General features: G+C 47.4%; 5 protein-coding genes and 1 long non-coding RNA gene across 12 annotated transcripts; 3 read left to right on the top strand and 3 right to left on the bottom strand.

Annotated features, from left to right (window-relative positions):
- The first annotated feature begins 8,916 nt into the window (after positions 1-8,916).
- LOC149336123 (TNF receptor-associated factor 6-like) lies at positions 8,917-17,797 on the top strand. Its single transcript, XM_089552610.1, has 3 exons — positions 8,917-9,003; positions 15,985-16,457; positions 16,965-17,797. Exons 2-3 carry the CDS (start codon positions 15,985-15,987, stop codon positions 17,008-17,010), a joined length of 519 nt encoding a protein of 172 aa, XP_089408736.1. The 5' UTR covers positions 8,917-9,003; the 3' UTR covers positions 17,011-17,797.
- Positions 17,798-26,855: 9,058 nt separating this feature from the next.
- On the top strand, positions 26,856-37,043 carry LOC149336122 (uncharacterized). The gene has a single exon (XM_089552608.1). The coding sequence runs from the start codon at positions 31,845-31,847 to the stop codon at positions 33,339-33,341; it is 1,497 nt and encodes a 498-aa protein (XP_089408734.1). The 5' UTR covers positions 26,856-31,844; the 3' UTR covers positions 33,342-37,043.
- Positions 37,044-43,207: 6,164 nt separating this feature from the next.
- LOC149336121 (E3 ubiquitin-protein ligase MIB2-like) lies at positions 43,208-76,908 on the bottom strand. Its single transcript, XM_089554664.1, has 12 exons — positions 76,724-76,908; positions 68,098-68,170; positions 66,385-66,615; positions 63,878-64,049; positions 61,884-61,990; positions 59,374-59,568; positions 52,854-52,984; positions 51,131-51,238; positions 50,260-50,370; positions 47,639-47,755; positions 44,691-44,814; positions 43,208-43,753 (listed from the first exon to the last, which is right to left on the bottom strand). Exons 2-12 carry the CDS (start codon positions 68,156-68,158, stop codon positions 43,518-43,520), a joined length of 1,593 nt encoding a protein of 530 aa, XP_089410790.1. The 5' UTR covers positions 68,159-68,170; positions 76,724-76,908; the 3' UTR covers positions 43,208-43,517.
- A 3,077-nt stretch (positions 76,909-79,985) lies between these two features.
- LOC149336120 (facilitated trehalose transporter Tret1-like) lies at positions 79,986-94,114 on the bottom strand. The gene is made up of 6 exons (XM_089554080.1): positions 93,879-94,114; positions 92,801-93,059; positions 91,973-92,161; positions 86,436-86,672; positions 83,615-83,854; positions 79,986-80,273 (listed from the first exon to the last, which is right to left on the bottom strand). Exons 1-6 carry the CDS (start codon positions 94,112-94,114, stop codon positions 79,986-79,988), a joined length of 1,449 nt encoding a protein of 482 aa, XP_089410206.1.
- An 18,451-nt stretch (positions 94,115-112,565) lies between these two features.
- On the top strand, positions 112,566-115,400 carry LOC149336119 (uncharacterized). The gene is made up of 2 exons (XR_016284149.1): positions 112,566-112,780; positions 113,613-115,400. It is a non-coding gene; the product is annotated as an uncharacterized LOC149336119 (long non-coding RNA).
- Positions 115,401-125,004: 9,604 nt separating this feature from the next.
- LOC149336118 (uncharacterized) lies at positions 125,005-141,071 on the bottom strand. Of its 7 annotated transcripts, none has more exons than XM_089552601.1 (6): positions 140,664-141,071; positions 137,889-138,264; positions 136,652-136,726; positions 131,384-131,447; positions 130,809-130,955; positions 125,005-125,663 (listed from the first exon to the last, which is right to left on the bottom strand). In XM_089552601.1, the coding sequence occupies exons 2-6, from the start codon at positions 138,249-138,251 to the stop codon at positions 125,410-125,412; spliced, it is 903 nt and encodes a 300-aa protein (XP_089408727.1). In that variant the 5' UTR covers positions 138,252-138,264; positions 140,664-141,071; the 3' UTR covers positions 125,005-125,409. The 7 variants fall into 7 exon arrangements, with proteins under 7 accessions (XP_089408727.1, XP_089408730.1, XP_089408733.1 ...); XM_089552604.1 differs by having other exon boundaries at positions 136,667-136,726; XM_089552607.1 differs by having other exon boundaries at positions 136,667-136,724; positions 138,000-138,264.
- Between the last annotated feature and the right edge of the window lie 2,092 nt (positions 141,072-143,163).

Here is a 143,163-nt window from a genome sequence, read left to right as displayed (position 1 = left end):
AAAAATCTGAATTATTTCTTTTGCAACCCCGCCTACAACCTCAAGAAACGCACGTTACCCTAAAGTGCATAAGAAAAATTTTGCCCAATTATTCTTTTGTAGTTGCGGAATTACGCAGAATTTTAAAAATTATCTGGAGAGTGCCACATGATGAGGCACAATATGTCACTGGTCTCAAAAAGCTAAGTGTGGCGCTTTCGTTTGACATCCTTGAAATTCTTGGTTCAAGTTACGTGTAACACCATGTATATTAATAAATACATTGAGCCTCTGGAAGCCGTAGTACTGCGCTCTGAGAAATTCAAGTCATCAAGCTATGAGAGAAGTTACCGATTACACAACCTCTGAAAAAGGCCCCATCGTAACATTCTTGAAGCGCCGATCGATAGGTCGACGGTTTGCACTATATGATTAGCCTGCGGCCAATTTGGGGCCGTCTTTGTAAGAACGGACACTTTGGTTGCTAAGCACCTAAAATATGAGAGGAAAAGGCAAACAGGGCGTCGTAATCGTTCATTAAGCACCAAAAACAATCCGGCAAGAGCCGGCTTGCTCGTTAGCGGCGCGTAGAGGATTTAATCCCTTGGCCACTCCTTCGACCTGGACGACCGGATTTTACGCCATTTCAGCTGAACGCGACGAACGAAACGCGTTGTGCAGAGGTCAGTAAAGACCGGCTTTAGAACTAGGCACGGCGGTTTGCGGCGTGGCGCTCAAGGTTTAATGATAGGTTTTTTCGTCCATGGATTACGTGAGATGAATCCCTTTCCTGCGTGGACCATTTTTAGAAAAAAAGAATAAAAGGACATGATTCCTTTGAAATAAATTGGGGCCCGTGTTTTCTGAGGACAAGCGAGAGTATATGCATAGCAACGACGTCTACCGATGGAGAGTCAGGCAGTGTTACCCTTCGGTACCGCACTCAAAATGATGCGTCCGTCGCTGGTGAGTAAAATGCAAGGATACCAACAACTTCCATGTGAGGACCTCTGTTAACTGAGAGACCGGTACACACACTTTGATATGCACATAATTCAAAAGCGGACACCTAATTGAAAAACTCACATAACGATCACAAGTGTGTAAAGCGAATTTGTGAGTGTTAGGTATGATTTTAGGGCAAGAAGAATATTTCGCAGACATGTTAAGTCTTGATGGATTTATTTATTTGAATATAGCGACGGCGCGCATGTGAGTGCTAAACTGAGTTGTTAAATGCCCAATGTCTAGGAATAAATATTTGTTTTGGAACACAAGGTTAATGCAGGTTCCTCTGACGAGGTCAAAGATTCCGGTTGCACGGAGCGTTGCAGCATGAGTGGTTGTTAAATATCGGTCAGGAAATGAGTATTGTTTCTTTAATGCTGAAATCCCCTACGAGAACAAGTGGACCCAACCTGAAAGGTGGCAAAGCATTCGTGAGGTAAGGCAACCCGTGAGGCGGTTGGTTTGCGAATAATTCCTTGGCTGCTGCCTCCCTCTTAATTGGTGCAATAGCTTGCCTATTCAGTCCCCTCGCTTCAGTCTAGACTGCTCCCTTGCGTCTAAGATGCCTTGCTTCTGCTTTAGCTGCCCGAACCGATGTGTCCTGTCGCTTACGTCGCCTTACTGCTACACTTGTTGTTGGGCTAGTTGGTAATACATACTTCTGAAGGAGCCAGCGCACAAAACACAACGGACAAGAAAAAGGCGGAACACGACGGACAGGAGCGCTGAACCAAAGGTTCTTGCCCTGCATGTGGCAGCCGCTGACAGGGCCACAGCTTGAGACTGGCTTACAGCAAACGATGAAAAAGAGCTCATTGTACAAGAAATAAATTTGAGCAACACTTGTTGTTGGGCTAGTTGGTAATACATACTTCTGAAGGAACCAGCGCACAAAACACAACGGACAAGAAAAAGGCGGAACACGACGGACAGGAGCGCTGAACCAAAGGTTCTTGCCCTGCATGTGGCAGCCGCTGACAGGGCCACAGCTTGAGACTGACTAACAGCAAACGATGAAAAAGAGCCCATTGTACAAGAAATAAATTTGAGCAACACTTGTTGTTGGGCTAGTTGGCAATACATACTTCTGAAGGAACCAGCGCACAAAACACAACGAACAAGAAAAAGGCGGAACACGACGGACAGGAGCGCTGAACCAAAGGTTCTTGCCCTGCATGTCCTGCATGTCCTGCATGTCCTTGCCCTGCAACTAGCCCAACAACAAGTGTTGCTCAAATTTATTTCTTGTACAATGGGCTCTTTTTCATCGTTTGCTGTTAGCCAGTCTCAAGCTGTGGCCCTGTCAGCGGCTGCCACATGCAGGGCAAGAACCTTTGGTTCAGCGCTCCTGTCCGTCGTGTTCCACCTTTTTCTTGTCCGTTTTGTTTTGTGCGCTGGTTCCTTCAGAAGTATGTATTACCAACTAGCCCAGTTGCTCAAATTTATTTTTTGTACAATGGGCTCTTTTTCATCGTTTGCTGTTAGCCAGTCTCAAGCTGTGGCCCTGTCAGCGGCTGCCACATGCAGGGCAAGAACCTTTGGTTCAGCGCTCCTGTCCGTCGTGTTCCGCCTTTTTCTTGTCCGTTGTGTTTTGTGCGCTGGTTCCTTCAGAAGTATGTATTACCAACTAGCCCAACAACAAGTGTTGCTCAAATTTATTTCTTGTACAATGGGCTCTTTTTCATCGTTGGCTGTTAGCCAGTCTCAAGCTGTGGCCCTGTCAGCGGCTGCCACATGCAGGGCAAGAACCTTTGGTTCAGCGCTCCTGTCCGTCGTGTTCCGCCTTTTTCTTGTCCGTTGTGTTTTGTGCGCTGGTTCCTTCAGAAGTATGTATTACCAACTAGCCCAACAACAAGTGTTGCTCAAATTTATTTCTTGTACAATGGGCTCTTTTTCATCATTTGCTGTTAGCCAGTCTCAAGCAGTGGCCCTGTCAGCGGCTGTCACATGCAGGGCAAGAACCTTTGGTTCAGCGCTCCTGTCCGTCGTGTTCCGCCTTTTTCTTGTCCGTTGTGTTTTGTGCGCTGGTTCCTTCAGCCTTACTGCTGCTTCCGCGTCGCGTAAGGCAGGACTCTCTTGGTGGGTTCGGTGTTTTCACCTGCAATCTGGAGGTCACGGAACCGCTTCTGGGTCTGAAGGCCCTGCTTCCTCCATAACATTTCCGTCTAAACGGTGCTTTGAAGCGTCCTGGTTTAAATTACTTCGCTTCCCCACTGATGTTCGAGTACTCGATGAGCAGGCATGCCGCTGCCGAGCGTGCAGCGACGCTCTGACCAAACCCCCGCCGCCGGCAATCCCATCAAAGGCGCTCAGCATCTTGGCGTGCTGCAAAAGGAGGCGCTGTCGACGACTACAGCGACGGCAGAAACTACGGAACGGTTAAGAAAAGCTAGCCATTTCAAACCTGCAAGAGTGTACCAAGCTATAGTCAGCCTGAGAAATGCCTCCTGCCCGTTGTTTTCTGACATAAACAATCACAATAAGGTTCGTGCCAGCTTTACTGGAAACGTTCGACCTGATTGTTCGCGCCTGTTACCAGCCAACAGGCAAGTAGTCACTTTTGCGTGTGACGTGTAAACTTACGTCGAGAAGTAAAATTTTACGTCTGGTGTTTCGGATTCTGTTCATTTTAACTCGTCCGGTTCTGGTTTAGCCAGTTTGCATGAATGACATCGCGCAGTGCTTCCACAGTGAAGTTTAACCAGACGGCAAGTTATAATACCACTGTACATTCTTACGACCGCGCAAAAGACCTTCCGAGCAAACTGAGGACAGCGACTTACGCTTTATCGCAAGTACGAACAGCCTGAAGGGTGCAACTTGATATTGTTTCTAAGTTAGGAAATATAGTTTTTCTGCAATGTATTTCTCAAGCGACATCAAACAGAAATAACGCACCGTCGATGACATGATATATCTCTAAAGGAAAACAGTTATGTCTCAGTTAGGGCATAAAAGTGATTACGGGACTCTGTGGTAAGGTTTTAACTATCATCATCGCGCTAGCTTCGGTCATTATCAGCACACACACTGCTTTCCTACTCACCTCAAACTGGTAATCTCCTGTTCTCTCGTACACCAGTAAACTTCATGTCACCCACTGGCTGAAATCTATGCCACCTCCTGCTACCTTTGCATTCCTCTTTAATCCACTATAATATCGCAAAAATCATCGATATTCTGGTCTCCATTTTTTATATATTTTGCCCTTTTCTTCTTCGAGATTTAAGCCATCATTTAACATATGTTGCCTAACCCACTCCGATCTCTTTGTTTTTTATAAAGTTATGCTTACAAATTTATGTTTCGTAGCTCAATGAAGTTGAACGGCCATGGAGCCGCCATAATATGGGCAGAGTTCAATTTTGCTATAAATAAATGGTTTATTAAAAATCTGTGAGCCCTACTGAAGAGAAATTAATTATAAGTCAAATGATCCAAGCTGCCTTTTTGAAAAAAATTCTGGGGACGTAAAAGTTTAGTCGCCATGCTTTTGAGAAGTATACACTTGTCTAAATGAACAGACAAAAGAAAGGGGCCCAGAAGATGCCCAGTCAATGCAAAAGTTTAGATGTTATGCACCTGGTGCAACGTAAATCACAGCGGTACTTAATTCGTAGTTCTCATATAGGTCCTCTGCCCTGCTGTACCGACAGTCTCAGAAGCATTTAGTACTTTCTGAAGTGCTCGCTGAAACTCTCAGCCTAAAGTAACAGATATCAGGATAAATTCTGGGGCAAAATTTTTTCTGGTCATTGGAATTACTGTGCGATTTCTATGAGCGCGTTCAAGACCTCGCCAAGGACGGAACTCTTGTAGAATGGAACACTGTTTTAAGGAATGAATGTGAGCTGCCTTGAAAAACCTTTTTAACGTTTGGTTTGGTTTATCAGGGTTCAACGTCCCAAAGCGACTCAGGCTATGAGGAACGCCGCAGTGAAGGGCTCCGGAAATTTCGACCACCTGGGGTTCTTTAACGTGCACTGACATCACACAGCACACAGGCCTGTAGAATTTCGCCTTCGTCGAAATTCGACTGCCGCGGGGGCTTCAAATATGGGCACTTGGGTATACTTGATTGCAAGCCCTGCATCTCGCAGGCATACGATGATGGTTGTGCTGAGTTCAGTCAGAGCAGGAACAGTATTAAAGAACACTAAAGCGCTGTGCTTTCAATTCTCAAATAAAAAAAGATGGAAGCTTTACGTGCTAAAAGTTTTGTCCGTATCATTGTTGTGCTCCAGCAAAGAGCACTACCATCATAGGGAATATTTTATTTCTTGGCACCCAAACAATTATGGTTGCAAACTTTAGCACCAGTGATTACCTAATCATTATTTCTTCCTACACAACGTTCCGTGATTTCAGCTTAGCAATCATCTTGTTCAGTTCAATCGCCGAATTTTCATTCTCATGTTCTCCTTGCTATCATTCATTGCTCTTTTTTAGGAGCTCAATTGGACCGTAACCTCCAGTTTCATCAGCTATAATATTTAAAAGAATATGACGTACAGATCTTGGCTTCTAATGAAGCCCACATTACTTATATCGTGCAGCAATTCCCTCGCTATATTGCGCTTTTATAAAGTCACACATTAACTACAGCATGACATAATGGGGAAATACATACTATGCTCACCTTAATTCTCTTCAAACCGTGCGAAAGCAAACAATCAAAATACCTACATGCATCCCGCAGAATACCAGCGCCATCTCGTTGCAACGTAATAGCAACGTTTGATCTGCCAGGGACACGGTGATTATAGCCTAGGCGTATATATCGAAAGTTAATTAATAAGTAAGTTCCTCTGCATATAATTCTCAAACATGCCTGGTAAACACCGGTGTCAAAAGATGTGCACCCAATAATAATTTCATTTTACCTTTAGTGTCCACCGGCTAGATTAAATTATTCAATTTTCAGCTTTCCTATGTGAAATATTGCATTGAATGTCCGTATTTCGAAAATAACTATTTTCCTACAGAACGTACTTAGTATTGATTATGTTCAACTCTACTATTCTGATTCTTTACTAATAGTGGATTTTTTCTTCAAAAATGTTTGTATTTTAATCTTTTTTTTGGTAGTTTATGTTGTTACATGCTAGTTTGCAATTACCTTCGTTTGTTGGACTCTCGGTTTCTTTTAGTGCATGTGGTATCATTTGTCCTTTGCCTTTGTATAAAGTTGTCTGCCTTAGTTTTATTTTTTCTGGCAGGTGCACGAATTTGCTCTCCATTTCTTGTATGGTGTGATATTTTTACTTTCTTTCTATTTGCTAATATACAATTTAATGCCGTGTTGCTTGTTGCCTTACAATAAGCTCATTTACAAGTAACAGGAGGTCCCAATAGTCACTGACACTCGAACATCCTATGATATATACTTTTTGTAACCACCTGCAAATAGATATAACAGTTTGAAAAAGAACCTTAAACCCCATTCATTGAAACTTTACTGACAACCTTGTCTATTCAAAAGAAAAGCCAAGTAAAAAAAGCACCATTCTTTAGCTCAACTTCGGTGTCTGTTTTTGATTTTTGCGACAAATTTGTTAAGTGTTTCCGCTTCAAAACTTTTCTACATTTCCTTAGGTCGCATGAAATCCAAACGCAATTCTGACACGCCTCGCTGTTTTTTAAACACGAGCGAGAGGCATCGATTTTTCCACTCAAAACTACGCTTTCCGGGCGCAAGTATTGGCGACGAATATTCGATAATATGCTTAGGGTTCTCCACGCAGCCACGCGGACGAATTTTCGTCGAGGTAATGGAAAGCTTGATGGATTAGTGGAGCTTAGTGGCATTTCCTTTCAACCTCCGACGGCAGCAATGCTTATGGCAAAACGTTTAAATCCCACTGTCGCCGAGCGAAGCTTTGCTATTCTGAGTAAGGCGAAGTTGCAAATAAATATGGCAGTCAATAGAAATCTTTCCTAGAAAGGCATTGCTTTCTCGAGACGACTTTGGCTTCGGTACGCCTAATGCTCTATCACGATACGGCGTCACTTTCATTCATTATGTTTAAGACAATAGGACAGCACCAAGGAGGCTTCGTAGAAGTTTTGTATAAGCACCTTCGTCTTCCCCAAGCAAATCAGCAAATAATTTTAAAGCTTACTGAGCTGCTCGGCTTCTTTTTTTTTCTTTAGCAGCGTCGCCAGAATTTCATTCTTCAGTGTGTCACAATGTCATTCAGCTTTTTGTTACCAATGAATTAAAGAATGACAAACATTGCTTCAGGATTAGGCAGAAAGCACTCATTATTTCAAATTTTTAGAATGATTATATACCCGTCTTTGCGTAATGAATAGTGGTCACAGCTGTTTAAGCATAACGAAGATTAGAGCATGTAGTTGGATTCCGTCATTTCACGTTTGCCCATTAAGCCTGCTTTCCTCAGGGATGGTTATGGTCCTTTTTAAACACTATTCGTACCATGTACGTGAACAGAAAGTACATAATTAAGCAACCTTTGCACCTACAGCTCAAGAAGCTTTTAGAACTTAGCGTATGCCACCCATTTCCGAGCGCTGCATTCGTGCACTATAGAAACCACTGCAAAGCGAAAAGAAAAATTCAGAAATAAAACACCTATATTAATGTACTGGCCAAATAAATCTCTCCAGTATTCCAAGTTTGTTTTTTTGTTTTTTTTAAATCCATGGCTGAATCTAAGGTTTGCATACCGAATTTTTAGGGGCCTCCTTTGGTGCAGCACTTCCGGCTCCGCACGACAGAGGTCTCGAACAATCGCTAATCACCCATGCCGGGACAAGAAAATAAACAGGCAGTGGTTTAACTCTGGTTAAACCTGGAGGATTGCGAAAGCAACGAGGAGAGAGTGTGAGGCGATGGAGAGCGCGCGGCAGCGGCGGCCCCGGCACGCTAGCTATGCGCCGCTACTGCGCATGCGCAACTGGCGAGTGTGGCAGCTGCCCCTCTGAGTCACCCGCGCAGCGACGGCGGCGGCGCGCCAGCTGTGCGCCGTGTGACGTCACTGCTCCTAGCGCATGCGCAGTATGGCCTTTCGTCAGCTCCGCGAAATGGCATGGCGACTCGCGTAGTGTTGCTTTCGCAGCACTCTCGTGTTACTGCAAACAAATGATCACCTATTAACGGTGGCTAGGAGATTCATTCAGTTATCCCCAGCGCCGGCCGAGTCACAATGCACGTGGAAAAGAGAGCAGCTCTACTGCTGTGTAACCCACGTTGTCATATTACGTGTCATGCCTCGATATCTTGCCCACAGTGGCAATCGCTACCGCCCGACTGACAAGAGAGCGCTACGCGCTGCCGTATTTCCGCCTGTTACTCTCGTCAAGCCATGACTAAGAATAGGAAAACATGCGTTTTGAAAGCACGCCAGCATGTACAGCATTTCTCAAACCATCACGTCCTAAAAAATTATGCGCGGTAGCACAAGATCTTAAAAGAGGTGCCTTTAACCCATTTGTGAGAAATGTAACAAATTGTTCAAAAGCATTCCGGGAAAAATTGTTTCCGCCGCACACACGTCTGCAGTCAGTCGTTAACTCTTCAAAGGATCCCCGCCAAAAGGCGATACTGAATCCGTACTCCAGATATCGTCAAAAGTACGTCTAGAATTGCACTTCTTACTGAGCGGTCACGCTCAGTTTATCATGACGAGTCATGATATGACATGCTTGTGATGACCACGTATCATGAGCCATTGATCACGTCCTTAGGCGCGACACGAGAAGGTAGCACCGCCAAATGCCCCGACGAGCTCTTTATGCTCTCGCATAAAATACGCCGCCGGCCAGTTTGCGAAAGATAAGGCTGACTGACTGATGCTGTGTTTATCTAAGCGCTGTGTCCATTTGAGTCACGGCTTTCTTCAAGGAGGTATGATAATGGGTAAGGGCCCAGATAACACCTATCCTGTTCTGCGTCACCTTTGCTCTTGTCGCCCCGGCCATAGGTCCAGAATTCTTACATTCAAACGGGAAGTTTCTGTTTCGCACAGGATACGGACCTGTCCAGACGCGAAGGTGAGTGTGAGCTTTGTTGCTCCGTTGATCCAAGAAGAGATGTTTGCAGGAGGTCCGTAGTGAACGCTAGTGTCTTTAACGATGCAAACGAAATCCTTTAGAGCTCCCATGCTTTAAGCAATAATAGATATTGTTCCGTTACCGTCGGCTGCGCCGGCTTTATTAGCTGGATGCATGATTCAAGAAAAGTATTGAGTTAGGAATAGCACTGCCAATATATATCATATTTTGGGAAGTGGCGAATCTTAGACAGGCAAGTTAATTTTCCTTCCATTCACCTCAGAAGCCATCTGTGTGCACCATGCTAATTTTGTTTGTTTGTCAAAACACTACGCAGTTTATTGGAAATATCATCATGGTGGTGGCCTGACATTTGTCTGGTAGTTGCTACTGGCATTATGCTCTTCTTAAGTTCAAGGATATTGACGGGAGAAATTGTGTGTCGCCTCTCATCGCACTGGCGGTCGAGGTTGAATGGCAAGTAAGAAGAAATTTCTAGTGGGTACTTGAACCGTAGGCTCAAAGCGCGGTGAAGGTCTATCCTTTCGAAACCGTTTTAAAACTACACTAGAAAGTCAGCGGTGACTTGAGACTGTGGGTAATGCGCTCTGTAAAGCTCTACTGTCAGAAAGGAAACGAGTGTTCTCCCCTCCCCCCGCCTACACACGCATTTTTTCTTTTTCTTTTTTTGCGCGGACGGCAAGCTGAAGCCTAATTATCGCGTTGTAGCTTCCCCGTATAGTGTGTTAACGTGTGCTCACATATGGGTTATTGAAATTGTGAGTAAGGTCTAACGATGAGGCGCTTTCCTGCATGACAAGCACTGCACGTAATCGAAAACAATCAGGAAAAAATAAGCTCTCGAGTGGCGAGCACGATTGTTACGATTGGATCTGTCACCTCCACACCATCGGTCAAAAACTATCAAGAACTGCATATGGGGAAATCGCGGGCAAAAGTAACGATAGAGCTGTGGCTCTTGGCGCTAGCTGCAGTGGACTTTTGTTATAAAAAAAGACACGCTTCATGCAGCGTGGGCGATGCTTCAGTGTTAAGGTCACTGTGAAGCAAGAGAAAACGTAGTGATATCCTATCCGTCAAAGTACCCCTTACTTTTTAAATCTGGACAACAAGAGTTCTCTAGTGTCTAGTATTTCTTCATATTTTTCGGTCTCGCTTCAGCTCGCATTTTCACTGCTGTCGCTTAATCTGAAGAGCCGGTTTTATGCTGTCCTTCACCTATTCTCACGGTCCGGGGCCATCCTCTGCGGACCTATACGATACTCGAGTGAAGGCGAACCGGAGGGTTAATCTAACCACGCAGTATTTTTCTGGACACCGCGTGTAGATATTCATTCGAAGTACCGTCAAGACCTTTCCTTGAAGCAAATTACGCTGATTAACCTTTGGCGCTCGAGACCAGTTTAAGTCTACTTTCCAGAAGGCGCAGCAACGTATACAGCGCTGTTCCTCGGGAATTATTCCGGTTGAAATTGTCCTTGAAATCAAGCGACCCTACTCGTTCCGTTATCGAAAGCAATGAGACGCTCGACATTCAGGCGACGCCCGCTCATGTAACGTCTCAGCGCCGACACCAGACTAGCGCATTCTTAACAGCCGTTCCTGTTGGTTGTCTCGATCATAGTGAAGAGCAGCGGCGTCGTTTGCTAAGCCTACAAGTGCAGTAAAGTGCAAATTAATAAAATCGGGACATTTATTCTCCTGTTTGGAGGCGTGCCTGCGAAGTAAGGAGCTGAAGCCGTTTAGAGGAGGTAGTTGCTCTCGAAAGGGCCCACCGCTAGCAGTAAGATGAGAATCTAACTTAGAAGAGTTCCACTCTCTTTTTTTTTTTTGTACTGGTCGCACCGATCCCTGCAAGACGTTATATGATGACGAAGGCAATGTTACACTGAACATATATTCCGTGTGATCACCGCATTGAGGACTGAGAAGGACGTTCACCCAGACGTTCGTGCTTCGACGGAAAAAGACATTCCGCGATAACGCGCACCGCCTTCGCTGTTTGCGCAGTATTGTTTGCGGGTAGTAAGGGCTTTTCTGTGCATGGTGTGCTGTTGGGGCGACGTATCGCAGTGCCGCCATCCGGGGCCCGTGAGCACTCAAGGTTTTCGTCCTTGCAGAGCCCTATTCACTACACTTTTTTTATTATTCATATTCTGCCATAACCTGTTTGCACTCCGAAAGTACGCGATATGCTCTTTTCCGCTTTTTTTTCCTGCATTGAACGCTGTGACGAACTGCGCCGTAAAAGTAAAAAATCTTAAGACGACCACAGTGACTGTCTCTATATGGCTGCGCTTAGTGGGAGTCAATGAGTTAATTGCTTCCTTATTACAAATCTACTCGACCTTGGGGGATTCCCCTAAACATTTGACCGTCGCCCTAAATTGTTTGCAATACATGTACGAAGGCCAGGCTTCACGAGTCGTGCATGCCGTGGTGTCGGGAGCTCCGAGGCTTTTCGTCATTTTTTTATTTGCCCGTTGTTTTTCAGTGGTGCAAGCCGCTAAAATCATACAACACTGAATACCGACGCAATATTTAAGTCACCCTTCCGCACGCGCTCGGTATAGCGCGAGGTTAAGGGAAAGGCCGCTGCTTTTTACAACAGGCTTTTGCAGCGGAATTAAGAAACCAAATTTGTTACCGGTACAAGGGAATTCATCAAAAGCGAGTGAAATCAACCAAGGGGCGTACAGTGTTCTGTATGAGGAACTACATGCGATCACTGCCAATAGCAGCACAAAGACGTTGGCGTTCTGATAAGTGATATATACTTTCGACTGAGGGGCTGTAGCGTCCCTCCCATGCACAATGATAGCAGTATTGTTACTAAGGTCGATATTTCGCACCGGGTCAGGCACGTCGTTGCAACGTCGTGACGCTCCTAACGGTCGCGCCGTGAATCAGCTAACAAATAAGGACGGAGACCTTGGCGCGACACATGACGCCACGTCTGCCGTCTCCCCACAGCTCACTCCCAGTCGCAACAGTCCGAGCGACAAAGCTCGAGTACCCAAGCACGTACTCAACGCTTCGCGAAACATTTTCCGCACATTTTGTACCGCATAAGCTATTCGCCAAGGGGAGCAGAGCGCATTCTCACTGTCCTAGTAAAGCTACAAAATTTGTGGGTAAAATCCCGCTTTTTTCGGCCATGCTTGCAAGCTGCTGTCTCGAAGGAGAAAAAACCTCCTCGGGAGAACGTGTTGTCATAGTGGAACCTAATTTTACTTTCTTGCCTCAGGCGTGCGGTGTAAATGGCTGTATGAATGTGTTGTGGTATAGCATAGAAGCTTCACCAGAGTAAGCGGTGCGTTTGAGTCGTCCAGAAAAATTTCGACTGGCTGGGAGGCAGTGACGTTACCTGACCAGGTCTTCCGATGTGTTAAGTCTCCACCCGCGAACTGTGGTCGGTGATTTCTGGGAAGAGCCTGGGAAGAGCAACCTGGTTCTCACAATCCACACCATTCACTTGCGGCAAATAAAAGTTGAAGGCTTATCAAGGTTAAGCCCAGTGGATGCGAAGCAGCCTTCGTTTTGCATTCTTATTATTAACGTCCTTAGCGTTTGGAGGCATCTTGACCGCATACACGCCCGGCGCAAAGACGCTGGCGCGGTTGCGGGCACAGAGACTGACGCGACGGCGGGCGCGCGCCGCTTCATCCCTGGCGTGACGTCACATATCACGTGATGCAGCGATGGTGGCGCCGCCGCCGCGTCGCGCGCGACGGCGCGAACCGAAGCGTGGAGGCCTCCGCCGGGCGACGTCCGACTACACCATAGTCCGACGGCGCGATATGAGGCCCCATCTGCAGCCGGTGTGACGTCATCACGTGACGTCATATCATGTGATCTCACTTCAAGGTCAATGGTGGCCACCGCCGGGCGTCGCGCGAAGGCCCGAAACCTACGTTAATATGCTTCGCATAAAATCAACAGCTTCGATTAGTATGTCTTTGCCAATTTCCAATGAAACTGGGTGTCCCAGAGTTTTTGTTCATTTTATTTGTTTTCAGTCTGAGGGTCTCATCGAAAGCACCCACGAATAGCATGCCAGAAAGTACAAAAAAGTGAGCAAAAACCACAAAGTATTTTAGGAATAAAAATTACTGGAAAAATTATCACATATTCTGAAGCCACGTGTAAAATCACATGAGCACGCCCACACAATAACGCCTAGCAGAAACGACATAAAAATAAAAACAAGCTCGCTTCACGATAAGTTACGACTTTATTGTAGTGTTCAGAGGCACTTGAATATACAAAAATGACTCCCATTGATCATTTGATGCGAATTCTATCCATGACGTAAAATGAGCGTAAAATGAGTTAATGAGATTGCAGTAATAATTGAAGGGTCTTGGCGATTCCATTATTTGTTCAGGCGAGGAAAGAAAATATAAATGAACATGTCATTATGACATGAGTGCACTGTTATAGCGTGTGCATGTTTATGCCTCGATGATCTTGATTGCGAAAAATATATGTATTTTGATAGATCAGTTTGTAGTATTTGGGAATCTAGTGAAATGAAAACTGCAGTCGTGCTTTTTGCGCCCTGCATGAGTGTGTCGCCAAATGCGAAATAGCAAAAAGGTTATTGGTGGAAATCAGTGCGTTAAAATCTTTTATAAAAGGCCACAATGCTTTACGCTGCACTTTTTATAGTTACGTTAATTTAGTCACGAAGTGACTGGACCAAATGGTGCTAGCGACTGTACAACTGGTCTAGCGAAAGTAGCATAGGCTAGAAACTCATTCGACATGAGTGGGAGGCGCAAATTTCCTAAGAGAAAAATAGTTTGCATTATTCTCACGAGGTTACGCTAATAATCTGTGCCTCCCATCTTAGGACAAAAGTTAGTACCATGGCTAAGCGCTTATGTCGGTCAACTTTCCTCACTGTTGCCCCATTAATAATGTACGCCATATTATAAGTTCCTTTTTTTTCATCTTATAGCTACGCACACTGACTTAGTTGTGTTTATCACTGTTTTTCATTTTTTGCGTCATTCGGTTAGCTTGTCCAATGAATTGCTCATACAAATATGAGTTTCATAGCTTTTAATTTGTTTTGTAGATAATGCAGTCGTCGGCAAGAGTTTGATGCTAGAATCAATAATGTTGCAGTGTCGTTAATGAAAATTTAAAATAATGCGGCTCCAGCCTGGACATTTGAAGGCGCTTCAGGAGACGAGCACTCTAAGAGATTCCATATGCTGTAAGCACATGAAATCTGGGAGACATTCCATATGCTGAAAGCGGGGTATCTGTTGTTTCAGCCAGCGTCTTCGCTTCGGCGGACGCGGTTCTTGCGACGCGCGTCTCTTCTTTCACTCTTTCCTCTTATCCTTTAACTCCTCTCTATCTGCACGTGGCAGCGGTGGTAGCTCGGCTCGAGCCAGTCGGCAGGCCCGTGCACTTTCCTTTTCATCCTTCTCTCAGTCGCAACAGCAACACATGCTGGAAGAGTGACAATGGTAGCCGGATTTTTAAAGGAATCTCTAATTCAATCAAGAGTTTCCCTATCCCCGATGGAACCTCCTCAGGTTGCATTAATTTGCTATGAAATGCACGATCAAATACTTTAGAAAGGTCCAAAAAATTATATCAGTCTTGCTACAGTTATTGTTGCTAAATACGAGATCAAGCCTGACCTCTGTAAGCCGCGTGATGGTTAACAGTGCACGGTGGTGTCCGCTCTGTTTTCTCAGTGAAAGGCTGTGGATATCAAAGAAAGTTATCAGGTGCTTAACGATGATATGCTCCAAGTTTCAGCAAGCTGTACTCATGACAGATATTATTCGGTAATTAAAGGGGAATGACGTTTCTCCGGTTTTGTTTGTTGCTATACTTTCTGCCTTCTTCCAGTAGACGAGTAAAAATGATAAGAGGGATTTATATACATCTGGCCCAAGTGCCTAATTCAATAAACTCTGTCTTTGGCATTTAGCCACAGTGACCTAGGATCAGGCACTGCACTGTAAAACAAATAGAACATCTAGACGGTGCAATTGATAGCAGTTGAGCGAGGAGAGGCGAAAGTCATCGGGTTTAAATATTGCGCATTTTGTCTCCTAATGCATACCTGCCCCTCGACACGCTAAGTGCGAGCGAGCTTCCACGCACTTTGTTCTTTACGGAACAGTTCTGCGCCTGACCGTTTACACAACCCTTCTTTCTTTGGAGCACCTTGGAAACACACAGTGCTTCTCATGGCAGTTATCAGAGTCGTCTCCTCAGAGCTACCCACTGTATCGCCAAAGTTAGAAGTATTATGCGCCGCAATTATGAAAGTGAACCCGGTAAGATTTCAGCACCAACTGAAATATCGAAGTACTTTCCAGGGACGTTTCATATTCATTACCACCAAAGATCCTCAAGATTGCACATGTGAACAAAGTGGACCTGAAACGGATCCCACACATACCATCACCGAACATTTTGCTTATCACATTTAAGCTCATTAGTATAATATGAATAAATTTTTTGCAGACTTATGTCGCCTTACACAACCAAAAAGCATGCGATTGCGAAATATTTGTTGGCTTGCTTAAGAAAAGCAGTGCAGGAGAGTAGAAATCGGGGCCAGTCAGTACGTACTTATTATTGGAAAAACACTCAAAAAGAAAAAAGGCAATGAAAGGAATGCACAATACGAGTGGACTATCAACTGTTGCTTTATCGAAGGCATTACTTACCAGCGAGGCTAACAGTACATGCCAGAACAAACAGCAGTAATCATCAGACAGTGATAGCCGTTGTTGTGCGCATTAATTTATTCGCCTTTTGTCTTTCTGTTGGTGTTCCTGTGGTAACTAATATTATTTAGAGGAGTTTCGTGGAATCCTGTGGCGCGTGGTGACAACATACCGGGCGCTAATTTTCGCCTCAGACAGTTATGTTGAAACCTCGCATGTAACCTCTAGTCATCTATATTTTTCTCCTTCTTTCCAGATGGCTTCATCGACTCGAAATATTGGGTACAACCTGTCGGGGTTCCACGAGCTCTTGTCATGGTGCACCGTATACTTTAAGGAGAGTCTGCCCAAGACCAAAGTATGCAGGCTCTGTGGCGTCGTACCATCTGTGGTGTTTCTCCTGCCATGCAGGCACAGCGTGTGTGACTTTTGCAAGACACTGGTCTTGAAGGGTATCCCCAAATGTCCCATAGACGGAGAAAGATTCAAGGAAACAGATGTCTTAAAACTTGAATGCTCGCTAGGAGTCCTTACTGAACGAGATGTGTACTGCCCGAACAACACCGGGGGCCGTACTGGCTGCCCTTTCAGTGGAAAACTGCTCGACCTCTCGAAGCACCTTTCAGAGGATTGTGTGCACGCCCAAGTGCAATGTCCTCAGTGTGGTGAAGGCTTTGCCCGAAGAAATATAATGGCCCACCATTCAAGATGCGAAGCCAGCTCGCCAAGGTAAGAAACCATGCTAAGTTTACCCATAAAGTGAATTTCCTTTGCGAAGCGGTGGAAGCGGTACTTCGCTCTGACAAAAAAAACAGAAAAGCATTGCTAATGACGACATCTGTAACGCTGACATAGTCAGTAAGGTCTATATAGAAAGGTTCGCAAAGACCTCAGAAAGGGGATTACACGCGGGGAATTTTCTATGAGGTGAAACGTGTCATAGCGTGTGCACATCATTATTGATTAAATTTTTCCGGTAATTATGGCGGCCAGTGCAAACGGCTCCCCGATTTGACTTTTCCTGAAACATATCATGAAACAAAATATAAAATGCACTTCACAAAGACGAGGGCTTGCCTACTAACGCGCACTAGTGTTTGGACTAACTAGTTCGTGAATAATCTCTAATGTTAGCGTACGCCAAGAACTGTGAACAAATGCATGAGTACCGTAGAATGAGCTGGATCGTTTCATCTGTTCCTAATTTTTTTTCTCTGCTTTTTGTTTTCGGAAAAGGAAGAGGCATTACTCTTGCCAGTGGAAGTCATCATCATCAGCCTGACTACGCCCACTGCAAGGCAAAGGCCTCTCCCATGTCTCTCCAATTAACCCTGTCCTTCGCCAGCCGCGGCCACCATATTCCCGCAAATTTCTTAATCTCATCCGCCCACCTAATTTTCTGCCGCCCCCTGCTACGTTTGCCTTCTCTTGGAATCCACTCCGTTACCCTTAATGACCAGCGGTTATCTTGCCTTCGCATTACATGCCCTGCCCAAGCCCACTTCTTCCTACTACTACTACTACTGCTACTGGGCAAATCATATATAATTCCTTCAACAGGAACGGAATCACACCGAAAACACTAATAGTATTGCAGCCGCGAAGATGACTGACATTTCTTGAGTATGTTTAATTTTTCTGCAAAAGCAGCTTGCGAAGCTTGCGGCGGTGTCGTTTCATCAGAGGTTCCTTCTGAAATCGTGTTCATTCACATTAAGTTTAGAGAGGCAAGGTTTCAATCAATGGCTTCTGCAATGATGTGGTCAGACAGCATCAGAACGCTGTCGACATCAGCTGGAGCATTGTTTGTTTCTCGAGTGAGTGAAGATGCGGCGAGAGGCTGTGCAAGTGGATAGTGTGACACATGAATTAGGGGCCACCCAAAGGAAGTTTTTCACATACCCAGAAACTCTGGACAAACGCATACTAACCGCCATAGGAGATGGCAGTTCAGTTAACTATTGCTAGCTAGGGATTGCTCGGAAAGTGAAACCTGGGTCTCACAAGTGGTCAACGGAGACTGAATAGCTGTAGGAGACACATTTTATTTTGTCTGGTTGGCGCATATACTTGAGCGAGAGGGGTGGGGGGGGGGGGGGTTCAGTCGCTGTTCTGGCCGTTACTCACTGGGAGGAAGAGATGAATTGTTTTTTGTGGTTCGCATCAGTGTCTAATGTACAGATTGTATTCTCTTCTAAACACAGCGGAAGTACATCGATGCGCGGAGGAAGCAGCCGGCAACAAGGTGGCGAAGGGCGAAAAAGACCCAATCCATATGAACGTCCTTTCGACTTCCACTCGAGTCCGGCTGATGTACGCCCTCCGCTGGGCTCGGAACGAAAGGAGCAATATAACGGCGCTGGACGTGAACCAGAGAAGCATTTCTCGTTCCCTGAATATGCGGAGCCCTCAATGGTAAGGACCAAAGCCTCGATGCAGACACCGAGGCTGTTTCGACAACGATAGACGTATTATACCGAACAAGACCGTTATTTTTCGTTGCAGCAAGAGGAAGGATGGGAACGCAATGGAGAGTAACGGTAGTAATGTGCAGAAAATTACCGCACAAAACGCGAGGCCAGCGCAATGTGAAAGCGAGTTCTCATATCTCTTACTACCTCAGCCTTATGATCTGTGGTCGAGACCTTTTTAGCACACCTGTCCTGAATTATGAGCCCGTTGTACTCCATGCGGTGCACGCAGGGCATTTTATTTTCTTTTTTCTGCCCTCACTAATTGATGTCCTGAAATAAAAAGACTCATTATTGCCAACATCTTGATACCACCTGATCCATGGTCTAACTCAACATCTTGAGGTCATCGTTGCAGTCTTGTCACCTAAATAATGAACAAGTAGCAGTGCTTGTTGATAGTGCTCATAGTAGTAACGTGAATGAGGAAATGCGATTTGTTTCTGCTGCTAATATGAACCAAGTAGGGGCTGTGTAATCGTCCAGCTGTCCTGGGAGAGCTTTTTTCAGCTGTATTTCACTATTTAAATTATCTAAAAAAATTATTATTATCATTGTAATCTTTATCTACGAATAGTTCAGACAGTCGTCTAAAATGTAAATGGCAGTGCTCGATTAAGTTCCTTGCCTACATGGAAGAATGCATAAAGTCTGAAAATGACTTTTTAATTCACTGGCACATGAAGTGTATGTCTTCTCAGAAAGCGAATGATTAGAAACATGGTTGTTTTCTAATCACGTTCACTAAAACCAATGTCTCATGCATGCGCTCAAAAAAGGTGTTTGTCTAATTCTTGCTAAGCCTGTAAGTTCCAAAGGCGGGAATGCGTGCGTGTTCTCTGATATTGTTTTGTTAAGCATAAAAAGTAAACACCGTGGCTAAGCACACATTTATGCACTTTTTTAGATGTCATGTCAATTGTTAGCACTCGCATGGCAGTAAAGCTGACGTCGCGTGTCCGTCAAGTCTCCTTAAGTCCTCACCTATTCACCACGCGATAATATTTTTTCTAACCTTCTTTGTTTAGATGGTGCCAGGTGTTCATATAAGGCCTGTCAGGCGGATGTAATAAACGAAATTTTCAGTGTATGCGAGAGCACAGAGATTTGAAGACGGTACACGCAAACGCCCAAAAACAATCAAATATGCGCGGACAAAGACGGGACAACCACGTCGGAGCGCTAAGGGCAGGTGCGACAGATGCCGCAGACGTATGCTCGAACGCGACAGAGAACGCCTCACAAAGAATGACAGCCTAGGCGTTCCGAAGGAATAAATATCGAAGTCTTTGCTGAAGTCTGTGAGGCATGAACTTTTATTATGCCTCACGAGCAAATATATGGTGAAACCGCAATCAGAATCACTTGGTAAATCGAATGGCATCACTTTGAAGCCGTTGTTACCTCAGGTTTTATAAAAGAACAAGGTAAAGGTTTTAGCAACATAGCATAGTGGGCGAGTTGGTATTGCATCTTTAAGGAACGAAACAGCGCAACTAAAACGAAGGACCAAGAAAAAGAGAGACACGAACACGCGCTGACTTACAACTGACTGTTTTAATCGGAAAACCACATATAAATATAAACCACATATCTCTAATCGCTGCGTCACAGGCTCACTTCGTCATCGCAAACCACTAACATAAAAAGAAAGGAAAAAAACCATTGGCGAAAGGTAAGCACCTACAGGCTCCCACGCTTTTCCAACAGATATATCTCGCGCTTAGACAAGGCTATCGAAGTGCTGCTCACACATGAGTCACCTTCTGTGCAGATATGATACGCCTCTACTACTTCCCGTACCAGTTGTTCTTTATGGCGATACAGCACAACAGTGTTGTCAAAGTACGGAGTGCATAGGCAGGATTTGCAATGTGCAGCCAGTTTTGACGAACCGGAGCCACGCAAAGAATTAGCGTGTTCCAAAACGCGTTCGTTGAGGCACCTGCCTGTTTGACCCACGTAGAAGGTTTTACCAGTGAGGCAATGACTTCATAGAAGGACCTCAAATGGGTGAAGTCCCGTACCGCAGTCCCTCCAGCGTATAAAACAATTTCAGTTAGAAGTGAGAGTTACTTCAAGAAGTATTGCAATGCATGCGACTGATAAAAAAAGAGAAATCAAAAATGGTTTAAAATTATTTGTCATGCCAAAATTATCCGTGTAAAACTGTTCACCTGCGCTTTTAAAAATTAAAGATAAAAACGCACTCAATAGTCTGATAGTTCGGTAGTTTTCAGCACGCAAAAATATCCATAGGTGCGCTGTTTTTTGTTCCTTGACACTTCGAGCAAGTGAGACATGTGGGACACATGTGTCCCGCTTTCCTACAAAGGGTTCTCAATAGTCAATGTTAAACTCTTGGTACCTGACCTTTCAATCAGTGACAAAAAGAAGTCAGATCAAATGTTACTTTCCCTACGACATATACTTGGCCTGATCAGCTGGTGCCGTCAAATATGGGGAGCGCTGATGTGGGTAGCAGCTAATGGTCTTCGGCGTAAACGGTGTGGGCGGAGATCTTCACTAGGTAGCGCACATGCAACAGAAGATCGCGTGCTCGGCAAAAAACAGACAAGCCCCCTTTTCAGCCGTGTGGCATTGCCTGCGAGCGCGGATTAGAACAGACTTCAGAACACGGGCAGAAGTCTCGTAGTCCTCGTGCCATTTGATCTCTACAGGCATCCGCCACGTCAGAGCGCTCAGTTGTATGCAGTCTAATTCGTCTACGTCCTCTTCTCCAGTAATTGCCTCGAGATTTAACCAATACTTTAATATTTCTCTACATATGTGACAAATTGCAGAGCATGCATTTTTTTTTCTAAACTGCCTCCTCGACTTCTTTTCGCAGGCATGGAGTGCACCTCCGATGGAACACGAACGGAGGACCGACACTACCTGCAGCACCAACCACGAAACGAAATTCGTTGAGTGTGCAAAAGGAGTAGTGTACAGAATTCCCTTGCCTTGCGGATATCACTACGTGGGCCAGACTGGAGTGTGCTTGAATGAGAGGCTTAGACAGCACCGTTGCTCGCTGGGGACTGATCGAGGAAATCTAGCAAAACATTGCAGTCAGTGCGGATGCCAGCCGTTGTTCCATCTTACGGCTGTTTTAGAAACTAGTCCGTCCGAACCGGTCCGATTGCGCATGGAAGCGGAATACATACATGAAGACCGTGAGATGTGCATCAGCGAATTTTCCTGCTCTCTGCTTCGAGGAAATCAATAGTTTGTCAAGTTTACTTCCAAGTCCACTTCCCGTAGACGAGAGTACTACAGATATCGGACATATATTCTTGCCATAAATTAGGAAGGGGGGGAGTCCTAGTAGACGTAAGAAAATTCTGCTTTTTGTATCGTCACTGGTCAAAGTTATCTGTAAACCTACAGAAAAAATGGCCTGGCTTAGCTTATGGTTAAGCCTAGGATGCGAAGCATAGTTTTGCGGTCTGGCGAGCCGCCCTCTCCCTGGCCGACATCTCGCTGCTCAACTGACTCAACGAGTGCGTCGCCTTTTGCGTGACGTCAGTATCTCCTAGCGGTAGGAGCGGGAGTTAGGCCGCCGGCGGAGGCTGCGCGTCCGCAATCGAGCCCACGAGGCCCCAGCTTTCACAGCTGTTGTGGCGCCATATCACGTGGTGCGCCGATGAAGGTCAAGTGGTAGCTACGCGGCCGTGAGCGGCGCAGCAAGGAAGAGCTCGGTTGTGCGAGTAATATGCTTCGCATAAAACATGTGGCAATAGGCTTCGTTACTCAAGCAGATGGCGCCATTTAACATTATTTTAGTAACACGATCAAGTGCTCAGGGAGATGGTTAGTAATATGGTTAACAAAACCAAAAATTTTATATAAAGGGCACAGAGTGTGCATACGCAGTTTCCTCTACGGCTGTCCTAGCCTATACCTAGATTCTCGCCAAGCAAATATCGCCGCCCACTACGTCACCTACCAAACCATATCAAAACGAACCGAAAGAACTAGCCACCCTCTCTTGGTGTGGTAGCACGCAAAGCACGTAAAAACACTTTCGCAATAAACATTATTTTGCCTTAGTTTTTTGCCTAAGTGTGAGGATACTTTCTTTCGCGACTGCAAATTAAAAGTTCACGGCACTGACGATGAGGATGGAATTGACATGCCATGCAATCCGGCAAACCAGCATCGGGACACGATCATTGGCCATCATACGGGGCAGCGAACGTCGTAATGGCTACAGTGAACATCAGTCGTCGAGGCGACTTAGTACCATTAGGACGAGTCGATGAATGATGGTCCTTCGTACGAGGAAAGACTGACACCGTACTTGGTAGTCAACCAAGTCACCGAGAAGGATAACGTGCACGCTTATCTGAGTCTTATCGACCCCAAAACATATGCTCATCTGCAGTCGTTCTCAGCGGGGAGGCTTTCGTCAACCAGCACGTTCGACGCGCTCAAGAACTTTTTGAGAGGACACTTCATGCCACACCCCTCATTTATAGAAGAATGCGCAAAATTCTACAAGCCCCCGAAACTAGATACTGAGAGTGTTGAGGATAATGTGGAATAACAGCGTAATTTGGCCCAGATGTTCGAAGTTCAAAACTTCCTCGACCTGGAACTGCATGATCATTTTGTGTACGACATGAAGCATGAGATATCTAGCGCGACCTGTTTACAGAAGGAAAGCAGCTGACATTCAAAGTGCCGCAGTCAACGCGCTCTCCATGGCAGGCGAAACAAGGAGCACCGTCTTGGCGCTTGCAGTGTCTGCTGTAGACAAAGTTCATGCGAACAGATTTTTCTGTTTAAAGTCCAAGCAAATAGAGTAGGGTCAACGCCATCCGAGCTGTCGGAAGCCTACAAGAGCCGTGCGATAAACGGCTGCCTGTTTTCGCTGCGACAGCCTGAATAATGTGAGCAGAGGCCGCCCGCGTATATGGGATGCGTGCATCAAGTGCCAGAAAAATGAAACATTCAGCGAGCCTGCAGAGTCACTCTGCAGAATAAAAAAAAATTCAGGAAGAAAGTTACAGTGGTCATGAAAGTAGACGACAAAGACACTGTAGACATCAATGCTGCGAAGTGTCGTTACTAAGACCCATTCTGCTTCAAAGTGACTGCGAATTACATGCCGCTTTCAGTGGAAATAGACGCCGCTGCTGTGGTGTCCATCATTGCGCTGCAGCAGTTTAAGAAGTTACATGGCAACAAGAAGCACCCGCCGATTTCTTGGTTGCATCGCACTTACAAGAGCACTCAATGTGGTAAAGGGTATAATCCAAGTCCAAGTACGGCACAACGATCAAATCAAGATCCTGACACACTGCGCCGTGAACGAACGTGGACCGATACTTTTCGGCCGAAGCTGGCTCCGAACAACCGGTCTGAACGGGAGCATCATCTTGCCTCGAACAAGATCTCACCTGCCAACTGCTCTCAAGCCAATGAAACGGCCAGTTTGGAAGCTCTATTGCAGAAATAGGAAGCGTTTTTAAGGAAAAAGTTGGGACTTTTACCGGCGAGTGCGTAGAACTTTTTTGGCGTTGCCCTGCACGATCTGTTAATACCTAACCCCCGAAAATTTTGGTATTCTTTTTTAGCTCGTGATGCTTCAACCACTATACTCATAGTATTCAATGATGTCATCAGCACCCAGGCCATAATATCAAGTGCTTTCAACTAGTGTTCTTCAAAAAGTCTGTGTTTGTTTTGCGATAACGGCTTCATCTCACCAGTTACTAATCTAAAGTCTCTGGAATAATCATCCATGCTAATATATATTGTAAACACATTGTCAACCTTGAATTATATTGGGTTCTAAGAAAAGGACATGTTACAGAATGCGTTCCTGGTTCGTTATTCCATGTGGTGATCAAGATATGTGAGGGTCATATTCAATAAGTTGCTATCATCTGGTACTGTTCCTTCTTAATAGAATTTAGGCAAAGTGCTCCCTCTTTATCAATCTGGCGTAAAGCAGTGTTTGTCAAACTATAAGCCAGTTTCATTGACATCACCATCATCCAAAATACTGAAACACGTCATTTATATACAAATGAATTAATGTACTGTCTAACATACCCTAGGAGTTTAGGTGCGGTTCGAGAGCGGTAAAGCGATTAGCTGGGTTTACAGAAGAAATTTATTGTAACCTCAATGTTGGGAACCAGGTTGATGCCATTTTTATAGGTATCTCAATACCATGTAACACCGTACTGCATTCGAAACATCTTGCTAAAGTTAGTACTTTACTAAGTAAAAAGCGGCTAGAATTTCTTTGGAGGAGAAATTCTAGAGGCCCGTGTACTGTGCGATGTCAGTGCACGTTAAAGAACCCCAGGTGGTCGAAATTTCCGGAGCCCTTCACTACGGCGTCTCTCATAGCCTTAGTCGCTTTGGGACGTTAAACCCCATAAACAAACCAACCAAGTAATACTGTTTTGTTTTTATCAATTTTAAGCTTCCTCTATGGTAGCTGATCCCAAAATGAACAAGGGAGGGGAAAACCTCAGGTTGTTTGAGCCAACGTTTCGACAAGAGGACTTGTCTTCGTCTGGGCAAAGCGTTCATCATCGGCAGGGATTAAATAGGGCCTTCGCTCCGAGGAGAAAGGCCCCGGATGGGGGAAGGAAAGTGGTGTGAGAGGGGATGCGTGTCAGGAAGGGGAGGGAAGTGAATCTTGATTCGTTAAGCTGCTATAGTGGAAAAACTTATATCCGAGGGGTGTGTAATGAACAAAGGCTTTGAAGGGGCTGCGACGGGGGGGGAAGCGCTGGGTGGACCTGTAAAACTCAGATAAGAGGATTATTCAGCGTGGCACAGGGAAATGAGGGCAAGGCAAACAATATAGGCTGGCACTGGAAGGGGAAAGAAAGGGGGGGGGGGGGGGCATTTCTAAGGAAGGACAAGGCAGGTGGGGGGGGGGGGAATGGCTCGAGTTCAGAGGAAGCCAAAAGGGGAGGGCCGAGGGGGTAACAGGAATGTCATGGTTTCCGAGAACTGATAGTAGGGGGGAAAAAAAGGTGAACAAAGGGAGAGGGTGAGAAGGCCGGAAATGTGGTGGGAAGGGTCGTGGGAAGGGGGCAAAGAGCGATAATATACTTATGCGAGGTTCTAGGAAATAGTCGGACCACGTGCAAGACATTTGTTAATTTAAAATTATGCTAACCCTGGAATGTACCTCAGAGATTCCAGGTTTCCTCTGGACATGTTAATCCCTGTTGGTTGCAGTGTTTTAAATTTGTGGATTAGGAATGCTTCTCTGTATTTGCTGTCCCTAGTCGATTTGAAGCCTGACTGAAGAATGAACAATTTGAGTTCATCGAATTTGTGATGGCGTTGATTAAAATGGGTCGAAACTGCCTTCTGTTCATTCCGTGTTGTGTCAGCCCGGTAACTGGCACTCATTGTTTGCCCGGTTTCTCCGATATATTGTTTCTGGCAGAAGGAGCACTGGAGCATGTAGATAATATTGGACGATGTGCTGTCAAAACTGGTCTTTATATCGAAACTGAAATCGCTTTCCGTACTTTTAACCGTAGTGTCCCTTTTTAAATGTTTGCATGTCTTGCATCTAGGTCGAGAGCATGAAGTTACTGTCGGTGGTGGTTTATTACCGAGCCTAGCATGCACCAGAATGTCCTTCAGGTTTGTGTTGCGTCTGTATGTTACCCTTGGTGCGTCGGAAAATATTTTCTTGAGACGGTCATTACCAGTTAAAATGGAGTGGTATTTCCGCAGAATACTGTTTATGTTTGGAAGCGCGTTTGAGTATTTCGTTATAAGTGCAGGAGGCCGTTGACTGCTAGCTTTTGTTCGTTTTTTAAGAACTACATCTCGTTTCAAAGTGGTTGCTCGTTGGAACGCATTATTAAGGGTTGTCTGTGGATGGTTTCTGGTGATTAGTGTGTTTTTTAGCGAGTGGAGGTGTGTCAGGTAGTCGTCGTCGTCGCTACATATTCTTCTTAGTCTCGTTGCCTGTCCTACGACTATACCTTGTTTGCAGTGTCTTGGATGATAGCTAGTGAAATCTAAGTATTGTTGTCGGTCAGTAGGCTTCCTGTAAAGTGTGGTTTTGAGCTTGCTATTTTCTAAATGGAAAGTGGTGTCAAGGAAATTGACTTGCGTTTTCGAGGAGTTGAAGGTGAATTTAATGCTGGAGATGCATGAATTGAAATGTGCGACGAATTCCTTCAGGGTCTCAGCCCCATGCTACCATATCATGAAAATGTCGTCTATGTTACGCAGGTATATAAGTGGTTTTTTTAGAAATGAATTTAGAAGTTTAGATTCTAGTAGCCCCATAAAAATGTTCGCGTAGGTGGGTGCGAAGGGAGTGCCCATGCTTGTTCCAAATACTTGAACGTAGTAAGAAGAATCGAATTCAAAGTAGTTGAGTGTTAGTACCAATTCAAGTAGCGTGGGGTACACTTCAGTTTCGTGCGGGTGAGGACTTTGAGTTAGAATTTTGGAGAGCGTGTCGATACCTTCAGTTATGGGAATATTTGTGTACAAAGCGGCGACGTCAAGTGTGACAAGTATGCTATCTGCTGGGATAATGGAAGCGTCATTCAGAGACTCTATTATGCGGAGAAAGTGCGGTGTATCCTCGACAAAGGAAGGGAGGTGGGTGGGAATATCTCCAAGATAGTTGTTCAGAAAAATTGATAAGTTCTCTGTGGGCTTGTTATTGTTTGAAACGGTAGGTCTGCCGGGGATATCTGCGTTAAACAAGTCTTCTGCGGAAACCTTATGGATTTTGGGAAGTAGGTAAAAGCGTCCTGCCTGTTTGTTTAGCGGATTTAAGAAGTGGTAGTCAGACTGTGTGATTAGTTCCCTTGATAATAAGTTTGCCAGTTTGTTCAGAATCAATTTGCAGAACTCTGAAGTGGGATCTGAATCTTATTTTCTATAATGACCAGGGTTGTTGAGTTGCCTAAAAGCTTCTTTTTTGTATTTTCCGGCCGGCAGGATAACTATACTACCTCCTTTGTCTGCAGGCTTAATGACTATATCGGTTCTAGAAGCTAAGTGGTTCAGAGTAGCCTGTTCCGTTGGGGTAACGTTTCTGCGTTTTCGAGCTTGCTTTGTTTGGTCTATAATTTCTTTCGAGACAGATTTAATGTACAAGTCTAATTCGGGACTCTGCTGCGCTTCCGGCGTCCACGTGCTTTCGGCTTTGAGAGGGATGGGATTAAGGCTGGTTACTTCAGTAGGGTGAGCACGTGTTGACCACGTGTTACGGGAAAGAGCTAGGTTAGAAATCGGGGTGTTCGTTTTTTCGGTAAAGAATTCCTTAATTCGCAATCTTCGCGCAAATTCTGTGAGATCTCTGTGAAGTTCATACTCGTTAAAATTATTGTTAGTTGGACAAAATGTAAGGCCATGCTTCAGGATCCGTTTGTCGCTATCACTTAGGGATTTAGAAATATCCACAATGTTGCTGTCAGTGTCCTGCGGCGGAAAAGGCGTATCTTTTGTCTGTATCGAAATTGGCGGGCGGTTGTTAAACTGTCCAGATGTATTGGTATCTAGCGGAAATTTATCTCTAATTTGTTTACGCTGTTGTTTATCGTGCAGCTTGCGTTCCTTTCTGGCTACAAAATCTGCTAGTGCCTGGCTTTCGTCCGAATTTAGTTCTATCTTACTAAGTTGATCATCGATGGAATTTAACTGCTCTTGACAATGTTCTTTTAAAATAGCTATGAATGAAAGGGATGCGTCATTTGAAACCTTTTGCCATCGAGCGAGGAGTTCAGGCCTGAGCGCACCGAGGGAGCACCTAACATTAACTCGAAGTCCTTTGGGTATTGTCCTGTGCTGCGAGTAGGATTTGTAAGTGTGTAGGTGGAATCGGTAGTTTGTTTAGTGGCTAGTTTTCTGGCGACCAGGAAAATTCGTCTTTTGGGTTCGGGGCGACTGGTGCTGCCAGGTGTAAGTCATCTGCGATTGGGCCGAGTGGACCTTTTGACGGGTGTTGTGTGTTTAGGGGACTTCTGTTTGGGGATGGTATCGGTGTCGAGGTCCGCGTCGGTGAAAATCTGGGTGCTAGTGTGCGTCACTAATCGCGTAGGTGTCTGTGTGAAGTGGTGGCTTTGTTGTTTAGTGGCTACTTCCGGTGGGATTCCTACGTGCTGTTCCGCTGGTGTGGGATCCACGGTTTCCGCCTGTGTGCCAGGGTCGCGAGTCTCTGGAGTGAACTGTGTGGAGGTGTCCTGGGTCCTAGCGGGGGGAGGCTGTGTTCGTTCCTGGGTGTTGTCGCTTTTGTGGGTGGTCTGTTGTTGATTGTTGGCCAGAGTGGGAGAGGGAGCATGAGTGGGCTGTAGCGTCCGCTTAAATGTGTTTCTCAGCCGCTACTTTATGTTGTCTGCCATTAATTGGACGCCAAAAAAATTAGGGTGAAGTCCATCTCTGGCCAGGAGTGCCTCAGGGTCATGATGGATCTGAGCGTGGTGGATGATTTCAACGTCTTTTTGGTAATGTTCCATGTCCAGCAAAAAATTGTTGACCTTAAACGAGTCCTGTGCGTGAGCTGCGAGTTGGCGGGATTGTTGCATGTGTCTGTGGTGCAAGCTTACTACCCTAGGAAGCATTCTTGAGCGCATTTTTGAGCGGAAAAGAGTTTATGAACGCAATTTTTTTCATATATTGTATGATTTCACTATAACAATCAATATATATCCGCAGATCTCCCATCGGCAAGCCTGCATTTTTTTGCTCTTAACGTTTTTTATATATGTTCTAAAGCGCATCCTCTTTGGTTTTATATAGCAGCCTTTACTGCTCAATGTGAGTGATGGAAAACTTTAAAAGAAATATATCTTGCTGCACATCAGAAGAATAGACCATTACCTACGATATTTCCATAGTGTACCTTACAATTTTCGAATTCGAAAATTTTTTTCCGCGAATGTTGGACATGGAGGGCTTAATTGTTTCGGGTGCAGTAGGCATTCTGTCACAGCTGTCTGACCGCTTTTGCCAGTTATTAGCAAAAAAAAGTAAACCTTACTTTTGCTATGCTGCAGGCCGCTGTTAACTGAATTGTACAGGAATTCTGTAGAGGCACACTGGCATATGTATGGGCTGTTAGCGCTGCATTTTTTTTTTTGTGACAGCTCTTTTCGTAGTTGTATTCCCATTAGCACTTACAAGAAGTTGAATAATCTTTCTGCTATTTTTTATAACGGTCCTTATTGCTACATAGCTGACCAACTTAGGTTGTGTGCACCCTTAATGTGGCGTGTAGGGCTGTTGTACAATAGGGGATATTCAAAATTCCGCAAGTGCGCTTTCCCGCATAACAATGTTGCCCCCAACAAGATGGCTGACCATGCGTTTCCAGCTGAAACAAAGCAAGAAACATTGGTTTTTTGTTTGATTCTTCCAAAATATGTTTCTCACATTCTATCCACACCTTTAGCGCCTGTCCTGTAGACCACGTAGTTCATCGATAGCGAAGTCGGCCATCTTGTCTGGGGCAACATAGTTATGTGGGAAAGCGCACTTGCGGAATTTTGAATATCCCCTATTACTGCCTTGGTACTCATGCCGCTGGCATTTTCCTCAGCACCACACGTGGCTGTCTCAGGGTGTTTCGTTCAAGGCGTGCAGCCCATTTTTCTTCCTAATTGTTTGCACCTCAATTAGTTGTGCTGGTTGTGTTCAGTGTGGCTGTGTTGAATGAACTTTCTTCCACAAAATATATTCTCTTTGCCTTGCTATTATTTACACATTCCTGCCCTTGTTTTTTGGTCTTGACCTTTTCCATGGTTGTATCCTATCTCCTGTGGAGTCATCCTTGCTTCAATCTTTATTGTTAGTGCATTTGCTCACAGTAATATCAATTATGAGAAAGAAGACGAAGTGGGAAATGGAGAGGGAGAATTTGAAGCTATTTGCCAAAAAAGGGCGGCTGATTTTATCGTGACTGGAGTTGCTAGTCGGTATAACACTTGTGGCTTCAGCGATCTTCCAGACTTGCCTGGACAATTCGGACTTACCCTCAAATGTCTGTTTGGTCATCTACTATTGTCATGAAGAGGTAGTGGGGTAGAGAATTGAAGACATGCCCACTTTCAGCTGGCGTTTACTGGAATGTCGTCGGATCTAACATGTCGTCGGATCTATCATGTCGTCTCGTTCCTCACCATGCTGCTGTGTAACAATATTTTCGTCGCACACCGTTGTAGTGCCTGAAGATTCCCGTCTCTAGTCACTACTGTAATTAGGTCATGCTGACCTAATTACCGTAACGCGTGACGGTAAGGCATTACAGGTAGTTACAGTAATGCATGAAGGTCTTCACTTAACTATTTTCAGAGGACTTGCAGCTCCATTTTCTTTTTTCTTTTTTTTTGTTTTCGTTGCTAGATGGCAGGTTACCTCTCGAGCTCCTCACTGCTTCAGTGCAAGGCAGATGAAGCTATTTCAGCAGTTAAAGCCCTTCCCTATTGCCCTTTTTGTCTCTCCCGTTTGCAAGCATTTGTGGCTGCTTCACGTTTGCAGCAGAAGAGAAAGCACCCCATAACTAGTGAAATGCCTCATGCAGTGAGCGAGGTAGTGTTTACTTTACAGCTAACTCAAAATTTTGCTAATTATCTGTCTTGATAACATCTATGTGTTTCTCCTGTTTGAATTTGCAACACACCCTGGCCTATTCCCCACTGCGGGCACGGCCACTTCACCAGTGGCCAACAACAACAACTTTATTTTTTGTTTCATGAGTTAGCTCGCACTATCCACTCCGTATAAGTAGTAACATGCTGTGGCGAGTGAATGGACAGAACCATCCCAGGCGGTCTCATAGCAAATAGAGTGATGGAACTGGCATTTCACCAATGCCAAGTATGTCATAAGTATAATGTAAGGTGCAGAGATACGAAAAATGTACTGTGTTTATTCAGTCTGTCATAAGGCAGTACCTCTCACTGGCTCTATGTACTTGCTCTCATGCATTTAGCATTGCATATTCAGATATATCAAACAGCAGAGCTTTTATCTGCTGTTTATTCCCTCATCAGCTACGAAGGTAGGATTATCATGGCAGGTTTTATTGCCATGACAACGTTAACTCGTTAACAGAAAACTGTACACTGTGTAGCTAGAGTAACAGAGCATGTTCGTGTGAGCACTTTCAGTTGGCGACTAAGAGTTGTCTGTCTTCAAATGATGTGCACCTTCAAAGAGATATTATATGAAAACGTGGGAGAAAAACACGCCATTGAGTAGTCCTGCAGATATCAGGACAATATTCACATTTAGGATGATCGCGGGTGTTAAACGCGACCACTTCTTTTTCATCGTTGTCCATACTATTTAGTGGCGTGCTTACCATGGCACTTGGCCTAATTAGGGCTTGGGATGTTATCGAAATTCTTAAAATGTCTTGAAGCTACGCTTAAACTGTGTTGAGCGGCTGATCACCTTTGCTGACTAACGTAATTCCGGAAAGAGGTCATCGCGCGTGTTGCGACTTCCATAGAAGAACTGCCTGCGCCTTCGTCTTTCTTGTCGTCGTCGTCGAGTCAACCTCGAAGCGCCACACCACGTCCGCGGCAACGCGGCGCCGCCATTTATTTGTATTTTTGTGGCGTTAGTATAGCGCCCTTGATACGAAGAGGCCGCCCGAAGGACCTTCTCGCCGTTGCCGAGAGTCACGATGAGCCGCCACGTGCACCACTGTCCCAAGCGGCAGCTGACGGGCTTCGGCGAGCCCTTGGACTGGCGACCGCTGGACTTCGTCGACAGCGTTCCCTACGTGTTCTGCTGCGCGCTCTGCGGGGTACTGCCGGCGTTTCCAAAGCGGCTCACGACCTGCTGCCACGTGTTCTGCCCATCGTGCTTCGAGAGCATCACCGAGCAGCAGTGTGTCTGTCCTATGGACGGCAGTCTTTTCGCGGAGCACTCGGTCGAGGCCTTGGACTCGATCCGCGGCGGCGTCAATGAACTTCGGGCCCACTGTCCCAATGCGTCCCACGGTTGCACGTTCGTAGGTATGCTGACCGACATCAGAGAGCACTTCGTGCGTAGCTGCGACCACAACGAGGTTCATTGCCCGCGCTGCGGATTGGCCATACTCCAGAGGACCGCCCTGTACCACCACTCCCAGGAGTGCGACGCAGTCCACAAGGTTGAGCCGGCCAGCGACGCCGAGGCCGACAGCTCCAACGAGGACGCCTGTCACATGTCTAGCAGCAGCCGCAAATCTCGTTCGCGTGGCAAATCGGCTTCGGGAAAGGGCGGGGACAAAGCGAAGCGCTCCGGAGCCCGCAGAGTTCCTTCGGCTGAGAACGCGAGCAGGGAGAATCCTCCGATCGTCGCCGCTATCAGGTCCCTCCTCCAAGATAACCCCGGCAGTTCCATCCTCTCGGCGTCCGTCGGCTCCTCCGGAGTCCCTTCAGCAGAAACCTCGCTGATAAGTCGCGGTGGCTTCGCGGCCAGGGGAGATCGCCGCAAGGCCGCGAAGCCGTCGAAGAGCGCCGACGGTGCCTTGACGTCGCTCACCGAGGCGCAGTTGCTGGAGAGGGTGGACTCGATGGTCGCCAGGCAACGCAAGAAGACCCAGTCCGACTCGGCCCCGCCGACGGCCGAGGCGGCGTCCAGTGCTGAAGATTGCGCGAGGGCCCCCTCAAATATGGCGACGAACTCCGCGGCGGCGGCCGAGTCGCGGCAGGCGGCGTCGCAGGACGTCACCAAGAAAACGGCCTCCGTCGCGCCAGCCGGGTTCGCCTTCTGCTACGTCACGGGCCTGGTTGGCGCCGAATCACGACTGGTGTGCGGCGAGGAGCTGGTTCTTCGCAGTGAATGCTCCCAGCTGGCAGACTGCGCTTTCCGGGTGCACGCCAGGCTGCGCCGAGACGCTGATGGAGGTGTGCTGGTCTGCTTCACGCTCTGCCTGTGCGGCGGCACGTGGCGCAAGGTGGCCGACTGGGCCCTGACCAGTAGGATCTGCCTGGTCCTGGTGCATCCGTGGGACCAGGCGCAGAACATGCGCTTGCCTCTCTGCCTCAACCCGGCTGCCTTTCCGCCGCCCAAGGAGTCTCACCCGGGTCGCTGGGATTTCTGGTCACCTACGAACGAGCTGAAGCTCAGGGACCTTGCGACGCGGGGCTTTGTGTCCAGTGGGGCTATTTGCGTCGCCCTAGAAATTCAGTGACGTGCAGAATGTCGCGTTTTCACTGCAGTTGTACTTATGGCGCGGGCACATGTTTGAGCTGTGCACATCATTCGCATGGTTGACGTGGTCCCGAAGAAATAAATGTAGTGTAAGACCTGCGGTTTTCTGGTATGGGCTGCCGCGATGGCTTGGTGGTTATGGGGCTCGGCTGCTGACTCGAAAGATGCGGGTTCTATCCTTGCTTTGGCGGTCGCATTTCGATGGAGGCGAAGTGCTAAAGGCTTGTGTACTTTTCTATGTCAGTGCACGTTAAAGAGCCCTAGGTGGTAGAAATTTCCAGAGCCCTTCTTTACGGCGTCCCTCATAGCCTGTGTGCATAGCCTGCTCTGGCATCTGTGAAAGGAATCCTGGGATATATTTCTGCCATGTTTAAGAACCACCTCCACCTGCAGTATGCACTCCACATCATTTCAGCATGACAGCATGCGCGATTTTCGGCCGGTCCAAATGCAGCTGTAGCCGCCACAGTAGGAAACATCTAATGAACACAAACTTGCTCCCTGTGAAAGAGAATGAAGGCATGCTGAACACAGCGATAGAGCTTGCGTGTGGCACTCTTTAAATGTGCTCACTTCGCCCATGAGAGCCACTACTGTTATGTATGTGGTGCACACTTCATAACAGGCAAATTTGCAATTTCGACTTTAGAGTATGTGATAATGGCTTAACAAAGAAAGTACCGCTGATTAACCTGAATGTTTTGCGTTGAAATGATGACCACCCAATCATCTTGAGGAGACAAATCCCGACTGAGTCCTATCCTCCTTGGGTCAGCGCCAAGCATGAATGCACTACGCAGCGAAAAAATGGCGACCTGAAGCCCGTAAACAGCATGCCAAGGCCGACACTGTGGGGACATCAATCAAGCTGTGGGTAGGATGCCTCGATGCATCGTTCAGTATCGAGGCACCCTAGCTGTGCGCTGATCTTCATACCACCGCAGCTGACGGCCGAAATCAACATTTCTGTGAACCGCGTTTCAGCAGCAAAAAAGGGAACTAACATTTACTAGCAGTGCTACATTAACACCTCGAAATAAGTTCATCCAGCTCAAGGAGCTTAGCTGACCTCTAAAATAAACTTCATCTTGCTCGAGCTGCATTGCTGACTGGCTGTCACCTGTGAACTAACAAGGGAAATGTTTGATTATAGTGATTTGTGCACTTTCAAATGGGGGCTTCAAAGTAGCTGATAAAGTTGCCGTGCAGTATCCGCAAACTGGCTAACACCCACTCTCTTCTCCGCTCAGTCGTGAGGGGCCCATGACCTCACACTGCCGAACCTTTTCATTGCACCGATCGAATCAACTGCCATTTGTAGCCCTTGTGAAAGGACTGCATATTTGGAAGAGAGGGCATTGCCATGCAAAAAGCACGAAGGAGCCAGTTGCAGCACGAAACACCTTTGTTTATTTGTGACCTGAAGCACGCGCTGCAGCCAGGCGGTTCATAAACATGGCCGCCTTAGGAGCGATCTTGCTGACGTGACGTCACATGCAAGGGTATTTTCTGAACGTCACACAGAAGTAGTGATTTTTAGGTGTAAAGAAGGGACTTATTGCTCATAGCATGGGACATCGCTGCGCCCCCTATCTACACTGCTGCATTGTGCTCCGTTCAGGCGCCCTACCTTGTCTCCTTCTTTCATTTCATTTATTTATTTCATTTATTGATACCCTCAGGGTTACATCTATGCCCTCTCTGTTGATGTTTTTTTAAGCATGAAATGCTTTTAGCGCCCGTCGTCGGCAGTGTGGTGACGTCACGCCGAGACCGAGAGCCATCAACCGGGCACTGAAACCCACTCATCCGGGCACTGAATTCCACTCATCCGGACACTGAGTTCCACTCAGCCGGGCTCTGAAACGAGAACATCCGGGCACCGTACGAGGCTTATCGAGATTCAACGAGACTCTCTAAGCCCTCCTACGGGACCGGCATACAAGCGCCGGTTGCTCTCCAAACGAGTCACAAAAAATAACTGCTGCCAGTGTCTTCTCAATGCTTATCAAGTTATCAGTCGAGCTGTGCATTTGATAATGCACGGAATTATAATTTCCGATTTCTAATAACGCGTGCAAAAAGCACATAGATGCCACAATGCACTTCGTTGTCATACGTGATCTGTTAGGGGCTTTGAGAGAAGGCCGCTTAGAGAAAGAGGGGAGCTCCAGGGCGAGAAGGGTTTCGGCTGAAAAACTGCTTTCGCGTGCTCCCCAAGGATGGCGCTGCGGTCCTACACTCACGCATGTAAAAGACCGGCCGCAGGGCCTTCATGCCCTTTCCCCCTCTGGCAGGCAGATGTATACACGCTCGCGGAGTATTCGAACGCGCTGCATATACATTCTTGTCAGGCCTGCGTCTCGTCGTGTCCGCGTACGCTTCTGCATCGTCCTGGATTTCAATGCCGCCACCGTCACAGCTGCTTAAGCCGAGCAATGGAGCCTGTGTTAGGCCCGTAAACATTTCATGCTTACTCTACTCTCGGTTACGGGAGAGGCAATTTTTTTTGTCACTTTTGTCTGAGAACCTGCCGCTCTGTTTCTTCCTCTTGCGCTCTATTCTTCGTTCTTCTTGTTCATCATCTTCCCCTGGCACGCACGCTCTGCTCTGACTCTTGTGTTCGCAGATGTGTGAGGAGGACGACGCCGATGCAGGCGAGCATATAACAGCTTGCGCTGTAAAAAGATGAGAACAAGTCAAAGGTGATGACAACAGGAAGCATGCAGCAAGTGTCGCATGCCGAATATGCATGCACTCAAGCTTGCTGGGGCTTCAGCGCCGAGAGAAGCACGTCAGGTTCTAGGTGCCGTGCAAATGGGACTGTCCCCCAATGAAGGCATTTAACTGAGATTGAGGTTGATTGATAAAGCACAGGCTCGTACTTGCAGTGCAGCACAAATAGTGTGCACTGCGTGAGGTGCATTCAGGCGATTGCAACCCTGCTTAGCTTGGCATGGCTTTACTGCATTCCAGACTTCATATTTTTGCATTTGATTGGCTGCAGGAAGAGTTTGGTCGAAACTTGTGATTAGGTTAGCTCAGTGTCCAAAGTTACATCGAGATATTTGTAATGCTTGCTTGCACTGGTTCACTGATTTGTACCAGGTGGGTGCTTCTGAAGTGGTGTCATTTGTTTGCCGTCATAAGCATCACAGTGTTAGCTTTAGGCATGCAATAACCCAATACCTAAAGCCCTATAGGGGCACAGTCCTGTGTCAGGAGCTTGCAGAGATGTGGTATGCACATTGTGCTGCCTGACCAGCAGCAGTTTTAGTGCATTAACATTAGAACCCTGATGTTGGAAAAATCTGCTCGTTTGTCTGAAGCTTCGGTTGGCAGGTGGCAAAGGTGGCAGGTGGCCTCCTTTTTTTAGAACTCGGTCACCGATAGACAAAGGCCAGTTTCAGTTTGCCTTCTTCATCTCTTTAACAATGGCAAATTAGATTTCGCTCGTTGGTCTCTAGAAAAAGACAATGTATCAGCCTCCTCATTCATTGTTCTCATTGGTGTCAACCTTGGACTGTAGTCATAGCCTCAGTTGCAAATTGTTTCTGGGGTCTTACATTAGGGACCATATGTGAGGCCATATCAGTGCTTGCCTTGCTTTTGATATGTTTGTTATCCGCTTGGTGTTCCATCTTTTTTATGAGCAGAATAAATTGACAATTTGTGCAGTGCATCACAAGTCACGATATCTGTCATGCTGTTCACACTTATTTTCTTTCACGTGCGTGATCCACAGTAACTGCGTCTGTTGTGATAGACCTGAAATTTCAAACTGAGGCATAGTCAGTGTTCTGCTGTTCCATACTCACGGGAAATTAACTCTGCTGTGTTTATCGAGCAGCATTAGGCATCAATATGGCACGTGTTCTTGCTGTTAACTGTCTAGGAGTGCTTGGTTTATAAAGTACGTTTACAGTAATCCCTCATGAGTACTGTATTACTGTGCTGAAAATGAATGTAAAAGCGTGTTTTTTGTTCATTACTTCTTTTCTTAAAATAAAAAAGGGTAAAGAAGTCCTGTGCGAGAACGTGAGCCAAGTCATGCTCCGGGACAATGCCCAACATTTTGAGGCCACTGTTTTTGTTGGGGCATGGCTCATCACACTGAACAGGGAAGAGCAGCAGCGTTAAACATTAATGCTTCTTTTTGGGGCACTTCTCATGTGTTTTGACCTTTTGTTCTCTCTGCTAGTTGTCGAATAAGTCTTCAGCAGTGTGCCACCACATCTGTGGCTCTTTAACTCCCTTGATCGTGTTAAAAGCAGTCCTTTCAAGACAAATCCTATGCAGGTATGCAGCGAAGATACAAGTGCCATCTTGGACGTTATGCATGCTGTGAAGCTGCATCTAATCAACAAGCTGCCACCGCCTTTGCGACCTGGGAAGGAAGAGTCCTTCATGAAAGACAAAACGCACCTTGCTTTCTTGTCGGCACACCGCATTCCGAAAGTTTGGTTGTTGTTTCACTGAGCCTTCATTTTTTTTCTCTCACATGCATTGGTCTGGTACAAGTTGCTCTGCAGCTTACATCCACACTGAAGTCATGTGTACTGATATCCTCTGCATTGCTACAGTCGTGAGTAATATAAGAGGGAACAGAGTGTGAGCATCCATTCATTCATTACTCCCTAATTATATGTCACAAGAACAGTTTTTTCTGTTTTCTAAGAAGTTTTTGCTCATGGCATATAATATCCGAAAGTCATTCTCACTTGATCGCATATCCAATAGGCTGCATGCCAGAAGGGTTCTATCTATATAGATTGAAAATAGTTTCCAGAAAAATTGTTTCACAAATAAAGTAATTATCAACAAAATTGTTGATAATTATTGAAAAATATACTGTATATTTCGATAGCAGAACAGCACTTAGGAATCTTTTAATGAAACTAGGTGTGCGGAAGCAGAAGCTCTTTAAAAGCGAAATGGAAAATTTGAGTCTAATTGCGCGGAGAGGAGCAATAACAGCGACCGGAAGGGTCAACCATATGCACTGGGGCTATGGCGGAGCCATGAGAAGCTTACTATGCAAAAGGTGTTCCCAAATCTCTGCCCAATAATGGTGCCCTTTTGGGCGACATCCGTATGCCGTACAGCTGCCTAATTTTTGACGCATCCACGCATAAGATGTGGTGTTGCTTAAAAACCCTTCGATAAAAATCCCGCGCGCTCGGCAGGAACGACTTGGAGCGGGGCTGCGGGACTGAGAGAAGTTTGATTTTAACAGAGGTTCCTCTAAACTTAACTGCGTTGTTGACACTGTAATCCCGTGGTGGCGATCCGTCCTTATTCTAGCATCAGACATATTCTACATTGTTTTACAGGGCTCGGTGGAAAAAAAGCGGCGTGGGAAATTTTACGTAATAAAACGGTGGTAGCAATTGCCTTATTTTCTTTCGGCCAAAACATACAACATTCCGCAGTAGCATTTTTTGCTGTGGTTCTCGCTCCAATTTCTGCGCTTGTAGCCACGTTTGCGCCTTGTCCTGGCAAAGATTCGCGTACTGATCGACCGTTAAATGTGTAAGCGCTGCACCGAACAGAGAAGTCGGTCTATCAGCGAGTGAGTGCGCCAGTTTCTGTAATGTAGCGGGCAATTCTAATGCACAGTTCAGGGGTAAGTGCAGACGGGCAGCGGCGCCATTGAATAGAATTGAGCATTTTGACGGACGGAGAGCGTCAGACACGCCGAGGCCGACGGCGCCGTGGGAATAGCGAGGGTCTGTTCAGCACTCTGGCTATGCGTGTGTGTACCGCGCCGATAATTGCGTGCCTTCTCATTAGGTTTCCGGGGTATACGTCAGGAACAGAAGCTGCAGGCCCGTAAACAACTGATTTTTAGACGAGTGCGTCAGTGTTCAAAACATAATAGTCGCTGCTCCTGCGAAACCCCGCCTTGGTCGTGTCGACCCCAAGGCCGCTATAATCACCATGTCTATCAGGCAAGAAGGGCAAACAAGAAAGGGGCCAGGGGAGAGGTGTAGAGAGAGAGAGAGTGCGTAATATGTCCCGTTCTTGCTTTCTTCCGCTCTTTCCCTGTGACATTCCTCTCCACTTTATACGCCTTTATCTTTACGGAATGAAACGAATCAAAAGACGTGTGCAGTCAAGTCGTTTTTACATTCCTTGAAAATTCCAGTTTGCTTTGAGGCGGCGTTATAGTACGGGACATTAAAATTGTGGTGCAGTAGTGTGCTGTGCCTGTTAGATTCATGCGAGTATAAAATAACACTAAAGCCTTAACAGCTCGCTTGGCTTCTGGTCCGCTTAGCTAAGTTGACATACAGGCTACGTCCAAACTGAAACTGACAGTGGCGGTTATGGTTCTGGCTAGTTCGTGCTCAGCAGAATCCACTTGACCACAGCGCCTTGTAAGAAGGCCCGCCCCACGCACGCACACACACACATACATACACGCAGGCATCCAGACACAAACACACCGATCACGCATCTTTGAATACAATGTTAAGACTTCCATTTTCCTTTTTCCTTTTGGTAAAAAGTTAAGCTAATTAATTTTTTCCTTTTTCGTTGAAAAACTGGTCATGGATGTTTATATCCACACCGTACTCTGCTGTTGTCTACACTTTTTGGTTGGTGCAGTTTGAGTGTTTCCAAAGTAGCAAAGCAATGTCAAACATTGGTTTGGTAGGTCTGGCTGAAATATTCTGTACCTTTTCGTGTTGTGTTAGGCGCATATTCAATTAACTAAAACGCCACACTCACATAATCACGTAAGCTCCTGACGTTTGCATTCTGCTTATCATCATGGCCATTAGCCTAAGTACGCCCACTGCAGTTAAAATGCCGCGCGCACATCCCTCCAACTGACCTTGTCCTGTGCTTGCTGGAGCCACTTTATCGCCTCAAGATTTTTCTCATCTGCGTGCCTGATTTTCTGACGTGTCCTGCAAGACCTTCCGTATCTTGGAATCCACTCCGTTAATCTAAATTAGCATCGGTTGTATTGCATTCGCATTACATGCCCTGCCCGCACTGATTTGTTCTCGACTTCGACCAGGATATCAATTTCTTTTTTTTGTTTTCCTGGCACCCTGCTCAATTCTCCTCATATTAATTTCAACCCTTTTTTTTTAGATCCCACGTTTCTGCCCCATAGGTTAGTACGAGTAAGTTAAATACTTTTTAAATACTTTCGCTTAACGGATAGTGGTAAACGACTTTACATGGCCTGAGAGTACCTGTCAAAAGCAGTCGGCCCCTTTCTTATTTGCATAGGTATTCCGTTGTGATGATCCGCAACTGTGGCTTGGCCCCTCAGCTGCAAAATATCCTCAGTGTTACATGATTTCCGGCGGAAACGTGTAAGTTTTATGCTAGTTCTTGCAATTTCCCACGGCGCCTAGTACAACAATGTGGGCTTAAGAAAAAGTATCTATCCGTGCACTGAGTTCCTGATAGCCGAAGAACTCCGTTCTGTGATATAAAAATTATCTCGCCGGGAGCGAAGTGCCTGACCACTAAACCAGTTACGAAAAACCCATCGCAACACAGTCTGCAGGCGTCGCTCAATAAAGCGATGGGAGCACGTGATTATTCGCTTGGGGCCAATTTGAGGCGGTCATTATAAGAACGGACACCCGGGTTGCTAAGCACTGAAGAACGGAAGAGGGAGGCAGACAGGGTTTTGCAACCATTCGTTAAGAGGTAAAAAGAAACGCGGCGCGAAACTGCTCGCTCATTAGCGGCGCCAAGAGACTCTAATCCATTGGCCAGCCATAGCCATAAGCCAGGAACGATCGGATCACTGCCCATTTCGGGTGACGCGTTTCAGAGAGGTCAGTAACGACCGATCTTGAAGCCTGTGCGCGAGGGTCTACGGCGAGGCTCTCAAGGTTTTGGATGTGTTCGCTCATCTTAGAATTTTTCCACATCGTCAGGAATATCACTTTTTCTCCCTGTGGTTTATTTTTTACAAAAAAAAAAAGACAGGCGTTGCTTTATTTGAAGGTTCGAGTCTTTCTTTTACTTTTCACGTTTAGGTTGAGAATGTCCGCTTAGGATCAAAAGGGCACGCTTAAAGCGCCAGTAACCGCTAAAATCTAATCCTCAATCCGGTACTCGTAGAATTCTTATCATTGGCGCATAAAACAAGAATAGAAGATCGGGCACTTTCTAACCAGTAGCGGCGTTCGAACGCAGACCGATATACGAAATTTGACATGGAGATGAGTGAAACTTAAAGGAGAGCTGGCTGAAAATTTACAGGTTGGAAGAATCCAAGAGGCTAATGCCAACCTGTAGTGTATTCTGTTTTTTGTTTTTGCTCTCACATAAGCTAGCACGAACTCTATGCAAGCGTTTGTGGAAGCGCTCGACCTGACTGACTGCATCCACACCCAAGCAAGTAACCAACACTCAGGTTCCCATGTGGAGGGTGACGTTACACCATTATACATGAGACATGTACTGCGCCATTTCCTTTTCTCAAAAACCATTACTTGTGATGCAACCATTCGCCATATATAGTTCTGGGTGGAGTCATACGCGTGTGTGTGTCGGTGGGTGTCAGTGCAGCCAGGGACTTTAGCACTGCTTCTGCATATCCACAAATAAGCAGACTAAAGTGCCTCTGTCTAAATGTTTTGAAAATATATCTGCCTAAAGGATTTTTCGGATTTAAAGTTATAAACAGGTGAACTAGCAAGGAAGATGAACGTAAAAGGAGGGAGGGAGGATTGCCTCGGTCCGTGCCAGTTCTGAGTTGGCTGTTTTTCTGCCGGCCGCAGCAAGAACCTCGGGCACGAAGCCCCCCTGAACAAGCACGGTTGTGGCTATAATAATGGAGGTATGAACTCCCTCTCGTATTCCCTGCCTCAGTGCACCGTGAAATGTAAATACGTGAGCAGATATCGCTGAATCTCGCAATTACATTGAGGTAAGTGTCCTTTGAGCTTTTACGGTGTGAGTCGTTGTAAAAAGCTTAGCTCGAGGCGTCGCGTGGATGAAGCCCGTCCAAGGCCACTAATCGAAGTGGGCAGGAGAGAAAGATAACGATAAGGTAAGATAAGATGGAAGAAAAAAGGAAAGAAGGGACGGGAAAAATCGAGGGAAGTTCTTGTCTGCAGAGAGATTGAAAGAAGAGGTGCATGCAGCGGTGCCTCCCGCCGCTCGCTACAGGTGCCATTAAGCCTGAGGACGTCATCATCAGGAGCCGCGAAGGCCATCGGCCGCGTAAGCTGGTCTAATCGGTTCGGTGTTTGTCTCTACCACTGAGCGGCTGCAGCTCGGAAGCCAAGTGCTCGGTGGAATATGCCTTCCAAGATTCTCACACCGAAAAACCAGCGCGCACAAATGGCTAATCAGCTGTCCTTTTAATACCTTTCACTGGTCCTCTGAGGAGAAAGGTAAAAAATATAAATTAAAGAACGATATATAAATGAAAGAAGTATAAACTAAGTGAAATAAATATAAATGTTTAACTGTGCCGTTGCCTATTTTAGTGAATTTATGTTACCGCAGAAACAACGACTACCAGCTATAATGATCAATATCCAGCTCTAGTAAAGATAAGAATGCTATCTGAATGATCCGTTCAGCATAATGCTGGAGCTGCATTCATTGCGCTCGGTACCACACTTATGAGCCCTTCAAGAAAATATTGTTAAATTTTGCTCTCCTTTATAAACCACTTACGATATAGTCTATTGTGCGTCAGTAAAGCAAACGTTTCACATTGGCACTTTCGAGACAAGTGGAAAACACACAACGATGCGAACAACCAAATGCAACAGTCAGTCTAGGACACTTTGTGAGGTTAAACAAACTGTCATTTTATAATTAGACCAAATTCTGGGTAACCCCTTAAGCTGCAGTAGATTTTTAGTAAATTATAGTAAAGAGTTCCTAATGATTCAAGAAACTTTATAATATGTCTTACCAATAGTGTGCATTCCCTCTTTTTGCGCGTTCATGGGATAAAGTTGAGGGGCTATAAATTATGACGAGCACACACTTACAGCTTTTAAAGAAGATATAAGAAAATAATACCTCAAATATTGGCAGCAAGCTTGAAATGCGGCCAGCTCGCAATTAAGCTGTATTAGCCTTCACTACAAGAAGCCGGAGAGCCAGACAGTCGTAACAACAACTACAAAAACGCTGCAAATTGCATACGCTTTCGCGGTCAGTAAATTGGAATCTTCTTGGTTATCTCCTCTCGACAGATGTGGCAGAGACGGAGAGCCTGACTGCAATCGTCGCAGCAGCCGTGACCGCAGAGGAAGAGCACATTACGCGGATTGTCCATACAGATGGCGCACTGTATGGCCACTTCGAGCTCATGGAGCCGCTCCTCGAGCGCCTTCTGAGCCTCACTGCTGCACGGTGTGTCGGCGGCCGCTGCGTTGTCTCTTGGCCCGGCTCCTGCGGAAATTCATACGAGACTGCTTATAAGTCTGGGAGACAAACTGAAATTGTAAAGCTTAGGGGAAGAACGGATGTCACTAATTGAATAAGTGGGTGAGCAGCCGAGACATCTACTATCTATACATAGTACAAGGAAGTAGCAAGTTATTGCGTGAAACAGTATGAGTCACTTGAATTTTCGATGTACTGACGATGTCATTGGGGCACGTTCTTTTTGTTTTTATTTTATTTGATAGAAGACCTTATAGAATAAGAGCGTACGTTGTTGGGCTAGTCGGTCAATCATGGTAAATAAAAGGGGGGTACTGCGCACAAAAAGACATGGACGAGAAGATAACACAAGCGCAGACTCGCGACTAACTTTATTTGAAAAATGACACTCCTTTTATAGTTTAAAACTGTCATATCACACACATGCGGAAACCAAAAACCTTTCTTCATTCTGATACAGTTTGACAGAAGGGTCACTTACGCAATCTTTAGCCTTCTGTTTGATGCAAAACGCCTCCGCCAACTCACGCGCCACCTGGTCACGGCTTTTCCTCAAAACTTTGGCTCCTCCTCAAAACTCCTCAAAAGATACCAAAGTTTTGAGGAAAAGCCGTGACCAGGTGGCGCGTGAGTTGACGGAGGCGTTTTGCATCAAACAGGAGGGTAAAGATTGCGTAAGTGACCCTTCTGTCAAACTGTGTCAGAATGAAGGCAGGTTTTTGGTTTCCGCATGAGTGTGATGTGGCAGTTTGAAACTATAAAAGGAGTGTCGTTTTTCAAATAAAGTTAGTCGCGAGTCTGCGCTTGTTGTGTTATCTTCTCGTCCGTGTATTTTTGTGCGCAGTACCCCCCTTTTATTTATCTTATAGAAGAGGGTGATTATGCCGCAAACGACTTGAAAACTCACTCGACGACCAAAGAGAGTCGTAAATGCACTCACCATCCAACTGCCTTTGTATGAGAGCGAGGCTGAGAGGATTGCACGTGTAGTACAGGCCGTCGATATTGAGGAGAACGTCTTGGCTGTTACAGATCTCAGTGACCGTACCGGTGCTTCCAAGAATCTGTAACGTACAAGTGTTAGCATAGGTTTCATATATATGATGGATCTCTGCTTGTCGAAACTGCGCTTTTTTCTCTGCTGAATGTCGGTGCTCAAGCCCTGGGTTAATTTTTACAACTGTTCTTGCTCTTCACCTCCACATTCCACCAAATATTTACCACAAACTTTCTATGTTTCAAGATTGCAAAACCACTCTAGCACTGCATTGGGAGCAGTGAGTGTCTTGCATAATAAAGTGCTCCGCTGAAAAAAAAATTGCTGATCGCTGCTCAAATACGTAGTACATAAAAGAATGTTTTGGTGAGATTTTACGCCTTCATTTTCTGCAGTAGAAGCTAAAGCCAAAACGTTACCGTTCCGAGACGCTGAATGGAAGAGAGAAGTTTCGATCGTCGTATCCTTTCAAAGCGGGGAGCTGTTTAATGTCGTCTCGAGCACAAGCGTGGCTTTTGTTACAGCTATCGCGTGGTCGCACTGTGCCCGACGGGTTGTGTGGGTCATACCAAGCAGAGCGTTAGTGTGTGTCGGCGCGCCGGTTGCGTGTTTATCCGGAATTTCGATGCCCCAAACCATGCGCAAGGTAGATGTACTATGGTAGCGTAGGCTGTACAGAAGCCCATACGTTCAAAACATGGCGGCTCATGGTGCGCAGCCAGCGGCGTCTTCGAAATGCGTGGACAACTAAAAAGTGACGTCATAATTAAAACAAAAACGCGACGTTGAAGTCACGTGTTTTAGTGACGTCATATTCGTGACGTCAGCGTCACGTGCTGCTTGGCGGGAAAAATAAACTGCTGAACGCCGCGACGCTTCAGCACGACAGCTCCTTCTCTCGAGCGGTGGGAGACCGTGCTGGCTAGCTCTGACCCCAGAACGCAAGTTTTGGCGGTGGAGTGGGCTGACAAAGTCGTCGAGGGCTATGTACTCTCGACCACTTAACGCGACCTCTTGCCAAGCTCTTCCCGGCGAATAAAATGTTTTACAATCAATCAATCAGCACGACACCCGACACGAGAACAAAAAAGAAGACACGACGAGTGCCGACCACCAACGCTATTTTTAGTAGTCAGTTCTCGTTGTGGCTTTTTCCTTCTTCCTCTCCTCAGGTGTCGCGCTGAATGTCGCAGGTGTAGCGCTGAAGCGATGAAATGTGACGCCGCCAGACAGGTTATCGCTCGCACATCGTGCAACCGCACACCTCTTTTTTGCGTACGGGGGCCCCATGGCCACAGACGATGCCCTTTTGGGGCAAAAGCGACAGAACCGCACCCAACCGAACGAAACTACACAGAAGCGCTGGCAAAAGGGAAAAGCGGAAACTGTACACGAACGATGCACACCAAGAACTCGAGCAACAAGCAACGAGGAAAAAGTAGGGCTAGCAGAATCGAGTTTCAAACAAAAGCAAGCAGAATGGTCAAAAGATATGACAAGGGTATGACATCAGAGCACCGTCAACCTTGGCATCGCACCGCTGCCATTGCCGCTGCTCTGAGCGAACGCTGTCATAAAAAATTTTACAGAGCAAGCGCTATACTTTCTAACAAAATGCACACAACTAAAACATATTAAAGAGGAATCACTGCAATTGTTTTCGAATGCTTTTGAAACACAAAATATGTCCTAATTATTTTCCTCTTCTAGTCGTGTTTGTCCACTCATTTCGTTTTGGCGCTTTAGTTCCACCACTAATTTCATGTCGCTAGCACTTGGTTCTGGACCGCATTCAGGCTCCGGCTTCACGACCTATTTCAATTGACCTTGCCATGCGCGGCACTCACAGAGTCACGTGACTAGCGGTTTCATACTAAGTTTCATACTAAGTTTCATACTGGTTTCATACTGCGCTCTTGTCGTTCACGACGAAAGGACGGTGCGTCGCGGGCGCGCGGGCTACCCACGCTTTCATTTCAGCCGTGGCTGATGAAAGCAGGGAGTGGCGAAAGGGGACGCCATGTATAACAGGACCGACTAATCTTCCAAGGCCTCACCACGCCAACTTCTGACATCACAAAGTGGAAGTGCGAGCGTCTCACCGGATTTTAGCAAGCTTCATGTTATGATAGCAAACTCGACATCGTGGTATGGCTTTTACGATGCCCGTTTTTTGTTATAACTTCCGCACCAGTGCCGAACCTGCCTCTTTTTGAGTGGTGCCGCCTCCAGACAATAACCCTCATCGCTTGACCAGCGGGAGCACTTAAGCCTTCAAGTTACTGTTGCACGCGCATTCCTCCACCTCGTGACATCGTCCATGAAAGCATAGTTGGTGTTGTGTAGAAGCTGCAGGCGGAGGCCAACTTGGCGGGCGCTGGTTTCACAGGAGTGCGAATGGGAAGGAGCGAAGGCCTTCTTCATACTATGGTGACACCAGTGTTATAGAGGATTCAATTCCATCAACTTTTTCGGATAATCAGCCCAGAGTATCGAGCTCTGAATTGATGCTCGCGGCAGCTGTCAAGACATCAGTGTCTGTCTGCATTCGCTTTTTTTCCGCCAGCTCTCCTTTCTTATGAGCCTTGTGGCTGAGCATGTAGGACATTTCCAAATAGCCTAGTACGATGACTCTTCTTTCGCTTTGAAGCAGGCCGCAGTCACTCCTGAGCATATTCCTACGTAATAGTCATTTTCGCATTCGGTACAGCTCAAAAAACCTGACGTCGGCTTAATGCTATGGCAGACGAAACATTCTCCATCATTCGTATTCAAAATATTTCCATGCAACGGAACAAGAAACTGACAGCAGCGAAGCATTGACAGTTGCTGGACCCAGGTTAAAATGCGCAAAGGAAACTGCGTCCAACCTGCAAAGGGGCAAAATTCACCTCTTGAGTGCACGTCCCTCCGTTGCTGCCATGGCTGCCAAAATGATCCGAGACACCCGGCACGCAACCAGGTGAACGTTCCACAAAAAATGCCGGTGGGCCGTGATCCAAGTGCAGCTGCACCCAAGAATCAGGTAGCTTATGTATGGGCTGGCGTGTCATGGTATCACGGCTTGTTGTAATGACTTTCAGTGGCTGGTCCAAATGAATTACCAGGAACGCATGACAAATTGAGCACTCGTGCGTTCCATTAATAGTTTAAGAGATTAATTTCACTTGACGCTGAAAATGTGGTTTCAGCCTTGTTCCCGTTGGATCCACAATGTGTAAATTTGGTGATAACACACTAGATATCCCCGTCCATTCCAGTCTAGGAGGTCCCTGGTCAGCCCAAAATGCAGTAATTTCTCAGCAGTTGACTCCGTTCATGCGCTGACCTGACAGACTAACTGCTCGGAAAAAAACTAAAAAGGGCACCAATCGCACCACAACACAAGACGGAAATCAGGGGAATAAGTAGACTTGTTAAACTGTTTTATTCATTCCCCGCTAGTGTGAGGACCATCACGGTGTTGACCTAGTCCGATGGATTCTTCGGGGAAAAAAATGCTTAGGGGAAATGGAGCTATTGGCAGCTGAGCATGTCATGTGTACGGTGCACTTCAATCCGTACTAATGGTAGAGTTCAGGTATTCAGCTTTAAAGAAGTACCTGATGTCCTTCTTTTGGAGGAGAATGATGGCCTTAGTTGCCTATGCGCCATAACACCCAACACAACATCCTGCTTTTGGAGTGCAGTTACTAGCTTACGTGATGCCGTCTAAGCGTGGACTTCTCTAGCAGAAACGTTGCTGGTAGTAAACAGACTCGTTCCTGTCTCAGCTTCTTGAAATAATGAAAAGCAAAAACGCTAGCTACCTTGTTGTCAGGATGTAGTAATGTGAATTGCTCCAGTTACAACAAAAACGATTACAAATTATTCCGAAAGGCTACATCAACTCCTCTGTGCAGAAAGTTCAGCCAGGTCCTCGCTACCGCGGATGTCACCGTTCACGCTATTTCACACGACGCCACGCGACCATTCGCGTGACAGTGACGTCAAGGTCACGGGATGTGTTACGCCAGCGACAACGCCGCTCACGAATCGAGTTGCACCTAGGTGCTTCGATGTAAAAAGTAATTTGGCATTCTCACTGTTTTTTGAAACTTGATTTTATTTATCTCCTACTAACACACGCGTTGCTTCTATGCATCCTCTTGCCGATGTGTGTGGCATCCGCAGCTGCTTCCAATCGCCCGAGAGGCACCGTACACACCCTCCACCCCTCTGACGTAGCCAAACCAGCCCTACTTCCTTGAGGTCTCCTTCAAAGCGGCGCCGACGGTGACGGGCCTTCAATCGGCCTCCATCTCCTCTTCGACTCGCAAGCCACGCAGGGAGTGTCCAGGGAGGATAGTGAACAGGAGGCAACTACGCCGGAAACCTGGAGAATGCCGGTGCAAGAGACAACTCTTCTCTCGCGCCTACCTCCTACTTGTATGTGCTGCCAAGGAAGGCTGCCAGACTGCACCTCCATGAACACAGTTGCAGGCTGGATACCCCTGGATGAGTTGTTTGCGACGACAGGTATGGTCGAAGTCGGAGCACTGGTCGTGACCTTCAGGGCGAGTTTGTATTGGAGGTCAGGGGGCGATATTCGGCATTCAGTTCTTTAGCCGCTGTAGCAATTAGTTAATAGCAGCTGCACTGGGTACAAATCTATTATTAACGCTGCTCTAAGTATGATTCAATAAGCGCAGTTTTTCCAGATGAAATATAGAGAGTTTTTGTCTTTTATCGGAGACGCCTTAAAATGCTCCTTCACTTCTGTATATTACTGTACCGTGGTGGTGACAACGCCGAGCACAATGGACGAACAGACTAGAAGGGCGCTGAAGTAGAGTTTTTATCGGGCTGACATGCGCCCAAAAGTAATTCTACAACTCAGGGGCGGCGACGGCAGCAAAAGTTCTCAGAGCTATGTCATTGTAGAACCGAAAGATTGCCGCTCTCGGCCGCTCTAAGCTTGAAGCGGTCGAATAACTTCAGAGACAATGTGCGAAAAGCACTCTGTTGCAATAATCTCGAGCTATGCAGAGCCGGCTTCGCGTGGCTGCGATTTTTGGAAATAAATCCCACCTCATCCCGCTTCTCAAACATTGAAAAAGAAGCGTGCTGGTGGCTTTGAGCCTAAACTTACTTATCTCGTTTCGCGTCTCAAATAAAGAGATAAAGCCACGTGCCTTTGGTACATGTCTACACTGGTTTACAACGTGAAACTGGTGGGTTACGAATTGCTTTCAACCGCCTGACATTCTTCCCTGTGCACAGAAAGCGTCAATGATTGGGCGCGCATGCATTTCGCCCCTGCCAGAATGCGGCACCCACATCCGTGATTCGGCCCTGCCAGTCCGTACTCCAAAGTGAAACTTTTACCCCGCTTTACAACCGCGGTAAGCGCACGTGAAGCGCCGTCACCCCAAAACACGCTTTGTCCCGTCTTTCTGTCTTGTGTTCTGTCTTTTTTCGCGCCTATAACCAAAGATGACCACAAAACAAAGACCACGTTGTGGTGTCGCACCTTTGCTCTTGACTCGAGGGAATCACTGTCGTCGTCGCCACCCTCAAAGCTCTCCAAGGTAGGCAAGTCTTCTACGACTTTAACCATATCACCAACAGAGAAGCTCGGCACCTAAAAGCAGTGAATTATTAACAGTTATTATGTATTAGTCGAAGCGCGTTGCTCGTGAAGCAGTTATTTCAGCGTTGTGCCCGCTGCTTCTACAGGCCCACGAGGCAAATGGGTTCAGTCATGAGTGCGCTCTATTCTGGCAGAATATTTTTAAGTTTGCCGGCTTTTGCACAATACCGCGCATTCGGACATGATATCATTGCTTTCGGTCCTATTTAAAGAAATAAGCAATTTTGGTCGCAAAAACGAAGTGTGGGAAAAACTTCTCGCAACTAGAAAAATTTGTGTTGTAGCGAGAACACTTATTGTCGTATTGCAAGTCTTAGTATTATGAGAAGCAATGATCACAAGAGTAAAACAAGTTCATTTATTTAAGTGAAGACAATTTGATGGAAAACTTTTACCTACGTTCTTTAGCTGGCGCCAGAATTCCGTAGGCATGTTCGCGGGCTCGCTGACTATACCTAGAATTCAGCACTACATTTCCGTTTGTTGCAAAAGCCCTGATAACGGTTGTCGCAAAAAACTCTGTGCGAGCTTATATTTTGCCTGCAAGATTTTCTCACTTTATTCCGCTGACTGGTAATTACTGCACCGCAATTCGTAAAAGTTTTCTCTGAAAAAATATTTCCAGAAAATAGCTTCTGCCAACACTTCCAACACGCCGCAAATGCATTCTGCAACACAATGACTGCCCGTGACAAGACCACACAGTTAATTGTAAGCTCTAGTGCTACGAATATAAAGAAGAGAGCTATACCCTTATGAGTGCAGCAGGATTGATATTCCATCTTTCGCCTGTCCCAAAACACACTCTCACATCCCCTGCGGTCGTGACATCTTGAACGACACCTATCTTGTGGATAACCTGGAAAAACGAAACGTAGCTCAGGCTACTGCAAAGTATGTGGAGGTTCACGCGATTCTTTAAAAAAATGAACAAAAAAATTTACTGCTTCGCGTGTAGAGTCATGAAATTTATGAGCCTGACCACGGGAGCGCGTAGCAGATAGCCTCAAGCCATACTTGTGGCGATACGCGGCGGCTGCTTTCCGCAATGCAGTGTAAAGGGTTATGCCGCCTTGCCACCTTCCAGCAAGCCGAAGGACTCACCTCCTTTTCCACTTCGTTTATGAAGGCGGCCGCCGCGTATCGACACGAGTAGGGTTCGAGGCTATCTGCCACGCGCTGCCGTGTTCACGCTCATAAATTTCATGACTGTACATTTCCGTGCATGTGCTTGAAATCAGCTTCAAAAATTAACAGACTGCATTACCATCCGCGAGAGGAAATTCATATCGTGCTTGCTTTTTCGCAGTAATAGAGATCATATATTCACGGGGAAAAGACAGCTCAAACTGGACGATACACGCAAAAACTCTGAGGTCACTGCGGCGACCCGCTCTAGACCAATGCGAGAGCAAAACGACCACATACTATATCGACTTCCGTGGCTGTCCTGACGTCCATGTACTATATCGACGTCCATGAATATTTTGACGTCTAAGTGTATATTTCCGTGTTTTTTCGCGTTTGAAGAATTAAGTAATCACACCTCATCGACCAAAATTTTCCTACGGCAACCTTTTATCATACACTATCTCTCACAATCACGCTTCATACATTTATCTTAAGAGAATGACGTAATCGTGGGGACTGAATTTTCTGACACGTTTTGCGGACACTTTTTGCTGACGTGACATGGCCATAATGCTTTAGCTTTAATAACAGAAAGGCAAAACGGTTGCCAGTGGTGTCAGCGCTTGTAGTGTCTTCCTTCTGCTGTGTGTGCCGTCCAGTTCGCGCTGTTTTTCAACCGTCAGTAGTCACCAGCTAGCTTAAACTTCTGCTTTCCGACACTGATATAGTACTTGGGAGCGCTCTGTATTAGGTGTGTAAGTATCAGGCAAATGAGAAAACAAAAATGAAAAGTATATTTCTATTATTCTTCATGCCATATCATGAAGGAAAACAGCGAGGTTGGCTTCCAAACGAAACTGTTTATTTTGGCAGACGTGCGCCCACAAAGGAATGAATGACAAAGAGATGAACGCCCACGAAGAAATGAATGAGCAACAGGCGTGGTCGGCGGTCGTCGAACAGAATGCCCGCCGCTCTAGGCTGTGCTCAATTTAAAGCTGATAGCGAACTTTCGAGATAAAGCGTGCAATGTTACTAGAACATTTATTTTATTACACCGGCATAAGCAACTGGTTTGTTATCGCCGAGCTTTCCCAAAAGTCCCATAACTCGGAATCGACTCAACCAACAAGTTTTTCTTCTCCTCAAACATGATTAAAAGTTCTGCGTGGCTGACGACGGGGGGAGGGGGGGAAGGGGGGCAGAGCCTGCGTTGCTTTAATCATAGGGCCGCAAGGCACCGAAGTGCAGATTCGGCTTACCGAAGGTATGCTAGGAGCTTGAGACGCGTCTACAGTTTAACGTAAAGACCGATAGTCACAGTACGCTGTGAACGTACTCACCTCAGCCAGCTCTGGTACCCAGTCTCCGTGCTCACACTGAAGAATACGAAATGTTTCCAGTTCCAATATGATACCCACACGCGCACCCGTGAAAAACTCGTTGGCAGAGTCATCCTTGACCTGAATGGGCGCTGCGAGGAAAAAAAAATGAAGCTGTGAAGCTAGCGTTTCAACATGTTTTCAAAACTGGTGGAATAAGAACCGGGCGGCTTGCTCTCAGTCTTAAACCGAAAGGTGCTTTCAGCTCCCATTCTCAGCGAACTCGGCCGAATATCGTACGAAGCGGACGGAGAAAGAAAGGAGCCGAACCTTAAGAAGAACAAGTAATCAGCCCTGAACAACAACGTGCAAGGAAACTTTATACGTCCTGAACTTTTTCGTCACAATATTAGAAAGCAGAGAAAGGGCTCATCATACTTAGATCCCCGAGAGGGATTCGAAACGCCGGCGGAGCAAAAAGACCAGTTTCCCGTATTCCTACTCTAGACCAATAGACAATCGCCGGAGCTGTTTCCAGAGCGTGTTTAGCCAGCAGCCTCTAGCTTTGTCCTTTGCACATGGTCGTCTTCGTCATTTTTTATAAGTTCGTTCTGCGCCGTGTATGATTGCGAAGACGCTGAGAGACAACTATGAAAAAAGAAAACGGGCAGCTACTATTTCAGTTCTCAGTGCACACCTCAAACGCGCTATGAGGGAAGGAATCAAGAACGGAGTAAAAAAAAAGAAATGGAGAAGGAAATGCTATAGTGGATGGTTTCGGATTGATTAGGAGTGCCTGAGATTCTTTGGCGTGCACTGTCAGTGCGCAGCATTCGTGTATGTTTGCATTACGCCTCCATTGAAATGTCCGACACTGCCGGGAATTGGACCCGAGGCCCCTGTCTGCAACCAGGCGCCTCAACCATTAAGCCTCCGTTGCATCTAGTAGAGTTGAACGCGTTGCCTAGTGCGAAAAGAGAAGTGACTTGAACGCAGTGGAACTTCTACAAACTGTAGGTGGTGGTGGTGAAAACTTTTATATTGTAAAAAAGAGTTTGGGAGCCACAGAGTGGCCCCGCTACATGGTCGGCGTCCCTAGTCCGGGACACCGCACGACGAGGCCCCGTCTCTCGCCCGTTTCACCAGAGCCCTTTGGGACTCAAGCGAGGAGCAGTTGAGGAGGGCAGTCTCCCATGCCTCTCTGGAAGGGGTAGGGGAAGGGGGGAGGTGGGGATTTTGAGTACATGCCCACACCATGTGGAAGATATCACAGGTCTCCCCACAGTGTGGGCATCGCCCATCCGTGTTAGGATCGTAATGTTTTATTATTGCAGGACAGAGTAGAGTACCTGTCTGCAGGCGCCTTAAAGTTCGCTCCTCCGTCTTACTCAGCCCTTTTGCAGGGGCCGGGAAAAGGCGGTGGTTGTCGCTATAATGTGTTAATATTTCCCTGAATCGCAGCAGCGGCTGGTTAGTCTCCGAGCCAGAAGAGCTGGGATGAGGAGCCCGGTGAGTAAGCGCTCGGGCAGCCGCGTCAGCGGCCTCATTACCTCGTAAGCCCTGGTGGCCAGGAGCCCAAATGATTCGTTTGGGTGTTGGATCAGTGGCAGTCCGTCGTAGAATACAAGCAGCTAAGGGGGAGATCTCCCCTGCCAAGTAATGTTCACATGCTTTTCGGGAGTCCGTGATGATTATTCTCGAATTGGCGTGGGCGGCAGCAAGCGCTATCGCTACTTCCTCGGCCCGCATTGAATTCGGGGCTCGAAAGGAGAGTCCATCAACGTGCATTTCCTGGTGAACGACAGCGGCCGAGTAAAATCCCGTGGGCGATGGCCCTGCTACGTCTACATAATATACACCGGGTCGGGAGCCGTGTTGTCTCTCAAGAGCCCGAGCCCGCGCTTGTCGTCTGTTTTCATGCATGTCGGTGTCCATGTTACGGGGGAGCGGGGAGACCCAGAGCATATGGCGCCATAGTACTGGGATACGCTCCGCCTCCTCTGGAGTGCAGTCGTGTTGGATGTGTAAGCGGTTTAGCAGGCGGCGCCCAGGAGCCGTCTGCGTGAGCCGCGTGTATTGGTTCACGAGGTGGGCCTCCCGCAGCTCCTGGTAGGAGTTTAGCACCCCCAATGCCTTGAGTTTGGCATTAGAGGTAGCCACCGGGAGATCCAGGGCTCGCTTAGTTGCCTTGCGGATGATGGCGTCTATTCGCGCCTCGTCTTGCTTAGTAGTGCGGAGATATGGCACGGCGTAGAGGATCCGGCTAGTCACGAAGGCATAGACGAGCCGAAGCGCGTCCCTGCCCCGCAGACCACCCCGCTTGTTGGAAACGCGGCGGATCATGCGCCCTACCTGTTCGCCTACTCTCTTGAGTTTCGCAATAGTGGAGTCCGGTCTGAGTCTCTGGTGAATGAAAAGGCCCAGGATACGGAGCTCCTCCACCTCTCTAATAGGACCTCCTGACAGAGAGATGTGTATTGCTGTCCTATCCTTTGGGTCCCGGACCCGGCGTATCCCACTCGAGTGGGGAATTCGGTAACCCGCGACACGTGTCCAGACCTTTCTCTCGTTAAAAATGCTAGAGCGGCTGCATGGGAGAACTTGGGAGATTCTCTAGGCAGCGATCACCTCCTTCTCCGGATTACACTCGAGGCAAAGGCAGCGCGCAAAAAATGGGGTCAGGCCAAGCTGACCGATTGGCACAAATTCCGGAATCACACTATCCCTCCCGTACTATTTTCCGGCGGCTACGCGGAATGGGCTAACCACATATACAACATTCAGAAACAACACGTCACAACACTACAAACCACCGAAGAGATCCCCGCAGTGGACACCCACCTCCTGCATTTGTGGGAGGCGCGCCGGAGCTTAACTAAACGGTGGAAAAAGCAGAAAACTAATCGCAAATTACGCGACCGCATAGCCAAACTCACAGAGCAGGCTGCAGCGTATGCTGCCGAGCTCTCAGATTTAAATTGGATAGCACGCTGCGACGCCGCAGCTCATCAGATGAGCTCGAAGGGGACGTGGCGTCTCTTTCGCAGTCTAATCGACCCCTCCCAAACGAGAGGGGAGACGCAAAAGCAGCTCCGGCGGGCTCTGCAAGGGTATCAAGGTACGACGGCGCAACTTGCGGACACTCTGTGCGACAGATATCTCTGTCGTATGGAGGACCCGCCTGGGCAACAGTACATGTACTCTGGCAGGCCTAATGAAACACTCGATGCCCCTTTTGAGTTGCACGACCTTAAGGCGGCCTTAGCAAAAATGCGCCGGGGTACGGCTCCGGGACGGGACCACATAACAGTGAACCTGTTGGCGAACCTACCGGACTCAGCCTACCTTCATTTATTAGAATACATCAACCAGATCTGGGACGGGCGTCCACTCCCTCCCGAGTGGAAAACGTCACTTGTGACGTTTATTCCTAAAACAGGTAAGGCCGTGAATACGGACAACCTGAGGCCCATATCACTGACCTCATGTACGGGCAAGCTTATGGAGACGATGGTACGGGATCGCCTCTCTCCATACCTGGAGAGTAAGGGCTTCTTTGCAGTCACCATGTTCGGGTTTCGTCCTCACATGTCTGCACAAGATGTCCTTCTCCAGCTGCACAGGGATGTAATACGACCCACAACTATGCAACACAATGACAAAGCCATCCTCGCCCTTGATCTGAAAGGGGCTTTCGACAATGTGAAACACGGAAGCATCCTGGCCAACTTGAGTTCTACCGATTGTGGGGCTAGGACCTACGCGTATGTAAGAGATTTCTTGTCAAATCGCCAGGCCTTTCTTCGGATTGAGGGCGAGGAATACGGCCCTTACATGATGGGAACACGGGGTACCCCTCAGGGAGCAGTGTTATCACCGCTCCTGTTCAACATTGCTATGATGCGCCTCCCAAGCCAATTGGCCCGGGTGGAAGGCATTCAACACGCGTTATATGCAGATGATATTACAATTTGGACCACTCAGGGGAGCCTTGGAGACATGGAGGACCGCCTTCAGCAGGCTGCTTCCATAGTCGATGCGTATGCTAATGACTGTGGGCTCCAATGTGCTCCAGCGAAATCAGAGCTTCTGCATGTCAGAGCGAACCCAAAGGATACAAACTGTAGCGACAAGCATGACCCAGCGCGGGCCATGTTACGAAGAATGGGAGGTACCGCCGGAACGCGCTCTCGGTCACGGTCGTGGTGCTCTACTGCACGAGCGCCACCGCCTTTCTAGCAGCTGCGCCGACGTTCGATGACGAAGCCGCAGTGGCGACTTCGAGAGAGTCGAACGTCGCAGTGTTCTATTAGCACGTGTTAGCGTCAATTTGTCTAGGTTGGCATGTGACGATCGCTGGCCACGCGGTTTGCAGCACAAAAAAAAAAAAGGTGAATCTATACGAGCGCGCACGCTGAACAAGGTAAGAAAAAAAAATGCCTGATCAGAGGACTCCTTACGACCCACGCGTACGGCTACCATCTATGAGTGGACCTATAATCGGCATATGTTGCAGTGCATGTCATGCTTACATCTGTTTTCAAAGATTACATAGACTGCATTTTTTTTTCAGTAGAGACATTCTGCATATTACTGATAGCTTCCTGAAAATCTGTTTCACCGAAACAGCTTATTTCATATTAAAGGTTACAAAGGACCAATGTTTGTTCTTGCGTGCAAAATTCAATCCTACTTGCTCTGCTTTAGGAATGCAGCTTCTAGAGCCAGCTTTAGCCACTTCTGTTATTCAGAGCAATTCTTCTGATCCGCAGTTTCTATCGACAGCGGGATTTGAAGTGATTTAACCAAGATAGAAGTGCAATTGACATTGTTTGCAAGTTGTAATCTTTGAATACCGCTGAATTCAGGAATATTTTTGAGATAGTTCAGCTAGATGTTGACAAAGTTCCAAATTTTCTTTTTTTTCTTACCCTATGCGGGTACCTGCATCGTTGCCATGACCAAAGCTGTAGTTCCCTTCGGATTTTGTTGCTTTTTTCTTTGCTGATGATGTGCGTACGATGAGTGCACAAGAGTAACCCTAATACGGGTCGCGCTTTTGCTCGCCTGATGTGCTTGGCTCTTGTGTATACTTATCCGCAAAATTGTTAACAAAGCGTTCACAACGATCGGCCCAATGCCTCTCTTATCGTAATTAGCAGAAAACAACAGAAAGTAATGCTCGTTGAGCGAAAAACTAAAGCAAGCAAGCGAAGCCCGTAACCTTCAGTCAACCTTCAGTCCTCACTTGTCATCAGAACCCCTGAGAGAGTTCGACATTCTGTTGCGTGTAGATATGTCAGCTGATCACGAAGCCAGGTTCATCGAGTTCTAGCCTCAGAGTTTGAGCAGTATGCACTTTCAGATGAACAAATAAATACGGGGCACTCATACGGAGCATGCGGAGCACTCACTTGAATTGTGCTCCTCTATTTACGCATTTATGTGCATTTATCCTACTCATATCTCGTTTACAGTTGCATCTTATTGTTTTCACCCGTATTTTGCTGATTATTTTTTATAATCTGTTTCAATTTTATCAGCTGTTGTTTGTACATAGTGATTTTTGTAAGTTTGTAACAAGAGGTCCCTTTGCGGCCTTTGGCTTTGGGACCTCCTCCTGTATTTAACACATATGTGTATGTACTTTTTGTTCGTTTCAATAAACATATTCTGATTCTGAATAATCCACCTACGGTTTACGCCACTGAGCCCGAGTTCTTTTCGGCACAGTGCAAATGTTGTGGCCATAAAGCAACTTATACAGTATAGTATGAGCTTGTGAGAAAAATAGCAGTATTGAGATAATAAATCAGCCAGCGTGGGAGGGCTGGGAGGCTGCCCTGTACAGCTAGGACCTCAGGGGACAACGAGCCCTCGTCGAAAGAGCACAGGCAGCAGCTTTTACCAATGGTGTCCCGGACTAGGCACCCGACCTGTCTTTTCGTAACCCAAGAATTCTTGTTTTTCAATAAAGGTTTTCATCATCATCCATAAATCAGCCGTGCATTTCTTCCCTTTAAGCAGGTTACTAAATGTTTATTTAACTATTTATTGTACCTCAAGGCCCCTACCTACATTGTAGCTGCCTATTGTAACTCAAGCGCATTACCTACAAAAGGAGTCCTGTAAGTATTCCCGGTTAACGAAAAAAGTATTTAAAATATGGAACTTTTCACGATTTTTCGCGCCATACTTATAACATCTACTTGCCAACCGCTAACTAAACGACGACTTCATAGGTTCCCTGTGATCACAGAATCCCTATGAAAAGGCTTATTCATGTGCATGCCTATGGGCCTGCTTCTCCTGCTTCCACCACCTTTCGGCAACAGCACCGCACCACAACTTACTGCGGTCAATGACTATAGTCTCTCTCTAGCTAACAAAAACGAAAACATAAAAAAGCTCTAAAGAAGCACACTTGTTTCTCTAAAAATGCGAAATAAATTCCACGATTAAGGAGCATTATTTGACATAATGTTAAAGGAACGGCTCGAAGTTGTTTTCCAAAGCTTGTAATCTTAACTGGAAAGGTCACCTATAAGTGGCATGTGGTTGACGTATACTGTGCCCCCTGGTGCACTCTCGACAAACTTGAGGGCGACATCACCGCCGTGGCCCACACTGTGCGCCTCCACGTCGCCATCTGCCCATCGGACCCTTGCTGTACTGCGGAATGTGCCATTGATGCTGTCACGCACGCTTAGCACCGTTCCGATGGTATCGTCAGTGCCTGCGTACAAAAACCAAAAAGAATAAATACATTGCACACATCATATAAATCTAGGGTGGTTACTTCACGCAGTACCACACGACAGATGCTCAGTTCTAGCGAGCTTTAGGCATAATTTCTTCCCCTTCTGCGATCCTTGACGTGCCTCTTGGACTAAGAGAAATATGACAGTTTTCCATTGTCAGGAATTCAGAACCGCGCCTATTCAGAGCCACTACGCCTATCCACCTATCACCTGTTCTGCAGCCTCTCGATCATTCCCTTTCTTACTTCACAGATGAACGTGCAATTGTCAGCGTGCAATTTTGAAATGTTGAAAGCCATGCTCCACGTAACGGCAGCCACGTGAAGTAGAACCTCTTGTCCCTAATTTCTGGCAGTGATTACCATAGGAGTAAACACTTCAATCCCGGTGACGTACAGTCTTTCCCAAAAGCAACCAGGCTGCATGGTTTGCTTCTCATTCGTATAGTAGAGCTCTTAGGGCTTCCCTTAAGATCAAAAAGCTATTTGAAAGTGAGGACATGGGTTCTCCTTACCATACAGAGATTTAGAGCACGAAGGCTGGCATAATAGCTTTAATATACAACTGAGAAGCAAACCGTGCAGTCTGGTTACTTTTCGCAAAGACTATACGTGCCGGTACGTATAAGACAAGGTTTTATGTGCGCATATATACTGCGGCTAATATTAACTATATAACTATCCCGCTCATGGCGTCGACCTTTGCCAACGAAGGCTTCTTAACTCATTCAGGCACCGTTCCTTATTTCGTCACGAGATAATATATTTAAGCCTAAACATAAGAAACCATCAAAAAACAGTCAAATTTCTGACGTTAAGGATTAATGGTTTTTTAGACCTAAAACTCTACTTACGACCAAAGCTGCAAAAGCCAGGCCATCGCTGAAGCCCTGACCTTCACCTTAAATAAATTGGCCGCGACTGAGATTCAAACCCGCGCCGGCGCCGACAGATCAGCTTCGCTAGGCACTGCACGAGAGCACTATGCTATCGCCGCAGCCGATCTCGTCTCGTGTTAAACTGCAACACACTCTCGCGCTGTGCATTTTACATCATGGTCTTCATCAACTCGCACACGCGCACGCACACGCGCGCACACACGCGCGCGCGCGCGCACACACACACACAAGCAAAATACCACACACTGTACAATAGCTGGAAACTTTAATACTAAAGGAACAGCAATATTAAATCAACTGAATGGATCAAGAAAACTTACGTTTTAACGATGAACATATCGCAAGAAATTCATTTAAAAAAACTGACGAGTACTCGAGGCAAAACCTGGCAGCGAGGAATTGTTGCAAGGCGAGCTTCCAGATTCCCTTTTTTGTTAAATATATTTTTTGGCGTTCTCTAGCTGCTATTAAAAAGCGCCCGGTTTGCAAATTGCAGGGTGATAAATATGCTTGAAACATTGAAATCAGTATGGTTCTATTTTTTGCAAAGCACCTTAAAGAGTTAATACCGTTAGTCGGGAACAAAATATTAACTGTGTAGTATCACTGTTTTCCCTATTGGCATAGGAAAAACAAGGGACCAAAAACGTTTTTTAACGGTATTCCACCAAAACAACGTCAGTAAAAGAGTAATGCTCTCATGTTTTGGTGTAAGTGGGATGCCACAATTTTCTGTCTGTATTGACTCTGAGGGCGTGCATAAATGCCACCAGTCACAGCCTCCAGGCCATTTATACCTTGCAGACGCAACAGCTCTTCCTGAAACACCTCTCGCAAGCTTTCTCGCAAATGTACAGGGGTGCATATGAATTTGACTAAGAACGCCGCTGCGGACCGCCCGGGACGTCCTTTTCTAAAGTTCCCAGGCCTGCCACTGTGTTTCCTGAGCTTGAAGTGCAGAATGTGCAGGAGACCAACATTTCGTATCTCGATGTAATGGGACTTCGTTCAGTGCATCTCTCGAAGTTTTAATTTATTGCGGCTCTAGAAAAGGGCCGATTCGCAGCCTAGGAGGAAACGCTCTAGCATAGGAATATTTTGAAATAGACTGTACGGTGAATACAAGTTTTGTGTTGAAGTTGAAATGCTCAAGATTATATTTCATTCTAGTTGGGTAAAACTGCGAAATACTGACAAAACCAACGCTAAGAAAACGTATTGGCCCAGGCTTGTAAAGAACTGCAGAAGGGCTGAGAGCATGAAACTTTTGAACCTCTACCAACATTGAAAAAATTGGGCAATTGAATATGAAAATTATCTAGCACGTGGGCTTGTAAACGATCATTATGAATGCTAATCGCCAGCCACTAAAAGCATGAGAAACGTCCTTACCCTCTTCATCTTCCCCTTCCCAGTGTGGTCCTCGGACAACCTTGGCTCCTTCAAATATACCTCGTACAATGCGCTTCAATGATCCCTTCCTCGGAGCCACCTTTACCCTGCAACAAAGCATAATACTCCACTGAGAATTATTCATTCAAGTTCAGCTTTTCTGGATATTTTAAGAAATGAATCTATGATAATCAGCCGGTTATCTCGTACGAACAAACCTCCTCCTAGATAGAACTCTCTTAAAACGAAACATTCTGAGCCAGCATCTACAGATAGACACCTCCCTCTCACCCCAAAAACGGCATTCCATCTAATCCATAGGCACACCGTCAAATCTTACCTTCTGCACAACCTTTGAAATGCGCAAAAACAACTGCTTCGCGGCATTCCCTGAGAATGCCACAAAATGCGGTCCTGCTTGGACTGCCTTGGGCCGCAGTATGTGATAAAGAAGGCCTTTCGAATTTTGTTTCCACACAACTCGAACTCGCTGTACTAACTCGACAAAACGCCCATTGACACGAATTCACGACAAACCGATATGTCAAATGTCAGCGGCGTGACAAAGTTTTTCACTTTAGCTTTCGATTGGGGTCACATTAGCGAGCACAGTGTGGACGTTACGATCTTTTTTATTTTGTTCCCTAACTATCTAGTCGTTATGGGACCAAGAAACATCACAAGGACGACAATTCCCCAACGAAAGGAAGTTTCCTTTCTTCTGAAGCATCATTTCAGAGGGCAATATCTCCGTGTACTCCTGGTATAAAAGTTTTCGCTTAAAGTGCGGCCGCCATTTTACGCAGTATTAGACGATTTCGAATATTGTTTAATATAATAAAGAGTTTTTCATTATATTAAGAGTTTTATTTAATAAAGCCACATCCAGGCAGGCCGAAGTAAAAGCGGGTAGATAGATCGAGGAAACAGCGTAGAAATGATACCTTCGTAGAGGCGTTCCCGTGACAGTACAAACAAAAAGAAGAGGCCAACTAATAGGAATCAAAAGGTACAGTACTAGTCATGCACAAGCGGGGATAAAGAGTGACGATCAAAAGTACTAGAAGACACTAATGGTCGATAAAGCGTGAAGCTTAACAGGTTTCCGCTAAGGAACCCGTCTGGTTGCCGGCTGTGAAGTGTGAAGTGTTCTCTCCTGTCGATAGCCATTAAAGCCTAATCACCTCTTATAGCCGTTTAATATAAGAACCCTATACAAAAGTCCCAAACATTGTGTGAAAGTGCCAAATATTAAGCCTGGCAAAACGAAGTCACGTGACATGAAAATATTTCATATTTACATTGCGATAGCGAGCCATATACCTGGTGTTGCAGGGAAGACTAAGTGCTTTTAAAAAATAGGCTTCTTGGGATAAAATATGGGGCAATACTAGTACCAGGACTCAAGGACACTGGAAGCCGGTGAATTGTCTTAATTAGTAGGGTGGTTAAATAATTTCTGATAATTACATTTTAACTATCACTGTTAGGCAACAGGTTCCAGTTAGAGGTTTAGTGAGTAACAGTCATGTCAGTTTTCAGAATTTCGAAAACGCTATTATCTTCGGCGCTGTGCCTCGACAAAACTAAGCTACATAGTGCCAAAATACATTCCATATGAGAAAGCATGCAGGCAAAGCAACCTTTCCAGTGCATGACCTAGTCAAAAAAAATTTGTCCAGCCACAGCGCCAAGGGTAATGGCGTTTTCTAAACACTGGCTATTACTGATGATTGCCTACAAATCTCTCATTTTAACTATTCGCTTAATTGTGTTAGCTAAAAAGTTAATTATTGAAACTTAGCTAGCCAGATTACCGCTTAAAACGATTCACCAGTTTTCTGTTGTCCGCCAACACTGGTAATAGTATGCTGAAGAAGCCATAATTTTACCTCAAAAAAACCTATTGTTTTTTGTCTATTGTCCTGCCTCAAACACCTGATACTATGCATAACGGAGTTGAATCATGCATGGCAGGGCTCAGCGTATCTCACCCCGTCGCATCGGGAAGATCGTAGCGAAGGAAGGCGTGGTCCAGACTGTGCTTGTCTGCCATGTAGCAGGCGTGGCAGAGCTCGTAATCGCAGCACACGCTGCACTTCCAGCGCGTTCCACCGATTCCGCTCTTGCAACAGGCGTCGCAGGTTACGCTTGGAAAGTGAATGCCTGTGGCAATGACACAAGATCCGTGCGAGTTTCATTTTCTCCATAGATTTTTAATTTTTCTTCAAACAGAAAATGATAACGTGTTTTTTTTTTTCATCTTAAAGCAGCGCGAAACAGGACGTAGTGGAAGAAACAAGAGACGACACGAGCGCAAAGCGCAATATAACTGAATTTTATTCCTAGAAGGGTTAGATATATAAGCACCAAACACAACGATAAAACACAGACACATCACGATAGCAACTAAAAAACCCGTGCGTGTATGCAGCGGAACGCTAACCGCCTCATCTCAACAAATCGCGATGTGTCTGTGTTTTATTGTTGTGTTTGGTGCTTATATATCTATCCCTTCTAGGAATAAAATTCAGTTGTTAGATTGCGCTCGTGTCGTCTCTTGTTTCTTCCACTACGTCCTGTGTTTCGCGCTGCTTTGAGATGAATCCGTACCAACTTGCCCAGTTTTGTTCTCTTTTTTTTTTACCGCTTCAGAAAACGCGACTGATTATCGGCTTCCTCTTTTTCATGGTCCTCACGAAACGAGGTGACTTTTGCATAGTGGACACTGTGCGACCTAATCTAAAGGCTTAAATATGAAGCAGAAGCTTAATTGGAGTAATGAATGGGACTAGTGAAATGGTGCGGCTGAGCATGATAATTATAGCATATACGTTGTATGCTGTATTCAAAGCGCGATTAATCTTATATAGGAGTCAGAAGAGAGTAAGCTGTCCTCTAACGCTCTTCCTTTTAGGGTAAAGGAATGTAGCCCAAGTTGCGAAGTAGATATCGATCACTTCATATTCGAAAAGCTTATTGTCGACCACGGATGTATATTCCCACTGCAAAGCGAACCAACTTGATATGCCGTTAGCAATGCGAGGAGGCTTTTAAACGTGGCAGCCGAGGTCTTGAGGTTAGCAAATACAGGAGGTTGAAACCTAGGTTAAAATCTTCGTAACTGCTACAACATGTATTGTGTCCAAGACAGAACTCGTTTGCGTTGCCAGCCCATAATACTCCGTGCTTTTAGTGATGGGAATCTGCCCCAGGGTTTAGGCAGCTTACCTTGCCCCGTAAAGAGACTGCTGTAGAGGCTGGGGTTCAGTGTGCAGTGTGCAGAGCCACTAGACTGGCAGTGGTAGTAGCAAAGGTACTCGACAGTCGACGAAAATCAGAAGGACATCGCTCTGTCCTGACTGCACTTGAAGACGGTAGAACAATTTCGAAATAAACCGCTTAAATCACCGATAACCTCGGATATCGGGGGAATCGTCACGCATTATCTCAGTTCCAAAGCGTTCTGGTTGCCTCTCCCAAAGTAGACGCCGAGTGATAAGGCAACGCACCCGGGGCAATAGCTGACCATAGAAACACAGACAAATGGCCTCTGCGGCAATATCTTTTCGATGGATGTTGTTTGCTTGGACAAACGTATGACATAGAGGAGGTAAATCACAAAAACATAAATATTACAAAAACATAACATCGGTGAAGCGGTGTTGAAACCTCTGCTGAGGTGTGTGGTTTTCTAAAACGCAACCTCGCAAGCAAAGTTTACTGCGCGAGCTCATTCGGGCATCCCTTGGGGTATGCTACTTACACTGCCTCACCGATCGTCTGGGCTTCCAAACGGTGCTTTTTCATTCATCATCAGGCACAACGACCGTAATCCTCGACGTGAAATTTTCCTTCTCTTCAGACGAGGCATGATTGAGGGGGCAGTTTGGTCAAATGTTTAGGGAAAACCCCCAAGGTGGAGTAGAATTGTAATAAGGGAGTAATTACTCATTGACATCCACCCAAGCGCAGCCATACGGCTACAAAGGAAAGCTATACTACAGCTTTTTCATAAACTTCGTAGTTAAAGAAAAATTCGTCCTTGTCCGGGGTTCGAACCCAGGACCACCGCTTCACCGGAGCAGTCGCTCTACCAACTGAGCTAACCGGGACGGCAAGCTTATTGTAGGGCGACAGCGAATTCATCAATAACTCGAAGTGGGAACAGTGCTGGTCAAATGTTTAGGGGTGTTTGACCAGCACTGTTCCCACTTCGAGTTACTGATCAATTCGCGGTCGCCCTACCATAAGCTTGCCGTCCCGGTTAGCTCAGTTGGTAGAGTGACTGGGGTTCTTTAACATGCACTGACATCGCACAGTACACGGACCTCTAGAATTTCGCTTTCATCGAAATTCGGCTGCCGCGGCCGGGATCGAACCCGCGTCTTTTGGGTCAGTAGCCGAGCGCCGTAACCGCGGTGGGGCGGAACCAAAAAATGTTCCGGCATCAATTATAGTGCAAAGTCAAAGAAGAGTGCAGGAAACGTAGGAAACTTGCCCGCAGGTCCGCTGTCATACAGCCGCAGGTCACAAGGCCCCGTCCGGCTGACGCGGTACCTCTCAATGACACCGTTGTCCCACGCAACCCAGACTGGTGACGGCGCTGCTTCGTCGCACGAGGGATACTCGATCGCAATCAGCGTTCCCACGTAACCCTCGCCGCCATCTTGGTTGTCCCATTTCCAGTGTGGCCCACGCAGCACTCGTTGTCCCAGCCTGGACGCGGTTCCTACCAGTTTAAAAAAACACGCACTAACAAGTGAATTTCTCGGTAAAGGAATGAGCAGGTGATGTATGAAAAAGAACATCACTTCGCTACAACGAAAGCCCTCAGTACATCAGTTGCTCTTATGAGCAAATCTGGAGTAGCATGCTAGGCGCGTAACCAGGCAGACCTCTCCTTTATTCATTAAAGTCTCTCTCTCTCTCTTTCTTTCTCTCTTATGAGCAAATCGCACTAAGAGCAGCCATTTCAGAACGTCCAACAGAATGTTTTGTTAGACAGCGGAGATTGAAAAAGAAACGTGCTAATTTCTTCCCATAAAACTTCTGTCAGTCGCTTGAATGGTCTTTACCTATGGCACCTTTAGACCTTTGAGGTCACATTTAAAGGGCTAGTCCGCGAAGCTATCGCTATCACAATACAGTAATTAAAATATAAATTCTGAGTTAATTGTTTCTTCAGACGGAGAGAACGAGATATATCTGTTCACTCTCATGAATGGAAACATACAAATGGGCAGTCCATTGACGTGGACATCTCAGGCCTTGGTATCTGTGACGTGATCGCTCCGGCACACACAAGAGTGGATTTTGTGCTGTCTTGAGCCTCAAAAGAGAATAGTGCATGAAGTGGAACGTAGAAAGTACCTTCATACTCATGTACCACGCAGGCGTCGAACAAAGGTTGCATGAGCGGATTTCTAATAATCCTTCACATGTGCAAGCCCTTGCCTTTAATACTATGGAATCTGAGCCGGATTTATCGTAGTAATGAGCTCCCAGAAACGTCCCGTTTGTAGTCGCTATCCTTTTCTGACACCCTAGTCACCCACCTTACACGAACTAGAAGGCATTCTAACTACAAGACCTAACTGATTTTTTTTTCCGCTGCAGTGTTGTAGGCAAATGCGGCTTTGAGGGCTTTGCTGCAAACATTTCTCAGATAATTTCGAATTTAGTGACCCAGGGTGACCCGGGAATTCAGGTGACCCGTCGTGATGGCTCAGTGACTGTATTACTGTTCTGGTGAGCCCAAAGTAGCCGGTTCAATTCCCGGCCCCTGCTTCCTCATTGCAAAGAAGGTGCAATTCAAAACGCTCTGTGAACCCAGAACCCGCTAGAAATTAATGGCCACCACATACCAGAAATTAATCCTGTGGCATCCCATCTGATGCGGCTCACACCCTCTCCATCAGATGTGGCTCATACAATTCACGAATAAGTGTAATATAATAGTAATGGGGTAAAATTCTTTAAGTAGCTCTGTTGGAGAGTTTTGTAGGAGATTCTGTGTCAAATTGGAGAAACCACTGCGGTCTCCTGACAACACCAAGTACATACTTTTCAACAACTTGTCTTTCATTAGCTATGTTGCTGTTAAAATAATGTATGCTTAAATATAGTCCGCAATATACAGGACCTCGTGGCAGCCATATGGAATTAAAAACAGCACACGCGTCTACAACCAATAAAAGAAATGATTACTCACTGTTTGGAAGGGAACTGTCTTGTGCTGAGGAAGGGCTCTGGCTTGAAATGGTATTCCCCATCCTTCAGAGGCCCTTGGACGATGCGAGAATGAAGCAAATACAATCCATAGCTGCAACGTTTCCACGCTGCCAAACAAGCACTATGAACACAGCTGCCCTGTAGCTAAGAAGAAAGTTGATGGCACAGAAACAGAAAAGTTTTAGGTGATTATACCTGACCAGTCACTTCTGAATTGAAGGTAGGCGTGACGAACGTTATTCTGCATTGTAGTTCTGACATTTTTCGAAGCGCTAAAACAACAGGGACGCAGAGGGAACAGACAAAGAGGAGCGCTACTTCCAACTGTTTATGGTAAAACAGCGCGGAAAAAACACGAGGACGGAACAAACACGACAACACGAGCGCTGACTTTCAACTCTCAAGTCAGCGTTGAAAGTCAGCGCTCGTGTTGTCGTGTTTGTTCCGTCCTCGTGTTTTTTCCGCGCTGTTTTACCATGGATAGTAATAACCAACTTGCCCACCTTTCTGTACTTCCAACTGTTTATTTCGTAAAACCGCAAGTGCTTTAAACAGTTCTCGAACGCTTTTATGACACGGCAGAAAACTGCACGTGCGAGAGTACACAGTATAGCTGCCGAGACTAACAGAACCAATAAGATAAGTGCACGATTACGTTGATACCCTGGGGAAGGCAAGTTCTTTTTTTGATACTGAAATAGACGGTGAGCTTACACAAGTGCTACCCTGTGATGCTATGTTCTGTGCTTCTATAATCTCTCGGGTTAGTTGATCACAACTACGTCCGGTACAGCGCTTTCTGGGTACAGTGCGTAATGTGTTTTTTACACAACACGTGGTTGGCCCTACAGCCGAGCAGCCACCGGCATTTTTCGTTAATGCGCGTCGCACACTGGCGTCGTTGTCTGCCAGCGTGCCCGATCTGGATGTTGATAGGGTGCCTCGATGCGCGCCCGCTCTCCGCTTAGGGTGAGGACAACCGCGTCGTCTGCTAGCGCGACCGCCATTTTCTTGCTTCCGCTAGTCGCGAGGCGCTCGTTTGCTGCGTGGCGCGCCTAGATGGAGGTGGCCCCGCTTGCATTGGGAGCTTGAATTTGACTTTACTTTTGATAATCATTCATTTTCTAGTTTAGATGAAAAGTAAGAGTAAATATTCGGTGATGCATTCGCTATTTCGAGACGATTAGCGAAAGTATAGCGGATATCTTTCTTTGTTTTGCTATAGGTGATCACGGCGGGCAGCTGATCGTCGTCGTTGCAATACCTGCCCCACGGAGTTGCTATCATTGCGCTTACTTGTGGATATAGCGGAAAGAGGGTGAAGTGCGCCAAGTGAACAGCTGCATATTCAAGTACGAACGCATGACACACTTACGTTCACTTACATTATTATGCAATGGTGGCAAAAACATTTTGCAGTCAAAACATAAAAACCTAGGCGCACGCAAGAACAATGATTTAATACCTTAATGCACATGCAAGTACAATATCTACAAAATGATTACAAAAGACGATTCAATGCAAGTGTAATGCAACTTGTGTGTCTTACGTTTTAATTTTTCTCACGCTTATGTGCATGCACACGAAAAGTTCACTCTTATTACAGCGTCTTCAAGGAAGAGAAACACCAGCACAAGTTTTACTTCCGTGACCACCAGCACGTGTGGCTGGGTACTGACGTAGATGTATACGTAGCCGCAGTCTTGTGTAGGTGGCTATCAGCATTTTTCCTATTGCTTCCTTGTGATCTGCACATGTGTTCAGGCATGGTCGGTCTATCTTTGCAAAGTATTCAGTGAGCGATTTCAGCGGGGACTTCATCGTGTGTATTTTGTTAGTGCACCACGCGGCAGCGCCTGTGAAGTACTCCTCGTAGTTCTTGAGAGTGCGCATCACTTCATTGCTTGGATAAATCAAGTTTCCTCCATCCCTCACATACTCCTTCAGAATTGTCAAAGAGGCATATTCATTACAAGCTGTTCCGATGAGAGCATCTTTGCACTGGGAGCAAGACACAGACTTTAAGACGCTTTTCAGGATGAACCCTCCCAGGTAGTACAAAATGGAACATTCCGTTGACGTCAGTTCTTCAATGAACAAAATCTCAGAGTCATCTATTTCTTCAGGCAAATTTTCTGAGTGCTGCTTCTTTGCTTGAGAAAGGAGATCGACGAGGTACTCTCGATCATCAAGCTCATAGCTTGTTGTTCGTGGCGTGTGTAGAAATTGGCTCACACTAACAAGCCTCAGAGCACATTTTAAATCATATGCCGTCGGCACTGGCTTCCTTAGGCGTACTACTGAAAAAAGATTTTCGAGGCAGTCTTGAAGTAGCCTGCTTGTTAAGAAAAACTCGTAGCGTTCATTGCCCAGGAAAACTTCTTGGAGGCGAAGGACAACTGTCGTGGAAATAAGCAGCCCAGCTTGGGATGGTTTCCACTGAGAGGTGGCGCCCATATTCATCCCTTGTATAGTTTCTGCTGCAAGGCGCAAGGTTTTCAGAGCAGCGTAATATTTCTCCATATTTCGGTGGCTTAAAGCTAAAGTGGGATGGCGTGATGACATCAGGGCATACCACTTTGACACCAGATCGAAGAACCATGCTGTCGTTTCCGCAGATGGGTCAAGCAGCCCTTCTTTCACCAAAAATCGGATAGCCGGTGCCGCCTCTCTGAAGAATTGAAGAGCTACTCCTACCTTCATTTTTGTAAAGTGGCCGGAGCTGACATGAACTTCCGATAGGGCAGGGGCTACTTTAAGTTCCCTCTCTGCGTCGTAGTCCACCACTGCCTGGACGTGCTCCAGTTTCACGTTTGGTGACGGGAGGTTGTTGTCGAGCACGGTGGCATCGCTCAGTGCAAAGACTTTCGAGCTTAAAAGTTGCCCTCGTAGGTTCTTCAACACATGTGCAGCATCAGCAGTGAAAAAAAGCTCTTTCCCGTCCAAGCATGGATGCGGTATTGAGCACACTGTGGTAGAATTTCTGTGGCTTGAAAATCCTAATTCTCGCCACATCGCTCGATTTGCTGATCCCATGTCACATGTGACAGCACGGACTCTGAGGGAAATCTGGCCACAGCGCGGAATGATGTCGAGTACATAGTCTTTAAGCACGGCACCTTCCACGTGTTGGCCAGTGAATTCATAGCCGATGACCTGCTTCCACCGCTGATTGATTCCTCCCAGCATGAACACCAAAGCGTGATTGGCGGGCTCCTCTGGCTTCGAAGGAAGTGTTATACTTCCAATGAGAACGTCTTCACCTCGATCCAGTTCAAATGCTGTAGCAATTTCCATCTCGTCTAGAAACAGCACACAGTCTTTTTCCATGTTTTCCATTGTGTCAGTCTTGCACTTCATGACATCAAAAACTTCTTGAAGAATGCCTGGAAGGAACCTCAGTCCCTGGATCCTCCGTGCCAACGTCCTGCTGGACGGAAGAGGGTAACCCAACTTCCTCAATGTCTCATATCCGGTCGTTCCGCAAGCAAACTTAATTTGCAACCCTTGCTTAACCGTCTCCGCAGACCACGTGTGACCCTGAGTGCTATTTTTAGAAAGAGCGGAAATTTGGTCTGCATTCAAGAACCGTGTATTTTTTGCGAAATTATCAGCCATGCTTTCATGCTTTTGAACTTGCTTTTTGAGCTTTTGGATTGTCTTCTTAGCAATTGTGTGATGTTCTTGAAGCGTGGCGTATTTCCTTTCGATGTCTACCAACTGCTTTCTCAACTCAGCACAATCCGTTTGTGTCCCACTAGCTGTAGGTGTTTCATCTGTCGAGCTTGGACTTCCGACGTTCGAAGATTCTACATCTAAGCTGTCGACTTGGAGATTGACCGATGACGTATCTCGGGACACCATTTGGGTTGAATCGGGGAGCAAATCCGCCTCTGATGCGATGTGAACTCCTTCAGCGGGGTTGTTCACCTCTTCATTGGCGGATATGGGCACAAGCTGCGTTCTGTCTCTAGGTGGCTTTCGGTTCCTTGGAGCAACTGGAAGCAGGAAGATGTACAAACCAATGATCAAACTGAGCACTGTGTAAAGGAAAAATGCGGGAATCACGGGATATGGAAAATCAAGATAAAGAGCAAAGCGAAAACAAGGCATGACCAGCGTCTGGGCATTTTATTTTTCAGTCTTTAGTTTTGCACAAAAAATTCTAAGGGGCCAAAAGCTGCACATAAGTACTTCACTTGTTCCCCGCTCCCTGTATTAATTACAATGCCGTCTTGGTTAATTCCATTTGTATTAATTATAGAAGGCGACCGATTCTGCCTTTTCAAGTAAGAATGGGTTAAGTGGGCGTTTGAGATGAAGGCTGCTGCGTGAGCCGATCGACAGTAGAATTGAATAAGTGGGAGGCTTCTCGATGAGCGTGCGAGAAGACATGCATGCATGCACACATAACCTGTTAAAGGCGAAATAAGGGACCCATACCGGGCAAGCGGCTCAAATGCCATCACTTTTTTTAGTAACGAATGTATGCACTTATACAGAATCAGGCAGCGAATCAAACGGGAAATACCTACCCCTGAATGAGAAAACCGTTGGTACAGCATTAGGTTTCAGCTTTTTCCATCCATCTGCCCGGTTTTGCTCAAAACATGATTCTTCAAAGTGAGCCTGCATGAAAAATTTTTGTTGCGATTATAAATGCCTTATTCCCCGAAAAATAAGATTAAATTACGATAAATCAAGAAAATCAAACAAACGCACGCCGGCATGCATATGGGCTCACATCCGCACACATTTACAAAATAGAGATGTACTTCACACTAATCCGTTTTTTTTTTATTTCCATGCGCTACTTCCATGACATATAAGCTAGAATAAATGTCTTGAATAACAATTTTCGCACTGAACAAAAGTATAAAAGATCTGAATTTGATGCAACGTGGAGAAACAAGCCTAACGCGTCCCATGCTATTCTGCACTCCGGGATTCCCTTTTCATACTGCTATACAGGTATGCGCCTGCCAAAATTAAGCGGGCAGCGAGGGCTTTTTGTGAAGTAAGCGTGATGCACTGCTGTTCAAGATTCGTGGCTGACAAAGATCGTAATAATTTTACAAGGCTGAGCCTTATTGCCACGTGAAATGAACGGAGACGTAAATGCGCCAGAGGTTCCATATCGCCCCCCAAGCTCTAAGAGACTACCACCGTTTGCAGCGATCAAATATCAGAAACCTGCAAAAGCATGATATGACGCCTCCGACAGGAACACGAAATCGTACATATGGTCATCAGAAACAGTCTCAAAGACAAGCTGACATAAGCCTCGAAATAAATTTAGCACTGCTGAGAAGTCGGGTACTTACGCTGCATATGCAAGAGTAGTTCGTCGGCTGCCACTTGTCCCGCTTCACTTTCACAGTCCATAGAAGACGTCGTTTTTTGTCTCTAGGAAACGAAAACATTCTCCAGCCATTTTTAGCGCTGTTAGTGCACTGGGGAACGCAGCACCCAGGCATTCTGCAAAAAGACTGTGAAGAATGCCGCTTTCCGTGTCTAGCGTGGGGAGTCGGCGGGACGCGGGAGCGGAATGCAAGAAAATGGCGGCGGCGCCTCCCGAGAACCGGTTTTGGCGGCGGCGACCCCTTCAAAGAGTGGCTCCACCCTCAGCGGAGAGCGGGCGCGCATCGAGGCACCCTAGATGTTGATGAAACCCCGCCCTCCAGGATGTGTGAAGCACTAACGGTCGCTGAGCTGACCCGCGAACAACTCCAGAAAACGAGACGGGCACGCTGGCGCCAACTGACCTCAGCTGCGCTTCCTGCAGATGTCAGGGACTTCGGCTGGCTGCGAGGCTGGCGGGTCCTGCCCACAAGAGACCGAATTGCCGCGTGGGGTGTGGCGCCCTCCGCCCGATGCCCGCAATGCGGTCTTTTAGAAACGTTGCGGCACGCAATGTTCGACTGTGTAGTGGCGCGCACCTTTTGGGTACTAGTGTCACGGATGTTTTTAACCCGCCTCGAAGCGCGCACTAGTTCACGCGAACTGTTTACAAATATGCTCTTGTGTGTCGGCATGTTCGTTTTGTGGCGGCAGCGTGGAGCGGCTTCCTTAAATGGGCGTCCGCAAAGAGCAATGTTTCCAATGTTGCAGCGCCTCCGCACGCGCCTCTTTGAGCAAGCATGCGTGGACGCACTGTCAATGAGTGAGGCTGAGTTCTTGCGCAAATGGTCGACATATTTCATCGTCCTGCGCGGCGGTCGAGTGTCGGCTTTCTTACTGCCTTATTGACGTGCTCAGTGCTGCGTCACTGCGCATGTGCTTGACTGATCAGAGCATTGAGTTCAGCAGTTTTGCTTTGTATTTTTGTTGACATTAGAAAAAAATAAACTTCTCTTTCTACGTCCGGTGATGTGGCACTGATTTAACAATAGAGCACAATTACAGCACTTACTGCAGTGAATGGCTAGGTTGCCATTCACTGCAGCCATTCACTAGCCATTCACTGCAGTAAGTGCCGTAATTGTGCTCCATTGTTAAATCAGTGCCACATCATCGGACGTAGTCGTGATCAACTAACCCAAGAGATTATAGAAGCACAGAACATAGCATCACTGGGTAGCACTTGTGTAAGCTCACCGTCTATTTCATTTCACAGCGCGGGTTCGATCCAGGCCGTGGTGGCCGAATTTCAATGGAGGCGAAATTCTAGAGGCTCGTGTGCTGTGCGACGTCACTGCACGTTAAAGAACCCCAAGTGTTCTAAATTTCTAGAGCCCTTCACTACGGCGTCCCTCATAGACTAAGTCGCTTTGGGACGTTAAACCCCAATAAACCAAAGCTGGATTACATACGAAACAAAAACTCTTAAGTAAATAAAATGTTGATAATACCATTATCAGTAACGTTATTTAACCTTATCAAAACAAGGCAAGCGACTGGCACAAGAATGCACCGCGTGTGCGCTGCTCGCCTTCGACTGATGAGAGACAGATAACGCCCGAAAGAGGAAACACGTCATTGACAGTTGCTGCCTTGATGCACCCGAAAAAGGCATGAGAAACGGCTTCCGGCTAAGTGTGCATGTGCGTAGCAGGTAAGTCACAATATTGCGATTTGCGATATCGCGTGTATAACGTTAAGGGGCATTGGCGCTTTGATATTGCGCTGGCTTTTGTGTTGGAAGCGTGGAAACGGAACGCGCAGTGTGCCGTCAGGTGGGTATACGTGGCTTTATCTCGACCATTGTCTGCTGCGGTCGCGCGTAGCGCCCTATCTTCGTTCAGTCATTGCGGTCGCACGAATTGAGGAAATACTCAGGCGAGCGCAGAGTGCAGACATCCTGCATAACAGCCCAGGACGAATTTTCCATCAATCCCGAAGCTTCTGAGAAAGCTCCACAGCTTTCGTACGGTCGACCTGAGTTGCATGCTAATGAATAAATTACAAGGCAACCGAAATATACTCTACATTGAGCATGTCTCTTAAATGCATTGTACCATCAAGTCAATAAGCCTAATCAAAATAATTAAAAAACTTGCATAGACGTTGGCCTAATTAAATCTACAGGAGGCGATGTCCGTGAAGGTATAATGTTTTCAGCGCCAAAGCTCATTGAATTCGTAGTTTTGTGGGGTAGGTGTCATTAGTTTATAGAGGTAAATGTCAAAATTTTTGCCGGTTAGAATCCCTTAAGAAATTGTGAAGGGGCGCCGCGGTGTCTCAGTTGTTATGGCGCACGGCTGCTTATTCGAAAGACGTGAGTTCGATCCTGGCCGCGGCGGTGGCATATCGCCCAGTACATGGGCGATGGAGGCCCGTGTACTGTGCGATGTCAGTGCACGTTAAAGAACCCCAGGGGGTCGAAATTTCTGGAGCGCTTCACAACAGCGTCTCTCATAGCATGAGTCGCTTTAGGACGTCAACCCCACATGAACAAAATGTTGAGAATCCCGTAGTCGATTTGTAGTTGCTATACAGAGTCAAAAGTGCGCACACAAACGAAGAATTAAGGAAAAAGTAGCGACAGATCACATTATGAAATATTGACCATTCGCAACTATCAGTAGAAGATAATTATTCTCTGAAACACCACAAAAACGGGAAATCACTCCTATCGGGGCAGCTAAAATCGTGCCCAAGCACAGCACGGTACAACGAACAACGACAAAAAATCGACAGTGACACTTCTTCAGGAACACGACCAGTTGACAATTTTTTTTACGAAAAAAAATACCGACTTTTTTTTTTCTGCTAGACGTAATGAAGACTTTATGCTGGAACAAATGAATATATTGATTTGTGCACAAAATTCAAGCAGGAAATCTTTCACGACCAATGTACACAGCCAGTCAAGCCATAAAAGTGTTCAAGGAGTCCGACGCCTTCGAAGCACTCATTTAACAGGCCAAATTTACATGCACCTACCTCTGCATACGAGCTGGAATTTTCTACCGCACCGTTTTGTGTAAAAATTACTGCGCGAAGGTAATCAATTTACTAAGCACATGACAAAGCTTCGCCGAAGAAAAAAAGCTACTCGTCGTAGCAATAAAGAACTACACTTGCTAAGCTAAATAAACTAATTAAAGAAAACGTGAACAAGACGACAATGCGCTGGAGGTTGAAAATAAACCTTGGATATTTACCGTTTTCCTCCGGCTATTTAACAAACGGCAGTTTGGCTTGAAGACACCAATATCAGGGGGCCGCAGGAGACCGCTTGGTAAAGTGCAAAGCACTAATCGAATAGTGCAAAGACATGGGTTTAGGTCTCTAGCATAAACCTGTGGAGCTACCTGAGGAATAAAATGTTTTCATAGCTCGATCTCGTTTCCCCACCGCTAATGTGCAAACGCACAAGAAGTGTAACAATGAGTGCACCTCACAGCCCATGGTCTCAAGTGTTTTATCTCTTGGTGACTATGAAGGTTCTCGGAAACCAATGATATGCTTTCACGGCGTTGAAAATAGCGGTATATTGGAGGAGTGCAGAGTTGATACGTCGCAATAAGGTGCGTTATCTCTGAGAAAGAAGGAAGGGCGCCGACCCAAGTAGAATTACAAAGATATCGCGTCTTTCGTCCCCGAGATAAGATATAAGCGTGACGTTGGCACAGGCATTCTTCACTAGAAGGCAAGGAGGTGAGTATTATTGTATTCTACAAATTGTTGGACATAGTTTTGTCACCTTTCTTATTTCTAAGCCCTGCTTTCATCAGCGCGCTCTTTTAGACTACTGCAGTTTCGATAGGACATCGACCACAAACAAGTTTTCATGGTTAAGACGTCATACCTTTGAGGCCCCTGCTGAACTAGCGGAAACGCGTACAAACCATTCATTGTGACGCACTTCTTCTCAGATAATTCAAAACAGCTTATGGACCAGTGCAGCTGACGAGGCACTTGAGGAAACTATCATTTTGAAAATACAGGTGTCACATGTTTGATCTCTCAACCCGGCCAATTTTATGTGCTGTTGCTGAAAGATTGCCATGATAGATCTGCATCGGACAACTGGACTAAGTTTCGTGACAGCTCATATACATTCCAAAAAAAATTTGATTTCTTAAAAAAGCGATAAGCAATCGTGTACGAAGGAACCAAAACGGGGAGTTTAACGTCCCAAAGCGACTCAAGCTATGAATGGCGCAGTAATGAAGGTCTCCGGAAATTTCGGCAGCTGTTGGCTTGCTTAAAGGGTAACTGCCCACTTTTTAAGAATTTCGCGATATTCAAGGATTCAAATCTCTATAGGCTGTAGGTAAAGCATGCCAAGTGTTTTTGCACTAGCATTAAAAATAGTGGCGTAATCGGCGAGTGAATTTTGCGCTTCTCCTCAATGCACCGGAGGAATGCGGGGATGTTCAATGTGACGTCACGGAAGGTATGATTTCAAATTACCGCTGTCGTCAGCCACACCCTGCTTTGCCTCGTTGCACACTGTAAAACAACGCTCAGAGGGATTTGCCTTCGGTGGGGTTGGTTTTTTCCTCAAAGCAGGCGTTCATGCGTTGGAAATATACCGATACCTTCGATGACGTCACCATGCGCCCCCCACTTGGCCTTGTGCGCTGCGGAGAAGCTTGAAGAGCATCGCGAATTTAATCGGCGACTACGTCACTATTTCAAACGCTAACCCGAAAAGACTTTCCATACTTTACCTGCAAGTCTCCTACATTCGAGCCTTTCAAGCTCGTTGATTTCTAAAACATATGCAGTTTCTCTTTAATATGAGTGTCATAAGTCCTTCATTTCCGTCGTAAGAACACAAACAGAACAAGAAAAAAGTTAGTCCTCGATGTACTTTGTTAAACTAGATGCGACGTTGGTGCGCTAGCACAATTATATATACCCTCCGCATCCTTTAGCCTACTTATGAAAATTCTACAGACAATGCAAGTGTAAGCTGACGCAACGCGGTTTCGCCCTTTCCACTTGCTGCAGGTGCCACTAAACCGGTTGTTCTCCTTCACCAGGACGCCACCAGTTTAACGAGGATGCATAACAGTGTTTCACAAGTCTCCACCCCCCCCCCCCCCCCCTTCCAGTGCTAGCGCACGAAAAGCAGAGTGGCTTTTCCCCTCTCTCCACTTTTCCACTTGACAACCATGGCAGATGGCAGGTGGAGGCTTCAACCCCGGACAAGAAGGCGTTTTCTTTAAAGAGACATCTATAGTCGGATACAACTTAAGTCTCCAGTGAAGCTCCGCCCACATTCAGCCTCCGCGCACAGAATTCCTCCGCGACGAAAAAGTAATCCGCTGCTTAAACGTTCCTCGTTACATAAACAAGAAGCTTATCACAAGAAAAAAATCATGAGCGCTAGAATTTTGGTAAGTGGATGGCTTGATTTAGACAAACATTAAAAAACCGATTTCGTTTACTGTTGCGATTGGCCAGCGGAGTAATGCAGGACTCCGTGGAGTGCAGCCCAGTGTTAGCAACTGCTGTTTTTTTAAGTTGTATCCTACTATAGTGCTAGCGCAGTAAAACTTAATTAGTCGAGTGTGTGGCGAGCGATGTGATTTTAGTCGCGTCCTCCATTAATGCATTGGTAATTTTTAAACCTTCACACACGTTACTGGACACCCCGTACATACAGGAAAGCGACAGTTTACAACGGTTGTTTGTACAGGATGGACCGTGGCGAAGTATCTTCACAGACAAAAAAAAACATGATCAAATAACACGTTAAGCTACCGTCAAGTTAATATTTCTCGCCAAAATTGCTCGCAAAGCATTCAGAGCACGTTCTTAAAAAAATGCACCGACACTAAATTCAATAAAAAGTTTGCAAGTTATTTCTTCTCAAAACTGCATTACCCTACCAGATAAAATGCGCTATGGTGTTCGTTCATGCAGAAGGTATATACAATCTAGCTGCGCTTCCCTTAACGTACCTTGAACAGAGGCACATGCATTAATCTTTGAGGCTAATATCTACACTTGCGAATACATAGGTGATTCCTATGTTATCCAGCTGAGCTCAGATTTGTGTCGGTAAGTTGAGCTCCTACTAAAGTGTGCTCATTTCCACGACAGCTATATACAAGCAACAATAGTGCGGTTCACAACATTCCGCGTCCGCACAGGTTAACAGCAGGTCGAGATTTACTTTTCGGAAGGTGCACCTGTGCGGAGGGATTGACAAAAATGAGGAGTAACAGGAAAGGCACACAGCTGGAGACCAGGCACGGTAAAGTCAAATTGTAACTGCGTGACGCATTTCATGCAGTAAAGACGAAATAGGATTGAACTGCTTTAATAAAAGCTTGGAAGAAATAGGTTATTTTGGGAAAGAATGATGTTCAACGAGCGATGACAATTACACGCCATAAATCAAGTGTTCCTAAAGCAACTACGCGAGGCAAGAGTAAAGGCGTTCTTGCAATGCTGAGAAAGTTCATTTCAGTGCTTCATGAACAGCGACTGCTGGCGTGAGATCACCGAACGATACTCTTCACCGTCGGCAGTGATCTCTAGCAGTAGCTGCTCCATAGAGCGGCCGCTGGTCTCTGGGGCGAACCAGTAGAACAGGGAGGTGCCCGCCAGGGTCACGGCGCTGAAGAACCAGCCGGCAGCAACGAAGGGCAGCGTCTCGCCAACAGCGCCGAAGAAGAGCGCCAGGGCGAAAGAGCTGAGCCAGTTGAAGGCGAACGCCAGACTCAGCAGGAAGCCACAGCCGCGGAGTGGAATCTGCGCCACCATTTGTAAACAGTGGGATATGTCATTGTAAAGCTTCATGTGGACTTTGAGAAACGTCGTAATGTAAGACCATGAATTAATTTAGGCCACCCGAGGTTCATCAACGCACCCTGGCATCGCACGGCACAAGCGCTTCTTCTAATTTCGCCTGCTTCGAAACACTGCCGCCAAGTCCGCGATTCGAACCCGCGTCCTTGGGTTCAGCAGCTCGAAGTCATAGTCACCGGGCAACTGTGGTGGGTAAGCAATGTGAGTTGAGCGCACTTTTCTCGCCAATGACCGAGACTGTCATTGGCACGAAAAGTGCGAAAAGGAAACAAAACTTGAAATCAAATTTTTTCACTACGTTATGCTACGGCGTCCAGACACGGGAAAAGACTTCCAGGATATTCGCTCTCCGCTAGGACAAATGAGCGACATCGACGTCTGTATCACATGACAACTCTCCCCGATGATTACAAGGCTCGCGTGAGAAAGGCAGATGTGGATTCAGATTTTTCAAGTGCAGGCAAAACAGCCAGTGAAAGCAGCGCCGCGCAGAGCCAGGAAGCAAGCACTTCTGAGTGTGGGTGGAGAATGGACGTACTTTGGGCAAATAGGAGTTGCCATTTATGGAAAGGGTACTGCGTTCTAATCACAGAGAGACAACTTTTATCCAAAACTGAGCAGTTATAAGCTATAAAAGACCAAAAACTTGGCTGAGGTTCAACCGGGCTGAACCTAGTTTACAGAGCGGGAGCGCGATTAAGCATGTCAGAAACGGTTTGCTGTGGTTCAACTGTATTGCATATCAATAACTTAACGACATGGTTGTTGCTTGATTAAAAAGAAGGCTGATTTGTGGTGTGTGAAGTAGCTTGCTGTGGTTAGAATAGGGTTAACTTGGAAGCGTGGGCAATTGCAGCTTCCGCAAACAGCTACCTCTGTCGTTGTTCACTACGCTGCTGCCCCTGCTTCTACAAACGAGCCTCTCGTTCTTCTTCAGTGCCTGCTTCAATCTTAGCACGTTTCCTCGCTCTTTCCTTCACCAACGCGCCCTGTCGACGTTCTTGATCACGAGAATCATCAGATTCAACCAGCCGTCTACGATGCACAGCCGAAACACTGGCTCCAGCGTGCGACTCCTCCATGGCTATCTGCGAATATCAAGAAACTCTTCGCGCTTTTTATTATCTTATCAGATGAACGGAGAGTCACGTGGTACAGCGCAACTGCGAGGTAAGCGGTGAATCACGTTGTTAACGCAGTTGCGAAGGCCAGCGAACGCCGCCGCGGATAGTCACATGGTATGACGTGACAGCCACCCCCCCACCCCGCCGCTGGAAGGGCTTTCTTCGGAGTGACATGACCTTGAGGTTTTGCGTGGGAGGAGTAGAGCTTCCGCTCTACAAACAAATTAGAGGTTCCACCATCAGTGGCTGATTTCGTATGTGAAGTGCATGCGTCGACACCAATTTTTTGGCGCGCATCTCAGAAGCAGCGCTACAAAAGGATGGCAACCCGCCCTTCTCAGTAAGGACGTCACAAGTTCGAATCGAATGGCGGGAACATTCTTTAATGAAAATTTCTCGCAACTAAATGCGTATTTTCATAAATGCGCCGGGAAAACGTCGACATGGCCGGGAAGAGTTAGAGAATCAATTTTTTTACTGCATTTGTCATTTAGATGAATCACTTAGTTTGTACTTCATTTTTCAAGAAACGTTCAAGAAAATAGAATTCTGACTGTGCCAGCTTCTCATATACAAAAACACTATAATACAGTACAAGGTCAATCCTTCATAGCAGGAACACGAGTTCGTGGTTCGGCAACTTCTCGCAGCGCCCACTGGGGAGGGGGGCATCGCTTAACCTGTGAGGCGCCGCCAGCTTGCGCTACGCGAGCTGCACCACTATACGCGCTCAAGTTTTTGCGCTATGAGTGATAAGCTGTGTACACAAATAGAGCGAAATTAGTTTTTACACTGTTAGATATCGAAAAAAATTACGCACTTTCCACTGCATTTGACACTAACGAAAGAGAATGTGTGAAAGATGCGGAAGAAGTTGCGCAAATTTTTTACGCAATAATCTCTCAAACTTGTTTAAAGTGTATGCGACAGGGTGAAGGGCCCTTGCACTTCGTTGCGGCCTGACGCATCACATCTACTAAGGCTGCCACAAATCTCAAGCGGAATCAAATTGGGCTTTCGGAAAGAAACGCCACATATAAAGTAAGAGGATATTCAGGTTTTCGAGACCAAATTCATAAATTCTGAAGGAAAAGTACTCACAAAAGGTGACTAAGGGCAAGCGCTGTATAAAGACGCGCCGCAACATTCCAGGTCGACCAATTGCAGTTGAGGCGGAGGAGAATGCTTTAGTATGTGGGCTCCGATTTCGTGAGTATACTTACTAGTGGTGCCTTATGAGCACTGCTGCGAAAACTAGTGCCACAGCATCAGAAGATGACAGTTTAACACGAGGGGAGAATGGCTGCTTGGTAAGTTTTCCAATCTTTGAAATCATTTAGATATAAAGCGTAACCTGCCACACGTTCCGACCTGGGCTGGCACGTGCAAATTCCCGCGTTTTCTTTCATTTCGCATACGGATGAATATTGATGAAGACGATGATTTCGAAAACACAGCGCGAGTGGGTGGCATTTTAACACACGGGGAAAAGTCGGCAGCGGTGGTCGAGTAGTCTATAGCAGTTGCAAGCGAATTCGGTCTGTTCATGCCGCCGCAGTTCCCAATCCCGCTCTACAGGCCGTAAGTATGGTAAGCTGTTTTTCTGATCTCTCGTCGGCTGCCCACCGACTGACGGACGCCTCGTTGAAGTTCGTACGGTGTGTTATAATGCTAACGCATTCATGATGCTGCGCTCGTTGCACAAGAGCATGCCCTGCGCTTTCTGTAATCCTGTCTTTCTGCGCCGTTGAATGCATAGATAAATTTGGTGTCAGGGAATGAAAGGAGCAGTAACTGTCTCAATTCTCGGTGAACACCGCAACCGCACCGCAATGGAAAAAGGGAAGAAAGGAGCGAAATAAGTATACGAGGGCAAGGAGCGCACTAGTAGAGAACTCTGGGTTTATTTCGATCAAATGGGGGAGTTCTTTAAAGCGCACTGACATCGCAAAACTCCACGGGTGTCTTATGCCTGTCACCCTCAACGGAACGCGGTCCGGACATTATCTCGCATCCTCGAGTTAAGCAACCGAACGCGCTAACCACTGAGCCCCCGCGGTGGATCAATGCGCCATTTGTTAAACCAGCTTTTGGTTTGAACGAAAAAACCTTGACGCCACGTAAAGTCAAAAGCTAGACACCATCCCCTTCCAAACATACCATCTCGGCGGCGAGTAGCCAGCTGACTGGTCCCAGACCGAAGGAGTAACCGACAAGATAGGCAACCAGCAGGACCAGCTCCAGGCCCCGCACCACCCATTGCGCCTCCCCTGAGCGGCTCGACATGCCCATGGCTCCTACGGCGAACAACGTGCACACGCACACGCACGACGATGCGAGGAAGAGGCGGCGACGGCCCAGCGTGTCCATGGTCGCCGCAGAGGCCCCGGAGGACAGCAGCTGGGTCATGGCAGAAAACTCTACGTCACAATCTAAACCATGCCTGCTTGTTTGCATCATCACTATCGTGGAAATTTTATATTCTCATTATAAAGGCTGAACGTTCTGCATTCAATATTTTTATTAACGTACACGACATCCCATGCTTACACACTTGTCTCTCCAACTTTTTGTATCCATATATACGTATTGTTTTCTCCGGATTAAATTTTCTAATCAAACTATTTACCCCAATGTAGAAGCTTGGTCTAGTTGGTGGGAATTCATTTTAAAACAGCGCGAAAAGACACGGACGTAGGGAAGAGACGACACAGGAGCGCTGACTTACAAGCGACGATTTACTGCGAAGAGCCCACTGTTATAGGTAGGTTGCGCAACAAACAAGAAAACAGTCAGAAAAGCACAAAAGCGAATTGCTGTTTCTTTCTGCTAAGAGGTGAAACCTTTGTGACGATAAGTTTTCTTTTATTACTACACATTTGCCTCTTTAGTGCTTTTCTCTGTTTTTCTTGTTTGCCGCGAAACCTACCTATAAAAGTGGCTCTTCACAATAAATCGTCGTCGTGTCGTCTTTTCCCTACGTCCATGTCTTTTCGCGCTGCTTAAAAATGAAATGTATTCACCCCATCATTCGACTGTGCCACCGTTTGTCTCTTCCCCACATCGCCTCATGCAATGTGCGTATTTATTTCTTCCAGAAGCTCATTAGTAGCCTACTCGCTACTCGTTATGGTGGTGCGTGGGGGGGTGGGGGGGGGGGGGGTGGCGAGTGGCGAGTGGCTAGTGTTTCTGGGGGCTGGATGCTTCACTCTCCGAGGCTAAAGGCATGCATGGAAATCACCGACTTTTTCGCACTGCGACACTGGTACTGGTTTCGCAGTAAAAGACCGACAGCTAATACGTATTTCCCAAGCTGCCGGCTCGGGGGCCCAGCCACGCTACCCTGGTCTCCCTGCACCCACCCTTCGGCAAAGGCCAACTTCGACAACTGGTTTCAAACTGGAGGCCTTCACCCTGACCGTTACGCAGAGTACCGTCAACTCAATCCTGAATCCCCCCTCATTATCTATGTGGATATTACTGTTTTTTCGGCGGCAGGTCAGTACAGCTGCCTTCATGTGTTCCAGATAACGCTGATCACTAGTCGAACCCTCAGCAAAAGCGCCTACAATTTTTAAAACTGTTGTATATGAGGCTTTTTACGCGGCAAAAAGTCAGAGCTCATACATGGCCCCGATGAGCTAGATGCGGGCTGCCACCGGGCGCACCTAGCCGCCCGGGGCCATCAGCAAATGCATACGCATTAGTAGCGAACAGTGGCGGTAAACGATACCGGTGACGGCAGCGCCATGCTAAAGCTTTTCGTTGTCGACGCGTGTCGAATGTATATTATGGAGCTCATATCAGCGCTCCTCTCCGAGTATCTTACTGCGTGGTGGCGAAACATGGCAGCGACACCATTTCCTCCCGAGGAATTCATATCTGGCTCAGTAGGGTACAAAAGATGTGGCCTATTTCGAGCAGTTGTCATGCGCGATTCGTACAGCAGCTTGAAGGGGTAATGTGGTTTCAACAGCGCCACTGAGAATAGAAGAAAAAAGACACAAAACGCGGACTCTTAAAATAGGGTTGCGGTAGAAACGCTGCTGAACGCTCAACGTACATCTCCGCTTCCATTTCAGGCTGCAGCCATGACCGAGAAACCTGAACAACTTCGAATATTTTCAAGTAGATATATTTGTCATGCCGTAATTGGCTTGCAGCGACTGATCCAACCACGTGTAAAATACCGGCTGACCCATACACCTATGGCTAATAACCAGCAGCCACGTGCACTCAGAAACGGCTTCCGCATAGCGCTAGGCTGGTCACAGCCACTGCATCTTTGTAGTCAAGCTGAAGCACTTTTGTATCGTGAAATCCAGTAGTCTCCTTCATATCTTTTCAAGGCGTTCTAAATTCTTAGTCTTAATGTTGACTCCAAAAAGTTCAACTTTAACGTTAATCTGGAGAAGGGGTACATCTAGAGGCTAGTTGGTTCGACCCTCCCATTATGTGAAACCAACTAACCTGCAGCAGTACCCTGGCGCGTTTAATTTCTCCTACGTCAGGCACTTCATATTCCCCACGGCTCTGTCGTTTCTTCATCGTGCCGTCTTCGCGCTGAAGATTTTACACTGATTCTAGAGGCCCTTGCGCTGTGCGATGTCAGTGCACGTTAAAGAACCCCAGGTGGTCGAAATTTCCGGAGCCCTTCACTACGGCGTCCCTCATAGCCTGAGTTGCTTCGGGACGTTAAACCCCAATAAACCAAACCAAACAGATATGACCGGCCGCCCAGCGTGCACAACGCATGTACCTCCTATAGTAGAGACTCTGATCTCCCGCCTTGGTGACGATTTCTGTCTCCGGACATTTGTACTGCGACTGCACTGGACAATAGATACCACAGCGGATAGTACTGAGTTCTCGTCCCAACGATTTGTAAGCATTTGATACTGCGTCGACGGCCTCCCTTTTGACATTCAGGGCATCACGAACTCGGCAATGTTCCACATGAAGCGGGCCGCTCAATACACACCTGCAGCAAAGCCAGGATGATGGCGAATTTGGAAGATGACAGCGGCAAGCCAACATCTTGTGCCAGTCCCTCGACATATTGGGGGGCCACAGAGATGCCCGTCAACTGCTGGACGAACATCATGTGGTAGGCCAGGAGCACGTTGACCGCTGAAGGGGGAACCCAGATGAACGCTTCCTCGGTACGGTGCGCGTCGCGGTCCTCGTTGGTGCCTCTGCGACGGAGTAGCCTGAGCGCCTGCGCAAAGCGTAAACCCCGCTGTCTCATTGTAGGACGATATGGTCTGTGCTGATATGAATACATGCACAGTTTCGGACTGACTATAGCTGGAATTAGTGCATTGTCGTTGATCAAAATGGTGCGACGTGATCTTAAGATATCACAAAGCACGCTGATTGGCTGAGGAGATACCCACAGTCTTTAGTCGAAGCGCGGTAATAGTGAAAGTTATTGGGCTTTAATACGGTGGTGACTTGGATCATAATGGCTCAAACACAAAACCTTATATTAATGAGTTAGCATTAGAACCCTCCGTTTAGGAAAATCTGACCGCCTGTCCGTCCTTCTCAAGCTTCGGTAGGCAGATGAATAAACTGGAGAGGAAACTTAAAGGGATACTGAGGCGGTTTTCGAATCAGCTAACCTTCTAGGGTTTTGAAGTAGTGTCATTGCTGATCACGTCTGTGAAATTATTTTTTCGATTTTGGCTAAAACAGCGGCGCAATCACCAATTAAAAACGCGATGTTTAAATTTCCCGCGCCCCGCGCGAGCGCAGGAGAGGGGAACAGCGGAGAGGGAAACCTCGTCCATGTCGGCCAGCGTGACGTCATGTTGAGGAGCCGGGGATGCTTCGGCGCACCCGAGCGCGCTTTCAGCGCGCGTTGTTTCTCGTGCTGCACGCGTTGTTCCTCGTACTGCGTGCGTTGCGACGTACAAAGCGTGTCAGCCGACCTTGAGAATCAGATTCAACAGGTACTGCTCTGCGTTCGTGTCCACGAACAACTACGGCCGCGACTGTGTCGTCTTCCACTGTTTTCCGCACGACCACAAGCTCGCAGCGCAACCGCTCGCTGCAGTGACGAAGAATTCAAGCCGACTAAAGCAAGCTTACTCTGCTTGAAACACTTTCGTAAGAGCGGTTACAGGCAGAGCTTGTCCTAGTGTGATCTCTGGAGATTTCTGTCGAAAAGGCGCGGCTGAACCATGACACAGTTCCATCGATTTCCTCGCGCATAAGAGGCGTGTCACCATTCCGAAGCGCCTCTTCTAAAAGTAGAAACGTTCTCACTTATCCCCTGATAGAGGCTAAAGCATGTGTCGCTCTCCTCAACTTAGGTGCGGCCAGACCACCTGAGACGTGCTCAGCAAGGCTCGGTTAGTGATTTTATACTCGGTTCGACGTGTCCAAGCAAGCAAGCAAGCAAGCAAGCAAGCAAGCAAGCAAGCAGAGCAAAGCACAATAAAGCAAAGCAAGCAAGCATCGAAGCTCTTCATATGCGGCATCTCGTTTAATCCTAGCTAAGCAATTAAAATGAAAGCGTTCGACGTCGATTTCGGATGCAAATTTATGAGAGAAATGAATGCCAACCGAGTTTTTGCAAAAAAACACCGCAACCTTACTCGGTTTCTTCATCAAGTTGTGGCAGCGGGCGAGTTGCAGCTAGCTTGGCTTTTAAACACACATATAGTTGGCAACTACTTCACTGAACCTAAACTGAAAATCTAGGAAGGGCGAACGTTTCCGAGGCAGCGATTAATATTTTCTCGCATCTGCTGAACGCGCCAGGAGTGATGCGTATTTGTGCGCGTATTTGGCTTGGTTTCCAGCCCACCATGATTGCGTCACTATCTTGTGGTCACATGCCTCGCAGTGCTTGGCCACTGCGCTTCGCTAATTTTGACACAAACTTTGTGCTCCTTCATCGTTCACTTGAAAAGCTTTCTTGCCCCAACCTGCAACGCCGGGTACTGAGAACAGGATTTACGCAGTGCTTTGGGCCTTTTCTTTAGGATGACGCTCTTCCGGGCGAGCCAGGAGGCGTCCGGTGGTGGTAATTGACTTGAGTATTGTTCGCACCCCTTCCTTTCCGAGAATACGAGCCGATGTTGTGCTGGCACCTTTTACGCATGGTCTGTATCGCGTCTTTGACGCTGGCGTATGCTTGTGCTAGGCATAGAATTTTTTGCTTGTGTCTTTTTTGGTTTCAGGCGATACGAGGAATGAGCAAACTGTAGTATCCTTTTCTTCGGTGGTCAGTAAAAAAAAAATAGTCGCCGTATTCGCTTTTACAACGACACGGAAAGCTGCGATCTGCCCTCAACGCAGCGCCGGATCCGCATCGGCAGCTTCTCCAGTCCTCAAAGTGACGTCACGACCTCTCTTGACCAATCACGGGCGGCGGCGCGCCGCGCGGCGTGCCCCGCGGCACAGGCCGCATATTTCGGCTAAAAAAGTCGATTCGCGCTTGTTTTTGCCTTATTTGGATGCGATATTCCAGTATACAGCTTGAAAAACTATAGGATGCCGCTGCCAGCCCGATTTTCAGAAAAAGTGCTTCAGTCTCCCTTTAAGCTCCGCCTTAAGGGTATGACGCGATAGCGTAATGGTTTGATTCCCATATATGCAGAAGGTCATTCTCTGCTTCACATTCATAGATCCCTGGGAGTCCTCGTATCTCTTCCGGCACAGTGGTGCAGCGGTTGAGCGATGCGATGGCAGGTGCTCCCACCGGTGGGCCTTGTGTAGCCCAAGTCTGCTCTTCCCGAGCGACGAATAAATAATTAATTTAACTGCCACCTGCCCCGGTGGGCAGTTTTCTCACTATCCGATGGGCAGGTTGTGATGACCCCGCAAGGTCACGCCACCTAGGTGGCCCACCTACCTCCTAGGTTGCTCTCTGGCCACCACCTGTCAGAGTTATGCTCGTAATTTTTCGCTCAAAACGCCGATGCCGACAACGTCGACACCGGATTTTCTGGACAACGGGGCCTTTAACGCTGTCGGGTTAAGAGTGGAGAGCAAGAAAATTTCCCTCTGCACTTTCGGGGAAGAACAGGAGGGAGAGGAAAGATGAAGAGAGGGTAGCCTCTCACGTGAGAGGCGACGGGTGGCGAAGGGGCGAGAAGGAGACCCCTCTCCACTATCAGGGGAGATAAGTGAGACGGAAAGTGCGGCAGTGAAGACGAAGAGAGACTGGAGGCGACGAGTGGCGGGTGGGGGAACATGGAGAAAAGTGTCACATTGTGACTGTTGGATTGCATCGGGACAGTCAGGCGGAAGTACGGCGTATCACGTGGCGATTGACGGACCAAATATAAGACCGAATATACTGGGCACCCTTTTGTAATCAGAACAAAACATTTTGTGCAATAAGCCGCCGCGATTGCTCAGTGATTATGATGCTCGGCTGCTGACCCGAAGGATGTGGGTTCGATCCCGGCCGTGGCGATCCAATTTCGATGGAGGCGAAATTCTACAGGTTCGTGTACTGGGCGATGTCAGTGCACGTTAAGGAACTCCAGGAGGTCGAAATTTCCGGAGCCCTTCACTACGACGTCCCTCATAGCTTGAGTTGCTTTGGAATATTAAACCCTCATAAACCATTTTGGCCAGTATGTCCAGCAATAAAATATCACGCTCTCACTGCTGCCTTCATGTAAAGAAAAGTATCTGCTTTTACTGCTGGCCCTTTGTCGAAAATATCAGCCGCCAAGGGCACTTGCGGCACCTCTTGGCGGATACAGACGATGCTAAATAAAGAAACATTCTCAATAAAAATCATGTGCATGAGTCAGTGAAAGCTTTAGTTGGGCCATAGATAGCTCTGCATTCTGCCGTGGAACCACCCTCATGTTGCGCATTCCTACGCTCTCACCATAACCTCCTGAGGCTACCCGCCGCCTCCCACCTTCGCTCTCTATCCTTATTCTCTCTGATCTGCCCTAAAAGAGGAGCGACGGATTTCTCCTTCGGCACTTTGCCACCTGCTAACCATAGCAGGTGGCCGTCACTTTCCATGGGTGGGCGATGGCGAAATAAATTGCTGTTGGTTCAGTGAAGTCAATTTAACTGAACTAAATGACTTAAATTAATCCACATTCGATTACTAGGTTAAATGAAGTTAATTCACAATTCACCTAGTAATTAGGTCTTACGAAGCACGCTGTAGATACCACGGTAGATTACAGCGTCTGATGTTTGGAAAGAATTGGCTGTCGTTCTTGCCACTACGTATACCGAGCTGAACCAATTTAAAGAACAACTTGGGAGCGCAGCTCCTCAATATAATTTTCTCATTACAGCGCAGGACTAAAGCTATGATAACTCCATGTAATTCAGTGAGCCCCAAAAGTTAGGCTTGGTTTGGTTTGGTTTATGGGTGTTTAAAGTTCCAAAGCGACTTATGCTGTGAGGGACGCCGTAGTAGAGGGCTCGGGAAATTTCGACCATCTGGGGCTCTTTAAAGTATACCGACAACGCACAGTACACGGGTCTCTAGAATTTTACCTCCATTGAAATTCGACCGCCGCGGCCGTAATCAAACCCGTGTCTTTCGGATCAGCAGCAGAGCGCCATAACACACTGAGTCACCGCGGCGCTCAAGGTGATAAACATTGATAAGTCTTCAGGTGTTGCACCAACAGAGGAAACCGTAGGATCAGCATTGGCGTGAAAGAGAGTATTCGCATTATTACTCAAGTCATGTGTGCGCACAAGAAACGGCTCCTAGAGAAGCACATTAACAGTCTGCGTAACTGTTGTGTAGAACGCTCGAGCGGCTAATTGCCCGGAAGCAAAGCGATACCTCGCTATAACTTCTAGGTTCTAGAGGCACCACTTGCGCGACAGCAGTGCCCCATAGACCTACAAGCTATGCGAGTGTCAGCATGTGCCTTGAAACCACAGGCTTCCGTCTAAATAAGGTTTTCATCGTGTGGTGCGTATATTGCTTGAGCCCGCTACGTAGTCGTGAAACCGACTGCACTCCATCAAGGCTACCTCTCTATCCTCTGCACAGGAGCTCCCATCCAAGCATATATATTCTGCTTCAGGCAATTCTTATTTTGTCGCAAAAGCAACACTACGCGAGCCGCCGAGCCATTTCGCGGAGCTGACGGAAGGGGATACTGCACACGCGTGAGGAGCAACGTCACACCGCGCACAGCAGGCGCGCCGCCGCCGTCGCTGCGCGAGTGACTCCGAGGTGCCGCCGCCACGCTCGCCAGTTGCGCATGGGCAGTGGCGGCGCATAGCTATCGTGCCGGGGCCGCCGCCGCTGCCGCGCGCTCTCCATCACCTCTCTCTCTCTCCTCGTTGCTTTCGCAATCCTCCAAGCTTAACCAGAGCTAAACCACTGCCAATTTTTCCATCTATGTTCCAAGAGGCAATGGGCACCAATGTATTCCATCTGTCTCTACTTCCAGGCACGCCTGTTAACGTTTTAAGCTATAGAAGCTACACGGGACATCATAAAAGTGTCAAAGTTGGCTACAAAAATCTGCACGTTCGAAAGATCAACTGTTTGCAACAACACACCTGCACGGCGCTGCTCCTGCGTGCGTGTGCTAGAAGCCAACGAGGGGACTCCACCGTGTAAATGGCCGCAGCGCCGAGAAGCAGAGCCGGCATGGCGCAGGCGGCCGCCAGCCAAGACCAGTCCAGAAGCTCGCCCAGACAGCGACAGAAGAGCACTCCCGCCGCCACGGACACGTATAGACAGCCACCCTGAGCAGAGAAAGCGTTCACTACTTGAACTCGTCGCGGTGTTTGGGGCTCCCACTCCTGATAGAAGGTGTAGAATGCGTCATGAAAAGGTCTTTAAACCTCCTGCCACTAGCTACCCGCCGTAAGCACTTCCGCATCTGCCTATTCCATAAGATTTTCTACTCTAATTTTCAACTTCGCTCTCGATGGATTCAACCGGCACCGTTCATTTCTCACCGTCGTGATCATCAACACAAGGTCACAGTGCCTCATTGTAACACAGTGACATGTGCGCAATCCTATTTTCCGCTAACCTCTAAAGAATGGAATTCCCTACCGGCATCATTAACTAGCATCACTGATACAATTCACTTTAGAAGAATACTTACAACTCTAATTACATAATGATCGCTTTTGCTGACTTCTTTTTATCTTGCCTCAGTTGCTCTATAGTTTTGTATGAATTGTGCTTTGTTTACTTTTTTCTTGTTATCGACTGCCCTTCCCCTCTGGAATGTACTTTGTACCCTGAGGGTATCACAAATAAATAAACCTATGATGCACTATGATGCACCTCATTCCAAGAGCCGAATTAGGTTTCTCCTGAAAATAGACTGCCAGTTGGACACGGAATAAACATGCGTTACAGCGTGCACGCACCAGGAGTCCCCTGCTCTCGGTAGCGGCCACCTCGACCACGTAGACGGACGCGCAAAGGGAGGCCATTCCCGCAGAGAAACCGACAGCGAAGTGGCCTGCGTGCAGCCCCAGCAAGCTACGAGCAGACTGGAGGAAGAACCAGCTCAGTAGGAAGCTTACGGAGCAGCCGAGCAGGCCCTGACGCCGGCCCAGCCATTGGCACAGGCTCCCTCCGCACAGGCTGCCCAGCACGGCACCCGGTGACAGAATGCGGCTGAACCTGAGCACAGGCGCGCCTTCGTTGAGCTCTGATCTGTAGACAACCTGCTGGCCCGCTAAGTTGAAGAAAAATTCAAGTTGGTCTGGGACTTCTGAGAAGTTTCCGTGTAGCCGTGTGGCGGCCCATGGATGGATGCAAATTGAAATTACTCTCTAATTGCAAGTACTGAATTACGTGGAAAGACCTATAGACGCGTGTTATTGAAAATTGGTTTTTGAGGAGATTTCGGAAATGACGCAGTATCTGTCTCGCATCTCGGCGGACACCTGAACCGCGCCGTAAGACAAGAGATGAAGGAGGGAGTGAAAGAATAAAGAAACGAAGAGGTACCATAGGCTCTGGCTTAATTTCGACCACCTGGGGGTCTTTAACACGCAGCGACATCGCGCAGTACACGGGCTCGTTTTGCGTTTCGCCTCCATCGAAACGCGGCCGCGGTCGGGTTCGAACCCGGGTACTCCGGCTCAGTGAGTCAAACGCAATTTGTGATTTCTCTCACCGGTGTCACTTATTAGCAGCTTTTGCCGCAATCTTTCTGCACAGTAAAGAGAAGAAAATGGGTCTGCAAATGCCTTCTGAAGTGCTTCAATTAAATTTTTGTGAAAGCCCGTCGTTTGTGTGGTTCGCCTCTGGCCGTCTTTATTCGTTTTTTGCCGATGGGCAACGCCTCTTTTCTTTGACCAAAACACTCCCACTCCGCTGTATCACTGGCCATATTACGTCAGCTGAAACAACACCAACATAACGCCTTGTTTATTTATACCCCAAGACCTGGTGCTCTAGATCGTCTACAAGAAGAGGGGTGTGCATCCTTCTCACCAGAAGACGTGGTCTTCCGAGAGTGGCGGCGACAAATCTTTCTCGTTGGCAGCGTCCTTCGACAGCGTGGGAAGCGCGGACGGCGCGTATCCCAAGGCCGTGCCCATACACAGACCGCCCAGCCAGGCGGCGCTCAGCGCTCGGTACTGGGACAGCGAGAGAGCCCTCGGGCGTCCCTTGCCCAACGTGGGTCGCCAAAGAGCGGATGCTTCGGTCTCAGCCCCCAAGATGGTCATGGCGGCGTGCTGGGCAGTGTTTGTTCTCCTGTCGCCTGTCCAAGCACTTGAAAACCACCAGGAGTCGGGATTTCGCACGCTGGTCCACAGGAAAGAGAGTGGCTTACCTACAACGCCTTCAAGCACCCCACCTTTTGCCTCCCCTCGTTCTTCTGGTTCTTCAAAAAGTGTTAGGTGTGCTGCCCACCCTATTTTTCCTCTTCTTCTTCTTCTGTTCTTCTTCTTCACCTTTTATAATGGCACATACCCACGTGGGGGGATTGACCAAGGTATAGTGGTATACATAAGGAAATTTTCGTGGGATTACGACAAAATATCGGAGCCAAACGTGAATTTTGAAAAATGTATTCATGAAAAACGACAGAAGAATATTTGAAGTGAAATAACGAAGAACATTTTGGCGAGAATAATAATAATAATAAAAAAACTCCGAGACTTTTAAAGGAGTTAGCAAATCAACCTACCAGTTGCAATTATGTAATCATGGAGATTCCCACAAATTGAACCCAATGCAAATCCTTTGGCGCTCGCTCCGAACGATAACAACACTGGCAGAGATAGCGGGAGCCCTAACCTGGAGAGAGGGACCTCCAGGTAAATCTTTCTCTGAAGTGCGAACTTTGGACAGTAGAGCAGGTAATGGTCCACAGATTCAACGTCCCCGCATGAGTCACATAGGTTTGTCGGAGACCACTCACATCTGCGTAGGTATAAATTTAAACTGGGAATCCTGCACCGCAGTCGCGTCATTGATACCTCATACTGCCTGGTTTTACACGAACGGACGTTCCATTTATACGCTAAGTGCTGATAATCAGTAGTATTTAGTAAGGGATCGCGTAACCTGGCTGATATGTGTTGGAACCGGTGAAACCTGGAGATCGCCAACAGACAGAAATTCGGGACGGGATGCGTTACTGGCCCGTCAAGAGCTGACCTTGCTAAATAATCAGCCACCTCGTTGGAATGAATGCCTGCATCACCAGGAACCCAGCAAAACGGACCTCCTTTAAATTGGACGGGACAAAAAATCGCAGGAAGCGGCACAAAAAATCTTTTTGGCAAGTTTCAAGGGAGCCTAAAACTGACAAACAATCAGCCAGGATGATAACGTGAGATACATGACACGGAATTTTGTGCAGGGCCATTCCAAGAGCCATAAATTCCGCAAAGAATATGGGGATATAATCTCGGATGCGGACAGAATAGCTCTTCTGTTCTTTCTGGAACGTTAGCCTTTTCAGCCTTTGCACATTCCCGCAGCAGCTTGAGTTTTTTTAAGAGTTGAGTGGGAACAGTCATTTTGGATGAATATACCAGACTGTTCAGGTTTCTTTACATTTCCGTGTAATGTTCCCTTTCAGCAAAATCTTGGTGACATATTGCCACGTATCATTGTAGTGTTTGTTCGTTCACGCTCAAGGCTGCAGGAAATGATTGTTATCACTTTTGTTCGTGACGCGAGAAGCGACCAGACTAATCTCGATTGATCGCAGCCACGAAAGGCTGCATCTAGGTTTTTCTAGATTACTGTAGATGATCTTGTCCTGTTATCTGGAAGTTTCCTTGCCGCCTTTAAATTGAGCGATGCCGCGAGCAGCGGGCATTCGTAGTTTGACGACCGACGAGCACGTTTGTTGCTTACGCCGCCGCCGAGTGATTCAGTTCTTTTGCGGGCGCAAGTCAGCCCAAATAAAGAGCTTCGTTTCCAAGACTGGTTGGTGTCTTCCTGACTGCTGGACTGCCGTCACTAGAACGTGACATCTGGTGGAGGTGCTGGGTAGCCTTCCATGTACCGGACACCCCCTACAAGCCGTGACGCCAGCCCTCTGAGTCATCAACCGCAGGACCTGAGTCCAGTCCACCGCGCTAGCCGACGCCTGCAAGGGGACGCACCAGAGTTCGGGAATCTGCCGGACCCTACCCGGAAGCGGAAGCCAGCCGCAACGTCTACCATGAGCTTGCCCCAGACGACGACTCCAATCATTCTTCACCAGCCCCGGGTGCCACCAACCTTCGACGCTTCGCCTGGCGCCGACCCCGAAGAATGGCTGGAGCAGTTCGACCGTGTGGCTATCTTCAACAACTGGGACGATGGCACGAAACTTAGGTACGTCTTCTTCGCCTTGGAGGGACCAGCAAAAGTCTGGTTTGAGAATGAGGAAGCTAACCTCACGAACTGGGAAACCTTCAAGGAGCAGCTTCTAAAGACCTTCACGAACGTCGTGCGAAAGGAGAGAGCCCAGCAACTGCTACAGTCTCGCATACAACGCCCAAACGAGACCGTTGCTGTGTACACTGAGGAAATGAAGCGTCTCTTCCGGCGTGCCGACGCGAGCATGAAGGAAGAAGAGAAGGTGAAGTTGCTTATGCGAGGAGTTAAAGAGCAACTCTTTGCCGGCCTCGTACGGAATCCACCGAAAACCGTAGCGGAATTCGTCGAAGAGGAAGCCACCATGGAGAAAACTCTCGATGCCCGAGCCCGCCAGTACGACCGCCAGCAGCGCGTTTTCTCAGCCAGCTGCCTGGACACCGTTAACAACGATAACCTGCGGGAGGTTATACGTCAAGTTGTGCGAGAAGAGCTCCGACGATTGCTCCCAACAGGAACGCAGCCGCAGCTCAGTTCGCTCACCGACGTCATCCGGGACGAGGTTCAACAGGCCTTGGGTGTGACGCCGACACCCACGCAGCCTCTGCAGCCCCCAGCCATGACTTACGCCGCAGCTGTGCGCTGTCCTGCCCCTCGACGACGGGACCCAAGCCCCTATCACCCTCAGCCAGCTGCGTTGGACCGCCGCCCACTCGCCCCAACCCGCCCGTCCTACGAGCGACGCGCGCAGCCGAGGAAATGCGACGAGTGGAGAACTCCCGACCAGCGCCGCCCACTATGCTTCCACTGTGGCGAAGCCGGTCACGTCCTCCGGCACTGCCCATACAGAAGACTGGGCATCCGAGGGTTCTCTTACGACGCTCCACGACCCCGACCCGGCCAGCGACCAGCCGAAATCGAGGAGTTTTTGCGTCGGGAAGAATACTCATCGCCGAGCCGCCTATCACGTTCCCCGTCGCCATCGTCCCCGCGCTTTGTATCTCCTAGCCGAGGTTACGCCATGCGTGGACGCTCCCCCAGCCCCCGGAGGTTAAACTAAATAAAGCAGCCTCTGGAGGTGAGGTTGCTTCTAAGCGCAATGACAAAGATCCTCCATCGACGAGTACTCAAGACCATGCCTCAACTACGACGACAACACCGACGACGACAACACCGACGACGACAACACCGACGACGACGACACCGACGACGACGACACCAACGACGACGACGCGGCCAGAATTGATAGACCCTTTAGAAAATTCAGTCTGGCAACTCGGCAGGCATCATCATCAGCAACTTTCGTCGGCGTCGTGCGCCATATTTTGGGCACCTTTGGCTGGAAGACGTGCAGCTATAGCGCTCTGCACAGCCTTTGCACTAGTTTCCACCTTGTGGCATGTCTGGTTGCGTTTGTGAAAGCGATGGCGGAAAATTTGCAGAGGTCGAGGGACCTGACTGTCATCCCGGGCGGATTTTCAGAAAGGCTTTTGGACTCCTATCGTCCGGCCGCACCTCTCAGCGAAGCTACAAGCCGGTATCACTGCGATCCGTCGACAGTGCGCGTTGCCGTGTTACCCTGCAGGTCGAATCTACTGTCGATAAAGGAGGGCTAACAACACTTGGACCGGACTCGACTACGAGCAGGCGCACTGCAGGGCGAAATGCGTGTGGATCCGGATACGGGCGCTCGATCAGCGATCTAGGCCTAGCGACGACTAGGGCAGTCGGGGACCAGCGCGCAGCTCGTCGCCCGGCGTCGCCGCGGGCGGTGTCGTTGCCGAAAGTTCCACTCTAGCACAGGCATGCTGTCGTTGCTAGAATCTAGCAAGCATCCTTTCTGGTAGCATGGCCGTTTTGTATTTTCTTGTGCGAACGTGAAGTAAGCTGAGCCTGCCGGCCGGCCAGCCTGGATCCCCTGCCGGCGTCATAAAAACGAGCTAATGAGTGTTCTCGACGTAAATAATAAACCCTGTGATAGGGAAATGAGAAAATATATAATTTTTCTGGGTCATTGATCAATACCGAGTTGCTGGTAAAAGTGACAACTGTGGTACGAGCGAATTTGTTGCGAGAACCGCCTCGAAGCTGCCGCTGGCCCGACGCTGGGGTCCGGCTCGACTGGCGCCCGCTAGCTCCGCTGCTGAAGGCGCCGTAGAAATTGACCATACTATTATTTTATTGTGAGATGATGCTGTGAACAGCAAAGCGGAGTGAAGAATAGGCCTTCAATTATAGCGCAGGCGACTTCCGAAGCGCCGGCCCCTGCCGCTTCGATGCGAAGCAGGCTATAGGCCTAGCGACGACCACGGCAGACAGGCAGCCGCAGAGCTCTTCGCCCGCGAGCGGTGCCGTTGCCCAAAGCTCGCAACATCAGCTGGCATGCTTTGTCGCCGCTCGAGTATAGCTGGCAGTCTTTCTGATAACAAGGCGATGCCGTCTTTTCTTGCAATATTTGTACACCAAGCCAAGCAGCGCTCAGGCACTGCTGCGCTGCGGCGAAGTGCGACACCGGTTGTCGGCGGAGCTTGGGTAGAGCGGCGCAGCAGTGCTTGCCGCTGCGTGTGTCCCTGCTTGCTGTGGTGTGGCAGTTCGGAAGCGGCGCGACGGACGTGTTGCCGGACATGTGTCTCCTGCCTTAGCCAGAGTGCACAGGCCCTGACCGAACGAAAACACACAGCTGCTGCTGCTGCACTCCGCCTATGTCGCCGTCGTTTGCTGCATGTTCGCAACGGAGAGAACGACGGCGCTCCTCGCCGCGCCGCATCGTCGTGCTCTTTTTCGCGCACACGGAACTATCTATGAATGGACGTGGATTCTTGAAAATCCAAAACAAGCGCGTTTGAGCTACGTTTTGATTTTGTGACGCGCCGAAACAGTCGCCAGCATCGGAATGCATGTCCTCGAGTGCGCCGAAGGTGGCACCTTTATTTTTGTGCTCACTATACAGCGGAGCGGTTACACGGTAGAAGGAACATTTCGCTGCTCTTTCAATACTTATATCATTTATTTTAATGTGAAAACGAACAGGTCACGGACGAGAAGAAATAAGCATGCAGCTACTCCATTCGCTCCGTGCTCTGGAAACACAGCTTGTTTCCGTGCGCGTCTCTTCGCCGCGCTGGCTGCAGAAAGGCACACAGCAGCATGCCGGCATCGCGACTATAGCTTGGTGCAGATAGCCAATGTCAAGGAACATGGCTAGGACACAGAAACAAGAAAATTGCGCTTGTTGTGGCTTCGCCGGGCGCGCGTACTTTTCAATCTGGCCCGAGCGCATACCGGCAGGCGTATGCCCAAGTAATGGCGGAGGCACCGCGGTTTGCGCACCACACACCAGATGGCGCTGAATTTTCTAAAGGGTCTATTGAAGCTTTTACCGCTGCCCAGTGAAGAAACGTCGCAGTACGCCCACCGCAGCCTCACTACTCGACGAAGCCGAGATCGGACACCGAAGACAACGTACAATACGAGAACGCGAACAAGTGACCTTGAAGTTACGGTCGATGGTCACGCGGTTACTGCCTTGGTGGATACGGGAGCTGACTACTCTGTCATGAGTGGCCCACTCGCTGTCCGACTCAGGAAGGTAACAACAGCGTGGCTTTTTGGGCTTGTTGGTACATACTTCAAAGACACTGTAGCGCAGCAAAAGACGAGGACACAAGAAACGAGAGACGAACACCACGAGCGCTCGTGGTGTTCGTCTCTCGTTTCTTGTGTCCTCGTCTTTTGCTGCGCTACAGTGTCTTTGAGGTAACAACAACCTGGAATGGCCCGCTGATCCGCACCGCAGGTGGCAACCTGATTACGCCGTCAGGACGCTGCACCGCGAGAGTTACTGTAAATGGGAGAACCTATGCGACAACCTTCCTGATCCTACAGCAATGCTCGAGAGACGTGATTTTGGGAATGGACTTCCTGAACGAACATCGGGCGATCATCGACCTTCGTTCTAAGTCGATCAAGCTTTCCACGGAAAAAGCCATACCTGTTGCGACGGGCGCGACTCATCACGTTGCCTTAAACATCCTCGATGAAGCATTGAGCGTGCCGCCCCGATCAAGTGTTCTCGTCGGCATAGGTACTGGAGACATCGAAAATGCCGAAGGCGTTATCGAGGGGAACACCCAGTTACTCCTGGATCGAGGATTGGGCGTCGCGAGGGGAGTTGCCGAAATCCGAAATGGCCAAACCCAGGTGTTGCTAACCAACTTCACGGAAGAATACCGGCATCTAAACAAAGGTACGACGATCGCTTTCCTCGACGAGCTGGTAGACATCAGAGGCGTATTTGCCCTACCCGAGCAACCCGCAGAACCATCTGACCAAGGCCATCAACCCACGTTCGACATCAACCCGGCATTACCCCGAAGCAGACAAGACCAAATACGCAGTCTTCTTCAAATGTACACCGATTGCTTCTCATCAGCATCGAATGTGCGACGAACCCGGCTTGCCAAGCACCGGATTGTCACAGACGAACACGCACGACCACTGCGACAGAGCCCCTACCGCGTATCGCCGCTAGAACGCCAAGCTATCCGCAAGCAAGTTGAGGAAATGCTTCGTGACGACGTCATACAGCCATCGAGGAGCCCCTGGGCAGCACCGGTCGTTCTAGTGAAAAAGAAAGACGGCACCCTTCGCTTTTGCGTCGATTACCGCCGCCTGAACAACATTACGAAGAAGGATGTCTACCCCCTCCCCCGCATCGACGATACACTGGACCGGCTGTGCAACGCTAAATACTTCTCATCGATGGACCTGAAGAGCGGCTACTGGCAAATTGAAGTCGACGAAAGAGATCGCGAGAAGACTGCGTTCATCACGCCAGACGGACTCTTCGAGTTCAAGGTGATCCCATTCGGCCTCTGCTCTGCCCCAGCGACGTTCCAGCGAGTAATGGATACGGTGCTCGCAGGCTTGAAGTGGCAGATTTGCCTAGTCTACTTAGATGACGTTGTTGTCTTCTCCTCAAGCTTTGAAGACCACCTCAGAAGGCTTCGGATAGTGCTGGAAACGATCAAGTCTTCAGGCCTGACACTGAAACCAGAGAAGTGCCACTTCGCCTACGAGGAGCTGCTGTTCCTTGGTCACGTCGTAAGCAAGGATGGAGTTCGCCCAGACCCCCAGAAGACGGCTGCGATCGCAGAGTTTCCACACCCTAATGACAAGAAGGCTATACGCAGATTCCTTGGATTCTGCGCTTATTACCGACGATTCGTGAAGAACTTTTCGCGCATCGCTGAACCTTTGACTCAACTTACCAAGGCTGACGTGCCTTTTAAATGGGAAAGGCCACAAGAAGGAAGCTTTCAACGAGCTGAAGCGCCGCTTACAGTCCCCTCCTGTGCTCGGGCACTTTGATGAAAACGCCGAAACCGAAGTTCATACCGATGCAAGCGGGGTGGGCTTAGGAGCGGTCCTCGTTCAGAAAAATGGCAGACATGAGAAAGTTATCGCGTATGCTAGCCGTTCACTGTCGAGAGCCGAAGCCAACTATTCGACGACAGAGAAAGAATGTCTCGCCATTATTTGGGCCACGTCCAAATTTCGCCCCTACCTATACGGACGACCATTCAAGGTTGTGAGCGATCACCATGCTCTGTGCTGGCTGGCCAATTTGAAAGATCCCTCCGGCCGCCTTGCTCGTTGGAGCCTGCGTCTTCAGGAATTCGACATAACTGTAGTCTACAAATCTGGCCGCAAGCATTCCGATGCAGACTGCTTGTCACGAGCTCCTGTCGACGCAGCACCCGAAGAGGAAGACGACGACGCTTTCTTAGGACCGGTAAGCGCCAGCAGTTTCGCGCAGCAGCAGAACTCGGATCCTGACTTGCAAATCCTAGTTGATTATCTGAAAGGCAAGACCGCATCGCCTCCCCGAGGGTTCAAGCGGCAACTGTCGTCCTTCGTCCTTCACGATAATGTCCTCCTGAAGAAGAACTTCGCGCCGAACAGGACAGTGCATCTTCTTGTCGTGCCCAAAAATCTCAGGCAAGAAATTATGCAGGCATGCCATGATGAGCCGACTGCAGGACATCTCGGGATTGCTCGCACGTTGCACCGCATCCAGGAGAAGTACTATTGGCCACGGCTAGCTACCGACGTTTCCCATTACGTGAAAACGTGCCGTGAGTGTCAGCGACGCAAAACGCCTCCGACTAGACCAGCCGGACTCCTGAACCCCATACCACCGCCAACTAAGCCCTTTCAGCAAATAGGGATGGACCTCCTCGGCCCCTTTCCGACCTCTTCATCAGGAAACAAGTGGATCATCGTGGCCACCGACTACATGACCCGCTACGCAGAAGCAAAAGCGTTGCCTAGTGGTACCGCAACAGAAGTCGCAAAATTTTTTGTCGAACAAATTCTCCTGCGACACGGCGCCCCGGAAGTGCTCATCACAGACAGAGGAACGGCGTTTACAGCGGAGCTGACGCAAGCCATTTTAAACTACAGCCAGACAAGCCATCGGAGGACCACTGCCTATCATCCACAAACCAACGGACTCACAGAGCGTCTGAACAAGACCATCGCAGACATGCTCTCCATGTACATCGACGCCGAACACAAGACGTGGGACTCCATTCTGCCCTACGTGATCTTCGCTTATAATACTGCCGTCCAGGAGACAACCAGGTTTACCCCATTCCAGCTGGTATACGGCAGGAAGCCCACGACAACACTCGACGCAATGCTCCCGCACGTGTCCGACGAAGACAACCTCGACGTCGCCGCCTACCTTGATCGCGCCGAGGAAGCCCGAAGACTTGCGCGGCTTCGCATTAAAGACCAGCAGCACACCGACGCCCGACGCTACAATCTGCGCCGACGAGACACGCATTACAAGCCAGGTGATCGTGTTTGGATATGGACGCCAATTCGCCGCCGTGGATTGAGTGAAAAGTTGCTTCGACGCTACTTTGGCCCGTACAGGATTCTCCGTCGCATCGGTGACCTCGACTATGAAGTCATCCCCGACGGCACGACAGCATCTCAACGACGACGCACACGCCCGGAAGTCGTACATGTCATACGCCTTAAACCTTACTATGAACGCTAATGGACTCGATGTTTGCATTGTCCGTATTTTTCATTTTTTAAGCGTCGAGGCGACGCTTCTTTGGAAGGGGGGTAATGCCACGTATCATTGTAGTGTTTGTTCGTTCACGCTCAAGGCTGCAGGAAATGGTTATCACTTTTGTTCGTGACGCGAGAAGCGACCAGACTAATCTCGATTGATCGCAGCCACGAAAGGCTGCATCTAGGTTTTTCTAGATTACTGTAGATGATCTTGTCCTGTTATCTGGAAGTTTCCTTGCCGCCTTTAAATTGAGCGATGCCGCGAGCAGCGGGCATTCGTAGTTCGACGACCGACGAGCACGCTTGTTGCTTACGCCGCCGCCGAGTGATTCAGTTCTTTTGCGGGCGCAAGTCAGCCCAAATAAAGAGCTTCGTTTCCAAGACTGGTTGGTGTCTTCCTGACTGCTGGACTGCCGTCACTAGAACGTGACAATATGATGAGTAGCCTTTTCCCGCTCTGCTTTCCGAGCCTGTGGATGCTCCCATTGGACTCGACCTTAGCATGTAAGTTTATCATTGAACACTTCTTTGTCTGGCTTTTCTTTTGATGACTATTCTGTCTCATCACGGCTTTCAGCAATACGATAGATGACTAGGTTCAAGCGCCGACTATAGTCCTGTAGATCTGTCAGTTTTCTAGATTGAAAGGTGATGAGTTTTTCAATCGATTGCAGGCTGGTTCGAAATTACACATTGGTGTACGAAAACTGTGTAGTATTCTCAAGCCATTGTTTCAACTGTGTCAGCGTCAATTGGAAGCTACTGAATAATTTTTCTATATTGTCACGGCTATACAGTCCGGACAGCCAGGTCACGTTTTACTGAACAGCGCCAGGTAGCAGCGAACTCCCGAGCGGAACCCGAAGAAGAGACGACGAAGAAGCCCCGCCCGCCACCATGGCTAAGGCTAGCCAGGATGGCGGTTGAGACAGTTCGGCCAGGAGACGGCGCCACGAGAATGTCCAGGAATGTGGCATTGCTCCCCCCCTCTGGAAAGCGCCGCCCGCGGCGCTGGAGGGCGTGTGGTCCGGCAGCCGCTTCCCCGGGCACAGGCTTTTGGGGCACGAACATCCGCTGATCATAGAGTGCCCTTGCAGAGGCGCAGTAGTCCTGGTGTATATAGTAGGTATCGGCGACGGGCGCGGAATCCACTTTCTCGGCCGTCGTGATCTCGTACGCGAGGAGAGGGAGGCATTAAGACAATCATCATAGATGCGGATAGCTGGAGCATATGGACGGTCAGGATGGAGAATGCCATGATCTTTGCGCTCTTAGTCGTCTGGACATAGGCTACTTCCAGTGGGAGCAGCACGCGGTCGTTCAGCGTTCGCGACAGTGGGTACTCCGTCCGACGAAATATTCAAGCTGCAGCGTGTTGTGGTTGAACAGCACGGCAAGTGTGGAATGGATGTTGACGTTGCCGAATTCCATGTGGCGGTTCTGGCCGATCACCATCTCGACAGGTGCGCACGGTGAAGAGCCGAGTGGAGAGAGAGAAGGTAGAGACGAGTGAGCTGCTAGCGGGCGTGGTAAGGCTTCATTCGGGCGACATGCACAACTTCGGACGTTGGTCGCCTAGAGGAACGAACAGTTCCTTGAGGGAGAACTTCATAGTTTACCTCGCCGAGTTGGCGTAACACTTCATAGGGGCCAAAGTACCGCCGAAGAAGCTTTTCAGAGCGCCCTCGTTGACGGACTGGGCTCCACACCCAAACATGTTCTCCGGGCTGGTAAGTGACATCCCTGTGGCGATGGTTGTAACGGCGAGCGTCTTTTTCTTGTTGATGCCGGATATGCTGCCGAGCAAGTTGGCGGGCGGCCTCGGCTTCGTGAACAAAGCGGTCGGCCCCCACGACAGTGGTTTTCACTACCAGGAAGCAGCATGGCGTCGAGCATTGTCACGGCCTCGCGACCATGGACTAAGCGAAATGGTGTGAAGTGAGTAGTCTCTTGCAGCGCGGTGTTATATGCGAACGTAACGTAAGGGAGTACTGCATCCCAGTTGCGGTGGTCGTCGTCGACATACATGGAAATCATGTCGGCGATCGTCTTATTTAGGCGCTCAGTGAGTCCATTAGTTTGGGGGTGATAAGCTGTTGTTCGTCGGTGACTCGTGCCGCTGAGTCGCATAACTTCCTGTGTCAGCGCCGAGGTAAAGGCCGTTCCTCTGTCAGTTATAACGACCGTGGGTGCGCCATGACGAAGCACGATGTTGTGCATGAAGAAGGTGGCAATTTCCGCAGCTGTTCCGCGGGGAAGAGCTTTCGTCTCACAGTATCGACTGAGGTAGTCGGTGGCGACCACAATGTACCGGTTACGCAGCGAAGACTCCGGAAAGGGGCCGAGTAAATCCATGCTGACTTGGTAGAAAGGAACTTGTGGTGGATCAATAGGCTGCAAAAGTCCGGCCGGCTTAGTCGACGACGTCTTGCGACGTTGACACTCGCGGCAAGTTCGGACGTAGCGTTTCACAACCTCCGCGAGCTTGGGGCAGAAATATTTTTGCCGTATGCGGGCCAACGTTCGGGAGAAACCAAGGTGACCAGAGGAAGGATCATCGTGGGACGCCTGCAAGACTTCATCGCGAAAGGCATTAGGGATAACGAGCAGATAGGCAGGCTCCGTCGACCTATAGTTCTTTTTGTACAGGATACCCTCCCGTAAGCAGAATGATGACAGGCCGCGTGAAAAGATGCGGGGCGGAGTCTGAGCGCTTCCTTCGAGATAGTCAATCAGGGACCGTAATTCAATGTCGTCTCGTTGGCGGTGAGCCAGGGTGGACGCGGAAATGACCCCAAGGAAAAGGGAATCGTCATCGAGGTCCACGGGACTGGCAGGAAGTGGGGCACGGGACAAACAGTCTGCATCACTGTGCTTTTGCCCTGATTTATACACGATGGTGACATCAAATTCTTGCAGTCGGAGGCTCCAGCGTGCGAGTCGCCCTGAGGGATCCTTGAGATTTGCCAACCAACACAGCGAGTGGTGGTCGCTCACCACTCGGAAAGGGCGGCCATACAAATAGGGTCGAAATTTCGTTACTGCCCACACAATAGCTAGACATTCTTTTTCGGTGGTGGAATAGTTCACCTCAGACCGTGATAACGTGCGGCTTGCGTAAGCGATTGCGCGTTCGACACCATCCTGCCACTGTACAAGTACCGCACCAAGGCTAACGTTACTCGCGTCTGTGTGCAGTTCTGTGTCAGCGGCCTCATCGAAGTGCCCAAGTATGGGTGTATTCTGAAGACGCGTGCGTAGCTCTTCAAAGGCATGTTGTTGCTCCCGACCCCAGACGAACGGTTCGTTATCTTTGGTGAGGCGAGTAAGGGGCTCAGCTATTCGGGAGAAGTTCTTCACAAAGCGCCGATAGTAAGCGCAGAGACCCAGAAAACGGCGCACACTTCGCTTGTCAGCAGGAATGGGAAAAGAAGCGACGGCGGCAGTCTTGTCGGGGTCTGGACTAACGCCCTTGGCGCTCACAATGTGGCCCAAAAACTTCAGCTCCTGGAAAGCGAAGTGACATTTCTCGGGCTTAAGGGAGAGACCAGCTGAACGGATAGCTTCGAAAACAGCGCGTAAGCGGCTGAGGTGTTCTTCGAAAGTGTCGGAGAAGATGACAACATCATCCAGATACACAAGACACGACTGCCATTTGAGGTCAGAAAGCACAGTGTCCATCATCCGTTGGAAAGTTGCCGGAGCTGAGCATAGGCCGAAGGGGAGCACCCTGAATTCGTACAAACCGTCCGGGGTAATAAATGCAGTCTTCTCCCGGTCACGTTCGTCCACCTCTATCTGCCAGTAGCCGCTGCGTAAATCGAGTGATGAAAAGTATCTGGCGTGGCGCAGACGATCTAGGGAGTCATCAATGCGCGGCAAAGGATAAACGTCTTTCTTAGTGACTTTGTTCAGACGTCGGTAATCAACACAAAACCGGAGGGTCCCATCTTTCTTTGCAACTAGGACCACAGGCGACGCCCACGGGCTCTTCGATGGCTGGATCACGTCGTCGCGGAGCATTTCTTGAACTTGCCTTCGAATTGCATCCCGTTCCTTTGAAGATATCCGGTACGGCGACTGGCGTAATGGTCTCTGGCTTTCATCAACTATAATTCGATGTTTTGTTATCGGCGTTTGCCTAACTCTGGAGGTTGACGCAAAACAGTCCTGGAAAGAGTCAATGACACTCTGCAGGTTGCGTTTTTGACTAGGCAGGAGATTCGGGTTCACGTCGAGTTTAACCGGAGCATTCGTTGATTCCACGGACTTCGTAGTCCCTGTCAACGCGTACTCTCCGGCGCATTCCCCGAGTTCTTCAAAATAAGCAATCGTTGTGTTGGCCGCTAAGCGTTGGGGTTCACAACCGAAATTTGTTATCAGTAGTTCGGCTCGCTTATTGTTCAGTTCTATAAGCCCGCGAGCTACACACACTTGCCGACCCAGGAGCAGTGACATGTTGGCTTCAGCGATGCCATGAGTGCCGGCGCTGTCATCGCACTCCACAGTTACTAGCATGGTGGTTCTCGACGGAATCACCACGTTATCATCGCAGACCCGCAACTTAGTCCTGCGTTGCTGCGGTTCGTCGCCAACAGTACGGTGTGCGGCAAACGAGACGATCAGCTCCTTAAAGTCGATGACAGCCCCATATTCCCGTAGGAAATCCAGACCGAGAATCAGGTCTTTAGAACACTCAGGAAGCACAGCAAAGCAGCCGGGGAAAGTGACGCCGCGGATCTGAATTCGTAAGGTGCAAACGCCGGTCGGCGTCACAACATGGCCGCCCGGCTGTGCGGATCTGGGGCCCAGTCCAAGGTGTCAAAACCTTTCTAAGGGTCGTGGCTAGCCGGCTGCTTATCACAGAGAAATCAGCGCCGGTATCTACCAGTGCGGTTACTTCACAGTTATCGGCGGTTACTGGAATTTCCGTAGAAGCCAACTGCTGGCTCTTCGTCGGCGGTGGGCTCGTCGGGTCAGGTGGTCGTTGGTCTCGTCGTCGCTGCAGATCGTCGAGTGGAGGCTCCTGTTTCTTTCTAGCTGCGGCGGCCCTACCCCCAGAGGACGCCGTCTTCAGTTTTCCCGCCGTGGGGACCTGCCTCTGAATTCGCCAGAGGTCGACGGGCGGCTGGGAGAAGAGAGTCTCCTGGGCGATGGGGATCGAGACTGGCGTCGCGGCACGGTCTGAGCCTGCACGTTGGACGTCAGGTATTGTTCAATCTCCTGGGGTCGCTCGCCGTAGCGTGGTCGAGGAGCGTCTGAAGCGAAACCCCTTAAACCCATCCGACGGTAGGGGCAGTGGCGCAGGATGTGGCCGGGCTCACCGCAGTGGTAGCAGAGTGGCCGGTTCCTCGGCGTTCGCCACATGTCCGCTTTACGCATGGCGGGCCGGAATTCCTGCGGCACGGTGGTGGGCACAGTTGGACGTGGGTACTGCACAGCCGGCACAGGTGAAAAAGCTTGTGCCACTGCCGCAGGCCGTCGAAGTGCCTCGCTGTAGGTCATGATGTAGGGTTGCGGCTGCGGCTCCGGAACAACTGGTGCTGGCTGCACCACTCGACGGATTTCATCCCGTACCACGTCCGACAGGGCGGCGACGCTGGCCTGTGGAGCTGCGAAGCGGAGTTTCGCGAGTTCTTCGCGAACGATGCTCCTTACAAGGTCTCGAAGATCTTCAGGAGGCAGCGTCGTAGGCGTGCAGGTTTGAGCGGCTGCCATACTAGCCTGCCGGCCGTACTGTGCACCGCGTTCCTGCAAGGAGCGTTCCATGCTCACTGCCTCCTTCGTAAAATCGGCCACTGTCCTTGGAGGGTCGCGGACAAGTCCAGCAAACAGCTGCTCCTTAACGCCCCGCATCAGGTGCCGCACTTTCTTTGCCTCGGCCATAGCAGGGTCGGCTCGACTGAAGAGGCGCATCATGTCCTCAACGAACATGGTGACGCTCTCATTAGGCTGCTGCGATCTCGAGTGCAGAGCGACTTCCGCCTTCTCTTTTCGTTCACTGCTGCCGAATGTCGCCAGCAGCTCGCGACGAAAAACCTCCCAGGTGGCAAAAGAGGACTCGTGGTTCTCGAACCAGATCTTTGCCGAGTCCTCTAGCGCGAAGTAAACGTTCCTCAGCTTGCGCTCACCGTCCCACTGGTTGAAGGCTGCCACACGGTCGAAACTGGCCAACCAGTCTTCAACATCCTCGAACCTGTCACCGTGGAACGTCGGCGGTGACCTGGGCGCGTGAAGTACGAAGGGAGTGTCAGCTCCAAAATGTTGAGTGGTCTGGCTAGCTGTGGTTGATGTCATATCTCTTGCCGGTTTTGTCAGGCCGCTGAACTCCGGCTGTAGGCCTCGCAGGCGGCGGCTCGCTTTGTGGACGGGGGTTGTGTCCACGCACTGAGGGCTGGCTTCAAAGGTGTCTTCAGAGTCAGTGTACATGGGACGTTACGCAGCCGGCTCCACCAAATATATCACGGCTATACAGTCGGGACAGCCAGGTCACGTTTTACTGAACAGCGCCAGGTAGCAGCGAACTCCCGAGCGGAACCCGAAGAAGAGACGACGAAGAAGCCTCGCCCGCCACCATGGCTAAGGCTAGCCAGGATGGCAGTTGAGACAGTTCGGCCAGGAGACGGCGCCACGAGAATGTCCAGGAATGTGGCAATATTATTTACTTGTTCTTTTAAGTGGTTCATGCCGCTTCGCGAGGCAGACTGACCGTCAAGTATCTGCTCGAAAATATCTTTCTGCGTTCGACCAGGATTCATTTCTATGCCCCGGCTACACATCTGCAGTGCCATTGTATTCCGTCAATCAGCAGTAAAACACAAATTGTCTGCGTCCTCGGCAGCACTAGCAGACCACGACAGTCACATATACCTGTTGAGAAAATGGCCTCTTTCATCATTTTGTTTCAAACAAGGCAGTTTTATCGTTTATCCACGTAATCATTATAACTCATTTATCTCAGCTAGGCATAGCGCGATGATTAAAAGAAAGCGGCCAAAATGAAAAACTATTTTCACTGTTGATGTTGAGACAGTAGAAAAAGGCAAAATTAACGTATTAAATAGCACGCTCAAAATCGCAGATTGTGATGATGATGATAGCAAACTAATAGAGCGCTTTCAACGGCCAAAAGGCTAACGAAAGTTGGCGCATGCCATAGAGCTAATATACCAACTCGCATGCTACTCTACACGACTGACTACGCCATTGTGCATGTCTGTAGTTTAGTAGGTCTTGAGTGCAGCGCCGCCAGATTTCCCTGTACTTAATAGCATGAAGGAATGAAAAAACAAGGAGGGAGCATAACGTCACGCGCTCAGCCTCTGCAAGCTCCGCAAGCTCCAAGCCATCCTCCTCTGACGCCGCTGCCGAGGGCCATGGAGGAAGAAAAAAAATTTCCTAAATTTTCCTTCCTCCAAGCCGAGGGCCCTTTTGCGTACTGACTCATGGGAAATAGGCCCTTCACAGTTACCAGAGTGCCAACCAACGGTGCTTTTTAGTGAACGTCTGTGCTCCTATGTAGCGCAGAAGCGCAGCGCCCGTCTTGCAGCTTTGGCGGAATGCGTACCGAGCTCGAGGTTGTCTGAAGGCTCCGCGTCTCAACATTTCTGTTGATTACACTCTTGAGTTTTTGGGTGCACTGTAGAAAACTGCAGGTAAGCTGTTCATCGAAGGGTTCGTCGGTGGGCACTGCGCATATGAACTAACGTCGCTGTACGCTATACGTGTACGGTACTCCAGTACCGACGTGAAGAGGCGTTTTCATGGTCTTGCTAGAAATACAAATTGCTCATGCCCACTTTTAATGTCGCTATAATTCAGAATTTTCCCCAGCGGCTTGCGGCCGCGACCTCGTCACTGTTCAACATGGGTTCATAAAGAGAATGGAAAGGAATTCCTTTCGTCGTGATACACACATACGGAGCGTTTATTTCAGCGCATGCTATAAGCTGAGAACTCGAGAATAGGCGAAGAAAAGGAGCCTCTAAAACAGTGCGCAGTGGCTTATCCAGAGCGCTCACGGCGTACGGACGTGTTTAACGAGTGCTCCGGCGCGCTGCGCAAGATTCTATTTCTCGGGCAGGCGGACTTCGGCCCGCCCATGGGCCCGCCGTTCTCGAGGCACAAGTCGCGCCGAATACGCTCGCGCACATACGCGGTTCCGGCGTGAAATACAGCAGTAAAGTATTTCTCTCTCTCGCTGTCGAGAGAGAGTGCCGAAGGCTTTACGTCCGCCCCTGCGCGGGGTCTCCCGGCCCTAAGCGTTAGCTTGTTTGTCGGTTTCGGATCCGATGCTCGGAGTTGACGCGGTGCTGTGGGCTCACGCGCCATTGCTCGAGAACTGCATGGCTGCCCTTGTCGGAAGACGACGGCAGATACCGTCCTATAGAATAATGTAGCTTTCGTTACTGCGACCTGACAGGCGCTGCCATTAGTGACAGTAGCAAGAGTTTTCTGTTTGTGATTGTGATGAGGCCCCCAGGACGGCGTTCTTCCGTACGGATCCTGCATCCCGGCACGCAGCATGTCATTGCGCAGCTCAAACGACCCAGCCGCACTTCGCGAAACACACGAGCGCACTGAGGCACTGGGCTCTCGACACATACAAATCTCCAAGCTCCATGGCTTGTGCGCGCTTCTCAAATTTCGAACGCATCCGTGTTGGTCGTGACATAACGCAACAAAAAAGCAAAACCGAAACCGAAATCTGGCTAAAAGCTACCGCAGTCTTGTCACGTGAGAGCCTATTTTCTTGATGCTTTTCATTATATTTTTATGTTTAGGCTTCAAGACTCTGCTCTGTAGGATAGAACGTAAAAAAACAGCAGTTGCTAACACTGGGCCGTGGTCCGCGGCGTCCTGTATTACTCCGCTGGCCAATCACAATTTTAAACGAAATCAGCTTTTTAATGCTTGACTATATCAAACAATCCACGTGTCAAAATCCTAGAGCTCATAATTTTTTTCTTGTGATGATCTTATTGTTTACATAACAAGAAACGTTTAAGCAGCGGACTACTTTTTCGTCGTGGAGGAATTCTGCGCGCGGAGGCTTTTGTGCTGCTATCACCATCAGCACCTACGTTTGTCTGTAAACGACAAAACACAAACGCACTTCACTGCCTTGTATTGATATTATTGAAGTGCTGCCCACATAATAGAAGGCGGCTGGCATTATAGTTTTCGATTTGTTTTTTCCCGAAGAACTACTGAAAAACAGAACTGAAAGTGAGTTTTTCAACATCAGCAGCAACATCAGCATCACGGAATGGCAGCCTCCATGCAGAAACTTCTGTTATCGTTCTCCTGTGTAAATTCGATCTTCGCTTTGATGTGTGGACTAATTGCAGTGTAGAGGCTGGAAACCGCACCAAAAAGACTTACTCTGATTATTTTCAGCAGCCGGCGCCTAGCTGAAATGATGTTCATCCGTATCAAGCAAATAGGAGCGTTGAGTATACGATAAATAGTACAGGAGCCTCAAGGTAAGTACTGATAAAAAGCCAGGTGTGCTAAATTTATAGTACTCCGCACAATGCCTTCCCACTTTTACATAAAATTTGGATTGCCTGCATTTGTTGTGAGTAAATTTTTTAAGTAATTATAGAAGAGATAGAGAACACAGTAAATCAGGCATTAGCAGGTGGGTCAACTATGGCGAGCTGTGGAAAGAAAAATGATAGGTGTAACGTTAAGAGATGAAGCAGGCGGAGTGGGTGAGGGAACAAACCCGGGTTAATGACATCATAGTTGAAATCAAGAGGAAGAAGTGGGCTTGGGCAGGGCATGTAATACGAAGGCAAGATAACCGCTGGTTCTTAAGGGTAACGGAATCAATTCCAAGAGAAGGCAAGCGTAGCAGGGGGCAGCAGAAAGTTAGGTGGGCGGATGAGATTAATAAGTTTGCGGGGATTTGGTGGCCGCAGCTGTCGAAGGACAGGGGTAATTGGAGAGACATGGGAGAGGCCTTTGCCCTGCAGTGGGCGTAGTCAGGCTGATGATGATGATGCATTAAGTACACCAGTTATGACAATGAAAGAGGCTCCTCTGCACTTCTGTTGTTAGCTTGAGAAAACAAAAAGGCATAAAAATTGGAGCTTGTTGGAATACTTTGAAAGGAGGCTATGTGCGGAAATGGAGTCTTTCAGAATAATAGTTCAAGATGTGGAATCAAAGCATGAAAAAAGGTTTCCATTGCATGCATTGCACTATGGGAATAGCAACTGAGCGGCTGAGCAGCTTGCCGCAGGTCAACAACCTGCACTGACTCTTGAGCGATTAACCGCTGTGTTAAACACACTTGGTTCTCTTTTGCAGGATGCAGCAAAAATGCAGAGGCTGTCAAACATGCCGGTGCACCTGTTTGCGACATTATTTGTGCATATTTGTACGCATTGAACTTTGTAGTGTGACACTGCGACTAGTGCAAGTCAACTGCTTTCCCATCAAAATGCTGTATTCCATGTGTTCATTGTGCTTTGTATTTTAACATTCGGAGAAAGCATGGGCCAGGCCCGACTGTTCTGATCAGATCTGTGCAGTATGGTACTTCATGGGATGTCACTTGGATATTTTTTGCACTTGACAGGTGCGGTCTATCTGTGCTGTAGCTTTTTCTTCTAGCTCTGTGTTTGTATGAAGAGTGGCGTTGTTGATAACAGCTCGGTGATACCTACATGTTCCCTTCATTCTTCAGTCAAATATGCCCTGCAGAATTTGGATGTGCTTTGTCTGAAGTGTCAATGTCTAATATAAGTCAATATAAAGAAATCACTTTGGCTTCCCTAACTGTAACAGAAGCTGAAAAGTGTGGTGTTGTGTCTTTGTTGCAGGCTTTCGGACATGGATTCATGACACGGCTGCACCAGCCTATAGTTGAAGAGAAATGACTTGGTTTTTCTGTTGAGACACCGTTGTCAGTGTTGTCTTTTTAATAGTCCCTGAATAATTCCAAGCTGCATTTCAGTGTCTATGGTGGAATGTGCAGGTTTCCTTTCACCAGGTTGCATAATTGTTGCCACTATTGCTCACCATGCAAAAGTGTCAGCCATTGGCTCCTATCAGACAGATTGCCCAAAGCTGCACCTGTCGTTCTGTCGCGACTACTGTGTGCAATCTGATGAAGGAAACCGAGGGAAGTGAGGTACAAATTCCAAATATGCAACTTACTTTCTGCATTCTTACCTTTTTATTGAAAGGCACCGTGTTGATGCGGGTGATTTTACATTGCATTTTAGCCTCTCACTTATTTTGCATGCATAGGTGTGCTGTAAGCTCTTGACATTTACTTCTTATATTGCAATCTTGCTTATTCTGTAACTAATCTTCACATCACTTTTTCTACGACGCTACCCTTGCAGCTTGTTGCTTTGTGAAATGGTGATGCATTCTTTTGTGTTATTTGCTTGTTGACTACATAGGAAAGGCTTTTATTAATGACACAAAACCTAGCCCCCTAACAAGCTACAGCATTGAAGTCAGAAGCTGTGCAGTCTAAAACTATTTTCATTGTGCTCGTGTGTAAAAAATGGCTAGAAAATTTACCCTTTTATCAAAATGTGCCATGTGAGGTCCATAATCCTTTTTGCCCCGACTACTTGGATTTCGTGTTGTTTATGATTGCTGACATCATTTTTTTCTGTCATTCACATCACTTAATTTACTGAAAGATCCCCAAATGGGGCCATTGCATTGCGTTAGGTGAAGCATTTTCTTGACCAGGCAGTAGCAGTGACAGAGGTGAAAGTTTTTTCCGGTAGTGGGTGTTCAACGAAAAATTAGGTGGAAAATGTGATTCACGGTGTGAAACATGTATGGCCAGTGCTGGCTAATATGTCTGTCTTGAATGTGGTCAGTAAGTCATGCCCGAGTGGGGAAAAAAACTATGTTTTGAGAGGTGCATGCTGGGAATACAGTAGTAGTAGACAAGGCTAGATAATTCAAACTATTTTCAACACCTAGTGTACTGCATGTGAACGTTATGCACAATGATGCTTAAAATGCACTAATCGCCACGTGCTTAGCCCCTTATAAAATCCAAAGTGCCTGTGTGGTGTGTCTTCTCAACGACTGCTGATTAATAAAAAATGTAGTTGTGCTGTTTCATCACTGCAGTGACTGATCCACCCGTTTCATTTAACAGGCAGGTAATGTGCTGTAGAATTAAGCAATGGAATTGGTTCACATGAATTTATTTGCGGCATACATGCAGTACTTTCTATAATTGAGACACAGTACTTCCTGGAGGCATACAGCACTTTCTATAGTTGGATGTAGTAACCCTTGTGCACAGACGTGACATGCTTATTTTGCTTTGTTTAGGGGGGGAAGAGGGTCTTAGAAATAAATTTTTATTAATGAAGTCACAAGTATGAAATTTTCAGGGAACATGTGTTTTTACGCACTGATTACAAATATGTAATTTAATTCTATGCACAACAAGTCCTTGTGCACTTGTGCATTATGTTAGGTAACTTTTGCCGAGGGTTTGAAAGAAATTCTACTACAGTGAACTTGATAGATTGCAAGCCATTGGTTTCTCTTGACATCTAGCTATGCAGTAAGGGTAAGATTATCATCCTGCCTGTGATAGAAGGCGAGTTATAGGATTTTTAAATCGTCAGTTTCTTTACATTTGTGAAGTGGCAAATTCAAAACCCTGTAACTCAACTTCTATGATAGGCAGGATAATGTTTTGCCCTTAATGCATAGTTTGATGTCAAGACAAGCCAATGGCATGCGTCCTAGCGAGTTTCCTGCAGCAAAATTTATTGAATGCTCTCTGTAAAAAGTTATATAACTTAACTATATAAGTGCACAAGGACTAGTTTTACATAAAATTAAACTACTTATTTGGTACCAGCATGCAAGAATAGATGTGTGTTGAAGATTCCATTGTTGTGACTTCATTGAGAAAAATGTTTCTTCTAAGACCAGCTTCCCCCCTTAAGTTGAATTTTTTATCAGATTTTCTAATCTCGTCTGTTGGAAATCCATAACACAAATGTCCAAAGCTTTTTCACTGTTAAAGCACATACGCGATTAAAAGTATGAAAAATGGAAAAGGTTCAGATAACTTCTAATTTTTCACTCCTCTGCTCTTCACTGCTTCTGAGGAGTTCCAAAGCTTTGATGGTGTGCAGTTTTTCTTTAGCATGTTCTCTTCCAAGATGCTTGCTAACAACCTGAGCATTACTCACGCGGCACTTGAGTGACTGCATTAAGGCATAGAAGCACGCCCTATTCGCATTCATAACTTTTACAAATATAGTACATGATGTCGCCACATTATTTGTTGCACTTCAATATTTCATAGGGGTGGTGTTCTGCTCCAGTTTTTTTTTTATCATAGTTCAGTGTTTAACTCAGTGCAGCAACTGAGTGCATGCTTCTGCAAATGACAGAGGCTTGGTGTTGATGCTTTAAAGGTGCACTGAAGAAGAATCTGAACTCGTATTTTTACTGCTCGAACTCGACCTACACGTTCCGAGCATTCTTAGAAACTTCAAATTATTGTCCTGTGCGGCCGATTTCCCTAATTTAAATCTGATTAAGCGTCCTGGCTCCCGCCTTTCTTTTTTTTAATTCCCCACAGACGGTGGGAGGAGTCGCCAACCTCTCAGCCAGTCCCGTGGTGGCTTGCCGCTCTGCCATCGGTGGAGTGATACGTAGTGATCGGCGAAAGCAAAGAGTCCACGCGTGTTTTTATTTCCGTGGGCCTAATTTGCAGCCGTGTAGTCTCTGACTAGATCTGTGTATTCACGGAAACCTAAAAAACAAAATAAAAGCAAAAGCAAAGCCACCACGCGACTGCCTGAAAGGCACCCCATGCGTTGGTCGACTCTTCCCACCGTCTGCAGTGAATTAAATAAGAAAAGGCCGAAGCCGGACGTTAATCCAATTTAAATTAGGGAAATCAGCCGCACAGGACTATAATTCAACGTTTCTAAGAATGCTTGGAACGTGTAGATTGAGTTCCCGCGGCAAAACGATGAGTTCAGATTCCTCTTCAGTTTACCTTTAACCTTCGACACTGTGAGAATTCGGAATTGATAACGAATGCCGATTAATATTAGATGGAAAAATATAAATCTTGCACGACCTTCATGTAGCCACAACTTGATTGTGCAGCAATCAAAGATCCACTCAATTTGCAGCTTTCTTTGGCTGCCCAGCTGTTGAATTGTGCTTGAATGTTGGCATGCATTGTTGAAAATACTAAAACTAGGTCACATATTAGAGTAAAATGGCTAAATCTAGCTCATACGCTAGTTATTTCACCTTGCTTTCACTTAGAATAAGCACCGTTACAAGTTAGTAGCATACAGGCTAAGCTTGAAAGGCTGCAAAACGTTGGGCAAGCAATTAATTGGGTGATGAGTGGAGCGACATGCACATCGTGTACCTCACAAAAATGCAGGGCACCTCGAGGTTGCGGCTGACGCTGGCGAGCCGCAGACAGCGTTGGAGCGGTTTCCGTGCAGCGTCTGTGGCTACAGCGCACTCGCCAAGTGCACGCTGGTGCGTCACATGCGGACGCACACTGGCGAGCGACCATTCCGGTGCAGCTTCTGCCCCATGGCGTTCACGCAGCGCTCGAACATGGTGCGGCACCAGAAGACGCACACCGGCGAGGACCGCTTCAAGTGCCATTACTGCACCTCGACATTTGCGCAAAGGGGCGAGTATGTTGCGCACACCAACAAGCACAAGAGGGTCAAGTTTCATTGCTGCAAGTTGTGCGGCGACATCTTCACAAAAGCCAGGAGCATACTCAGGCACAGTTGTCATGCCAGGGTCAAGCGAGAGTCTTCCTAAGCTGTACTAATGCATTGGTCGATATCATGGACTGAAGGGAAAAAGTGGAAGCTCTTGTGGCAAGACTGGACTCATTCACATGTTGCTGATTAAATGTGGTGTTTAAAATGGTGCTTTTCGTCTTATTACGGCTCTTCCATCTCTTTTTGTAGTAAATGTAAATGCAGCATCGTCTTTCCAAGGCTTGCTGTCCCTCGTTCAGGTCGTATAGAATTGTGTGGCTTTCAGTCCTTGGCAGATGCAGACTCAACTGCATATACAGTCAAGCCCACTTGTTACGAACTTCACGTTCATACGGATTCCTCTTACTGTATCCGATCTTTGTAGTAAATGGACTTCCCGTGTTTGAGCCAAAATTAATGTCTGCCAAAAGTTGCGGTAATTTCTTAAAAAGTGCTTCAAGTGCATCTACTTGAAAGCAGAACCTGCCGTGGTGCTCTCCAAGGCAGTGATGTTCTCCTCACCCAAACCCTAACTGACAAAAATCTGCTTTTGAGAATGGGATATACCTAATCGTGGTTCAAGTGCCAACAGCAGCTGATGGCAGGTTGGCCACATTAATCAGATTCCTAGTGGTAAGGGACTTCTCGTACTTTGTGTATAATGGATCGGTCGGAGCTCACCTCTGCAACGTATCTGCACAGATGTATCAACACAGCTATATACATCAACAATGTGTCATACGAAATCTACATGCATCTGATCACGTGTTTTCAACAGCATCATCTATCGTTCCTGGGCCCATGCAGCGAAGACTCTGCTCTGTCAGCTATCTGGCACTGCATTTATCTGGTAGCAGCACAAAAGATCAAGCCATCTAAGCAGGTGACGTATACAATGGCTTGGCCAGCAAGGCATCTAAATTTCTCAAATCACTGTCGTTACCTGATCCACGACCATGCACAGTAGCTACTGCTTCCACTTTGGCTGCTTTGCCCAGCCGGCAAGGCAATGATTAATGCATAAGTCATCAGCACGTGCGTGGCCGCCAGTTACATATTGTTTGAATGCCATCTTTTTATTCTTTTTGTTTTCTTTCCGGGGTGGTGTTGCTGAGGCTGAGAGATTCCTTCGTGTGTCCCTGATAACTGGAAGTGCGAATTTTTCAACTTTCAACTGGGAAGGTATACAGTGCCTTCTCGTTCACTATAAACAAACTGTGCGACCAGAATTGTTTGTTGTATCTAAGCCAAATTGCCATAGCCCTAATGCATACTTTGATGGTAGCAATGCGAACGATCATAATAAGCGAGTGTTTGTTATATATGAGCTAGTTATATGAGAGTTCAACTGTATATTTACTTCTCTCGTTCCACAGAAGCCGCTACCAATCACCCTGTTGTGGTTAATGGTTGATCGCGAGAGTTCGCTCACCTTTGTCAGCGCTAACGCATGTAGGCAACATCTCTCTGCCATCACCCCATGTACCCATAAGCGCGATTCAGGCATCCACTGACCCAGGGAGCCAGTTATGTGCACTTCCTCTCCTTAAATGATCGGAGAGTAAAATGCCAATGAATGGGATAAAATGTCAATGCCAATGAATGGGGACGGCCTATGGCCTCAGCGCCCCGCCCCATTTTTGGCACAACATTGTCAATGCCAATGCATGCAGCCCATATCTGTCACTACCACCACTTAGGTTAAAGCATGATTGAGGTGTCCACTGTAGGAAGAGGGCAGTTATGCACCTTCTCTATGGTTCAGGTGTCCACCAAGTACAGCAGTATGGCCATTTCCTTTCCTCAAAAACCAGTTTAAGAGTTTTACCCTCTGCTTTCAAAGCTCCTGCTGCTCCATTGGTTTCCCAGCTTAAAGCATGACTAAGGTGTCCACTGTTGGTTACAATGGACAAGGACAACCACTGCCAGGAAACCTGTTTCTGTGCTCTAAAAAAAAAAGAAAACTCTGTGTGTCCATGAAATTGCATGAGGCCTGGGGTGCTGCCTGACCTCGGTGACCAGAACTGACAACACACTCCCTCACCAGAGCAAGGTTAAAGCATGACTGAGGTGTCCACCATACCAAGAGGACAGTTATGCACCTTCTCTATGGTTCAGGTGTCCACTGAGATGTGTGAGACAGATACTGCGCCATTTCCTTTCCTCAAAAACCAATTTAGGAGTTTTACCCTCTGCTTTCCAAGCTCCCACTCCATTGGTTTCCCAGCTTAAAGCCTGACTAAGGTGTCCACTGTTGGTTACAATGGACAAGGACAACAGCAGCAATGGTGACCCCAGTCACTGCCAGGGGTCACTGCCAGGAAAAACCCGTTTCTGCACAAAAGAGCTGTGCTCTAAAAAAAAAAGAACTCTGTGTGCTGGACCTCGGTGACCAGAACTGACAACACACTCCCTCACCAGAGCAAGATTTGGCCACCCTGGTGTAGTACTTGGCCACAACCTTCTACGAACAAACCAGTTAGTAACGTGGAGGCTAATAAAAGGGTTCAGCTTAAGTTAAGGACAACACAGCGAGTTATGGAAAGACAAATGATAGGTGTAACGTTAAGAGACCAGAAGAGGGCAGAGTGGGTGAGGGAACAAACGTTGGTTAATGACATCCTAGTCAAAATCAAGAGGAAGAAATGGGCTTGGGCAGGGCATGTAATGCAAAGGCAAGATAACCGCTGGTCCTTAAGGGTGACAGAATGGATTCCAAGGGAAGGCAAGTGTAGCAGGGGGCGGAAGAAAGCTAGGTGGGCGGATGAGATTAAGAAGTTTGCGGGGATACGTTGGCCGGAGCTGGCACAGGACGGGGTTAATTGGAGAGATATGGGAGAGGCCTTTGCCCTGCAGTGGAAGTAGTCAGGCTGATGATGATGATAAGCCACAATCTTAGGAGCCTTTTAACTGCACTGAAATTCAAAATGCGGCTATCATACGCAAATTGGTTGAAATAAAATGGCATATAAAATCGCTGTGTCCTTCCGTATTTAGTAAAATTCGGAGCTATACGAACCTTTCTGTGCACCGAATAGCACGTGTTTTAACATTTTCAGTCTTGAAGGCAAAAGAAAATTCATTTTTGCACAAGATGTCAAAGATAGATTTAGCGCAAGTGGTATTTAAGAAATTTTCTCCATAAGTGCCATAAGTAAGATTATTGCCTGTCTTATGAAGAATGCAATTTAGTACATTTAACTTAGATTCAGAGCAAACCCATGAATTGCAGTACTATATATGTTGACAGATTCACTCAAGGATGGCACACCATTTTCTTTACTGGCAGATTGCATATCAATCTTGACGAACACAGGTGCGTCCAAACAAATCACAGCCGTTCTGCCATTTCATGAATTTGTTCACCCCAGGAGGTATCGTCGAACATCAAGCCAAGATATTTCACAGTTTTTACGAATTGCAACGGACGGCAATCGCAATGTTGGCAAGTATTGCCATAAAACTAGATTGGTTTGACATATTTTTGTGTGGACAATAGAAACGCAGTAGTTTTGTCTTTGGTTCACTTACAAATATTCTATTCATTGCAAGGTAATCTAACAAGAGATATATATGTCTTGTTGAAGAGAATGGGCTACGTCGTCTGCAAAAAATACATTTTTGATTACACCAGCAAATAACACAGCTCATTTACGTAAATATTGAAAAGCAGAGGTCCTAACACAGAGCCCTGTGGGACCGTGTTTTCAAGTTTAGTTAACTGTTCTGAAAGAGTTTTGAACATGAACACACTGAGGACTGTCGGTTAAGTAACCTTAACAAATGACTGCAGTATAGTTATAAGACCAAAATTATACAGTTTGACCAAAAGTAACTCAAGTTCTATTGTACTGAATACCTTTTATAGATCAATGAAAAGCCTAAGGACTACGTTATTTTTATCTGTTGCTGTGCAAAGAATGTCATTAAAATCTTCTAAAAGGTTTGGTTTGGTTTGTGGGGTTTAACGTCCCAAAGCGACTAAGGCTATGAGAGACGCCGTAGTGGAGGGCTCCGGAAATTTCGACCACCTGGGTTCTTTAACGTGCTCTGACATCGCACAGTACACGGGCCTCTAGAATTTCTCCTCCAAAGAAATTCAACCGCCGCGGTCGGGATCGAACCCGCGTCTTTCGGGTCAGCAGCCGAGCACCATAACCGCTGAGCCACCGCGGCGGCAAAAAAAAAAAAAATCTTCTAAAAGATGCTTAATACTAACCCACTACAAAACCCATACTAGGTGAGATACAATAAATCAGATTGTTACAGAAAGCAATCATAGTGTAATTTATAAACGAACTTCTATAAAATGTAAGCAAGAGAAGATAGGATTGCTACTGATCTGAAGCTCCACAGAGAAGTTATTGAACCCTTCTTGTGCAGAGGTCGCACTAATCTTCATTCCCTTTGGAATTAGGCCAGTGCTCAACATTTTATTTCTTATGTACAGCAGTAGCTTTTTAGCTCAGGGAAAGTTTGCTGCAATGTCTCTCATTCAGACACCATCGATGCCTGGCGATTTTGCGGTTGATATTGACGAAACTATATTCCATAATTCATTTTCATCTACTGTTGGCAAACAGGCATAAAATTTGATGTCAGAGAGGAGTGTGGAGTTGGATAGGTGGTTTCTGAAGATGGAGCTGTTGGAGCTTCACCCCAACTACTGCTTGCTTGGTCATTCAACTGTAGACCCTCCCTTTGCTAGCTTAGTACTGTTGAAACACAACAAGCCTACAGCTTTCTAAACTGACTGATCCCATCACGCCAGACAGGACAGGTTGTACAGCGACTCCCTTCAAGACAAACCCGAAGAAGCCAAGAAAACGTGTTCACCTTCATAACAGAAGCGTACCAAAAAACACAAGTGAGCATGGTAGGTGTGCCCAAATATGTGTTGCATGCAAATTAATAAAATGGCTTTCCGTGCAGGAGGCTAACTGCACTGAGAGCATTTACAGTTGAACCCCTCAATAACGAAAGCCCCCAAGAACGAAATTCTCGCGGCAACGAAAAATTCTGGCACCCCCGGCGAACTCCCATAGGGTTCAATGCATTTGTCCCCTCTCAACAGCGACGGGTTTTTAAAAAGCAGTCCCGCATTAACGAAAGTTTGAGGTAGTGATCTGCAACATTTTTTCGGCACATCAGCCAGTCGGGAACATAGAATGGGCAAAACTGCAGCAGCACACTCATCCGACAAGTCGGGCCCGTTCATTTCACCTGCCAACAAGCACCGGCGCAGCCATTTTTGTTTACTTTCGGTTGGTTCGGTAATGATGATGATAGCAAAGCATTTTTTTTTGCCCGCTGAAAGCGGATTTTTGTTAGCCCGTCTGTGGCGACTACGCACGCACATGACGTTTCACGTGACGACACCGCCGGCCAACCGGGGAAGAGCAAGGAACCCTTTTTTTTCTTTTCGCTAGTGCGCCGACCATGCTATCTCGCCGGTCTCGCCGTCCGCCTTGTGCAAGCCGAATTCGCCCGCGACTTGCTCATGTACAGTGTTTTTTGTTGTTTTTTTGACTGTCAGAAACATGCAGCCTCCTGTAAAGAAACGCAAGTTTTTGACGCTGCAGGAAAAGGCTGCAATCATCACCGAAGCTGAAAAAGGCAGAAAGAAGACGGACATTGCGGAAGAGTTCAGTATCCCGTGCAGCTCACTTTCTACGATTCTGAAATCAAAGAATGGCATCATGAGGAATTCAGCGACGACGCTATTATCGACAGTGTGCGCAAAGGAAATGATGGTTTAGGTTTGGTTTAAGGGGTTTAACGTCCCAAAGCGACTCAGGCTATGAGAGACGCCGTAGTGGAGGGCTCCGGAAATTTCGACCACCTGGGGTTCTTTAACGTGCACTGACATCGCACAGTACACGGGCCTCAAATTTCTCCTCCAAAGGAATTGAGACGAGTGACGACGAAGATTGCGAAAACCAAGCACAAGGTAAGCAAGTAAGCTCACATGAGGTGCTTGATGCTTTTGACGTTATCCGGACTTCTCTCGGCGACCACGACGACGACGAAGCTATGCATAGCTTATCAAGCTGCGAAGCCAGAGTCGTCAAGCTCCTGCACAGCAATGTCAAGCAGAGCAAAATAATCGACTTTTTTCATTAAATTTTCGTTCTGCAAGGTAATGGGTGTGCTTATTTGTCTATTTTCGCGACAGCGAAATTCTCACGACAACGAAAAAGTTTTCCTGCCCCGGCGGTTTCGTAATTGCGGGGTTCGACTGTATTGCAGTACACATATCAAACAAGCTCAAGAGTGAGGACCTAAAACGAAAACTCGCGTTATCCTTATTTCCAGATGGCATAGGTTTAGTTTTCCTTTTCCAGTCTGTTTTTCTGAGATATTTGATTTTTGCTTTTCCTCAGCGCTCAGTTTGGCAGTTGTGAGTCTCTCTCACGCTGTCTGCAGCATAGACGTTAACTTTGCGGGTGCACCAAGCACCTTTCCGTCCACTGCAGGCAATGCATACAAGGTGCAGATATCTGGCCGATGCTGTGCTAACACGCGTTAGCGCAGCGTCAGCCAGATATCACCATGTCAGCTGAAAATTCTTTGCCGAAATTCTAAGCCCCAAGTCAAAGAGCAGGTCCAAACCGTGCGTACTAGCCTTTTAGTCTGTGGGAGGCAACGAGCAGTACGCGACGCGCGCGCGATGTCTTCCTGTGGCCATGTCATGAAGGTGCCTTACCTTTTCTACATTGGCAGAAATGCCCCTCCCCCTGCTGTTTGTAAGCCCCACTACAGTCAGCTTAATCCTTGAAGTGACTTGGGCCAGAGTTGCTCGTATGATGGAGCAGCTGTCAAGTCTCACTGGCTCACCCCCCTTCACTGTGGTAATCATCAACTGTGCCATCAACACTGACTGTAGCTGGTCCCACCTATACAATCCTACCTTGTGCATGGTGAATGTTGTCACAATAAATTGACACTGATAAGTGGCTAGTCATTATTTATTTTGCTAAAATGCTACAGCCACTGCTTAGTGTGGGCATGACATGCGCTTCTCTAGCACGACACATGAAGTAGAATGAACACACAAAATTCTTTTCACTACATCAATCCAGGATTGGCGTCCAAAGTCCTTGGAAGGAAAGGGCTGCAGCACAACATAACAAACTTGCCCCGGGTTGAAAAAGGGCGCCTTACAGATGCTGGTAGTTGTCGCCTTCAAGTCAAGAATAAGTGAGAAGATTCCACAGTGCCACATAGCATCCGTTTCAGGACTCAGCCACGGAGTCGAAACTGGTTTGGAAAGTTGTGCACAACCTATCACAGTGTCCCAGTCTGTGCACACATAGCGCACAAACATGGCTTCGAAAAACAGCAAGGTGGGAAAATCATGTGTTCGGTTCTGAACATGTGGGCGGCTCAGATACACGGGTGTAGGTTTTCGTCCCGCCCTTAAATGCTATGTGATGGGATGAAGTTCCCTCAGCACTTGGTTGCACGCTGGATGTCAACGCAGTTCCACATTGGTGTCCTGCCTTCCATACTGGCATCCTGGCACTGCTGTTCCTCACTGTATTAGTGACTGCCCGCTCTTGGACACCAGTGATGCTTCCAGGTGGCCTAATCGCAATTTCAGGTGCCCCTGAAAGCAAAAAAAGAAAAAGGAGAGAAATCTCAGTACACTGCGAAACTATCAAAGTCCTTGACCTCGTTGTTAATGATAGTTATCACCCCTGTTACAAAGGCATTAATGAAGGCAGCCAAATGATGTTAAAGGGTTATGCGAACTGTTATTAGGCTCCGAACAGCAGTACAATTAAACTGGGATTAGACACAGGAACACAGGGAATTCATAGACCACCATTTGAACTCTCGCTATGGGCTTATGTTTGTATGCCCAGCTTTGAAGTAGTGAATTGGTAACAAGCATTTTTTAATGAAATTCTGGCACAATGTATGCAGTTTACGGTGGGCACAATCCAAGGAGTTTTAAGTGGAAAATTCTGTTAATGACCATTATTACTGTATGCAGAGTGGGAAAAGCTTTGGGACACAATGCTAAAAATATACTTGCGTGGATGTTTTACCCACGTTATATTAGCATTTAGAAGACAGCTTTAGCAATACATGTTTCTTTCAAACATTAAAACAAATGCTCTAGATATAACGTCAGCATTATTTGTTATGTTGTAACATTAGAGCAACATTTCGAACTAAGATTTAACGTTCCTACAACTTACCTAAATATTTTTAAAAAGTACTGTTCTAAAGTCATGCGCTATCTGGGCTGTGGCAAGCACAAAGGACAAAGCTTGCACCAAGTTTTGAATTTAGTAAAATATCGATACTCTCTCGCAAGGGCCACTCCCATCAACTTGGCAGCAAATAATTTGACAAAAAAAAGGCAGCAAGCAGTTTTGTAAATGTGCGTATTTTTCTCGTCGAGCTACCAGGTAGCGACATCTGCCTGCAAAATGCAGTACAACTATGCTGATGATGCGCCTTTGAGTTCACATTCCACCAGGAACTGGCACTGTGCAGAGGCTTAGCCATTACGCCACTAGGTCATCATCATCATCAGCCTGACTACGCCCACTGCAGGGCAAAGGCCTCTCCCATGTCTCTCCAATTATCCCTGTCCTTTGCTAGTTGCTAGTCGCAAACTTCTTAATCTCATCCGCCCACCTAACTTTCTGCCGTCCCCTGCTACGTTTGCTTTCTCTTGGAATCCACTCCGTTACCCTTAAGGACCAGCGGTTATCTTGCCTTCGCATTACATGCCCTGCCCAAGCCCATTCCTTCCTCTTGATTTCAACTAAGATGTTATTAACCCGCGTTTGTTCCCTCACCCACTCCACCCTCTTCCGATCTCTTAACATTACACCTATCATTTTCCTTTCCATAGCTCGCTGCGTTGTTCTTAACTTAAGCTGAACCCTCTTTGTTAGCCTCCACGTTTCTGCCCCATAGGTGAGTACCGGTAGGATACAGCTGTTGTATACTTTTCTCTTCAGGGATATTGGTAAGCTACCATTCATCACCTGAGAGAACCTGCCATACGCGCTCCACCCCATTCTTATTCTTCTAGTTATTTCCCTCTCATGATCCGGATCTGCGGTCACTACCTGCCCTCAGTAGACATATTCTCTTACTACATCCAGCACCTCGCTACCAATTGCGAACTGCTGTTCCCTTGCAAGGCTATTGAACGCCACTAGGTATGGTCGCCAAAATGACAACATTATTTCAACAGTCGCTTGTAGCTCAAAAGCAACAAAGGGAAGGGACCATGCGAGCGGTACACTTCCCTGCAGCAACACGCTGGCCACCTTCACTAGGCAACAGCAGACTGGTAACCCACCGCTGGCTCAATGTTGCTAGGGATAGTGTGCTACGTACTGAAGAATACATGTAGGATGTTTTAAGGCAGAAGCCTTTAATGCTTCATCGTTGTAAGCAGCAGTTGTCGACAGAAATGTCATGCTTTTCAATTGGTCGAATTGGTCGTGACGTCACAGTGCACGAATTTAAAATGGGGCCAATTGTACTTTGGCTAGTAACCATGCAACCAATTAAGGCGAAAGCCTTCGTCTGACTGTTGTCGACAGAAATAAATAAATAAATAAAACTGAGTAGGAAATTGGTTGAGTTGGGGCATCGAACCAGGGTCACCGGAGTGAGAGACGAGCACGCTAACCACTCCGCCATGCCTGCCAGCTTGATGGTTCGGAATGAACAAAGGCGCATCTAGTAAATACGTTCTCTTCGTTCACTCCCATCTTCCTCCCTTCCCGTTACAGGGCAGTTCAGGTCTCCACCGAGATATGCGAGACAGATACATTTCCTTTCCTCAAAAACCAATTTACCATCGAGCAAGGCGTAAAGCCAAATGGGCGATGACATTCTGTGGACTCCCTGGCAGCTTTACAAGACGCTGTCGCATTCCACTCTTAGAGGCGAAGCTTAATATCTTAACCACACATCAGTGACACAAGCAGTAACACCGTGCTTAAGGTTTTCGCCTCACCGCACTTTACGTCAACAAAGTGGCCCCCTGAATTTTTGAAGCTAGCTGCTGCTCATCATATCAGGCCTAATCATAACTCAAGCCAGCTTACCAACACCAAATAATCTCACATTAAAATGAATGGTTCATTAACTCCTGTAGCATCTTCAGCACCGAAACTAGTGACAAAGTGGGTGAAACGAGACCATAGTGCTAACGGCCGCAAATCACGCGTGAAACACTGTCTAGAACAATAGGCCGAACTGTCATTACGCTCTCGCATGGAACTGCTTCTCTATACGCACATGTTTGTGCCTTGATTCTTTTCTTTTTAGACAATGATTATCGCCTCGGGGCATAACTGCCTTGATTCTTGTTCAGAATAACTTGGCGTGACACGACATCTGCCAGCAAAGTGGCCTGCCAACCTGTTTTACTGCGAATGATTCCTGCTGATGTTCACGTTGTCCAGAATTTCAACATATTGTGCACTATAAAGGCTCTACCGAACCATGTTATTCACCCTAAAATATGGGTTGTCAGAGGAACGTGGTAGTTGGGAAAAACTAAGTGGAAAAATTAGCGTTCGTGTAAGGTTTACAGCTGATCAAAATTTTTGAAATAAAAGTGTGGCTCGAGAAAAAAGCGCAGGAACAGGGACACAAGAAAAAAAGATGACGGGACAGGCGCTGATTAGCAACTGAAGGTTTATTGCACGGAACACAAAAAATATACTCTACAAACAACCAGGAGCAAGCATGATCGACGCCAACAACACTGATAAGATGTCACAATCAGCCTCACTGATATCAAAACACTGATATCACAACACTGATATCACAACACTGATGTCACAACACTGATGTCACAACACTGATGTCACAATCAGCCATGATGTTCAAGAGTGTGAAGTAAATCATGATTTAAAGTTCGTCCCTCGTGCCAAGGGTGTGGTGTACAGGGTTCCCTTCGCGTGCGGCGAGAACTATACAGGCCAGGCGGGAAGATGCTTAAATTCCCGCCTGCGTGAACACAACACCTCTTTGAAAGGGGCCCCTTTCTCGAACCTAGCCTTGCACTACAAAGAATGTGGTAGTAACACCTCCGCGCCTGCTGCCCAACAATGTATTCCACTTTTTAACGACACAAAGGTCTTGTACGATCACAAAGATAGATTAACTAGGGAGATTAGCGAAGTATTTCATGTCCAGTAAAACCGCGACACATGCGTAAGCACCCCATCCGTCCTCTTTCATGACTGTGAGATATCGTTTCTTGAACATCATGGCTGATTGTGACACCTTATCAGTGTTGTTGGCATCGATCATGAGTGCTCCTGGTTGTTTGTAGAGTACATTTTTTGTGTTCCGTGCAATAAACCTTCAGTTGCTAGTCAGCGCCTGTCCCGTCGTCTTCTTTTCTTGCGTCCCTGTTCCTGCACTGTTTTTTTCTCAAGATCTACCAACTCGCTCAACTCACCGTTTTACAAAAGTGTGGCTCTAATAAAAGTGTGCAAACTAACACATAAAAATAATGTTAGCACCCAAAATAGCCAATACAAGCAGATTTCTAATTGCCATTAGGCCACGGGTGACGCTACCATGTAACAAGAAGTTGGCAATGATTCAGAGAAAGTGCCATGTTAAAGCTGCTGTTCAGGTGAACAGAAACTACAACTATGAAGCTTGTAGTGATGTAGTGAAGCTAATACTAATATCAATACATGATCACTAGAGGCCGGATTTTTAGGCACTAAAAAGCACGTTTTAGGCGCCATAAATAGGCAGTTAAAATTGCATTTTAGGCATATAACGGAGAAAAATAGGCACTATAAACTTTATCAAAAGTGCACACAGTTCCGAACTTCAGCGCGCAATATCTGTCGTAAAACAAAAAAACACAGCAAGAATGATTTGGGACCTTAACCAAGGTGCAAACATTAGAAGCCGTTTTTTTTAAGGCTGCCGCACAACTTTTCGTACAATACACGTGCTTCAGCAAAGCAAAAGGGATGGTTACCAACCCTTTTAAAACACTTTGGTATACCTCGAAACAAACAATTCGCTTGTCGTGTACAAAAGTTAAAACAATGCATACCTTAACAGGAGGCCATGTATTTAGAAACTGTCAATTCAAAGCATCTGACAAATGAGTTCAGTCTTCGCTCACACAGGAATGGAACTTATTCATTGCAGGCATACACGATGCTTCAACATTAATAAATATGTTGTCACTTGTAGCGCCATCTGGTCAACTACCACTTTAACAGCCAAAGGCATCAACAAGCTGCCACGATAAAATGGCAGAAAATAGGAAAAGCTTGCTTGGATATTTTCGGCTGACGTGGTTGATATTGTGTACGCAGCCGGCGTAGGTGCAGTGTTCACCACAGACAACAGACGAGGTCATCTAATGTTGCCACGTGTGTGTTCTACTCAAACCCGAAATGGATTCGAAAGCAAACGGAATCTGAAAGCAAAACCACAGCGTATTTCAGGCCCCTTTTCTGTAAAATAAACATTTTTAGGCACCGACGTCGGAAATAGGCATTTATAGGCACTGACACCCAAAATAGGCATTTATAGGCACTATAAAAAGATTATTAAACACATCGTCAACACCTAATTCGTGCTCATATGTAAAAATGGTGCGCCTACGAAGCGTTGAAAAAAATAGGCATTTGCCTAAAATCCAGTCTCTAATGATCACATATACACCAGGCTTCACTCATACCACACATAAACCAATGAATCAAATACTGGCTCGTTGGGTGAAGCTTACATGACACGTCTCCGAGCTGTGTGCCCCGAGACATCTTTGGCACAGTGCACTGTGTGGATTGAGACACGACGGCTGCTCCGACGTAACACTGAGTGCCAGTGTGCTTGACCTTGGTTGCCAGAAGGCGGCGGGATCCTTCACGCTCCCCTGCAGAGGCAGAAAAGTTAAAGGGACAGAGTTCAGAAAGCAGAGTCATAAAGCTCGAGCTTAAAGTAAGAGGCCTCCTTGCACTGTTTGCACTGCCATGTGAAAGTCTACTGCAGTACATAGCTGAACGCAGCAAACTTTCTCAGTTTCACACGCACAAAAAGCCATGCAATACTGACACAAACTTTGTTTGATGTAAATTTCACTGCCCAGTCTTATATGCGCACATTTTTATGGATTTTATGAAGATCCAAGTCACACACACATGGTGCTGAGCCTCAGGTCTAAAACTAAACTTGGGATGAAATAAAGCAAAAACAGCGCTCAATTCGCACGAAAATCAGCAAAATGCAAGTGGCACTCAAATACAGACTCAACTTAAGAGCAGTTCCCTAGGTACAGTGGACTAAAACTCAAGCCATGCTCACCCAGGTGCGAACGTTTCCGCCTAGATGCATTTCGACAGCTGCTGGTAGCTTTGCTGTGGCCCATCTGCAGACAGGAATTCAACAGAGGTACAGTAACAAGCACTGCAGGGACAAAAATATGCGGCCTCCTTAGTTGCCCAAGGTTTTGCCTTTCATTTCTCAGATATGGTTAACTTCCAGAATAGTGCCAGAACTATATTAAGCAGTTTTTGCTCAGTGAAATGTACAGGAACACAGAATGGAAGAAGGCACATATAATATGGAGGAGGCACTAGGCTTTCAGCTGACTGTTTATTTTGAAGCCAAGAAATTTATACAGGCGTACTTTTAAGATTACCATCTACTGTATGGTCACCAAAGGGATACGCCTAAAAGAAATATGTAACAGCACACTGATACCATACAAAGTAGAAGCACATAAAGATCTCTAGAACGGAAAAAAAAATTATGTATGCAGAAACAAAACATGGAATTATTAACTATGCAACATATCTCAAAGCAAGTAGCTGAAATCTATAGAACAAAAAAAAGAATTGCAAGCAAAGAGCTAAAGCACTAAGCAAAGCGGACAATTTGAAACTCAAATAAATATGACGGGCTGCTGTGTCAAAGAAAATGCTTCTATTCACACTGTGCATGTCAATGGCTACGCCACCTGTTGGCAAGCCCACAAAGCATAGGCAGGCCGTGTCTACCGCTTCGAGCCTGAGTACCCTGGCTACTGCGCTGGAGTACCCATGTTGGAGACTAGCCAAGGTGGCTGTGTTTTAATGGAAACCATTCCGGAGCCCTGCAACCTCCAACGAATGGCTTCCACCACCTGATGATTACGAAGTAATACACGTGCTGAATACTCTTGTAAGCCACTCCCTGCATGGTCCTGTGAAGGATCACAGTATTGTTAAATAAATAAATAAATTTCACGAAGCAATACCCACATCTTACGTCCGGTTAGTAAGGCATTGCCAGTGGTCGGCAGGTGCAAGGAGGTTGACCCTAAGTCATGATAGCAGGCCGATGCCATTAGTTGGAGCACCTCCTCTGAGGGGCATTTGCAGCTGCGTGCTTGCGTTGTACTCGATTAGAGTGGCAGCATAGAAAGGATAGAGTTGAAGTGTTGGTGAAATGCTTTCAGTGCACCCTTAGACTTTTCCACCCCGCTTCTGCGCTTAGCCTCTGCTTCAGCAGCTCGGAGGGCGGCACGAGCTTCTCGCCTCTGAAGGTGCGCCTCTGGCTCGGTGGGTCGCACTACAGGATCTTCCCGCTTTCTCCTCTTTGCTTTTATTTCGGCAGGTTTCACTCTGGCATGCTTTTGCCGTCCACGCTGTGCCTTGGCTACGAATCTAACGGACTTTCTCGCTTCCTCCGATTTGCTTCTGCTTCGGAGAGCTCGGACTTTGGGATCCTCTCACCACTGTTAATGCTGTGTCTCGGCTACTGCAGCTCGCACTGCAGGATCTTGTTTCGGACGTTTTGCCGCAGCTATAGCATCCTGCACTGTGGGATCTCGCTTTCTCCACTTTGCTTCTATTTCGGCTACCCGATCTCTGGGATCCTGACGCTGTTGGCGCTGCGCTTCAGCTATAGCGGCTCACACTGCGGGATCTTCATGCGTCCTCCATTTCATATCTGCTTCAGCGGTTCGGATTTTGGGATCCTCACACCACTGACGCTTTGCCTCGGCTTTAGCGGTGTGTTGGGCTGCAGCATAATGAGCACTTCAAAGGCCATGATCTCACGTTAAGCAACGGTAACAATGCTGTGAGTACTTTTCTAAAAATAAGTTTCTGCTTCAGTCGTGGCACGCTGAGTGTCATCCAAGCGATGAGCAATGACTTGCTTCTACACCTGCTACACCAAGAAAGCTATTCACCAACTAGCCCAGCAAGAAGTTCTACACCTGCTCAAGCACCTGCTCCCACGCAACGCCTTGGCTTACAGCGGACTTTGGCTGCTCCCTGCTACACCCCCCCACCCGCATAATCAATAGAAGGAGGCTCAGTCGTCAGCCAGCTGTTGTTGCACCCAGACAATATTTCACAGGGACACTTTGCCGAATTATTTCCCACAGAGCCGACTTAAGCAGCCACTTGTGCAGCAATGTCAGTTCAGCCTACATTTTACGGATTAGTGGCTGCCTGCTCATTCGCCTCTAGAGAGAGAGACTGTGCACCAACCACACAAGAGCTTTGTTTATGCTGTGCCTTTTGTTTGCGCCACAGCTAGACCGCGAGACTGGGCACTGTCTTCCCAGGTACCCAAGCAAGGAGTCACCGTGGCCTGTGCTCAGGGTTCATATGCCACCGCTAGAGAGTGCAACTCGCACAGCTCATGCAAAAAGCCTGCACCAAGATGCCTTTCAACCGAGGACTGGCCTCCTGACTCTTTCCTATGCCTACAATATGTGACAATGGTGCCTATACTTCTCATAAGCAGTTTGCAGGACTGCAGAAGGTACGTCACTCCCGTCCAATCAGGGCTGCAGGAATATCTCAATACCGTAGAGCTATCTGCAGTAACAGGCTAGGGTTTTGAAATTCGCAGCGAGTGTTTCATTCTAGAGTAGGTGAGGAAACAAATGCGGGCTAATGACATCCTAGTTGAAATCAAGAGGAAGGAATGGGCTTGGGCAGGGCATGTAATGCGAAGGCAAGATAACCGTGGCCCTTAAGGGTAACGGAGTGGATTCCAAGAGAAGGTAAGCGTAACAGGGGGTGCCAGAAAGTTAGGTGGGCGGATGAGATTAAGAAGTTTGCGGGGATACGGTGGCCGCAGCTGGCAAAGGACAGGGTTAATTGGAGAGACATGGGGGAGGCCTTTGCCCTGCAGTGGGCGTAGTCAGGCTGATAATAGACACTTTTAGTTGCTGCGTACGTAGCGACATTGCGTACGCAACGCTCACTACGTTCTGTACGCTGTAAAGGACACCCCCGTCACACTTATAGTTGGCCGTACCGCCGCAGAGCAGTCGCGTAGCGCGTCGTGCTGTGTTGCCATCTAGTGACAAACACTGAAAGTGCTGTAGCGCTTGGCTGAACATTTTTCAGTTTCTGACAATATGAATAGTATATTACTGTTTTTCATGGAGGAAAAAATGTACAATGTTTAATGAAGTGCAAAAGTAGGCACATGACTAAAAAAAATTATTCGACAGGTGCGGTTGCTATGACGATAAACGTACACAACGTTAGTTAGGCTTAAAAGGTCAAAAATCGCCTCATTATCTGAAAAACAAGGGGCATTTGTCCCTAATATTTTGGCGTGTGGGTGAGAGTAGACAAAATAAAAGCTAACAGCACAGTTTAGAGCGAGCCATCGCATTGAAGAAAGCAGCGGCGAAGTGAAATCGGTCCGAAGCGGGCGGGATAGTCGCCGCCATGTTCTCTACGCAGCACGTAGCGTCCCACGTTGCGTACGCTACGGTATGCTTTAGAGCGGGCGGGCGTCCGCAACGTGCGGCTAGATACGTTGCGTTCTGCGCATGCGCATTCGTTACCCGCGGTGTCGTTGCGTACGCAAGCTCACTGCGTACGTCCCACTAAAAGTGTGTAATGATGATGACGAATGTAAAAGTGCTAGCCACAGGCCTCCTGACAACTCTTCACATCACTGATGCACGCTGATTAGATAAAGAGGTAGGCCGGTTAATCCTCTCGCAGACAGTCTCCAAAAACCCATTACATGGGACTTGCAAGTAACCTTCAAGAAAAAGGAGATGATTTGGTACCCACTAAAATTTGCGAAAAATTCAATTCCGAAAAATTCATACACTGGGCCCGACAGCAAACGTGAATGGCATCACGGTACTGATTGCTGCTCTCGTGTGCTTGCCAAGTTTCAAACGCAACGTAATCAAATGTCATTTTAAAAATGGTGCACAGTTCGAGCGAACAATTACAAAGTGCGCTCCTTGTGGCACCACATGTGCATCCCGTTCAAAGGGCGGGCCTGGAAAAAAAGCTAACCATTAAGAACTATGCGACGATATGCCAAATTGCTGACACAATCAAAGCACGGATGAATTTGGAAGCTTGCTCATGCACCACAAGGAAATTGCAAAGCAACACGCATTCGGATCCCACTGGCAGCATGTGGTTGTTCTTTCTTGTACTTTCGAATCTATTCTTTCAGACATAACGTGATTAAGCAGCTAATTCCCTATTGATCAACACCCCAAATTAAAAAACAAATATTTCTTTCTGGCTTCCTTAGCTTCAGTGACGGTTGACTTTCTTCATATGTACATCCCTTGCAACAAGTTACATGTGCTTGAAGCTTCCAGATTTCTGGACCTGAGGCAAAGAAGACTATTAGAGCAGTCGATCAAACTTGCGCACGACCTCTTTGCTGCAGCCAAGAAGCAGGGAACTGAAATACCCGGGGAGTAGCAAGAGTAGTTGTGCCAGAGAACTTGAGCAGGTCACATAATGGCATGGCTGTCAATAAGTGCGCTCTCTCTTTAATAATAATAATAATAATAATAATAAATAATAATAATAATAATAAAAATTTGCTAAAACCTGCCATCTACAAAAAAACCAGGTGCGAGACGCCTTCAAAGTAGTCCTGTCATCACATTCATATTTTAATTTTACTCAGACACTAATAACCAAAACGCAGAACCTTCTACCAAGTTCCAAGTGCAAAATGTGTCATGGCATCCATTTATCTGCAATGTTTTTGTGGCACACTATCGGACACAAGGCAAAATCGCGCAGGATCCCACCCCAACCTTTAACCTTAACAACGCGCATCTGAATCATTCACAACTACAGCTGTTCCATGCATCCTAATTGGTGGCTTCGAGTAATAAGCCCAGAGGCCAGTGCCGGAATTTCTCTCTACAATTAGGAGGCTTGGAGAATGTTCACTGTGTTGTAGCTGGAAACAATTGCCCAAGCCTGCAGCTCTTCACTGCTGCAAACAACAATGGCAGTTCATGCAGCAGATGCTAATGGTAGCCACAAAGCAATACGACCAAAGACGTGGCTCAAAGGTTTGGTTTATGGTTTATGGTGGTTTAACATCGCAAAGCATCTCAGGCTATGAGGTACGCCGCAGAGAAGGGCTCCGGATATTTCGACCACCTGGGATTCTTTAACTTGCACTGACATCGCATAGTACATGGGCCTCTAGAATTTCGCCTCCATTGAAATTCGACTGCTGCGGCCGGGATCAAACCCGCTGCTTTCAGGTCAGCAGCTGAGCTGAGTTCAAAGACTACATCGATATCATCAAGCCAAGAACACAACTGCACGAGGTACAGACCTCAGCAGACTTCACCTCTTGCACAGGGCTTGCATTCAAGCTGCACACTTCTTGAGGGTTGTCTGACAGCATCCTGGAATAGCACAAAACAAACCAACATCAAAACGACCATTGCTATAGTGCATATAAAAACACTTTGTTTATATAACACTTTTGTTTATGAACACTTTGTTTATATTTATATATAACACTTTGTTTTTTATGTAAAAGTACCAGCTACTAAAATGTCTTGCGCTCACCCCTAAAGATGTCTCATGCTTGCCATGAAAACATGGGCGCACAAAAAGATAATGCTGGATGGCACTCGGCCACAAGAACACTGTTCGAACAGAGAGGTAACTCCGCACAGTGGATATTGTTCAGCAGTGCCGGCGTGCCTACACGCCGACTACTCCGATGGAGTGCTGGTGAATGAATGATAAATGAAGAATGAACAAAATGTGTAAACACATACCTCTCTCTCTTTCTGAATATATATGCATATATAGAAATACAAGCACACAAAGAAATGGTCAGAGAGAGCAATGGCCAAAATATTAGTTTACAACACCAGACCTTTCGAACTGCACTCCCACTCTGCACCATTTCACACCAACAGAATCACATCACAGAAAGCAGAAAAAGCAAAAAAATCATATTATACAAAGATCTGAGTTGTATACAGCAACCATCACAAATTTATCCATAAGGAAAGAAGGCTGCTTTTACAGGCATGACAACTTTTTCAGAAAGAATTCCTTGCCAAACTGTGTGTGTAATCGCTCTTACAGAACACATAAGACATTTATCGCCTGTTTATCATCAACACAAAAGCTAGGTCTATGCAACTTTGAGCACTATCAAATCACTCTTATCTTTCTTCAGATTTTAGCAGTAATTATACAGCATACCTTAAATGATATCACCTGATGCAAGCTACTCAATAACTAGTCACTTTCATGACTAAGGCTACCTGCACTGACGAAGAAACATCCAGCCGGCCCCTCATTGCTTTTTGTGCCAACTATGCCACTGATCAGCTATCGCACTTTTTTCGGGCTGAAATGAGACTATCGTGTCTGTAAATGCCTCCAATGTGGATAATTTTCAGTGCGCACTAAGCACACTTCGTGAACCAACCTTCCACTGCCGGCCGAAAATTAATACTGCTTGATCAGACAAAAGAAATTACACCAGCTAAGTCGTTGCATAGCACGAACAATTCAGCAAAAGATAGCTGACGATTAAGTAACTTCCTCATGCTAGACTTGAGCGCAGCTCGGCGGAGGCGATGAGCCTGTGCTTCGGCGGCGCGAACGGCAGGGTCCTCTCGGAGGCGACGCCTAGCTTCTGCTTCAGCGTCGCTTACTCCTGGTTGCTCTCGGCGGCGGCGATGAGCCTCTGCTTCGGCGGCACGAACGGCAGGGTCTTGTCGGCGGCGACGCTTAGCCTCTGCTTCAGCGACGCGGACTTGTGGATCAGCTCGACGGCGGCGACGCGAAGCTTCTGCTTCAGCGGCACGCACCTCTGGATTCTGGCGGCGACGGCGCTGGGCCTCTGCTCTGGCAGCTCGTTTAGCAGCAGCGGCAGACAAAGGACTTCCATCGGTTTCCTCGCTCATGGCTCACAAAGAACTGGCAGAGAATAAAATATTAAGAGAGAGAGAGAAAAGGACGGAAAGGCAGGGAGGTTAACCAGGCGATGCCCAGTTGGCTACCCTACACTTGGGGAGGGGAACAAAGGGGAAAAAAGGAAAAAGAGCGGCAAGGAAATGAGTTGTCTAAGTGTCCAGCGACCACTATGTCACAGAGACAGAGGGCGCGCACTGAAAACTTAAAGATTATAGGCGGGAATGCAACCTCGAGTCCCTTAAGAAAGACAGGAGCGCTTTCACCGCTTTCCGTTGTCTGGAAGGTTGTGTCCAAGTCCCCAGAGCGTTAGACTCTGTTAAAGGACGCGAGTCCAAGCGGAGCAGAGAAGCACTTAGGAAACGCGCTCTCGCTCAAAACGAGGGCAGTCACAGAGGAGGTGGCTGATCGTTTCGTCACAACCGCACTGGTCACACGCAGGAGAGTCAGCCATTGCGATGAGATGGGAATAGGCGTTTGTGAACGCCACTCCCAGCCACAGGCGGCACAACAGCGTAGTATCACCGCGGGGGAGGCCGAATGGTATATGATGTTGGAGCAAGAGGTTGAAGTGGTGCGAGCGGGGTGCCCAACCTCCAGGGGCAGACCACGACGTTAGTCAGGTTTCGGGCGAGCAGTTTAAGGTGCCTTGCTGCGTCAGCTCTTGTCAGTGGTATGCGGACAGTGTTGGTTGTATCGTGTTGGTTGTATAAAATATTAAAATATTAATATAGGCAGGCGGCTCGCAGTGGTGAACAGCAGCGGCTATGCGTTTCAGCTCGGGCGGTGCACATATCGAGATCCGCCGCCACTGATCCGGCGCTCTGATTGCCGCCACACAGAGGTAGCATTGGAGGAGGAGCGAAGAGAGCAATTAAGTTATCGGGAGGTCGCGGGAGTCAGCGCGTGGGCGCATAGGAATGTTGCACGGCGAAGAGATAGCAGCAACTGACTGATGCCGCTGACGCTGCTAGTGAGTCAAGTGAACACGGCTCTGCATTTCGGCTTGGGATGCACGCACCGTGATCCGCTGATGCCGAGCCCGGACTTCGGCAACCGGAGGACCCCGCGCGTTATACTATGGTCGCTGCCACGGAGGAAGAGGGCTGGGGGGGTGTACACGCAGTGGCGAATGGTGGCGGCTATGCGTTTCGGCTTGGGCATGTGGGAGAAATGGTGCCAGGAGAGTACTTAGCTAGAACAGCGCGCTGCCCCCACTGCAGAGCTGGTGACGAGAGACAACGGCGACGCCGCGAAATGCAGGAGCGGGTGCCAAAGAGCTGCACTCTAAAATCTATTCCTACAGAGGCGTTCTTGCTGCTAGTTGATCGTGCTAGCACAGTGTTCATCTGTTAGCACACTTTTAGCTAGCGGCAGCTCCATTGATGGTCTGTGCAAGGCGAGGGGCCAGTGCCGTAAGCCACCTCTATGTCCCACCCAAGATCCTCTTAGGTTCCAAGTAACAGGAACGGTTTCTGTGAACCCAGCCAGCAGCGGCATCAGCGTGTCAACTGCAAACAAGCCAATAGCAGCCACAGAGAGATGCAGAGTTTTGACCTGCTCGCCGATACTGCCTTTTCCTCCCGAATTCCATAACTCGCTGGTTGTGGTTTGGTTTTCATGGCCATTGAGTATCCTTGCACACAGATGACACGCTGCAGTCATCGTTGTTCGTATTTATCAATGAGTATTCCTGGTGAGCTGATTGTGAACATGAGCTGTATTCTGAACAAGTAGGTGCCTTGGTTGTTTATGGTTTATGAGGTTTAACGTCCCAAAGCGACTGAGGTTATACGGGACGCCGTAGCGAAGGGCTCCAGAAATTTCAACCGCCTGGAGTTGTTTAGCATGCACTGACATCGCACAGTACACGGGCCTCTAGAATTTCGCCTCCTTAGAAATTCAACCGCCGCGGCCGGGATCGAATCCGCGTCCTTCGGGTCAGCAGTCGAGCACCATAACAACTGAGCCATCGCGGCGGTGTAGGAGCCTTGAACATCCCTTCTTTTGTGTTATGCATAGCTAACGTTATGCGACGTTCACTATGGTGTGAGAGGGGTTAGGCATTTTCGCTCCCGATCGCGCCAAATCGCTTGACAGGTGCTGCTGCCTCCATAGCATTTTACCTCTCCGACTTTTGGCACACACTAGCGACGAAGCAGTGATTATAGTAGCTTTTGTATGCCTCATGTAACCTCAACTCACCCTTTTCTTCGCAGTCACCATTCAGCTATCGAAACTAAAACACAAGGTAATGAGCGCAACTATAAAATTTTAACGATATAATATATAATTTGAACGCGCTAAGAAACTCTAACGCTGAATTCTAAACAACAAAAATGGGTACATTATGCGGGTAAATACGGTATGTTCGTGGGTATGAAAGAGTGCTAAAGTAGCCTTACCTCCTACGCCTCAAGCGCCCAGCCAACGAAGCTTTGCTCGCTGCTCTGAGCACTGCATGTTTCTTCCTCGAGATACCTATCCTTTTTTTTGGAAAGCCGGACTTCCCCTCCGACTCACGGAGTTGCGCTAACACCGTCTTCGTAGTTATTCAAGCCAGGCGCCGATAGTGATCCGCGGGAACAATGACCGACACAGACCAACACAGACACCTCGCAAAAGCACCCATGGGAATGGCAACAAATCAAATATACTGTCTACAGAGGGAAAGCTGCACATTTAGACATAGCCTCCCAAATTTTCCGAAGATTGAGCCAATGAGCCCACGCATGTCAGACTCTAGATCAAAACCTACTGAACTAGAGCACCACAGATGACGGCCTCCTGTGGAGCAGCATAGCAGCATGCAACAACTTTCGTTATCTTTTTTGGCCGTTGAGGGCGCTCAGTTCTGTTTTTCGTCTGCTATTATCATCATCACCGTTTGCAAATTCGTGCGTGCTATTTAATGCGTTAATTTTGTCTTTCTATGCTATCTTAACATCACAACAAAAAATAGCCTTATTAAATACTTTTTCGTCCTAGAAGAGTTTTAAACGAGTTTTTCTTGCTGGCCGCTTTCTTCTCGTCGGCACCACCAAGCTTAGCCAAAAAAAATTAATTTTATTGCTTGCGTGGACGAATAATTAAACTTCTTTGCATGAAACAAAATAATGAAAGAGCCCATTTTTGTTAATATGTGTATATTAGCGCCGTACAGCCTGTAATGTTTGTACCCTAGCGGCAAAAAGCATGAACTAGAACATACGCGCTGGAGCAGTGCCTTCTGCGCAGGCAGGGCTATGGTGGCTAGAAGCAGGGCTGTGGCATGTTGCAAGTTGCGCGTCCGCGCCGAGGGTGGCGCCACGGTTGAAACGATTGCAGCGATCCTGGTATCGGCGGTAAACGTGGCTGCAGTTAAGCCTAATAAAAGTAAAATTTCTCGACCACTATCAATAATAAAAACATGCTTATGAACTAAATTATAACTAGCCATAGGTATTAAAAATAAGATATCAAAGAAATTAGTTGCGAAGATGACGACGCGGGTAACGCAGCAGCAGACGACAAGCAGACGACGGCCGGACAGCCGCGCAAGCGAAAACGGCGACGTCGGCGACATTCGCACTGCAGCAGCGTCATTGGCGTCATGTCGAGTCACACAGTGAGCTTTTCTTGGAGTTTTTATACGAAGCACTAGCACTGCAGCATATTATGTTGTCCCTAACCCAACGCACTGTGATTTCTTCTGCACGAGTCAAAGGTTGAAAATTTTCACTGCCTTTCTCTGGGTGTGTTTATTCATAGCCACAGACTGATGCGTTTCAATACATGTCAGATGTTTTACTTCCCTGCTATTTACCTGAATCTCTTACAAAGTCGCGTACAAACCTATATTCAGTCATGTAGCATTATATTATGTACACTGTACCTACCTTGATACCTTTTCTTTATCCCCTATATATTCTCTGTGCGCTCATGTCTTTTAAGTTTACATAATGGCGTTTTTTATTTTGATTTTTAGGATGCCTGTTACTGATACTGCAATGTCACTGATGCCTAAAATCACTTTTTGAACATCGATTGTCACTGCTGATGTTCTTTTAATAAATTGTTCTTTGTACAAAACCATTTACGCTTCTCGTTCTCGAGCGAGCGCAGCTGCTCAGCAGTCGCGCCGCTCGCCGACATGCACCATGCTACATCAACAGACACATCGAAATACAAAAGCGAGTGAGCAGATTCCGTAAGTACTTAGGAAATCAAGCTTGAATGCAGCGCGGGAGCAGTTAATCGCCAGTATTTACAAAGCTTGGGTCGAGCTAGCGGCCGCCAGCACCAGTAACGCGCGAGTACAGTGCACTGTAGCGCGAGCAACCGGCCACAACCAGCCGCCTAAACGCGCGCCGCCATATTGGATTTTTGATGCGTTTACCGCCTCTCCCAGGTGCCGCCACCATCGCATTCGAAAAAAAACGTCCCCATTGGCTCTATGAGAGTGTCACTCCCTTGGCGCAGGTCTGTTCTTGTTCTTCAGCATGGAGGAAGGAAATTCCTTCCTTCATGTTCTTCAGGTTCGGCGTGATGTTTGTGCGCGGAGTGGTAGCTAGAGTATATAGCGAACTAGAATACTATATATAAGCTAGAGTTTATCCGCGGCGTGCTTCCCCCGCGTTTTTTTTTTTGTGGACTCTTATGAACTTTCATGGGACCATGGATGGGACACTTGTGTACGTTTTTTTGTGTGTGTGTGTGTTTTTGTTTTTGTGTGGCGAGCGACAGTAGTCGTCGTTCTGTTACATTTCTGTGTGTCGGGCGACAATAGTCGCGGTTCTGCCTCTTTATGTGTTGGGCGACAATATCCGTTCTGTATCTTTGTGTCCAATAAAATTTTCTTAAAAGCTTCGGCGTAATAATTGCGGAGGTTTGATTTAAAGGGAACTGGAGTACTCACCAGGTTAG

This window comes from Amblyomma mixtum, chromosome 7, assembly GCF_055824585.1.
Source record: "Amblyomma mixtum isolate Tamu chromosome 7, ASM5582458v1, whole genome shotgun sequence".
Lineage (NCBI taxonomy): Eukaryota > Metazoa > Arthropoda > Arachnida > Ixodida > Ixodidae > Amblyomma > Amblyomma mixtum.
This window is presented reverse-complemented; position numbering and strand designations above follow the sequence as displayed.

Excerpts from the sequence above, each read along its gene's own strand:
- LOC149336123 (XM_089552610.1), top strand. The coding sequence starts at position 15,985 with ATGGCTTCATCGACTCGAAATATTGGGTACAACCTGTCGGGGTTCCAC. Across the intron at positions 16,458-16,964 it reads TGCGAAGCCAGCTCGCCAAG|GAAGAGGCATTACTCTTGCC; the intron begins GTAAGAAACCAT and ends TTTTCGGAAAAG.
- LOC149336122 (XM_089552608.1), top strand. The coding sequence starts at position 31,845 with ATGAGCCGCCACGTGCACCACTGTCCCAAGCGGCAGCTGACGGGCTTC.
- LOC149336121 (XM_089554664.1), bottom strand. The coding sequence starts at position 68,158 with ATGGGGAATACCATTTCAAGCCAGAGCCCTTCCTCAGCACAAGACAGT. Across the intron at positions 66,616-68,097 it reads AGACAGTTCCCTTCCAAACA|GAACCGCGTCCAGGCTGGGA; the intron begins GTGAGTAATCAT and ends TTAAACTGGTAG. Across the intron at positions 44,815-47,638 it reads GAGGGACGTGCACTCAAGAG|ATTCTTGGAAGCACCGGTAC; the intron begins GTGAATTTTGCC and ends TGTACGTTACAG.
- LOC149336120 (XM_089554080.1), bottom strand. The coding sequence starts at position 94,114 with ATGACCATCTTGGGGGCTGAGACCGAAGCATCCGCTCTTTGGCGACCC. Across the intron at positions 92,162-92,800 it reads CCGAGAGCAGGGGACTCCTG|GGTGGCTGTCTATACGTGTC; the intron begins GTGCGTGCACGC and ends TTCTCTGCTCAG. Across the intron at positions 83,855-86,435 it reads TCATCCTGGCTTTGCTGCAG|CTGCTGTCCTCCGGGGCCTC; the intron begins GTGTGTATTGAG and ends GCCATGACCCAG.
- LOC149336118 (XM_089552601.1), bottom strand. The coding sequence starts at position 138,251 with ATGAGCGAGGAAACCGATGGAAGTCCTTTGTCTGCCGCTGCTGCTAAA. Across the intron at positions 130,956-131,383 it reads GCGGAAACGTTCGCACCTGG|GGGAGCGTGAAGGATCCCGC; the intron begins GTGAGCATGGCT and ends CTGCCTCTGCAG. Across the intron at positions 125,664-130,808 it reads ACAGCTCGGAGACGTGTCAT|GGGCACCTGAAATTGCGATT; the intron begins GTAAGCTTCACC and ends TTTTGCTTTCAG.